The sequence below is a fragment of the Adiantum capillus-veneris genome, chromosome 3 (assembly GCF_014529385.1).
Source record: "Adiantum capillus-veneris isolate H3 chromosome 3, ASM1452938v2, whole genome shotgun sequence".
Taxonomy (NCBI): Eukaryota; Viridiplantae; Streptophyta; class Polypodiopsida; order Polypodiales; family Pteridaceae; genus Adiantum; species Adiantum capillus-veneris.
Window position 1 is genome coordinate 88,609,731 of NC_140933.1, and position 144,179 is coordinate 88,753,909.

The 144,179-nt window shown below is 42.5% G+C and overlaps 2 protein-coding genes and 1 pseudogene across 2 annotated transcripts; 1 reads left to right on the top strand and 2 right to left on the bottom strand.

Moving 5' to 3' along the window:
* Positions 1-18,364: 18,364 nt before the first annotated feature.
* LOC147461269 (uncharacterized) lies at positions 18,365-73,210 on the bottom strand. The gene is made up of 2 exons (XM_086508858.1): positions 72,840-73,210; positions 18,365-18,913 (listed from the first exon to the last, which is right to left on the bottom strand). Exons 1-2 carry the CDS (start codon positions 73,080-73,082, stop codon positions 18,602-18,604), a joined length of 555 nt encoding a protein of 184 aa, XP_086364984.1. The 5' UTR covers positions 73,083-73,210; the 3' UTR covers positions 18,365-18,601.
* LOC147461270 (uncharacterized) lies at positions 42,393-45,278 on the top strand (annotated as a pseudogene).
* LOC147461271 (uncharacterized) lies at positions 59,692-62,857 on the bottom strand. Its single transcript, XM_086508857.1, has 2 exons — positions 60,525-62,857; positions 59,692-60,398 (listed from the first exon to the last, which is right to left on the bottom strand). The coding sequence occupies exons 1-2, from the start codon at positions 61,881-61,883 to the stop codon at positions 59,994-59,996; spliced, it is 1,764 nt and encodes a 587-aa protein (XP_086364983.1). The 5' UTR covers positions 61,884-62,857; the 3' UTR covers positions 59,692-59,993.
* Positions 73,211-144,179: the final 70,969 nt, after the last annotated feature.

Below are 144,179 nucleotides of genomic sequence, written 5' to 3' on the forward strand. Positions count from 1 at the left end.
TGATCACTGTGGTATGCTCAGAGGTTGATTTGGAGTGCTAAATCATGGTGAAGACATCCTACGCGTAGGATCTCTAAGTGCTTAGAATTGCCCGAAACTTGAGCCACAGCTTCCCCTTGATGTCAGCAACCCAATGCTATGCTTAGATTTGAATTTGGATGTCAAAAGACCCCAAAACTAGCTGTTCTAGCCTTTTTTTCTCAAAAAAAACGCTAAAGTCTTCTTAACACCCGATTTTCTCACCCAAATGAGCTGAAAACTCTCACATGCACTCAAAACATCATGTATAACATGCACATGAAGTCACCCTATGGTTTGGTCTCAAAAATTATGCCTTGGGCACAATTTGGGTAGGATGTCTGGCAATTTTCTTCTTTTGGTCTTATCCTGTCAAGATATGGTCAAGTTCCCCTTTCCAGGTGAAAATAGGGTAAAATCTACCTTCTAAACACACTGGTCAACTCAAAATTTCAAAATTTCCACCAGATCACCCTGTAGACATCCTACGCGTAGGATGTATTTTTTCTCAGAATGGACTTCTGTTTCTACCCAAGGTGCTTCTTGATGCATATAACAAGAATATGTGATCACAGCAAATTTTGGATGTCAAAATTGCTCAGAATCACCACTTTTGGGAAAATATTTCTCTGAAAGAGTAACATCCCCTTAACTCTCAGTCTATATGTCCAGATGACATGAGCTTTGGTGTGTGTGTCCAACACAACATGCAGAATATGGGTATGATGTCAAAACTTGATTTTTGCTTCCAGAATCACTCTCTAGACATCCTACGCGTAGGATGTCTACTGATGAAATTTTTGGCATAATTCATCTACAGGCATCTCCAAGTCTTGAGCACTACTTTTCAAGCATTCCTGCCATTTTTTATGCAAAATTGTGCTCAGAATCTTAAGTTTCTTGTTTTTGCGTTTTTGACACTCCGTCTTTGGTCTTTTGGGTGTCAAGAGTTGGTCAAAACTCTAGTTTCAATGTATACTTAGGGTAAACCCCCCCTTCTGAACACACTGGTGCAGTCAGAATTTTTAAATTTGGTCTCCAGAACCCCCTTGAGACATTCTACGCGTAGGATGTCTATGTTTACAGAATTGCAGGTTTTCTTCACAGAACCCTTGCAAATGCTCTTTTATATGCATAGCATCAGTCAGTCATACAAAAATATCCACAAAAGCTTATTTAATGCATTTTTACCCTCAAAAGCACACTTTTCCGTGATTTCAAATGCAATCAAGCACTTTAGTAAATAATTCAGTGTTGAATAGCTCTAGATCAGAATCGGATCACTTACCTAAAGCTACTCCTACAAATCATATGGGGTTTTGCATCTATGAGTAGAAAAACGCTTCACTGCCACACACGGACTAGTAAACGCTTTTATCACCTCACAAATCACTCGACCACCAACAACTACTCTAATCCACAGATCCTAACTAAACCTATCTAGTCGCAGACCCTCGGCAAGACACACGCTTCCTGGCTATCCACTTGATCGCGGAATATCCTCTTCCGGATCCACTTAAGAAAAACGATTTCTTTAGCCGAAACTAAATCAAGCAACCATCACATGAGTGTTAGTAGGAAACCTACTTAGGTCCTTTCGTTCCCCAGCAATGGCGCCAATGTTGCAGGAGCGACTCACACACCCATGAAGTGCATGCAAACACTACCTAGATCAACATAATTTCAATCGAGGACACAGATGACACGATAGGCACACGGAGGAAATCTCTTTAGCTTGTTAGGCTGAGACCATCCTACACATACAACACTCTGGAAGGCCAACTATACCACAATCAAGAACCTCACTACTCTCAACTACACCACCTAGCCACATACACACATACGGAAGGTAACTCACCTAATCATGCCAGATTCATACGAAACTTAAGGAAACACCATCCCCTCACTAGGATACACCTGTCCCTAAGCTTCTACACTCTAAACCCATCTACGGAAAACGCGTAGGATGACAGAGCAGAATTTTGAAAGTGCCCGAAACTGAAATTTATGAGTACCTATGCATAGCTTATGTCGCCACGATTCTATAGACTACTAGCACGCAGGAAACAGACATCGTTTGATACACTTATGGCCACAAATAGCTCGTAGATGCGTTGGCGTGTGTGCTTCGTCTCGCGTGGAATGCTTGGCGTTGTCGTGTAGCTCTCCTCGAGCCTACAGCAATGGTGCAGTCGGATCTCCAATGTGTTGAGCGAGCGGGCGTAGCTAGAGGATAAAGCTCACGCTCACTCTCTTTCTCTCTCACACACAGTAGACAGCAGCGCTAAAGTTTTGATTATGATTAAAGTCCCCCCCTTTACACAATGACCTAGGTACCTTATATAGTAAGTCTACCTTAGGTTTAACCAAAAATGGGGTTGAAAGGGTCAAATGGCTTTGTATTTACAATCTGGAAGTGCCATTGCACCCCGGCTTCCGAAACTAGAATAACTATTCATTACAAATGACGTTTATAGCCATAATCCGCAGCATTTCATAACTCGCAAAAGATAAGACTTTGGTACGAAACTTGAGTTATGTTGTGTTGTTGACCCATCGGTCAACAAAATAGTTTGAAAATCAAGAGCAAGCTATGATGTAAGCCAGAAGTCATCATTGGATAACCATTTTCCAAATCACTACTTTAGTTAAGTCCGATAGAACTGTCATCTCTAGTCAGAGAGCACTAACAAGGTCAGTGAGGCAGCTTAATACAGCTGACAGAGCAAGGTAAGGGTTTTTGGGAGAGTTAGGTATGTGATTAAGCCCATTGGCCAAGATTCTACGTACTTTAATATTTTGAATAATGTTGAGATCACAAGTACAAACGTGCCTACCATATATATCAAAGTTCTTGCAGAATGTGGTAAATTGATAGCATGTACATTCGGGAACAGATTCATGCCGAAGAAAATCATTACTATAAACTAACTTTTTTACGGGTTGTTGATACTTCCATCCAATGAGTATATTATCGAGTAATTTGTGATTGCCAAAAAGAAGGTCAAAGCACTCACAAAAAAGAGGTTTAGGTTGTATCCAATCGAGAAGTACATTGTGGAAGAGACAGTATATGTAGATATAACCTTGGTTTGGGACAACCTTGTTGAGAGTTCTTCGACCACAAGGGCTTGTAATAACCTGCAATATCACCAAGGATTACAATTCAAGGAAATTCTTGATGGGGGGGTTTCTGCCTCTTCCCCAGAGGTAGCTACGAGCCTTCCCCTGGTTAGAGGAAGAGCTAGGAGTTAAAGGAGTTGAGGGTAGTAAGAGAGTTGGGTCTTTTCAAAGCAGGGGAATCATCCTCATCAATACATGGTTTGAGTAGCTAGTGATGATCTTAACGCCTTTGTAGTTAGCATAAGTAGTTAGGTAGATCCATGGCTCATCAGATTTTAATTCTTTTAAGATATCCAGCATTAATCCACAAAAGTTTTCATTCTGGCATCAAAGGGAATGGGAGCTAAGCCGAATGGCTGTGATAGTGCATATCATCGAGGATAGGCTCAAGCATGTAAGTGTGAGTTTTCTCTTTCAGCGAAGAACATGGTTTTGTAGTTGGGGGCGATATGGCTGGTGTAATGTATGAAGCGTGACCTAGTGGATTTCTCCCAAGCCGTAATACATTGGCGTTGTAGAAAAGCATAATTCACTTGGGTCGATTGAAGAATCATGTAGCAAGTGTAATGCATCACATTTCCCAAACCAGTTCTTTATGTCTTGCATTTATCCCGTACTCAAGATCTTGCTTTTATGCATCTTTTGAAAATTTTTTCTTGCTTCCCATGCAATTGTAGGAAGTCAATGTGAGGGGTTTTTACACATCTTTATCATGTACTCCACAACCCTTTCCATGCCCATAACCTTAATTGGAAGAGATCTCGACTCAACAAGTAGGAGCATATATGGTGTTTGTGTCTTAACTTGGACAAAGTTTGTAAGAAAACGCTTTTGAACATTCTCAAACTCTATCCAAGTAGACTTTGAGATGCTCCCGCCCTGCACTTCAACTACATAAAGAAGAACCGGTGTCAACAATGTGTCAAAAAGGTACTTCTTGAGAACCCAACGTTTAATGTTTCTCGCATTACACATGTTCTCAAATGCATAATATGCTCTCTTTCGGTTTCAAAACGACACATAGCACATTCATGCCACTTGTGATTGGACAAAACCTCAAGGCCAAGGTACTTAAATCTCTCAACAACATCAAGTGTCTCATTGTTGTACACAATGCATGGCTTCTCCTTATGGTTGGCTTTCACAAGCATAACCTTTGTTTTGGATTCATTCACAATAAGCCCACTATGCAAGCAAAAGTTCTCAAGGACAACCATAAGCTTTTGTGCATCTTCTAAATGTGTGCTAGAAGCACTACATCATCCGCATACAACAAAATCATGATTACCGCATTGCAAATAGTGACCTCTTCGATGCCTTCTTCTTGCATAAAGTCAAGTACCATTTGTTATAATTGATCAATGCATAGACCAAAGAGAGTTGGTGATAACAAACATCCTTGTTCTATCCCAATAGTGCTTACAATTTTTTTGAAATCCTCTTCTCATGCACAATTGATACATCACCTTCTCCTAGATTTGAGAACCGCAAGCATGAAGTCACTTGGCACTTGGAGTTCTTTCATCCTTCTCCACAAATTGTTACATGGAATAATATCAAAGGCTTTCTTAAATTTCACAAAACAAAAATACTAGTGCTTGCCTTTCAACCGACTTTCCTCCATGAGAACACGAAGAGTGACAATATGATCAATAGTGCTATGGCATCGACAAAAACCCGTTGGTCCTTTTTGCACTCTTGTCATTCTCTTCAGCCCAATCACTCAATTTCATCTCTATTATACACCCAAACAAATTTTCCATAGGACACAATCATTATAGTTCGGTAGTTGTTCACATTCTTTACATCTCCTCCTTTATGCAAAGGCTTAACCCAATTAGTACTCCAATCACAAGGCATATCATGTTGAAGTGCAAGGTTGAACATATCAACATCCACTCATGGGTAAAATCTCCCGTCCATTTGATCATCTCCAGCTTGATATCTTGAAGATCTCCCACTTTGCGAGTGGCCAACTTTTCAAGCCCACCACATACATCCTCAATAGTAAAAAAAGAGGTCATACATGGGAGTGAATCATAAAATGGAATTTTTTTAGCACTTGGTTGCTCATATATGTGCCTACAATATGTGCACATATCCACAAAACTCAAGTTACCAAAATTCTCAACCTGCTTGCCCCTCAAGTTTCTCCAAAATCTTCCATATGCACGTGCCTTTTCTTGGACTTGAAAAAATTATTGCTTTACATTCCATCTTCTTCTCTTCTTTTGAATCAATGCCTTGTATGTATGCAAATGACTTTGATAGTTATCTTTGTCCATAGCTGCATCAAGCTTTATCAAGGACTTTTGAGCATCTTGATATTCTTTACCAAACCACCTTTTGCGTGATCTATCTTTGTTAATACCGTGGAGATGCTTTATGGCAAAGCATTCTTTGGCACAAGAACAAATAACTTTCTTGAAAGCTTCCCATTTAGTTTTCAATGGTGTCTCATATTGAAGCTTTCATCCATAACTTTTGCTCAACCATTTCAATGTACATTGGTGCCCATTTGAAATCAATACATAGTGATAACTGCTCTTTCTTTTGGTTGAGATTATCATGCTTAGTTGCTTCTCCACATGCAAGGTCAATACATAAGGTCGATGGTCTGATTTTGGGGTCCATTGGCCAAACATAAAACTCTTTATGCAATACATGATGGCTTCGGAGAGTAGCATATAATCAATCACACTATCCCCATTATGTTTTCTACATGTAAATCCATTGGTTCCACTCTACAAAGATACACCATTGGCAATGAGCATACCCATGCTATTATACATGTGTAAAAGTAACTTTCCATAGTGATCCGGCTCTTTCTCATCCATTGAAGTAAGATCATACAAGTGAACTTCTTCCAACTCCCTTGAAATGTATGGCATATCAAATTGTTGAGTATCATCTTGCAATGTTTTTGTGAGAGCATTCATATCCCGAAATACAATAACATCACCTTTTTCTTTGAAATAAGCAATGTCCTCTTCTAAATCAAAAATTGGATGATCTCTATCCATGCAAGCATAAAAGGGGGAATCATGATGAGGAATGTAGCAACCGGCTACAAAAATGGGTGCTCTTTTTGGTGTCATAATTTTCAATCATACATAACATTTGTACTTTTTACCTTTCACAATTGATACAAAATATTCCAATCCTTTCTGAACCATACATGCTACCCCTCCTCGCCCTCTTCATTGCTTAAGATTCTTTGACTACATCAATGGATGTACATTGTAATCCTCCAAGCTATTAATCCTTTGTGTATCATGCTCCCAAGTTTCAACAAGAACTACAACCTCGGATTTGCTTGTTAGTTCATCAATGCCAACCCCCGCATTCCATTGGTATCCATTGCAATTCCAAAAGCATATTTTCAATTGTAACTCGGTCTCATAGGTTGCGCATCCCTATTTGCTTGAGACACTTGTCTCCTCCTTGGGCACATTTTCTTCATGAGAGATCTCCTTGTTTTTCTTATTCTTTTCCTCATATACCTTGCAACGCACTTCTTTTTTCTTAATAGTGCGATCTTCACATACAATACATTTTGTATTCCTCAAATAGATTCAACTATTATCAAGGATAATCTTTCGTTTGGTCTCATCCGACATGTTGTATACAATGGCCGTTCACTCGAGCGAGGAGCTCCTTGCTTACCACTCTATGTGCTCTATAGACCATAACTCCGAACATCCCAAAGTGGGTTCTTCAATAAGAATGGAAAGAGAAGGAGGGGTCTATAGCTTCTCTTTGGGAATTCCACGTATAACAATTTTCTTGGAATTTCGCTCTCGTTCCTACAACTTCTCCACATCCACATTCTCAACATTCTTTGTTTGAGCCATAGATTGCATGAGTGAAGAATTAGGAACCACATTGTTACCACATACATCAGCCCAAGACTTGTTTGTGCATATATTTTTCATGTCGCAAACATCGCGGCTCATGGTGTAAAATTTCTCCTCTTTCAATACATGGTTATGCTCTACTTTGATCATGCGCTCCTTCAAACAATTCAAGTCCATAAGAGTGCGTTACATTCCTTGACTTCCTCTTCAAGCTGAATTGAACGTTTTTTTTGCATCTCAAGTGTCCTCTTGAGATTCTCATTCTCAACCACAAGTACCCTTAGCATGTTATTCTCCATTGCAAGTGCCCGTAAGTCTTCACCTTGTTTGTTTACGATCTCTTGCAGCAATACCAAGTATGCCATGGTCATGGTTTCCAATGTCGTTAGTGGAGTGGTTGTGTTGCTATTCCCACTTAGGATATTTGGGACCATTTTCCACAATGTTTGTGGACCTTTTTGAAGAAGAAGAACCCTTGCGAGTGTCGAAAGACATTGATGTAAAATAAGATATGAAATTCAAATTTCTTGAACCTGTTCACTTAAGCAATGTTGCTATAAAACGTCTTCCATAACTCTTTAAAAAAAATGTCTTCAAATCAATGCGTAGAGGAAGCCGTGCTCTTTAATTGAGGCTATAGATCACACAAATCAAAGTTCGGATGAAGAAATTATGATTGAGAGAGAGAGAGAGAGAGAGAGAGAGAGAGGGTGAGAAAGGAGAAAAAAAGAAAGAAGAGGGAGGAAAGAGAAATCATGAGAGATAGTGAGAGACACACAGAGAGAGAGAGAGAGAGGAGGAGGAGAGGAGGAGGGAAGCTACTGTTAGGTTTAATGGCCATGTGGCCGACCACCCATCACTAAGTGCTACTAGCCCTAAGTGTACAGCTATACACTTGTGTGAGCCATTAACGCTAAGTACAATGAGTATTGTACGCCTTAGTGCATAAGATAGAGAAGAAAGAAAGGGGGCACACAGTACGTGTCGGCTGCGATGATTGAAACTGGCATTGTCCATTGTGGAGCCATGTAGGTCGTCACTCGATACCTGCATCAGCAGTGTCATTGTAGCTCTAGCCCTGTGGTATGCATGTTGCATCTACACTAGAGCGGTTACAGAGGTGAGATAGTGAGCATAGGTTGAGAGCCGTCTTATCTCACCTCTTGTACATACTAGTTGTAGGCTAGTCTTCTTTCCACTTATCGGTACAAAGCCTTTAGTGGGAAATGTTAGGTAAAGACGGTGTGCCTCACCGTGCTTTGCCCATGTCTCTCGGCCAGTGTTCGGCAGCCCACATTTATCTCCTTATTCTTTATACATACAAAGAATAAGGAGCTCTCACTCATAATGTGTGTGTATGAGGCCACTCCAAAAGAGGCTACACACTCCCGAATGAGCCGTGGGTTCTCGTAGATGGAAGAGACTACAACAATGGTACCTGTAATTGGCTATGGAAGCTCTGTAGCACAAACTACCAAAAGAGGGCTGAAAAATTGAGCTCCTGAACCGTAGCTCAAATGAGGTTTCTGATGGCTTGAATGGCTCTGAAAGGGGGGTAAAATCGCAGGACACCTGCTGCTACAGGTAGCTGGAGCATCCCTTACGAGGCCTCGCCATAGGATATGTATAGAGTGGTATAGGTGCTTTTGACACCGAGTTGGCGGTCTATGGTCAGTTTAACAGTTTATGCACCTCAGTTGGTCTCTACAAAATGTGCTTTTGAGGGGAATTGCCCTCTTTTATGCTTTGTGAGTGACATACTTGGTCATTTTGTCTCAAATTTTGGTTGACAAGTCCCAAATACAACGGAGACTCTGCCGAAATTTTCTAAGAATCTTTTGGTAGTCTTGTCACCGTATCTACTAGCAAAGACTGTGACATTTATTACATAAGAAGTTTGATGGCACTAATTTTCAGCTTTGGAAGAACCAAATGCATGATGTGCTTGTCCAAAAGAAGCAAAAGTTGCTTAATGCCTATGCGGCTAGAACTGAAGATATGCACATGACTCAGTTTCAGTGGGAGGAGCTTGATGAGCTATGCATGTCTACGATTAGACAGCACCTTGGTGAGTCGATGTACTTTTTAGTGTTAGAATGCGAGACTGTTCATGCTTTATGGCAGAAATTATGCGACACTTACAAAAAGGATACGGCTAGCAATAAGGTTTTCCTAATGCGAAAACTTTTCAACTTTTGTATGAAGGAGTCAGCTAGTGTTGCCATCCATATCAATGATTTTGATTCTCTTTTTTTCCAAATTCGTGCACAAAACATGACCATTGATGATGAGATGAAAGCAATCTTTTTGCTTTGTTCACTGCCACCCTCTTGGAATATCTTTTGTCAATGTGTTTCATCCTATTTCCTTACAAAAGGGGAGGAAGAGAGAGAGAGAGAGAGAGAGAGAGAGAGCAGAGGGGAGGGGAGGATATAGGGAGAAGATAGAGGAGAGAGACAAGGGGGAGGGAGCAAGGGGAGGGGAGAGAAGATAGAAGGGGGTTGTAGTTTTGGATTTTAGAGAGGGGAGAAAGAAGGGAGAGGTGAAGAAAAGAAGAGAAGAGTTCAGCGGATCAGACATGTGAACCTTACCATAAGTGCAAAGGAGGAGGTTTTGAAAAGGCTAAATAGGTTTATTAGGGGTAGGCCCTAATAACTACCCTCCTAGGTTTAAAAAATCAAAAGGAAGGGGGGGGGGGGGTAAGAATGGCTATGCAAGCGAGCAACACCTCTAGCCTGCAACTTGTGGAACAATAGTTTTGTAGCTAAAAAAAGTAGTAATACAGCTTCATATAAGGTCTAGGTTGTTTCCCTAAAGAATAGTACATGATTTTTCAAATAATTTTTTTGTTTCTTCTTGGAAACCATGCCTTTGTGAAAAAAATGGTTATGTTTTTCTTTAATTTCAAGAGGACTTCAATTTCTTTTTTATAAGAATGCTTGGACATTCATATCAGCATACAAGTAATAGTACTAAGAGACTCATGCAACAAAAAAATCTTCTAGAAGTATTGGAAAAAGTCACATCTTTGCATTATGAATTGTGGTATTAATAGCATGCATCAATGTAGTTATCATGATACATTAGTGGTCTCTCCATATGTCACATCTTTGCATTATGAATTGTGGTATTAATAGCATGCATCAATGTAGTTATCATGATACATTAGTGGTCTCTCCATATGTGGCCAATCATTATGATATTCTCTCTTTGATTTTCCTTATTACGTTAAAGTCACTTGAGTCCAAATCTTACAGAATAAGTCAAGGGTATATTACTTTTCAAAATTGAAATTTGTATAAGTGTAAAAAAGGGGATCATATCTACCATATACAATTCATAAATAGGGGTTTTTCCCAAATTGTCCACTTCCACGTGGCATTCCTAGTTTTATAGAGTGAATTCCCCCAGGAAAAGAGAGAGGAAAGAGAAAGAAGGGAAGGGAGGGAGGGGGAGTACTCGTTTAGTTTTCATAATCACTTGATTTTTTAAAAAAAGTTTTAAAAACTTTTCAAATGGTTAAGTAGTGTGGGATTAGTTATTTCAGCTCATTTTGGACTAATTTATGTACTCTTTAACTTTGCTTGTTCTTTAAACTATCCATTTCTCATGGCGTGCACTATAATCTGCCTATGAGACAACTTTCCATTTCTTCAATGGGATGATAATAATATCTAAACAATTCTTGGTGAACATGTTGCACAAATCCATTTCGAAGGGATAGCTATATTAATTGAAATTGGGTCAGAGAAGATTTGTGTGACATTGGAAAGGACGGTCAATCATCTAAGAGAAGGTGACTAGGTGCTAGAGGAGTGTTCGTTGAGAAAATTGAATGGACATGTCAATGCATCTTTGATGGCTCACTATAAAAGCTTTTAGAATGTTATCTCTAGGGTCTTTTGCTACAATGGATAGCCCATATTTGATGAGGCCAAGAACATTGACGGTCATTGATAAGAGTAGTGGAGGGAATGGTGGTTTGCACAAGAAGACACGCATTTATGATTTGCCATCCATATCGATTCAAAAGACTTCCATCAATATCTATTTTCATGCGCGAAGAAGAATAAATGAGATGGGATCCCAAGGCTTACAATGGTGATAGTGTTTTTGAATTTCCAATCACAATGAGTTAAATCCATGCGATGGACTCAATGAATCACCAATACGAGCCTCATCTTGGGACAAAGCCTTAGAGAGCAAACATAGATTTCTCTAAGTTTGCATGCCAAAGCCAACGTGTGGGTTCTTTGAAGTGAATCAATAAGCTTTGTCTCAAACTTGTGAATAACAACATCACAAACACTTATCATTTTCGACGCAGTTTGCTAAAGGCACCTTTTCAGGAAAAGTATACAATAATGGGACATGGAAGCTTCTACGTCAGTATTATCATATTGCTACATCATGCATCGGAATGTGTGAGTGATGTGTGTACTATCTGATTTTTTCAGACAAAATAATGAGCAGGTTGTTGATTCATTGTGGCACACACTCCCATGTCTGAAATGGTCACACATCTAAATCACTTACAGATAGAGAAGGTCCATGCTCATAAAGGTTTTAGTCATTGGCCAACAAGAGGGAGCCAAAAAAGTGCATATGTTGTTGCAGAAGAGATTGTGTTTGAATTTTTCATTTGAGAAGATGAAGCAGCAAATGATCAATAAAAAATAGCTATATGCTTTAGTGATGAAACCGGTCCTTTAATTCAAGACAATTGTTAAGTGGTGTCTTTTGCTTTTGTAGGTTACAAACTTGCTCATGACAACAACTAGCAAGTAGACTTGTGTTGTGTTTTCCAAAAAAAGAATAAAAATATGTATCTAAGAATTGAAGTAGCTCCACCAAAGATTCGGTGGTCTTGAAGCACTACTCAAACTAAAGCAAGATTGCACGTACGAGTTTTTCCAAAGAAGCAGGTTCCTAGGACAAGATAGAGAAGGGAATAAGTTCTTTTTCTTTAATATGTCAATAGGGGGACATCTTTTGTGTTGATTTGGTGAATCGAATGAGGCAGAAAGGAGCTGATGATCCTTATCGTGCTTGGGTGCATCTTGATCACACTCGGCATGTGGCAGATTGGGTCACCATGGCATGCCATGTTTATGACCCTAGGTAATTTGGTCTTCTTGGGTTGGTTTGAAGGTGTGCAAGGGGCTAACTATGGTTTCTTGGTGTACTTAGCATGCAAGAACTTCTTAACACAACTTAACGTGAAAATGAAGAAGGACATGCAATCGCAATGCTTATTTTGGGAGCGATTGAAGTGATGACCTGTTGGGATCGGTTGGTGGGTGCATTTAAACTCAAGGAGGTTTGAAGGCTAGAGCAATCATAGCTACACACACAATAGAGAGAGGAAAAGAGAGAGAAAGAGAAACATTCAATAGACTATAATGTACAATGCAATATCTTTACAGCATAGTATAAAATATGTACATGGAGGGCTTTATTTATAAGCTTTGATTAGATATCTGCCTATCACTCCTTCTCTACTTGGCTTACACATAGTCATATAGAAAACCTAACACCTCATAGGCCAAATACCAAATACTAAGTTGTACATGTGTAGAGGTGTTTCCCATGCCCACCTTTCAATCCTCCCCTTGGGCATGCAATACATAATGAAAAACCCATTTATCCACACAGGATGACGCTATCCACTAAGGATGACAAGAACTAACCACACAGGATGAAAAATAAGAATACCTCTCCTTGAACTAGAGAAGGTAGAAATGAATCTTCAAAGTATATCTGTAACAAAACATACCTCCCCTTCTTCCCATGCTTCTTCGTCTTTGATTGACTACATGAATTGCTCCTTTCATTGGCTGATTGCTTTTATTGTTGTTATTGATGTTGTTGTTACCTTGATCCTTTGAATAGCACCTAGAAGGAGCATGCACCTTCTTATCGTAATTGCTACAGAATTTATTGATATAACAATCCTTAGCTATATGTCCCATTTTACAACAGTCGTAGCACTTTCAAATGTTGGAAGATGATGTAAAATCTATGGCGATTCTCCTCTCCTTGCCAAAGAAGCTCCGTTTGTCGAGGTAGATGAAATTTTTTGCTTCTTTTCTTCTGCCTGAAGCAAGCTTACCACATCTTGAAGTGTTGGAATTGGCTCCGTTTCTTCAAGAATAGTGACTATATGGTCATAGTTGGAAGGAAGTGCACTAAGGAGGACTGCAAACTTTGTCATCTTGTTCTACTCCGCATTGAGTGTAGGTCAATTGTGTGATCATGCTTTTATGCCTAATGACCAAACTTGTTATGTCTTCCCCCTCGAACATAGTGAATTTGTAAAGTTGCCTTTTTAGGCTAACTTTATTCTGTTTGGCTCTAGCTCCGAATTTCTTCTCTTGAATTTTCCAGGCCTTGTATGCATATATACACTCATCTATAAAATGTACATAATTATCATGGAGTGCAGTAATTATGATTCCAAGTGTATGTTCATCTTTTTCCTGATTGAGTGCAGTAGATGCCCTGGTTGTGTGCCTTCGTGATCATTGAGAGGTGTTTTTACTATACCCCATAATTTTTTATTCATTTATTAACCTCTTAGCTTAGTTTTTCAGGTATGGAAACCCTCCCCATTAAATTTTATAATTCCTTTTTCTTCCATGATGCAAGTGCTGATGAAAAATGCCAAGGACTTGCTCTTACCGATAAAGAGACTCTCGCTATGGCAGTGTCTTGTCCTATTTTAGAAAGAAAATAGTGCAGGTGCGAGCTTAATAATTTTGATTATTAAGTCACTCTTCATGAATAAGAATCATGAAGTTGTTTATGTGGCTTTGGTGCATTTACCTTGAGACTTCGAAGTTTTTGAACACTTGACGTTTTGAAGCTTTTGAAAGTCACTTTAGAACTTACTTTAGCTTTGAAAGAGGACCCGTTTTGCTTGGTGTGAAGAAAGAGCACAAGAACGCCTGCCTTGATAGAACTTGAAGGAGTTGTTGCCTCGATGGTGTGAGCCCAAAGCTCTTTAAATAGGTCGCCCAATTTGAAAACACCGGTGGCAATGGTTGTGTGTGCGTGTGTGTGGAGATCGGAATCTCGAGACAATGGTGATTCAGTTTGATGTGTGAAGCTCCATTATTGAGGTTGCTGATGTGAAGCTTTGCGATGATGTTGAATTCGAGCTTGCTGAATTTTGATGTTTGAAGCTCCACTAGCCCACCAAAAAAGTAAAGGAACGTCTTAATTCAAAAAAACTTTATACATAGTGTGTGTAATGAATAAACTGAGAAATGATGAAGGGAGACAAGAGCAGCATATGCCGTTCAAGGGATGATGAGATGATGTCGAAGCTATTCCATGATCAAAATTTGCAAGAGGGGGCACCCAACTCTGCTGCAAATGCATCCACAAAGGCCGATCGACGCGAGCTTGTCCCAATTTCTTGCTAACTTCTGCCGAGATCTGCTATGGTTCGCTTCTACTGCCCCTAATTGCTTCGATTTTGTTCACTGCAGCTGTCGAATGCTCTAGCTCAACTTCAGCTCACTGCCAACGCTTGTAGATTCTTCGATTCCATGCCTTGGTTTGGTTTCTTGGCCTTACGAGCTGCCCAAATTGACTTGCAATCCCTCAATTGCAATGTTGTTTATCTCCAATTTGCTGGCGGGCTTTTGGTTCAATTGCATGCCTTGGATTCACTTTACCTTGATGTCTTGCAATCCCCCAAACTCGACCCTACAGAAAGCTCGCTTATTGCTATTCGTTTTGATTTCGACTTTGTTGCACTCACTGCTCAATTGCTCTCAATGCTTGGTGCCGATTTGAAGCTTACACAGCGCTACCTTGGTTCTATGCTCCCCAAAATATAACCTTGAATTGCTTGCTTGACTTGCAGCTTCAAGCTAATTCCAATCTCTCTACTTCTTACTCTCAACCTGCTAATGCCCGACTTTTCTACAAAGATCTAAGCTTACTACCAAGGAGGTGTTGCACGCGCGGGGTGGGGAAGGGATGTGTCGGGCTCAGGATCGAGAGGCGGCTTTGATACCAATTGTTGGGATCGGGTTGTGGGTGCAATTAAACTCAAGGAGGTTTGAAGGCTAGAGTAGCCATAGCTACACACACTGTATAGAGAGAGAGAGAGAGAGAGAGAGAGAGAGAGAGAGTCACACTCAATAGACTATAATGTACTATGCAATATCTTACAACATAGTATAAAATATGTACACGGAGGGTTTTATTTATAAGCCTTGATTATATATCCAGCTGACACTCCTTCTCTACTTGGCTTACACATAGCCATATAGAAAACCTAACAGCTCATTGGCCAAATGCCAAATACTAAGTTATACATGTGTAGAGGTGTTTCCCATGCCCACCTTTCATGGCCAAGCATGGATTGCATGTCACAAATTGATGATGTGTCAAGTCACTGAAGAATGGAGACAACCTTCAAATCTCGGCCGAGGGGCCTAAAGCGTAAGAGAAGTAGTACAAGAAGCAGAAGAGGTTTTACCAACTTGCAAAGGTCTTGCCGAGTGGCCTACTTTTAAAAGAAGAGTTCCCACCAACTTATGGGACCCCGTCCGATAGGGCCAAGGGACCTAAAGGCATTAAAATAAAGCAAGACCACACACACACTTAATCTCTTGCGCAAAAGATGATGACATGGCAGCTATACGGATGCATGCGATTTGTGTTGATAGTGCCATGTGGTAGTCTGTACGAATTTCTGTGTTTTACGTTGTTGCATGTTGACATGGCAGTTGTATGAATTTCCATGCTCAGCGTTGAACTACTTTTTGGAGGCCAAGTGCTTTTAAGTTTGAAGCTTTTCATGTAAACTACTTTTCATAGGCCAAGGGCCTTTAAATATGTGCAGAGGGCTCAGTCTCTAACACACTTCACTGTGAAGGAGCATAGCGCGAGTACCAGCATTGTACGGAGTTCAAGCAATGTAAAGAAATGCCGAAAGGGGCATCAAGGTTTGGGGCCAGTGCTCTCTTTGGGTGGAATGTCGTGCACCTCTTTCAGTCGAGTTGTTCTTTGAAGTGCTTAAAGTTGTTGAGTCTGTTCTTTTATGTTGGCATGTGGTGCTCGTCTCGTGACATTGCATCATCCACAAAAGGACATGTGAAAAAAGTGGAGACAAACATCATCCAAGGACGCACTAGTATCTGAGGCACTAGTTCACATTTCCCATTTGGAAGGCATCATGATATCCATTGAAAAGAGCGTTGAGGAACCCAACACTCCGCCCACAAACCTTTCCAAAATCAAGCATGTGAATTGACTTGTAGGGGAGAGATTCAAAAGGTAGATATCTTTGTATGACGCATGTACCGCAAATCTGGCAAATGAAGCACCAAAGAAACTTCTTACGCATAGGTTAGACACATAGGAAAAGGGTCATCGTTGGAAAGGCTTGTTGAGCAGATGAACAACTCAGCTCGTTACAACAGTCAATAAGGCTACAGAGGGAACCCCGTGCTATGGGGTGCGGGGTGCCCACACCTTTGATGGGCAACAAGGAAACGTTGCATCGAAAGAGGTAGCCATTAGAGGTAATCAATGTAGAGGATGACTCAACGCACCATCCATAATATAACTCATGTTGCCTTATGGAGGACTAAGTTAATTAGCTTCATGATCAAATTAACATAAGTACACATAACAAGAAAATGAAGAGAAAACTCGATTACTGAACTAGATCCAAGAGACGGCAGAAGGGCTATCCTTATAGCCATGAGCTAAGATTATCCATGGGTGATACAAGGTGTAGTACAACTCAGAAGAGTCCAAATGCATTTGTGATATCATCATTAGGAAGAGGGGTCAACCCTAAATTGTAGAGGCTAATTTGGTGAGACCATCTCATGTCATGTAATCGCATCTCATTTCATGTAGTAATCTCTTATCCTGTGAATTTCCTAAGGAGTGGTTCATAGGGTAAAGCCCATTCCCATCAACTTCTTCACTAAAATCCAGCCCGAGGGTAGACGGTCAAGAAAGGTATACAGAGGAGCGCAATTCAGGATAGGAGGAAAGAAGTATAGGTGGCCCCTTGGTGGCGAAATGGAGGATAAATGAAGCAATGTGAGCAATGTTTGGGATACAACTAGGGAGCAAAGTGACATGTAGTGGCACCCGAAACGGTTGAAGGAGATGTGAACGGTTTATTGTGGGCTCTAAGGTATGAGCTTCAGCCCCCTCATTCAAAGGACACCCGGTCCCAAAAGGGTACTTGTTTGGTCCAAATCACATCTTGCATTGTCATATGGTGGATAACAACTTTGACACACCATTAATTTGGCCTATGTAACTTGGCATCCACAAATTGTTTAAAGGGGGTATCCAACAAATAATATGGCAGCACAGTCCTCCTACGTAACAATCCATACATCAATGGCCAGAAAGGTAGTATAGCCTTCACATAAGTAGAAGAGGAGTGGGTGTTCAGGCACTTGAAATGAAGTGAGGACAAAGTATCGTACGTCCGTCTCTGTAGAAGTAGCACCAAAAGGTTGGATTGGCTTTGGCTCTAAAGGCAAGGATGACCAAGGAGATTTGCTGCGCTGAGGGTGCTCATGAGATTGTCGAAGTAGAGACGCATGGAGAAGATGGTTGTGTGGGGATGTGTGAGGTGCAAATTTGCACAAGACCAACACGCACATGCCTCGACTTCTCAGATTGTGTAGTAAAGAGGCAACCCTATCTTCCATGCAAACACATGTAATTTGTATTTCTGTATGTCCTAGGGCTAATCCAAATTGAGATATTTTCATTCATGAGCCAACCATTGGACAGAGATGTTTTCAATGCATTGTCAAGACAAAGAACATATCCTAGCCTTGGCATGTAAGCCTATATTGCAGGAATGGGTTAACATACCAAGAGAATTTGCACAAACAAAATATATAAGGCCAATTCAGTTCTTGCTTACTGTGCCAAATTGGAAGATTGAATGTTGGGGAGGGAATACACACACACACACACACATATATTATATATGTGTGTGTGTGTGTGTGTGTGTGTGTGTGTGTGTGTGTGTGTGTGTGTGTGTGTGTGTGTGTGTGCACGCACACAAATACTTGTGTTAACCACTCCAGGTATTAAACCTGACTGTCGACTCTCCACAAGCAAGATCCGACTTGGGGTCCAACACTCTCAGAAGGGGAACTGTGCCTCTTTAGTGTCAGCTAAGTGCTGAAGTGTAAATTTTGTCTATTCCATTACTATTATTTCAAGGTTGTTTCATTGATTCCCATTGGCATGTGGTGCTGACACGGTTCACTGGTATCAGATCCTAGACTTTCTTTGTGCTCACAAAGAAAGTGATTCGACGAAACACTACCTAATAGATCAGTCTACCTCAACTAATCCGATCCTGCAAGAAACACAGTGAACATATTTTAGTTCCAAACTATCAAAATCCAAGAGTCTCCCCTGCATCTCCCATGATGAAAACAGCCAGATAATCAAGCTATTAACATGTGCTTAGGGGAAGCAAAAAGTTTACACCAGAGCCAGAGATAGAGAGATGGCCATTCTACAAACAAACTAGGTTACTATCTGTAGCTCAAAGTTCAGACTGTAACGAGAACATAAAAGAACGTCGTAGCTCTTTAGGTGGAAAGTCTAGCATCATCTGCTTCTTGAGCATGTTCATCTTCTGATTCAGAATCTTCAGACCCTTCAGCACCCAATCCTGCTGCTTGTCCCGCCTCCTGACAAGAGGAAGACTGCACCTTACTCTTTTTCTCCGTACGCTTCTGCTTTTTCTTCTGACGCCTGGCCCTTTTCTTTGCAGTTCGCTCCTCTGCAGCTTTCAACCTCGACTCTCTTCGAGCTACAAACTCTGTTTCCTCTTTCCGCCTTTGATAGTCTGCGTCCATACGAGCAAGACGATCTTGTTCTCGGCGCCTCATTTGCCGATACTATGAATGGACAATGCAAATGAGGATAAGAGAAATTTGTGCAACACCCGTCTTGCAGTTATTATCATTCTCAACAAAACTAAATATAAAAATGACTTTCAGTTTGATAATACTCATAATTACTTCCACCCTAGCAAAGACAAAGCGATCAAATTCAAGCCAGAACATAAAACACACCTCCCACCACCCCACTTATGTTAAGCTTTTAGCCTCTCAGTTACTGTTTGTCTATCCTCCATATAAACAGGACCACACATGTGACCTATTTACAAAAATCCACACAAACTGTCTTCTCATAGACAATGATAATCCTTCAAAATGTCATTCTACCACTTTGACTTCCACCCTTTCGTAATACGTACTCAAACTACAGGTCCTAAGGCATCTCATGAGCCTGTAGGCGCACAGAATATAACGGATCTGATAGTGAAAAAACTCCTCAACTATTCTACAACGAGAAACCTTAAAGGCAAAACTACCAATGATACAGAGTTCCAGAAGATGGGTGGCACGACTCAAAAGCTGGGAACAGGGGAGTAAGGGAAGAAGGCAGTAGAGAGCTGAAGCAAAAACAAGCCTTTGAGACTCTATTGAGAAGGCCGAAAACTCCTTCAAAAGCCAGCTCCGTGCCTCAAAGGCCGTAGCTAACAGCGCATCCCATCAGAAGGAACATCACCACTCCAAAAAGACTCTGCACAAAGCTCAATGGGAGAGACAACCCGTAGCCATCCCGGCAACAATCAACGTGGCTATGACACTTTCCAACCTGCACAAAACAAGCTGAATACAAGGCTGAAACCTCCCACCCCAAACTGCCCTATGTCCCCCACCATTCGCCCAACCACCGGTGTCAAAAGCACAAACAACCAATCATGCGACCACACACACACCCCTCGCACATGCAGCCACACAAGCACAAGCGGACGCATACACAACAGGAAGACATTCCCACTGCACCAGATCTGCGGCCAAGCTGAATTCTGGGTTCCATTTGGAATAGACTATGCTAAACCAAAAGCTTCAAGGTAAAGGTTCACAATCTGAGGAGTATCTGCTAGGTCCTCCTCCATCCACTTCGCATCTAATGCAAGATAGTTCTTGAATTTAACCAAGAACCGCCTTCATACTTTATGTCACCAGCGTGTGACTACTATCTATCCTTTTTGTTGATTTCTTTCTTATTATCTATTTACTTTCACTTTTTGGAAACACCCCTCGGGAAATCTAACTGCCCTGCATTGCATAGCTAGTGTGGAACTGTCCAGAGGGAGTCCAGGCCTGAGGGCAAGAGAGCACTAAGGTTGGACAAGGACTATGGTTAGCCAAGTGGGGTCATTGACTAGCCAAAGTGGAATCCTTTGCTACAGAGGCTACATTTCAGTTCTGGATGTGGCCGCAGTGTACAAAGAGGGTCGGATGACCTAGAAAGATATAATGGCAGCATCTCCTAAAATTTAGGGAACTGCTATTTTGGGACCTGAAAATGTCTTCGCGTCATTACGTGCAGTTTGACATGAGGATCATTTTGTTACTCTGTGGCCAAGTCAACAGAGGCTGCACGTTAAGAGCTATGGAGTGCTTGCTTTCCCTCTTATGCACAGTGCGGTGCCAGGAGTGATGCCCTGCACGCTACGCACTGCCCTCTCTCTCCCCTTTGGCAGTATGTTATGCCCCTCTAGTGGGCTCTTCATTTGACCAATGTACAGTTGTGTGGGTTCATGCGCGATTGCCGAGGCAAGAGCCTCTTGCACAGGTACTGGATTAGCTAGCGGCTAATCCCCCCGCAGGTACAGGTGAATTCGGAGAGGTTTCACGCCAGAAATCTCGTCCGATTCAAAGGGCAAGTAGCCCTACAGGTGCGGGAGCTCGAGGACTTGCTAGGGATGCGACCGGCACGCAGAACGGAGCCCGAAACAGTGAATTACAGCCTGCTGTGTATTTTTGCAGGTTTAGGGTTTTGGCCCTAAACGGACCCTAATACCCCCAGGAGGTTCGGGGACGCAAGGGGACCGCTGTACAGGCGATCTGGAGCATTTTCAGGGCTGAAAACAGAGAATTCAGCGTGCTGCAGATTCTCGCCAGGTTTTGCAAAGTGCCCGTATGCGTCGGGAAAGTCGGTCAATGCGTGGGAATACTGACCGTGAAGGGTTCTAGTACAGTTATGCTGCCGAAATCAGGCTGGAACAGTGGAAATTCAGCCGAGTTTGTGCGGGGCAGCTTGTAGGGAACCACAGCGTTTATTCCCTCTTTTGAACAATAAAGAAATACCGAAAGGGGCGCCTAAGTTAGGGGCCAATCTGGTGTCCGTCTACTCATACAGGTGCAATCTAGCAGCCTGTATCCCTCTCCCCTTTGTTGTGTCTTGAAAGTACAGGTAAAATAGACGACTAATAATGGGTGAAAGCTAAATCAAGGTTTAAAGTAAAGTCTACCGCCCTTTTCGGATTGAACAGGCCGGTTTCATGGTTCCATCGACGGGATTAAATCACTTTTTCCTATAGAAGTGAGCCTTGGTCATATTTGGGCTTGAAGACACAAGGGATCATAGACCAGACACAGGGAATTGCAATTATGGCTGACAGACCAGATGATGTGACTGAAGAGGTTTCCTCTTCACAGGGTCAACAGACACATGAAGTGGGTGAGTCCTCAAGACCACCACAGACTGATGATGATATATTCAGGACCCAGTTGGCTACTGCTGTGGCTATGTTCACACAAGTAATGCAGAATCCGAGGTTTCTAGCCTTTCTGCAACCTCCTGTTCCGTCTCAGCAAGTTGGGTCACTGGATCATATTCAAAAGCCTGTTAAGGCTCGAACACAGGTGATTCATACCGCACAGTCAATGGAAACACCTGTACACTTGACGGAGAACATGCAGTCTCCACAACGTATGCCTAAGGTGCAAGAACAGGTGGCTGAGATGCCAGTTTTTCAAGCTGTACCAATTCAGCCCGCCACCTTTCAGCAGCCTATAGCTGGTTCTAATGGGCAGGGAAGCAACTTACAGGCTATGCAACAGGTCTTCCCACCACCTTCAGTACACCCTGGCTATTTTGGAGGTGGATCCGTATTCCAAAGCATGGCTGGTCATGCACCTGGAAATCAGTTTTATACGCCAGGAACAGTGTTTGCGGGTGCTCAAACGATGATGCCTAACCCCATGTACAGTGTCATGGGTATGCAACCAGGGTTTCAAAGCACTCAGGGACAATTTGGGATGCCACAAGCAAATTTTGGTATGGCTGGAATTACAAATCAGCAGCCAAATATGGCATTTCCAGGTCAAGTTAATAGCGGCCAAGGAACACAGATGAACCCTAATAGTGTTCCCATGTTTCAGTCACTTCCATATGACAATTTAACGCCGCTGGAGAGGCCAACTCCGTACAAAGAAGGTGGCAAAGGTGTGTCATTCACGACCTTTACAGGGTTTGATGACAGGAAGAAGGCTCTTTCATTCCTCCAGCAGTTTGACAAGGCCTATGCAGGGGGAAACTTTACAGAGGCTTCAAAGGTCCGCAAGGCAGCCACTTTCTTGACAGGGAATGCGGGACAATGGTGGACAACTTTATTGCTTCAAGGGCAAGCTCCGTCCACATGGATTTACTTCAAGCAGATTTTTGCAGCAGCATGGTTATCTGATGATTTCGAAGCAGATGTCATGACAGAATGGCACCAGCTTAATGCTGCCACTTGCAGAAATCTGGATGATTACAATCGGAAGTTTTGGAAAGCTCTACTTCCAGTAACTTCCTATAGGTTTGTGCCATTGACAGAACAGATTGAAAAATACTGTTGTGGCCTACCCAAAGGATTGAGAAAATACTGCACAAAGACCAAAGTCACTACTTTGACGCAGCTCATCGAGGTAGCAAACACTGGCAATGGTTTGCTCAAGGGAGAAGATTGTGAATTTAACACTGGCGTCAAGGCAGGATCAGGCAAGAAAAATTCAGCCAAGAAGCACGTTCCCAATGAGGCTCCTAAAGGGACTCAGGAGTCAGCCAACGCAGGGAAAGACAAAGCTACGGCTGAATCAGAAAAAGGACCAGCAAAGAAATGGAAAAGACGTTTTCCTCGCAAGTCAGAAGAGCAAAAGAAGGTCCTGAGGACAGAGAACAAATGCTTTATATGTGAGCAGCCTGGCCACATTGCTTACAACTGTCCTACAAAGAAAAGGCCAGCTGATTCTGAAGACAAGGAGGACAGGAAGGGAAAGAAGCCCATGGCTGGTCTAGTGCCAGATATGGTGGGCGACAAGCCAAATTCAGATGCAAGTGAGCTTTGCAGAGCATGGGGAAAGGTTAGGGATCAAACAGTGCTTATCTTCTTTGATCCAGGTGCCAAAGCCAACTTTATTTCCCCAGAATTGGCTTCAAAGTTGGGAATCAGACCTGAAGAGATGGGGTATACAGCAGAGGCAGGTTTGGCATGTCCTGGCCATACAGAGGCTGTGACACCCATCATTGGAAAGTTGCGTCTACATATCCAGTCCTATGTAGATGCTGAAGAATTTTACATCATGCCATTGGACGGATGTGATGTGTTGTTAGGTATTCCTTGGTTGTTTCGTGTACAGGGAATCCTGGATGCCTACAACAAAAAGATCACTGTACAGAGCAGGGGAAAGACTCATATTCTGGATGTAAAGCTTAAAGGGGAGTCTATTCCTACTGTATCAGCTTCTGCTATTACTTCTGTAATGAAAAAGCATCTTTCTGCGTACTTGGTTTTTGCACGTGAAGTGTCAGATTGTGATGAATCAAATTTATCTGTGCTAGATAAAGAAAGGTCAATGTTTTTACAACAGTATAGTGACTGTTTTTCCGATTCATTACCGTCTCAATTACCGCCAGAGAGACCCGAGGACCATGCGATAGATTTGGTGCCAGGCTGTAGCCCACCAAATAAGCCTCCGTACAGGGTTAGTGCGGCTCAGCAGAAAGAGATAATGGGCCAAGTACAGGAGCTGTTAGAAAAAGGGCTGATTCAGCCCAGTTCATCTCCATTCTGTTCTCCAGTATTGTTGGTGCAGAAAAAAGATGGCTCATGGCGTATGTGCATCGACTACCGTGCACTGAACAAGAATACCATCAAGAATAGGTTCCCTATACCTAGAATTGATGATATTATGGACAAATTAGAAGGAGCAGCTATGTTTAGCAGGATAGATCTAAAGAGTGGGTACCATCAGATCCGCATTAGATCAGAGGATGTGCACAAGACTGCTTTTAGAACAACGTTTGGCCTTTACGAATTTTTAGTGATGCCCTTTGGTCTCACAAATGCTCCTGCTACGTTCAATAGGATGATGGACAGAATTTTCCGTCCGCACCAGCAGTTTGTTGGTACATTCTTTGATGACATGATAGTCTACTCAAAGAATGAAGAGGAGCATAGGCATCACTTGGCCATTGTGTTCAAAGAGTTACGCAGTCATAGGTTGCTCATCAATGCAAAGAAAAGTGAATTTTTTCTGCAAGAGATCCACTTTCTAGGACACATTGTCTCAAAGGACGGTGTCAGAATGGATCCTGCAAAAGTCGAAGCGATCAAGTCATGGCCAAATTTGAAGACGGTGCATGATGTCCGAAGCTTTTTGGGACTATGCTCCTATTACAGAAGGTTTATCCGAAATTTCGCTGAGATTGCTTCACCTTTACATGCTCTTCAAAAGAAGGCAGTCACCTTTAGATGGACACAGAAAGAGATTTCAGCTTTTAATCTCTTAAAGGAAAAGATGACTTCAGATCCAGTCATTGTGTTGCCAGATCTTAGGAAGTCATTTGTTGTCCAGTGTGATGCCTGCGGTAGTAGCATTGGTGCTGTGCTAATGCAAGATGGCAGGGTAGTAGCCTATGAGAGCAGAATTTTGCAAGGGCCAGAGATGACCATGCAGGTCTATGAGAAAGAGTTACTGGCTGTGATTCATGCGCTCTTAAGTTGGAAACACTACCTGCTAGGTGCAGACTTTGTTGTCCAAACGGACCATCAGACCTTGCGATACTTCTTGACACAGACAAAGTTATCTGAGAAGCATATGCGATGGGCAAATATCTTGTCCATGTTCCATTTTCAGATTGTGCATGTGGAAGGCAAGAAGAACGTTGTGGCTGATGCCTTGTCTAGGAAGCCACAAATTTCAGCTGTGTCAATTCCTTATCATCATGAACTTGATGATATGAGAGAACAGTATGCAAATGATGAAGATTTTGCAAGGGTCTTCGAGCAACTAATGGATGGACAACGTCATGAACACTATCTTCTTAAAGACGGGTTCATGATGATGCATGGCAGATTGTGTGTCACAAAGCCATTGCGACGCAAAGTTATGGAAGAGAGTCATGTCCCACCGTATGCAGGGCATCGTGGTATCGATGCTACAGTTAAAGCGGTTGAGACATTCTTCTATTGGCCTACATTGAGAAGGGATGTGGATGCCTTTGTGCGAGAATGCCTAATATGCCAAAAGGTCAAGTTTGACAGGCAAAAGGCACCAGGGTTATTGCAACCACTACCTATTCCAGATAAACCATGGGAAAGTATTGCTATGGATTTTATCTTTGATCTTCCGAGAACGCAGACAGGAAACGATGGTATTTGGACCATTATTTGCAGATTCAGCAAACAGGCTCATTTTATTCCTGTCAGGAAGAAGATAAAGCCAGATCAGATGGCACGCTTGTTTATGAGCAATATTTTCAAGTATCATGGCATGCCACAGTCGATTGTTAGCGACCGTGATCCACGCATGACAAGTTTGTTCTGGAGAGGCTTGTTTGAGAATATGGGTACCACGCTCAAATTCTCTTCGTCATTTCATCCTCAAACAGATGGGCAGTCAGAAGAGGCAAATTCTACTGTCCTAGATCTGCTGAAGTGCTATGTGTCAGAGCATAAAGGAAAGTGGGAGCAGTATTTGCCATTGGTGGAGTATGCATACAATAATACAGTGCATTCATCAACTGGCAAGGCACCCTTTGAGATAGTTGAAGGTGGCAAGAAAGTTCCTCCCATACTGCATACAAAGGACAAGATATTTGAAGCAGATAAGTATGTTCAAGACATGGATGAAATGTACAAGAAGGTCAAAGTGGCCTTAGAAAGGACTCAGGCAAAGCAAAAGAAAGCAGCTGATCGTCACCGTCGTGAAGTGGTATATTCACTTGGTGATTGGGTGCTTCTACGATTTGAAAAGGCAAGGTTAAAGAAGATGAAGGGCAAGGAAAGACTCTTTCCAAAGCTCAGCATGCGTTACTATGGGCCTTTTCAAGTATGCGACATAATCAGTGATGTTGCATATAGGCTGAAATTGCCTGACAGTTGGAAGATTCACAATGCGTTTCATGTGAGTCTTCTCAGACCCTATGTGGGTGATGTGCCAGAAGATATGCCAGCTGAAGATCAGCCGGAAGTCGAGGAACTTGACGAGATCTTGGTCCCTGAACAGATTTTGGCACACAAAGAAAGGAAAGTGAAAGGCAAGGTTGCTAGGCGTTACTTGGTAAAGTTCAGAAACTATCCACCAATGGATGCTAAGTGGATGGAAGAAGGTAAACTTGCAGAGTCACCAACTGTGTTATCACTTTACCTGGAAGCCTTCGATTTGCAACCTACCTTGACCCCTTGAGTTTCAAAGCTAAATGGATTGTCAGTGTGACAATGGCTTTTGAAACAAATGATGTACATGGTATTTAAAGTGAGCTCAAATCAAATACCTGTTACATGAATGTTAGAGCTGTACAGATTGTCAGTTTGGCAATTGCTCTTATGGAATGTCCAAAAGTTTGGTTAGTGCTATAGAAGTGAGTATTTCTTGTCAGTCTGTCAAGGATACAGTGATTGCTTCTATTAAAGAGTACATGTGTAACTGCATTCTTAAACTGTCGGTTTGGGTATGCTCGAAAGTGTTACGGGATCCAACGTGTACTATAAGACAGTGGCAAAATGTGCAGCTACCATTTTGTCATTGGAAAGTTCGTGACTCAAAGCAATGGCAGAGTGCGAAGCTACCACTATGTCATTGGGACAGGGTTCACACGCAGGCAATACATGAGTCGACGAGGTGTTGAATACACCAGGGTTGACAATGAGCATGTATGTGTCGTATATGTGTCGACAGGTGTTGAATACATCAGTGTTGACAGTAAGCATGGACGACATAGATGCAAACGAGGACGTTTGAGATTTCAAGAGGGGGGTATGTCACCAGCGTGTGACTACTATCTATCCTTTTTGTTGATTTCTTTCTTATTATCTATTTACTTTCACTTTTTGGAAACACCCCTCGGGAAATCTAACTGCCCTGCATTGCATAGCTAGTGTGGAACTGTCCAGAGGGAGTCCAGGCCTGAGGGCAAGAGAGCACTAAGGTTGGACAAGGACTATGGTTAGCCAAGTGGGGTCATTGACTAGCCAAAGTGGAATCCTTTGCTACAGAGGCTACATTTCAGTTCTGGATGTGGCCGCAGTGTACAAAGAGGGTCGGATGACCTAGAAAGATATAATGGCAGCATCTCCTAAAATTTAGGGAACTGCTATTTTGGGACCTGAAAATGTCTTCGCGTCATTACGTGCAGTTTGACATGAGGATCATTTTGTTACTCTGTGGCCAAGTCAACAGAGGCTGCACGTTAAGAGCTATGGAGTGCTTGCTTTCCCTCTTATGCACAGTGCGGTGCCAGGAGTGATGCCCTGCACGCTACGCACTGCCCTCTCTCTCCCCTTTGGCAGTATGTTATGCCCCTCTAGTGGGCTCTTCATTTGACCAATGTACAGTTGTGTGGGTTCATGCGCGATTGCCGAGGCAAGAGCCTCTTGCACAGGTACTGGATTAGCTAGCGGCTAATCCCCCCGCAGGTACAGGTGAATTCGGAGAGGTTTCACGCCAGAAATCTCGTCCGATTCAAAGGGCAAGTAGCCCTACAGGTGCGGGAGCTCGAGGACTTGCTAGGGATGCGACCGGCACGCAGAACGGAGCCCGAAACAGTGAATTACAGCCTGCTGTGTATTTTTGCAGGTTTAGGGTTTTGGCCCTAAACGGACCCTAATACCCCCAGGAGGTTCGGGGACGCAAGGGGACCGCTGTACAGGCGATCTGGAGCATTTTCAGGGCTGAAAACAGAGAATTCAGCGTGCTGCAGATTCTCGCCAGGTTTTGCAAAGTGCCCGTATGCGTCGGGAAAGTCGGTCAATGCGTGGGAATACTGACCGTGAAGGGTTCTAGTACAGTTATGCTGCCGAAATCAGGCTGGAACAGTGGAAATTCAGCCGAGTTTGTGCGGGGCAGCTTGTAGGGAACCACAGCGTTTATTCCCTCTTTTGAACAATAAAGAAATACCGAAAGGGGCGCCTAAGTTAGGGGCCAATCTGGTGTCCGTCTACTCATACAGGTGCAATCTAGCAGCCTGTATCCCTCTCCCCTTTGTTGTGTCTTGAAAGTACAGGTAAAATAGACGACTAATAATGGGTGAAAGCTAAATCAAGGTTTAAAGTAAAGTCTACCGCCCTTTTCGGATTGAACAGGCCGGTTTCACTTTACCCTTATTCTTTGTGTCCTTATGTGCCAAAATCTATTCAGGAAGAAGGATCTCCTCGTTTTCTTCCACTTCGGGTTGCTCATCGGGCTCCCCATCTTCAGGCACATCACCTTTAAAAGGTTTCAAGAGACTCACATGAAATGCATTGTGAATCCTCCAAATGTCAGGCAGTTTCAATCGGAAGGAGACATCATTGATCTTTTCGAAGATCTGGAAAGGTCCGTAGTATCTCATACTAAGCTTTGGAAAAAGCCTCTCCTTTCCCTTCTTCTTTCTCAAGCGTGCCTTCTCAAAACGTAAGAGCACCCAATCATCCTCCTTCCGTTTCAAATCGCGACGATGGCAATCTGCTGCCTTTTTCTGTCGTTCTTGAGATTTCTGCAGAGCCTCACGGACCTTGGCAAAAGCCGTGTCTAAGTCACGCATGTACCCATCAACTTCAAAAATCTTATCTTTCGTGCTTAGGAGGGGTGGAACCTTCGCAGCACCTTCAACAATCTCAAATGGCGCCTTCCCCGTCGAAGAGTGTATCGTGTTGTTGTAGGCAAATTCCACCAAAGGTAGACACTTTTCCCATTGAGTCTTCTGATCCGAGATATAAGAGTTCAATAAATCTAAAACCATTGAATTGGCAATCTCAAATTGTCCGTCAGTCTGGGGGTGGAAAGATGACGAGAACTGCAACCGCGTGCCAATGTTCTCCCAAATTGCCTTCCAAAACAAACTCGTATATCTGGGGTCCCTGTCAAAGACAATCTACTCAGGCATGCCATGTAATCTGAAAACCTGGGCCACAAACAGTCTCGCTAAGTGATCCGGCTTGACTCTTTTCTTCACTGGAATGAAATGAGCCTATTTGCTAAATTTGTCAATAACAGTCCAGATACCATCGTGACCACTCTGTGTTCTCGGGAGATCTAAAATGAAATCCATTGCAATACTTTCCCATGGGCGGGTCAGTATGGGCAAAGGCTGTAACAATCCCTGTGCTTTATGCCTGTCAAACTTGACCTCTTGGCATACCAAGCAACTGCGCACAAACTCGTCCACATCCTTCTTGAGTCTCGGCCAAAAGAAGTCTCTCTCTACCCCTTTCATGGTGGTAGCAATGCCGCGGTGACCCGTAAAAGGTGGACAGTGGCATTCGGTCAAAACCTTTTCCCTCAACGGCTATGTAATGCACAATATGGTTTTCCTCATCAAGTAGCCATCCTGAATGGAATATCCCGCTACTATCTCCCCATCCCGTATCCGTGTGAAAACGTCTGCAAAATCGATATCCGTGTCATACTAATCGACCATATCCTCGAAGCTCCTATGATGTATCGTGGAAATAGCCAGAACCAACGGCTTTCGAGACAAAGCATCTGCCACCAAATTCTTTTGTCCCTAAACATGGACAATCTGGAAGTGAAACTATGAGAAGATGTTCGCCCACCGCATCTGCTTTTCCGATAGCTACTTCTGTGACAAGAAGTAGCGTAAACTCTGATGGTCTGTAAAGACAGTAAAATCCGCTCCGAGTAGGTAGTGCTGCCACTAAGTAAGAGCATGGATAACCGCCAAAAGCTCTTTCTCATAAATCTGTGTTGTCAATTCCGGCCTTGAGAACAATCGGCTCTCATAAGCAATGACATGGCCTTCTTTGCATTAAGACCGCACCCAGACTATGACCACAAGCATCACAATATACTTCAAATGACTTCTGCAAGTCCGGCAAAGTCAAAATTAGTCCCGTAGTCAATTTCTCTTTCAAAGTCTGAAAGGCAGTCACCTCTGTGGGTCCCCACTAGAAAGGGACTCTGTGTCAAGATATGCAAAGGGGAAGCAACCTTTGCAAGCTTTCGAATGGACCGCCTGTAGTACGAACACAGTCCCAAGAAGCTTCTAACTTCATGAACATTCTTCCAATCGGGCCAATCACGGATAGTCTCTATCTTGGACAGATCCATTTGCACTCCTGCTGCTGACACAATGTGTCCCAAAAAGTGTATCTCTGGTAGGAAAAAATCACTTCTCTTCGCATTAATCACTAACCTGTGATCTCGTAATGCCTGAAAGACTTGAAGCAGATATACTTTATCTTCTACATCATCCTTGAAGAAAACAATGATGTCGTCAAAGAAGGTGCCAACAAATAGTCTATACTCTCAAAAAATCATGTCCATCATCCGGTTAAATGTCACAGGAGCATTGGTTAAGCCAAAAGGCATCACCAAAGTCAAAGTACAAAGAGTGGTTAGGGTTTCATCTCAGACTCTGCGTCCAGATGCCCTGAGAAGTGAGCCCTAAACCATGAATATAAAGATTACAAGGGATGCCCAAAAGCAGAGCCCCAAAAGCTTTCAATCAAAAGCAGTTTCTCTCTCTCTCTCAATGAGAGCAAAATAATAAAGCAAAATCAACCCTTTCTCTCTCTCCAATTTCTTGCGTAGCCAAAAAGCAGGCAGAATGCGTTGCTAGGAGTTTTTACAGCTTCCGTGATTTCCGAAATCCATACACTGCTGCCACGTGGCACTGGCGCCAGCTTTTAGGGTTTTTCAGCCACTTAGGATTTTAGCCAGCAGTTAGGGTTAGGGTTTCCAGAAATTAGGGTTTTTGCAAAATTAGGGTTTTTGGCAGAAATTAGGATTTGCTGGATTTTTAGGGTTTTTGGCAAAAATTAGGGTTTTTGCTGTCGGTAGCCACGTCATCACTTTGTGACATACCCCCCTCTTGAAAGCATTGTAATCAACCGCGATTACGCCTGCAAAACCGACAAAAGCCATACTCCGTCTTAGCAGACACTGATTGTTAGTACCTACGTACTAGGAACGCACATCTAGCACATGTACCAAATCGACAGTCACATCACACGACATCACTAGACATCACAGGACATCACATGACATTCAACATTCATTCGGATCTTAGACCATGATTTATCGGCAATGTAGCTAGCAATCGCATCTAGGTCCAATCGGGACCTCATCGATGTCCGATTGACTAACCCCTATTGCAACCATGTCTATTCGAGATCAATCAGACCAAAATGCTGCAATCATTTCGTCTATCAGTTCCTGCACTCAAAAGAAGTCAAGAACAAATCAGTATTATTATCAAGAATTCCATTTCATAAAGTAATCCACCAGAATATTGTCAGCTCTCACTATCCCTGAAGCTCAAAGAGACATCAGTGACTTTAGTATCAAAATCAATGCATCTGTTGACAAAGGAGCGGAGTAACTCCCCTCTTGTGCATCCCACTACACCAGATCTCCGGCCAAGCTGAATTTCTGGGTTCCGTTTGAAGTAGACTATGCTAAACCAAAACATCGAGGTAAAGTTTCACAATCCGAGGAGTATCTGCTACGTCCTCCTCCTCCATTCACTTCGCATCAAATGCAGGATAGTTCTTGAACTTAACCAAGAACCGCCTTCGGACTTCACCTTTATTCTTCGTATCCTTATGTGCCAAAATCTGTTCAGGAACAAGGATCTCCTCGTTTTCTTCCACTTTGGGTTGCTCATCAGGCTCCCCATCATCAGGCACAAAACCCTTAAAAGGTTTCAAGAGACCACATGGAATGCATTGTGAATCCTCCAAGTATCTGGCAGTTTCAATCGGAAGGAGACATCGTTTATCTTTTCAGTGATCTGGAAAGGTCCGTAGTATCGCATACTAAGCTTTGGAAAAAGCCTCTCCTTTCCCTTTTTCTTTCTTAGGCGTGCCTTCTCAAAACGTAAAGAGCACCCAATCATCCTCCTTCAATTTCAAGTCACGACGATGGCGATCCGCTGCATTTTTCTGTCGTTCTTGAGACTTCTGCAAAGTCTCGCGAACCTTGGCAAAAGCCGTATCCAAGTCTCACGTATACCCGATTAAAAATCTAATCTTAGGAAGGATGGAACCTTCGCACCACTTTCAACAATCTCAAATGGCGTCTTCCCCATCGAAAAGTGTATCGTGTTATTGTAGGCAAATTCCACCAAAGGTAAGTTCTTTTCCCATTGAGTCTTCTGATCCGAGATACAAGACTTCAATAAATCTAAAACCACTTATTGGCAATCTCGAATTGCTCGTCAGTCTGCAAGTGGAACGATGACGAGAACTGCAACTACGTGCCAATGTTCTCCCACATTGCCTTCCAAAACAAACTCATAAATCTGGGGTCTCTGTCAGAGACAATCGTCTCAGACATGCCATGTTATCGGAAAATCATCGTGACCATTCTGTATTCTTGGGAGATCAAAAATGAAATCCATTGCAATATGTTCCCAGGGGTGGGTGGGTATGGGTAAAGGCTGTAACAATCCCTGTGCCTTATGCTTGTCAAACTTGACCTTCTGGCATACTAAGCAACCGCACACAAACTGTTCCACATCCTTTTTGAGTCTCGGCCAAAAGAAGTATCTCTCTACGCGGTGACCCGTAAAAAGTAGATGGCATTCGGTCATAACCTTTTCCCTCAACGGCTTTGTAACGCACAACATAGTCTTTCTCATCAAGTAGCCTTCCCGAATGGAGTATCCTGCTACTGTCTCCTCATCCCGTATCGGTGTGAAAATATCTGCAAAATCTGTATCTGTGGTATACTGATCGACCATATCCTCGAAGCTCCTATGATGTATCGTGGAAATAGCCAGAACCAACGGCTTCCGAGACAAAGCATCTGCCACCACATTCTTCTGTCCCTGCACGTGGACAATCTGGAAGTGAAACTGTGACAAGATGTTCGCCCACCACATCTGCTTTTCCGAAAGCTGCTTCTATGACAAGAAGTAGCGCAAACTCTGATGGTCTGTAAAGAGAGTCAAATCTGCTCCGAGTAGGTAGTGCCGCCACTGAGTAAGAGCATAGATAACCGCCAAAATCTCTTTCTCATAAATCTGTGCTTTCATCTCCGGCCTAGAGAACAATCGGCTCTCATAAGCAATGACATGGCCTTCTTGCATTAAGACCGCACCCAGACTACGACCACAAGCATCACAAAATACTTCAAATGACTTCTGCAAGTCCGGCAAAGTCAAATCTGGTCCTGTAGTCAATTTCTCTTTCAATGTCTCAAAAGCAGTCACCTCTGTGGATCCCCACGAGAAAAAGGACTCCTTTCTGTATCAAGATATGCAAAGGGGAAGCAACCTTTGCAAACTTTCGAATGAACCGTCTGTAGTACGAACACAGTCCCAAGAAGCTTCCAACTTCATGGACTTTCTTCGAATCGGGCCAATCACGGATAGTGTCTCTCTTGGTCGGATCCATTTGCACTCCTGCTGCTGAGACAGTGTCCCAAAAAGTGTATCTCTGAAGCAGATGATCTCTGTGTTCTGCCTCATTCTTGGAGAAAACAATGATATCATCAAAGAAAGTACCAACAAATAGCCTATACTCTTGAAAAATCATGTCCATCATCCGGTTAAATGTCGCAGGAGCATTGGTTAAGCCAAAAGGCATCACCAAAAACCGAAGCATCTGAGTATCCTGAAAAAGTATCAAACTTGATCGAGTGGCCACCTTCCTTAAACTCTCGGACTTTCTTGCTTTTATCTTCGAGAAAGTCATACTGGTTGGCTTTGTAAAAATTCTTCTTGTTCGCATAAAAGTTTCCGTTGTCGGAATTTGAGCTGTCTGTAGACGAGTCCTCAGTAGAACTGTTAGTCTCTGGGCGAGATTTAGCCTTCTTTGCCTTTTTCTTGCCCTTTCCGAAGCTTTGTTTCTTGCTTTGCTTTTTACCTTTTCTGTCTTCTTCGCTCGAATCTGAAGAGCTAGAAGAACTGTCAGAAGAAGAAGAAGAACTGGGTACTCCTTCAAATCGAACACGCTTCTTCTGTTTCTTTGCCTTGTCAAATGTCGATTGACGACCCAAATATCCCGGGAAGTCAGTGCCTTTCTTCTGCTTTTTGCCGTGCTTTTTGGCTTTTTTTTTTTTTGCGCGTCAAAAAGCTGAGTAATCCGTGCATCAACCACCTCTTGTAGTTCCTTCTTTGAATACTGTTTGTGATCAGAACGTTTCTTGAGAGCGGGTTTCAGGAGTGGTGTAGTGGTTTTCTGCCACCATTGCGCATGCACTTCCTGAAAAGAAGTCTCGCTCATATATTTTGCCAATTTCGGATCCTTCGCAAGCATCATCTTTGTTGCATCGCCAATCAATTGACGACGCTTCATCTCTCTTTGCTCCGCCTGAGTAGACGGAGGCGGGCCATACTCTCTACCGGAATCTTCGTTGTGATCCTTGCCCGCATCTCCAGATATAGAGGGAGTCGACTGATCCTTGCGTGAAGCCATAGGTGCCGCGAAAAAAAATTGGGGATCGGATTTCCCGTAGAAGAGAAATCGGCCGTGCTCTGATACCACTGTAACAGCCTTGGACACTCAAGTCAAGAATCAATCACAACAGCAACAAATAATCACTTCAAAACAAGTCACAGATCACAAAAGATTTGCACTGGCTCGACGGAGTTCCGTGCCTAGAGATATTGGCCCCAAAGACTGGCGCTCCTTTCGGTATTTCTTTATGTATTAAAATCAATGTCAAAGTACAAAGAGCGGTTACGGTTTCACTCTCAGACTCTGCGTCCAGATGCCCTGAGAAGTGAGCCCTAAACCGTGAATATAAAGATTACAAGGGATGCCCAAAAGTAGAGCCCCAAAAGCTTTCAGTCAAAAGCAGTTTCTCTCTCTCTCAATGAGAGCAAAATAATAAAGCAAAATCAACCCTTTCTCTCTCTCCAATTTTTTGCGTAGCCAAAAAGCAGGAAGAATGCGTCGCTAGCAGCTTTTTTCCAGCTTCCGTGATTTTTGGAATCCGTACACTGCTGCCAAGTGGCACTGGCGCCAGCTTTTAGGGTTTTTCAGCCACTTAGGGTTTCAGCCAGCAATTAGGGTTAGGGTTTCCAAAAATAAAGGTTTTTGCAAAATTAGGGTTTGCAGGATTTTTAGGGTTTTTGGCAGAAATTAGGGTTTCTGTTGTCAGTAGCCACGTCATCACTTTGTGACAGGGTCTGTCACCAGCGTGTGACTACTATTTATCCTTTTTGTTGATTTCTTTCTTATTATCTATTTACTTTCACTTTTTGGAAACACCCCTCGGGAAATCTAACTGCCCTGCATTGCATAGCTAGTGTGGAACTGTCCAGAGGGAGTCCAGGCCTGAGGGCAAGAGAGCGTTACAGTTGGACAAAGACTATGGTTAGCCAAAGTGGGGTCATTGACTAGCCAAAGTGGAATCCTTTGCTACAGAGGCTACATTTCAGTTCTGGATGTGGCCGCAGTGTACAAAGAGGGTCGGATGACCTAGAAAGATACAATGGCAGCATCTCCTAAAATTTAGGGAACTGCTATTTTGGGACCTGAAAATGTCTTCGCGTCATTACGTGCAGTTTGACATGGGGATCATTTTGTTACTCTGTGGCCAAGTCAACAGAGGCTGCAGGTGAGATATTTTTAGACCCGAGGGTCTAAAGCAGGAAAATGCACAAATGAGTGACACTTGGCACTCTGAGGCCAATTTACTACTTATAGAGAAGGCAAAACCGTGATTTATAGCTGGGAGGCTCATTTTGCAAGTCTCTGTCACAGGTTAAGAGCTATGGAGTGCTTGCTTTCCCTCCTATGTACAGTGCGGTGCCAGGAGTGATGCCCTGCACGCTACGCACTGCCCTCTCTCTCCCCTATGGCATTATGTTATGCCCCACTAGTGGGCTCTTCATTTGACCAATGTACAGTTGTGTGGGCTCATGCGCGATTGCCGAGGCAAGAGCCTCTTGCACAGTACTGGATTAGCTAGCAGCTAATCCCCCCGCAAGTACAGGTGAATTCGGAGAGGTTTCACGCTTGAAATCTCGTCCGATTCAAAGGGCAAGTAGCCCTACAAGTGCGGGAGCTCGAGGACTTGCTACGGATGCGACCAGCACGCGAAACGGAGCCCGAAACAGTAAATTACAGCCTGCTGTGTATTTTTGCAGGTTTAGGGTTTTGGCCCTAAACGGACCCTAATACCCCCAGGAGGTTCGAGGACGCAAGGGGACCGCTGTACAAGCGATCTGGCGCATTTTCAGGGCTGAAAACAGAGAATTCAGCGTGCTGCAGATTCTCGCCAGGTTTTGCAAAGTGCCCATATGCGTCGGGAAAGTCGGCCAATGCGTGGGAATACTGACTGTGAAGGGTTCTAGTACAGTTATGCTGCCAAAATCAAGCCAGAACAGTCAAAATTCAGCCAAGGTTGTGCGGGGCAGCTTGGAAAGAACCACAGCGTATATTCCCTCTTTTAAACAATAAAGAAATACCGAAAGGGGCGCCTAAGTTAGGGGCCAATCTGGTGTCGGTCTTCTCATACAGGTGCATTCTAGCATCTGTATCCCATTCCCCTCTCTTGTGTCACTATAGCGCAGGTATAATAGACGACTAATAATGGGTGAAAGCTAAATCAAGGTTTGAAGTAAAGTCTACCGCCCTTTTTGGATTGAACAGGCCGGTTTCAGGGTCTATGTCGAAGACGGTGATGTCGACGACGCGTACTGCTGGCCTATGTCGACGACGACGACGACGACGATGGTGACTGTGACTGTGACGATGACGACGATGGTGTCGTCGTCAAGTCCGGGACTGCAATGACGATGACGATGACGAAGGTGTTGTCGTCGAAATAGGGATCTGCAATGACGATGGTGAAGGTGTCGTCATCGAGATAGGGATCTGCGATGACGATGCTGTTGTCATTAAGATAGGGATCTGCGATGACGATGGCGACAACGACGATGGTGTCGACAACGACGGCGTCAAGGCTGAAAACTGGAAACGCTGAACTGTCTGCTGAAATCTGAAAACGCCAGGCTGATCTGGGTCTTCTTCTTCTTGAGAAAACGCTAGGGCTCCTGCTGAGGTACTGCCTACCTACTGGGTGCCTGCCTCCTTGAGTCCCTGCTTCTTTTGCTTCTACTAAGTGCCCAATGGGTTTCTTTTATAGATCTTTAGCAATTTGCCATACCTACTTTTCCAACAAACTTACAAAAAGAATTCCAAAAGTCGCTTTTAATAAAATGATTTATAAGAAGTGGTTCGCGCAGTAAAATGCCTGCATTATGAAATGACTGTTCTTGTGCAAGAGAGGGTGTGCAAGTGTGAGCGGCATGGGCATGCACATCTTGCTAGAGGCTCACAAAGATGTCAGGCTCAGTCCTAAGCTAAGACTCATGCTAGACTATGGCAGAAGGTGTCCACGTGGCGCAAGTGAAGTGCGCACGTGACATCCCCCCTGTTAGAAGTGAGGCACAGCTGCCCAACTTCTATCTATACTTATGATGCTGACTGATGAATGCTTCTGATGCTGTGGATGCACAAACCAATGCACATTCCTCTAAAACCAGGGACTGATGGTACTGCGGATACCGTGGGTATTGTGGGTACTGTTGGCAATGCAAACACCGTGTAAGGGTCACTGTCCAGCCTTACTACGATTGCCAAATATCAGCCTGGGCTCTATACCAAATAGTGTTGACTCTGCCTGATGTAGCAAGAGTTGTTCCCCGAACACTGACTGCGGTGAAAACATTACCGGTGTTGATGGATTGAGGTGTGGTTCCGGAGTCCTTTTCAAAGGTTCAATGACGAGGGAAATGGATGCACGCTACATGCGAATGCGAATGCAGAAGAGGTTAGGGATCCTGTCTCCAACTCCTTCCATATCCGCATACAAGGCTAGGAGAAATTGGTACTCAAGATCTGGGTTCTCGTGTATCAGATGTCGATCTTCCTTCAAAGACATGGCAATAAAGATGGGATCTGGTAAGTCCATGGTCGGGACTCAAAATTCTTCAAGAAAAAAAAACTGAGAGAGGTTCCTTGGGTTCTTTGGTTCAACTTGGGTTCTTGAGGTTCTTGATTCTTATGGGGTTCTTGAGTTCTTGAGGTTCTTGGTACTTGGGGTTCTTCTTTAGGTTCTTGATGGTTCTTCCCTTGAGTTCGCAAAGCCGAAGCACACATAGAGCTCTGATACCAATGTCAGGTGCAGCACAAGAGAATAACGATTTGCTCGGATCTAGTACTCCGCACACAAACACAAGGGACACTTTACTTCACTTGAAAGAACTGAACTGAACTGAAAGAAAGAGAGAGACGAGAGAGAGAGAGAGAGAGAGAGAGAGAGAGAGAGAGAAAAGAGACGACACAAGCATGTCGGGTCCCAACCCTCAAGGGCCCCCTTGCTCTGTTGCCAAAGCAAGTACTTTCTTTATTCTTGCACAATGCTGCTACAATGACTAAATGCTGAGATGCTGATGCTAGTGGGTATTGATGCTACTGATGATGGGTATTGGATTGGTATTGAGGTACTGAAGGAAACTATGTCGAAGAGGATGATGTCGACGACGGCTACTGCGGGTTCTATGTCGAAGACGGGGAGGTCGACGACGAGGTCTATGTCGAAGACGGGGAGATCGACGACGAGGTCTATGTCGAAGACGGGGAGATCGACGACGAGGTACTAAGGGTCTTTGTCGACGACGACGATACTGTGTCGAAGACGGTGAAGTCGACGACGGTTCTGTGTCGATGACGGTGAAGTCGACGACGGGGTTTATGTCGAAGACGGTGATGTCGACGACGGGTACTGCTGGTCTATGTCGACGACGACGATGGTGACTATGATGATGACGACGATGGTGTCGTCATCAAGTCCGGGACTGCAATGATGATGACGAAGGTGTCGTCGTGGAGATAGGGATCTGCAATGACGATGGTGAAGGTGTCATCGTCGAGATACGGATCTGCGATGACGATGGTGTCATCATTAAGATAGGCATCTGCGATGACGATGGCGACGACGACGATGGTGTCGACGACGACGACGATGGTGCTGAAAACTGGGAACGTTGGGCTGTCTGCTGAAATCTGAAAATGCCAGGCTGATCTGGGTCTTCTTCTTGAGAAAACGCTAGGGCTCCTGCTGAGGTGCTACCTACCTACTAGGTGCCTGCCTCCTTGTCCCTGCTTCTTCTACTTCTACTAAGTGCCCAATGGGTTTCTTTTATAGATCTTTAGCAATTTGCCCTATCTACTTTTCCAACAAACTTACAAAAAGAATTCAAAAGTCACTTTTAATAGGTTCACGCGGTAAAATGTTTGCATTATGAAATGACTGTTCTTGTGCAAGAGAGGGTGTGCAAGTGTGACCGGCATGGGCATGCACGTCTTGCTAGAGGCTCACAAAGGTGCTAGGCTCAATCCTAAGCTAAGACTCATGCTAGACTATGGCAAAAACGTGTCCATGAGGCGCAAGTGAAGTGCGCACGTCACAGAATGATTTAGTACCCTTACATTATGGGAAGGCACGCCCGAGAAAGGAAAAAAAGGGAAAGGAGCAGCTTCTTTGAAAGCTTAGCATGAGATAGTGTGGACCTTTCCAGATTTTCCGAAAAGATAAATGATGTCTCCTTTGGACTGAAGCTGCCAGAATACTTGGAGGATTCACAATGTTTTTCATGTGAGTCTCTTTAAGCCTTTTGAAGGCGATGTGCATGTTGATGAACAACCAGAAATGGACGAAAACGGGCAGATACTCGTTCCAGAATAGACATTGGCACAGAAAGAAAGAAAGAAGGTAAAGTGAACTGACTGTTCTTGGATTACTTCAAGACCTACTTCGCATTGGATGTGAAGCGAATGGAGGAGGAAGACCTAGTAGATATTCCTCGGAATGAGAATCTTTACCTTGAAGCTTTTGGTTTAGCATAGTCTATTCCAAATGGAACCCGGAATTCAGCTTGGCCGGAGATCTGGTGCAGTGGGTTTGCACAAGAGGGGAGATACTCCGCTCCTTTGTCAACAGATGCCTCGATTTTTGAATACTAAAGTCATTGATGTCCCTTTGAGAGCTGACAGTATTCTTCTGGATGACTTTATGAAATGGAATTCCGGAATATGAAACTGATTTGTTCTTGACTTGTTTTTAAGTGCACGAATGATAGACAAAATGACTGCAGCATTTTGGTCTAATTGAGGTGTAATGGCTACGTCCCTGCCGGGTGCCGCTAGAACTACCTCGCAAGTGGTCCCATCCGATCGGAAGTGATCTCGAGCCGCGCCGCCAATTCAGGTGAAATGAAGTTGGCCTTGGCTCCTCCATCAAAGAAGATCAGGGCTTCTTGGTCTTTTACTTTGCCCCAAGCTCGGCAAAGTTCTGTACTCTCGTCCAACGTGCTGGGATCGGTACCCATGCAATCTTGAACCAGTCTTGTTTTCATCTTGCCTTTTCTTCCACGTTCCTCGGCTGCTCTCGAACTCTCAGGCCTTTCGTCGTCCTTGTCGTTCTGTGCCTTTTTAGGACAGTTCGCGGAGATATGTCCAGTTTCCCCACATCCAAAGCACTTCCCTTCCCTGATGAAGCGAGCTCTCTCCTGAGGAGTAAGCTTGGGTCGTGCATCTTTCTTTTCAGGGTTGCTCTTCCTCTTTCTACTTTCATTTGTCAAAGTTTGTTCGGCTCTTTGTGTCATGATCTCATCGGTGGGGTAGGTCAGACTGCCAGAGTGAATGGCAAAACCCTGTTTCGCATGACTCATCAACTCCTGAATAGAAGCTGACTTCTGTTCCAAGCAGTGATCTCGGATCTCTGTAGGTAGACCCAAGGTAAACCACTCAATTTGTTCCTTGAACGAGATCTTAAATGAAGAGGCGGGTAGAAAAGAGCTCCAGAATCTCTCGCAATAAGCGTCCACTGTATCCTTCTTGGTCATCCGAAGATGGTTCCAAGCAGTTCGTATATCACGTTCATACTCTCGAGTCATCCAAGAAGAAATGAAAAGCCTCTTGAATTTCAGCCATTTAATTGGCGCAGTCTTGCTTAACAGAAGCGTGGACCACCAAGTTCGAGCATTCCCCTTAAAGTAAGAGGCAGCTCTCCGAATCTTAGAGTGCTCTGAGTAACGTCCTCCCGCGAAAGCGATGTCAAACTATTGTACAAAAGACAAAGCCTTCCAAGCATCTCTATATCCAGAAAACGTGTCAAATTTAATTGACTGTCCACCTTCCTTAAACTCTCGGACTTTCTTGCTTTTGTCTTCCAGAAAGTCATACCTGGGTTGTTCTCGTCCGTCGTACGGCTCGTCCCGTCCCGTCCCGTCCGGCCAAATTTTTTTATTTTTATTTTTTTTTTATTTTTTTTATTTTTTAGTCCGTTTGACCGGCTTAAAAAACGTTGACTGCGCTTTTGACTGCAAGGAATTTACGTGACTTTTTGGCATAGGATCCCTCCTAGGATCCCCCCTCTCACCTCCCATATGCCTTGAGCATTGCTTTGGATTCCATTAGCTCCTCTCTCTCCCTCTCCCTCTCTCTCATTGCTTTGGTCCTTTACCTTTGATTCCATTAGGGCCTAGGCTCCTCTCTCTCTCTCTCTCTCTCTCTCTTATCTAACTCTCTCTTGTGTTCAAGCCTCAAGGGCAAGTGTGTACACTCTAAATCTATATAAGGATGCCCTCTTTCTCTTCTTCTCCATTATGTTCCAACTCAAGGCTCAAGCTCATGAGTCATTCTCAAGCTCTCAAGCTCTTCATTCCTCCATGAAGCATTCCTCCATAGCTCTCAAGCTCTCCATTCCTCACTCATAGCTCTCCATGAAGCATTCCTCCATTACCATAGCTCTCAAGCTCTCCATTCCTCCCAAGCTCTAGTCTCTCCATTCCTCCCTCAAGCTCTCCATTCCTCCATGACGCATTCCTCCGTAGCTCTCAAGCTCTCCATTCCTCCCTCATAGCTCTCCATTGGCATTCAACTTTCAAGCTCTAAATCTCTCAACTTTCAAGTGTTCTATCATGCCTCCCCCTCTTCATGAAGCTTTTGAAAAGCATTGCCATTCCTATGAGAGAGTGAGGGACAAACGACACGTTTGTAGGTGGACATGCAAGTATTGTCCCAAGATCATGACCTCCTCCTCCACTCCACTCATCATCCACTTGACGAAGATGGGAGGTGAAGCCCGTCCATGTCCCAATATACCCGACGACATTTTGGAAGAGTGCAAGAAGAAGTATCTCCCTTTGAAAAGGCGCAAGGCGGGGATGAAGAGAGCCCAAGAGGAGATAGCGGCGCACGACATTGATGTTACCGACTCGGAGGAGGATACAAGCGGCCCTTCTCCCTCTACCTCCATTGCAAGCGGTGACGCGACGGCAAGCTCAATGGCTACCAATAAGAAGAAGGCATCGGCAAGTGCTAGTGGCCGTCCTCCAAAGCAAGCAAGGCAAGCCTCTCTCTCGCAATCGGTGGGCGGTCCATTGTCTTTCCTCAAAGAGAGACAAAGGCTTGCGGACATTGAGATTGCACGCACCATCATTGAGTGTAATCTTGCTTTCAACATCCTTCGACTAGAGCGGTGGAAGAGGATGGTGAAAGCTATCGCGGCCGTCGGTCCATGTGAGGGGTGGACGGGTCCATCCTATGCGGACATGCGCACCAAGAAGCTCGACGAAGAGCGGGCAAGAATCGACAAATCCCTTGGGCCCGTGCGAGCCGGATGGGCAAAATATGGGTGCTCCATTCTCTCCGATGGGTGGAGCGATCGTAAGAAGAGGGGCATCATTAACATACTCGTGTCATGCCCTCTTGGCACCTACTTCTTGAGAGCGGTTGATGCGGGAGCAAGAGGCAAGAAGGTCACGGAAAAATTCATCTACAAGCACATCAAGGCGGCAATAGAAGAGGTGAGAGTTTAAGTTGTCCCCTCTTCTTGTGCAATGTGTAGTATGTACTTACTACTTTTTGCCCTCTTGATAAGTGTTCTAAATTTTCTCTCTTTAATGTAGGTAGGGCCCGAAAATGTGGTGCAAGTGATCACCGATAATGCATCCAATTGCACTAGCATGAGCCGACTACTTGAGGCCGAATACAAGAACATTGTATGGACCCCTTGTGCCTCCCATTGCCTCGATCTTCTCATGGAAGACATAGGAGAACTAGAATGGGTGAAGGCCATTCTCACCCAAGCCCTCACTATCGTCAACTTCATCAATGCTAAGGTGAGAGTACTTGCAATTTTTTGCACGTACTCCGACAAGGAGTTGAAGAAACCCTCGGCAACACGATTTGCCTCTATGTGGCTTCTTCTTGAGCGCCTCTACGATGTCCAAAACAAAGTGCAAAAAACCATGGTGTCCGATGAGTTCAAGCAATGGTGTGATGGAGAGAACTCGGCAACCTCACAAGAGGCAAAGGCCATCCAACGGCTTTCCCTCAAAGAAGAATTTTGGGAAGAGGTGAAGGGTCTTGTGGTAGCCATCTTGCCCATCTACAGAGTGCTCTGAATGACCGACATGGAGGGATCTACCATGGGCCTTCTTCACCACTTCATGGATGAGGCATACAAGGAAATAGAGGTATCAACCATTCTTGATGGTCCACCCGATGGGACATGGTATGATGTATCTCCTTTGCTCTCCATTCTCAAGTCGACAATATGTTTTTTGCTAATTCACACTATAGTCTATGCCTCACCACTCTCTCTCTCTTTTTGTAGTGATGTCTTTGAAGATTCCCCCAAGAAAGATGATATCCTCTTTCTTTTCCAAAAGAGATGGGATTTTATGAAGAGGCCCATTCACCACTTTGCGGCTCTCTTGCATCCGGCCTACAAGAAGCCGGATCTTTTCACAAACCAAATGCTACAAGAAGAGAGCCGCAACTTCCTTCCCAAGGCCCTCTCGGAAGATCATCACAGCGCATTCCTTCAAGAGCTAATCAACTATGGAGACCAAAGAGGCACGGCTTTTACTTCCACCATATGTTGGAAGAGGGAGTCCTTGGTGAAGCCTCTTTTTTGGTGGGAGAGCTTCGGGTACCAATTACCTCACCTTCAAAGAGTTGCATTAAGGATTCTTGGACAAGTAAACCCTCTTAAGCCTCGGGCCTTGGCGCTCTCTCTCTCTCTCTCTCTCTCTCTCTCTCTCTCTCTCTCTCTCTCTCTCTCTCTCTCTCTCTCTCATGAATTATATTACATACATCATTGATACATGATACTCACTATCTTTTGAATATAATATAGGATTGCTCATCCGGTGCATGCGGGCGAAATTGGTCTGCATACTCGCTTATCCACACCAAAATTCGCAACAAACTGTCAACAAAGCAATTGGAGCGGCTCATCTATTGTAGCTCCAATCTCCGAATGTTGCGCTCCATGCATGAGATGCCTATGGCTAGACAAGTAAACCCTCTTTCTACACACTTGCTTCTCTCTCTCATATGGGCTATGGCTTTGCATTCCAATTCACATGTGCTAACTAGCTTAACTTTATCTTGAGTCTTGACTCTTTTGAACTTTTGTATAACTTGTCAAATAGGTCAATGTTGATGATTGCAAGCTCTCAATAAATACTCTCAAAAGTGTCAACAAAGAGCGTGATATGACGGAGGAGCAAATTTTCCGCGAGCTCTACTTGGAGCTAGAGGAGATTGGCCGACAGGTTTCTCGCACACGATCACGCAAGAGGGTCATTGTGCGTGGAGTCCCTTCGGCTACAAGAGGTAGAGGTGCAAGAGCTTCCCATGCTCGTGGCCGTGGCCGTGGGTGTGGGCGTGGGCGTGAGATGGAGGCTACTACTCCTACAACCTATGTGCGGCGAGGCTCGGGAAGCGGCTCCATTGTGGCGGCCTCTGTTTTGGAGGATGTGCCTATTCGTAGATCCAACACTATGGACCCTAGAGAGCCGGAGTATGACGAGGAGGGAAATCTCCTTAGTGAGGGAGATTATGACACACCACAATCCGATTCATGTGAGGATGAAGATGACATCGATGAGCATAGCTCACAAGAGGAAGATGATGATGATGATGAGAGCGGAGAAAGCTCTTAGACTTTAGTGTCTCTCATATCTTTTTTGACCCTACTTCCACTTTTTGCACGATTGAGGCTTTAAAGGCTTACTTTTTTGTATCATCTCGATTATCAAATCTCAACTTAGCTTTTTGATTTATGACATATGTAATGCGAATCGTAGTTCATACCCATTGTGCCTCATTGTCTTGATTCTCAACTCTTGAGTGTTGGCACTTGGCACTTACAAGTTGCATTCTTTGAACGTACGTAACCATGTCGTACGACATAAAATTTTCTAGTTCGATGAGTACCAATACATCTTTGTATGTGGACAAAACGTACCTGACCGTACGAGACCACCCTGAGTCATACTGGTTTGCTTTGTAAAAATTCTTCTTCTTTGCATAAAAGTTGCTCTCATCAGAGTCTGAACTCTCTGTAGACGAGTCCTTTGTAGAATTGTCACTCACGGTGCGAGATTTGGACTTCTTTGCCTTTTTCTTGCCCTTTCCGAAGCGTTGCTTTTTGCTTCGCTTTTTGCCTTTTCGGTCTTCTTCGCTCGAGTCAGATGAGCTAGAAGAACTATCAGAAGAAGAAGAAGAAGAAGAAGAAGAACCGGGTACTCCTTCAAATCGAACACGCTTCTTCTACTTTCTTGCTTTTTCAAAGATAGACTGACGACCCAAATAACTCGGGAAGTTAGCGCCTTTCTTCTGCTTTTTGCCGGTCTTTTCAGCTTTGTTCTACGCGTCAAAAAGCTAAGCAATTCGTGTATCAACCACCTCTTCTAATTCCTTCTCTGTATACTTCTTGGGAGTAGGAGATTTCTTGAGAGTGGGTTTTGGGGGTGGTTTTGTGGTTTTCTGCCACTGCGTGTGCACCTCTTTGAGAGAAGTCGTGCTCATATATTTAGCCAATTTCGGGTCCTTGGCAAAATTAAGCATCATCTTTGTTGCATCGCCGATCAATTATCGGTGCTCCATCTCTTGACGCTCTACCTGAGTAGGCCGGGGCAAGCCATACTCCTCGCGTGAATCTTCGTTGTGATCCCTTCCTGCATCTCCGGATGCAGAGGGAGTCGACAGATCTTTACCTGAACCCATAGGTGCCACGGAAAAAAACTAGGGATCAGATTTCCCGTAGAAGAGAAATCGGCCGTGCTCTGATACCACTGTAACAGACTTCGACTCTCCAAGTCAAGAATCTACCATGACAGCACCAAATAACCACTTCAAAACAGTTCACAGTTTACAATTTATTCGACACTGGCCCGGCGGAGTTCCGTGCCTAGAGATATTGGCCCCAAAGACTAGCGCCCCTTTCGGTATTTCTTTTTGTATTAATTTGAGTTCAAAGTACAAGAGTGCGGGCAGGCACTCACACTCAAACTCTACGTCCAGATGCTCTGAGTTGTGAGTGGCCTCCCCACTTATTTATAGATTACAAGGGGTGCTTAAAGCAGAGCCCCAAAAGCTGAAAATCAAAAGCTTTCAAATAAAGCAAAGGCTCTTTCTCTCTCTCTTGCTTATAAAAATAAAGCAAGTGCGAAAAAGCTATCCATATTAGCTTTTAAGAATAAAGCAGAAAAAACTCTTTTTCTCTCTCTCTTTCTCCCAACATGCGTAGAAAAAGCAAGTCCAGCAGCTGTCGCAAATCACGGAGGTCCGTACAGCCTGCCACGTGGCTAGTCTTCTGCTTTCTGCGCCGTAAATCACGGAGGTCCGTACGGCAGTGCTACGTCAGCAGATCTTCCCGCAATTAGGGTTTCCTGCAGTTTAGGGTTTCCTTTAGCACTTGGCAGCCACGTCACAATTTGTGACAACCAGAGATGCCCATCAATCGTTTTTGAGACTGAAATCCAAAAAGTTAGCTTAAAAAGCCAAATTCAAGTCCAAATCAAGCCAAACTTTGTCAGTAGGCTATGAATAGAGAATACAAGCTAAGGGAGAACAAAATTTGAAAAAGGATAGAAGTCTTTGTTACCATATACATATGGTAATGATGTGTGTGAACACACTAGGACCGCCGGGGCATTTTTTTCCTCTTTAGGAGATTTTTTCCCCCGTGCATTATATATACGCCCATCACTCTAGGGCTATCTATCTTTCCATTGCACACTAAGTAACACACTCTCTATTGTGTGCCTTGAGCTTCCTTCGTCTTCTCCAAGTTGTGTGTGTTTCTCTATAACCCTAATTCCAACAATTGGTATCAGAGCAAGTCACGTCCTCCCGGGCTTAGTCGCCAGCTGCTCCAGCACACGCCAACTCACTTTCTCCGATTTCAAGGAGCTTTGGCAAGCATTCGCAAGTCAACAAATATTTTGGGGGATCTCATAGAGCTCGGTCTGCTCAGAATTTTGATTTGGGCTCATTTCGGCCTCCGTTTCCACTACAGGCAGTACTGCACAGGCTATTTCGTCATTTTGTGCAGAATTTCTGTCAGTGCCGTTTTTTGTATAGCAAGTGCCTTATAGTCTTCTACGGTTTGTGCTATATAGTACAGGTTGTTCTCGCTCCATTTCTCCTATTTTCGGGCAGTTTTCACATCAGGTGCAGCATTTACCATGGCTGACAACAACAACACAAGTGTGTTCAAGATATTTGCTGTTGAGGACAGGTTGGATGGGGACAACTACCCTATGTGGGCTTATATGATGCAACATGTTCTTGTGTCAAAGGGTGTCTAGAACATTGTGCAGGGCATTGATGTACGTCCTGGTTCTGAGGATGTAGGCGATGTTGAGGATGTTGCACGTCTTGCTGCAAGGATTGCAGCTGTTAGAGTTGTTTTGCCTACAGTAGAACAAGCTCGTTGGGATGTTAAGGATGCACAGGCTCATGCATTGATTGCGTTGTCTGTGAAGCGCACCATTGTTCCTCACATCCGTTCAGCAAAATCTGCAAAACAGACTTGGGATATTCTAGCATGTCTTTATGCAAGCCGCAATGAGGCTAAAATTGCTTTGCTGCGTAAAGAGCTGGAGTCGAAGATTATACATGAGGAAGATGATATGGACACTTTCCTTGCTAGTGTCAAGGATATCAATGAGCAACTTATTTCTGCAGGTGAAGTTATTTCAGACAGTTCCCTTGTGCAGACTGTTCTTGATGCCTTACCAGATTCTTACTAGACTTTTGTTAGTACTTGGAGACTTATGACCCAAGGAAATCCAGAAGTTGTCAAGTTTGATGCATTATGCACATTGCTGTTGCAAGAGTCACTTTCCATAAAAAACAGGACTAAACAGCGTGCAGTTGAACAGGCTTTTATTGCTTCTCAAAGAAAGGGTGGTAATAGCAATGCAGCCACTTCTTATGGTTCTGCTGCGAGTGGCAAAAATTTTGTTCCCAATGCTTCTGCTGGCAGCAATTCGTTTGGAAATTCTGGTGATAAGGGCAAAAAGAAGATGCATTGCCATTATTGTAAAGCCAATGATCACTTGATCAAGTCGTGTCCTAAGTTGAAGGCCAAAGAGGCTAAGAAGAAAGAGGGTGGTTCCACTACAAATGTAGCCATTGTTGAGTCTTCTGTGAAAGGAGACTGTGTTGCTGATGTTGATGCAGAATGGGCTTTTAGCGCAAAGTGCACTTACAATCCTGTTGTCCATGATGCATGCTTCTCAGTTACTGCAGATTCACATGTGTGGTATTTCGACAGTGGTGCTACAAAGCACATTACCTCACATCGTGAATTGTTTACCTCTCTCGAGTCTGTCCCTAATGGGAATTCAGTCACTTGTGCCAACAACGCCTCTTATCCAGTTCAGGGAGTTGGAAAGATTGTGCTCACTACTGCTAATGGCAGCTCCTTCACACTTGTTGATGCACTTTATGTACTTGGGATCAAGAAGAATCTCTTGTCTGTATCCGCACTTGCTAGACTTGGACTTGTAGTCAAATTTGTGGATGACAGCTATACAATTCATGATCTCAGTTTTGGTGATGAAATTGTTGCATCTGGGCATTTGTGCCGTGGGCTGTATAAGCTCACTTTGTATGAAAAGTGTGGACAAAATTTTGCAAATGTTGTTGCAGATTCAAGGGCTATTTCAGATGCAAAACTTTGGCATGCACGTTTTGGTCATCTGAATTTTGTCAGTTTGCTGCGTTTGCAGAAATCTGATATGGTTGCTTCTTTGCCGCCTCTTGAAGCACCTGTCAAACATGTTTGTGAAGGCTGTATTTTGGGTAAGATGCAGCGTTCTAAATTTCCAAGGATGGTTCAGTTCGGGCCACATACAGGTTGCAGCTTGTGAATAGTGATGTTTGTGGACCCATGCAAACTCCATCCTTGGGCAATTACCTATACTTCGTGACTTTCATTGATGATTACTCCAGGCATGCATGGGTATTTCCGCTTAAAGCGAAGTCCGAAGTTTTTATGTGCTTCAAACAATTTCTGGCTATGGCTGAAAATGTCTCAAAATGTACTTTGGGCACCCTCCGTTCCGATCGAGGGGGGGGAGTATATGTCTCATGAATTTAATGCATTTCTGGCTAGTCATGGGATAAAACACCAACCTACAATTCCTTATACACCTCAGCAAAATGGTGTTGCTAAGAGGAAAAACAGGTCACTGACGGAAATGGCACGATGTATGGTCAAAAGTCAAGCTTTGCCGCATTCTTTTTGACTTGAGACCATTATGTGTGCCACTTATGTACTTAACAGGTGTCCTACGAAAGCTTTGCAGTCTATTACTCCATATGAAGCATGGCATGATAGAAAGCCTTCTATTAAGCACATGCGTGTTTTTGGTTGTATGGCATATGCTTTGGTGCCACAAGTGCAACGCAGAAAATTGGATGATAAGGCTGTCAAATGTATTTTTGTTGGTTATAGTGCTGAAAGCAAAGCTTACAGGTTATATCATCCGCAAACAAAACGTATTTTGGTTTCTCGGGATATAGTGTTTGTGGAAGATTCTGTTCAGCCCTTGCTGTCATGTACTAGAGACAGTAATGTAAGCTCACAGGACATTTATGACACTTTGTTGCCTCTTTTTAGTGGTGGAAATACGAATGTAAGTTCCAATGAGGCAAATGTACAGCCTATGGGGGTTTCTGAAAATGTTTTAGATCAGCCTATTACTGATGCAGATGTACATGATGTACTTGATGAGGAAAGGGCTGAAAATGAGCAGGCTAGAGGTATGCCAAAATGGCTGGTGCACACTTTGCGTGACAGTAAATTGGATGCACCTTTGTCTAGTCGTACTCGTTCAGGCTCTCGCCATGCATCTTATGCATCAGATTGTTATGCTTTGGCTGTGTCTAGCTTACATGATGTTGAGGAGCCTCTCTCTTTTGATGAAGCACAGAATTCAGAAAATTGGATGGCTGCCATGCAATCAGAATATTATAGAGAATGACACATGGACTTTATGTGATTTGCCTCCTGGCAAAAAGGCCATTGGTACGAAGTGGGTTTACAAGTTGAAACGTAAACCGGATGGTGAGATTGATCGCCATAAGGCTCGACTTGTTGCAAAGGGTTATGCACAGCAAAAAGGCATAGATTATGACGAGACTTTTGCTCCCACTTGTCGTATGACTACTGTACGTTTTCTATGTGCATTGGCAGCTCATTTTGGTTGGGATGTACATCAATCAGACATTGTTACTGCTTTCTTGAATGGTGACATATTTGAGGAAGTTTATGTAACGCAGCCTCACGGTTTTGTCATAAAAGGACAAGAGGACAAAGTGTGCAAATGTAACAAGGCTTTGTATGGGTTGAAGCAATCTCCTCGTGCTTGGTATGAGAAAGCTGACACTCATTTGGTCAAACAAGGCTTTCCTAACAGTCCAACAAAAAGCACATTGTATGTAAAGCGTGAGGTGATGTACTTCTCATTGTGGTTCTTTATGTTGATGATTTGTTGATCACTGGACCAAATGAGAGACATATTGTTGAATTTAAGGCTTGAATGCTAGTTTCAAGATGAAAGATTTGGGGCTGTTGCATCATTACTTGGGTATACAGTTTAAGCAGTGTGATGGTGATATTGCCTTGTGTCAGAAAAGTTACATAGAGACATTACTATGTAAGTTTGGACTTGAGGATTGCAAACCTATTGCCACTCCCATGGAAACATGTTTAAAGTTGACTCTACATGATCCTGGCGATCCTGCTGATGTCACTCTTTACCAAACTATTGTTGGCTGCCTCATTTATGTATGCAACACGAGGCCGGATATTCAGTTTGCAGTCTCACAGGTCAGCAGATTTATGCATAGCCCAAGGTCTAAGCATTGGCAGGCTGTCAAGAGGATTTTCCGCTACCTTAGTGGCACTTTACATCTTGGCTTGTTTTATCCCAAGGGGGGATCATTGCCGCCAGACTTACATGCTTTTTCGACTCAGATTGGGCTGGTTGTTTTGATATGCGAGTGTCCACAAGTGGTTTTTGTTTCATGCTTGGCAGTTCATGTATATCATGGTTGAGCAAGAAGCAACCTACTGTGGCCACTTCGAGTTGTGAGGCTGAGTACAGGGCAATCTTCACAGCTACGGTTGAGTGTGTATGGCTCAGACGCCTTATGGCTGATTTGGGTGTTGGACAGGACACTGCCAACACTATCTACACTGACAGTCAGAGCGCATTGGCAGTTGCGAGGAACCCAGTTTTTCATGCTCGCACAAAGCACATTGAGGTGCATTACCACTATGTCAGGGAGAGGCTCTCAACAGGAGAGATCAGCTTGGCTTATGTGCCAACACAGGACAACCTTGCAGATCTTTTCACAAAGGCATTGTCTCGTGAGAAGCTTGAAGCTTTCCGCAAAGCTTGGGCTTACTCCCCTTTGTGGACTGATCCTATCCTCAGGGCATGGCACTTCCCTTTACTCATGTGTCAGTTCTCGTTCACCGCATCACTCCAGGGGGGATTTGTTACCATATACATGTGGTAGTGATGTGTGTGAACACACTAGGACCGTCGGAGCATTTTTTCCCTCTTTAGGAGGTTTTTTCCCCCGTGCATTGTATTTACGTCCATCACTCTAGGGCTATCTATCTTTCCATTGCACACTAAGTAACACACTCTATTGTGTGCCTTGAGCTTCCTTCGTCTTCTCCAAGCTGTGTGTGTTTCTCTGCAACCCTAATTCCAACAGTCTAACCCTAGCAAGAGATGCAATTTTTCAAGCTCAAAGCCATAATAGCCATCTGCATACCCTGTACATCATGTATATGAGTTTTGGGGACAAATGAACAATGATAGCTCATAGATGGTCATCTATCGTGAATGATGTCGGATAAGACCTTTTTGAAGCAAGTTACTAACTTGGGGAATTAATTGGGGTTTGTCAAGCTTTAATTAAGTCGTGTATTAAGTAGAAGCAGTGTAATGATTTACACAGCACACAAAAGCTAACAGTGCAAATGTGACTTTGATAACCTTGATGCAGGAACAAAGAAGTCCCCAATGAAGAAGAGCAATGGCTTTGAAAGGAAGGAACCTTATTGGGCTTACAGTGACCGGGTCAAGGAAAACACTTGCCTATCTATTACCAACCATTGTTCATGTCAATGCCCAGCCTGCACTATCAACAGGTGATGGTCCAATTGTTCTCATCTTAGCACCCACTAGAGAGCTAGCCGTCCAAATACAACAAGAGACAACAAAGTTTGGGGCTTCATCGAAGCTAAAGGATACATGTGTTTACGGAGGTGCACCAAAGGAACCACAAATAAGGGAGCTTCAAAAAGGTATAGAGATAGTCATAGTGACACCAGGCCGCTTGATTGATATGCTCAATGGTAGACAAACCAACCTTTCCAGTGTTACATATCTTGTCCTTGATGAGGCGGATCGAATGCTACACATGGGTTTTGAACCTCAATCAGAATTCTTAGAAGTTGTTTCTAAGAATGAGAAATACACAAAATTGGCAGATTTACTGGAGCATGTGATGGATGGAAGTAAAGTGATCATATTTATGGAAACAAAAAGAGGTTGTGATCAAGTTTGCCTTGAGCTCTAATGGATCATAGTTCTTGTTGTGGTTTGACAAATGTACAAGCAGTGGATCAAACAAAAGCAAAAACAAAAACAAAGCCGCACAGACATGGACAATCAGGTCATGTCAAGGACGACGTGAATTTGGAGGAGGGGGAGTGTTGACCCATGGGTCAACAGTACGACATAACTCAATTTCCATACCGAAGTCTTATTTCTGGAGAGTTATGAAATGATGCGAATTATGGTTAAAAACATCATTTGTAATGACTAGCTATTCTACTTGCAGAAGCCGGGGTGCAATGGCACTTCCAGATTGTAAATACAAAGCCATTTGACCCATTGAACTCTATTTTTGGTTTAACCTATGGTAGCTTTAGTATATAAGGTACCTAGGTTATTCTGTAAAGAGAACTTTATCTTAAACAAAGTTTTGAGCTGCCGTCGACTGTGTGTGAGAGAGAAAGAGAGAGAGCGTGAGCTTCATCCTGACGTTACTTCCTGCTCGCTCATCGCATTAGAGATTCGACCGCACCATTGTGATAGGCTCAGAGAGAGCTACGCAACAACGCCAAGCATTCCTCGTGAAACGGAGCACGCACACTAACGCATCTACGAGCTATTTGTGGCCATAAGTGTATCAAGCGGTGTCTGTTTTATGCGTGCAAGTAGTCGTTAGAATCGTGGCGACATAAGCTACGCATAGGTACTCATAGATTTCAGTTTCGGGCACTTCCGAAATTTTGTTTCGTCTTCATACGCATTTCCGTAGATGGGTCTGGAGTGAGGGTTTGAGTGTAGAGGCTTTGGGACAAGTGTATCCTAGTGATGATCCTTAAGTTCAGGGTAGTTAACGTCCATTGGACGGCACGTTTAGTCCGCTCCCATACGGTCTCATCCCGTCCGGTTGTTTAGTCCGTTCCCTCCGACCAAAACAGTCATGTTGATTGCCAACTAGCAGTTTGACTATTTGACTTTGCCTTTTTGAGGGGGATTTTTTGCACACATTTAGCCTAGAATACCTTTGTGACATTATCTCAAGAGTCAATGCTCATTGCCCATTATAATTTATCCCCCTCCCTCACATTGTATGTGCTTTCTCTCTCTCTCTCTCTCTCTCTCTCTCTCTCTCTCTCTCTCTCTCTCTCTCTCTCTCTCTCTCTGTGTGTGTGTGTGTGTGTGTGTGTGTGTGTGTGTGTGTGTAAGGTGCAGCGGAATGAATGTTGAACTATGCTCAAGATGAGTGCTCCGACCTGTGCTCAAGGTTCCTTTTACTATGAAGGGAGAGCATTCCATTCTTTAAGGAGAGAGTGCAATGGACACAAACAAAGTGAATCACACAGTGAATGAAAGTGCTAATACTGAGAGATAGAGAGAGAAGAATACGACACCAAAATGTTGTCAAACCCTCCTCCGAAGGCCCCACTCTCTATGGCGAGAGCGGTCTACTTATGATTGCACAATTCTCTACAATGCTTGGACTTGCCGACGATGTCGACGACGACGAGACGGCTGCAATCTGAAAATGCTAAGGGCTAAAATCTGCAAATCTTTACCTATTGAATTCTGACTCTATGTCTGTAAGGTGCAGCGGAATGAATGTTGTATTTTCTCAAGATTAGCGATCTATATTTGCTCAAGGTTCCTTTTAGTTCTTAGGGAAGGAGAGAGCCTTCCGTCTTTATGGAGTGTTATGATCATGAACAAAGTGAGTGGATATTGTGCGTGCAAGTGAATGAGACTGCGAGAAGCAGAGGAAAGAGATACGACACCCGAGAGATTGTAAAACCCTCCTCCAAAGGCCCACTCTCATCGCCGAGAGTGGTCTACTTTGATTGCACAAAGGTGTACAATGCGTATGCAATGGACTGATGCAAACGGGGACTATGTCGATGAAGACGATGAAGACTTTAGGGCTGAATTCGATGCTTCTTTATCTGTTGTCCACAAAGGGGCAAGGGCTGAGAATCTGTGCCACTTTGGGGGGCTGAAATGACTGGTTTTTACTGCTGAATTATGGCTGAAAATAACTGCTCTTGTCGGGGCTTAGGAGAAGATGAAAAACGCTGATCTTCTTCCCTGATCTGGCTGCGTTTTTAGGTTGATATCTGTGGCTGAAAAACGCTGGAACAGTAGGTGTTTTTCATGGTAAAAATGGCATCAACTCTAGCGTTAGTAAATCCTTGCAAGCTGTGGATACTCTCCTGATTTTGCTGATGTAAAACGCTGAACTTGCTGATGATTGCTAGCGTTAGTGAAGGGCTGAAAACGCTGATTGTGGTCAGATAAAAACGCTAGCTTCAGGTGCTTGCTCACGATGTCTGCTAGAGAGGAAACGCCAAGATCTGCAAGAAGCTTGGGCGATTCCAAAACACGGGCCTCACCAAGTTGGCTTGGAGAGGGTCATGCTGAGAGAGGGAGGGAACACTTGTTGCTTGTTAGCCTGCTGTGCTCCTTGGCTCATCTGCCAATTTGTGCTAACTTGGGTTTGCTTATATATTAACTTACCCAATTTGCCCTATTGAGTACCCAACAAAAGTCACTTAATAAATAAGTGAAAAATGTTAAACATAGGGAAAAATAGGCTAAAGTCACTTGAAAAATCCCCAAACTGACTCTGATGGAATTTGATGGAAATGCTTATGCTTATGCGGTGTGCAACCGGAGGATATGCATCTACACTAAGTGACTGGGCATGCACGGTCTACGAATAGACTCATAAAAGTGCCAGATCACTGCTAATCTAAATGACTTGACTGACGAGAACCCTGCTATGGTGTAGCTTGTCCACGGACACATAGGGTTGGATGTGTCACGTGACAATGTCGTCCTTTTTAAAGTGAGGTACTGGTACCGAGCTGCATTGCTTCCTTGTAGTCTGCCAACAACTCTGGATAATCCTTGAAGAACTCTTCGTCTACCCACACCGCTTCGTGAGTTCCTCGATCTTTGTACTTCAAAAAAAATTGTCGTACTTGTTTCTTCGAACCATGGCGAAACCGATGCAACAAGACTTGCTCCGGCTCCATGACTTCAGCTTCATCGATGATCTCTGGTTCTTCTTCTTCCAAAACATCCTTTGGAGGTGTTCCCTGAAACACTTTCAACCAAGAAACATGGAAAACGTTGTGCATTGACCATGAGTTAGGCAACTTCAATTTCATTGAAACCTCATTAATCTTTTTGATGACTGGAAATGGACCATACATACGAAAAGATAACTTAGGACATTTCTTTCCAACTTGCTTAAGACGCTGTTTCATGATTCGTAGATACACCCAATCTCCTTCCTTGATTGAGACCTCCTGACGATGCTTGTTAGCCTGTCTAGAATAAGATTCCTGAGCCTTGCTTAGCCGAAGCTTCACACTCTCAGAAATCTCATCCAATGACTGACTCTTAGCGTTGGCATCAGGCATTTGACTGACCGATCTAGTCAAAAGTGACTGGAACGGACGGCCAAAAGCTGCCTCATACGAAGTTCGACCAATAGCAGAAGAGACGGAATCATTTAGGATAGCCTGAACCAAAGGGAGATAGAGCTCCCATTGAGACTGCTGATCATGAACATAAGATTTTAACACATCAAAAGCCAACTGATTATAAATTTCGGTTTGACCATCTAACTGTGGATGAAAAGCGGATGAAAATTTCAACTGTGCGCCAAAATTTTCAAAGAGAGCACACCAAAAGTTGGACGTAAACTTAACATCCCTATCTGAAACAATGGACTTTGGCAAACCACAGAGGGGGTACCAATGTTTATGAACAACCGTGCAACATCTTGTGCAGTAATTGTGGCCTTACAAGGAATCAACATGCAAAATTTGCTGAAACGATCAACAATAGTTAAGCATTGAGTGTTCCTTGAATGCAGACTTGGTGGTAAGTTAGTCACAAAATCCATAGAGATATCTTGAAAAGGTCCCTCGAGAATAGGCAGCGGAAGCAAGAGGTCTTGCTGCTTACCCCGAGGAGCTTTTACTTTTTGACATATAGTGCAATGTGTGACATAACTTGAAAACGGCCTCTTCAATCCAAAAAGGGCGGTAGACTTTACTTCAAACCTTGATTTAGCTTTCACCCATTTAATTCGTCGTCCACTTTACCTGTACTTTCAAGACCCAACAAAGGGGAGAGGGATACAAGCTGCTAGATTGCACCTGTATGCGTAGACCGACACCAGATTGGCACCTAACTTAGGCGCCCCTTTCAGTATTTCTTTATTGTTCAAAAGAGGGAATAAACGTTGTGGATCCCTACAAGGTGCCCCGCACAAACTTGGCTGAATTTCAACTGTTCCGGCCCGATTTCAGCAACATAACTATACTAGGACCCCTCACAGTCAGTATTCCCACGCATTGACTGACTTTCCCGATGCATATGGACACTTTGCAAAACCTGGCGAGAATCTGCAACACGCTAAATTCTCTGTTTTCAGCCCCGAAAATACGCCAGATCACCTGTACAGCGGTCCCCTCGCGTCCCCGAACCTCCTGGGGGTATTAGGGACCGTTTAGGGCCAAAACCCTAAACCTGCAAAAATACACAGCAGGCTGTAATTTACTGTTTCGGGCTCCGTTTTGCGTGCCGGTCGCATTCGTAGCAAGTCCTCGAGCTCTCGCACCTGTAGGGCTACTTGCCCTTTGAATCAGACGAGATTTCTGGCGTGAAACCTCTCCGAATTCACCTGTACCTGCGGGGGGATTAGCCGCTAGCTAATCTAGTACCTGTGCAAGAGGCTCTTGCCTCGGCAATCGCACATGAACCCACACAACTGTACATTAGTCAATTGAAAAGCCCACTAGTGGGGCATAACATACTGCCATAGGGGAGAGAGAGAGCAGTGCGTAGCATGCAGGGCATCACTCATGGCACCGCACTGTACATAAGAGGGAAAGCAAGCACTCCATAGCTCATAACCTGTGACAAAACTGAAAATCAGCCTCCTCTCTCATTTTAGGCGTCCCCTCCTCTGGCTAGAAGTAGCAGAAGGCTCACAGAGTGACACCTCGCCCAGTTTCCGATTTTGGCCAACTGGGCTAAAAATATCTCAACTGGTGCGTCAGTTGACTTGACGGCAAAGCAATAAAATGTTCCTCTTGTCATTCCGAAGCTAATGACGCAAACACATTTTCGGGTCCCAGAATAGCAGTTCCCTAAATTTTAGGAGATACTGCCATTGTATCTTTCTAGGTCATCTGACCCCCTTTGTACACTGCAACCACACCCAGAACTGAAGTATAGCCTCTGTAGCAAAGGATTCCACTTTGGCTAGTCAACGACCCCACTTTGGCTAACCATAGTCTTTGTCCAACCTTAGTGCTCTCTTTCCCTCCGGCCTGGACTCCCTCTGGACAGTTCCACGCTAGCTATGCAATGTAGGGCAGTTAGATTTCCCGAGGGGTGTTTCCAAAAAGTGAAAGTAAATAAATAATAAGAAAGAAATCAACAAAAAGGATAGATAGTAGTCACACGCTGGTGACATAACTAAACACATCTTTTCGCATTTTAGGCCAATAGAAAAATAGTAGTCACACGCTGGTGACATAACTAAACACATCTTTTCGCATTTTAGGCCAATAGAAAAATCGTTCAATCTTTTCCAATGTGGTGTTCATACCCCTGTGCCCACTCATGAGAGAATCATGTGCATCATGCAATATGGTTGGCCTGAGAGAGGGCAACACACATAGACGCTGACGAAAAAATAACAATCCATCACGAATGAGATAGTTGTTGGGCCCTTGGGAAGCAAGAGCCTGCAACTAATACTTACCAAACTCCGAATCTGCATACTAATTCTTCATGCTGTCAAAAGACTCACCCTGAATAGAAAATGTGGTTCTTGACTCAAGAGCCAAAATCTGTCCTTTGCGACTCAAGGCATCTGCAAAACAGGGTTAGCTTTTACAGGCACATACTCAATCAAACCTCCAAATTGCTCAAAAAATTGTAACCACCGGACTTGGCGATCACTCCAATGTGCACTAAGCATAGACTGGAGCCACTTGAGGGCTTGATGATCTGTGCGCACTGTAAACTCTCTTCCATACAAAAAATGCTTCCAATGCTTAAGAGAGTGAATGACAGACAAAAGTTCTTTATCATAAACTGAATAATTATTTTCCGCACTATTGAGTTTCCGGCTAAGAAAAGCTATTGGGCGACCATGCTGCTGGAGCACAACGCCTATGGCGACATTGCTCGCATCCGTTCATACCTCAAAGGGATCATCCCAAGAGGCAAGGATAAGACACGGTGCTTCTGTCACTGCAACCTTGAGAGCTGTGAAAGCCTCAATGGCTGCTTCGGGCAAGTCTACACGCTGATGGCGAGTCTTTACCCCTTTCAAAACATCAGTCATAGGTGCAGCAATGCGTGGAAAATTCTCTATGTGAGAACTATATGCTTGACATAAACCCAGAAAAGAACGCACATCATATGCAGTTTTGGGCAAATCCCAATTACGAACCTGTTCCACCTTCGCGGGGTCTAGCTTGACGCCTTGTGCAGAAATGATATAACCCAGATAAGGGACTTCAGTAAGAAAAAATACCGACTTCTTAGCTGCAATGTACAACTGACACTCATCCAAACGAGTTAGTACCCTTTAACATCTAATTCATGTTGCTCACACGATGCAAAAAAAATGAGAATATCATCTAAGAAGATGAACACACATACGCCTACCATATCGCCGAAACGACCTACCATGAGACGATTGAACGTACCCACGGCTCCTGTCAATCCAAAAGACATAACAATATACTCCCATTGCCCTCGCTAGGTGCGAAAGGCGGTCTTGAAAATGTCGCCTTTGAAAACCCGTACCTGATGGTATCCACTTTTGAGATCAACTTTGCTGAAAACCTTTGCCCCATTGAGCCTATCGAGGATATACTCAATGCGAGGCATCGGAAACTTGTTCTTGACGGTCATCTTGTTTAATGCCCTGTAATCAACACACAAACGAGACGAACCATCCTTCTTGCAAACAAACAAAATAGGGGCAGCAAAAGAACTTACACTAGAACGTCTAGCCACCAACTCCGTGAGTTGTCGCTCTAATTCTTCCTCCTGTGACTTGTTCAAACGGTAGGGAGCCTTACTGACAGGCTGCGCTCCCTCCATAAGCTCGATGCGATGGTCCTCCGGCCGCTCGGGTGGGAGACGAGGTGGAAGATCATCCTACAAAAAGAGATGTTTAAATTTCGTAAACAACTCCGAATACTTACCTGGAGCCTGAATGCTCTGGGAAACTGGAGCAACATAAATGAATGCCGCTTGTGCTCCTCGTCGTAATTCACGCTTTACCTGTACATGCGAGATGAGAGGCAAAGAATGCAAGCCCTCCTCAGCGCGAATGATGAGAGGGGAATCAGTATCGGAATGTAAAGTGATCGTGTTAGCACCAAATTTAATGTGAGCATCAAGTTCACAAAACCATTTAATGCCTAAAATCATATCACATCCTAAGAGAGGAGATACAAGAAATTTCCTACGAAAAGAAGCTTGTTGAACAATAAAAAGCACATCAAGACACTCCTTCGTGATGAGAGAGTCCATACCAGGAGCGAAGCCAGAAACCTCGAGAGGAGCTTTCTGACTAACCTCTAGGCGGGCTCTCTCAACGAGAAGGGGACTAATCACATCATGCATACTGCCTATATCAAACAATATGATAAAACGTTGCCCTTTTACATGACCATAACACTTCAAGAGAGATTCATCAATGTGTGTGTCAGAGTCATGAGAAGAGGCAGTTTGTGTTGTGACAGTGCTTGTGGTAGCTGTGGGTGTCTTTGGTTCTTTAGGTGGAACTGTCTTAGGACAGGCCTTCTTTATGTGCCCCTTGACGTGACATTGAAAACATCTACCTTCTTTAGCATAAATCACTTGTTCTTCAGCCGTGATGTATCCTCCTATAATTCCTTGTGAAGCTTTTTCATCAGGGGTTAGCTTAGGTTTTGCAGGAGCTTTAGCTTTACCCTTAGAGTCATTGTTAGAGTTCTTTTCCGAGGAATTAGAGGAAGAAGGGCTAGAAGAATTACCATTCTTTCCGTTCTTACCATTCTGTGTATTCTGCGGGGTTCCTTGAGAAGTCTTGTTTTCCTTAGGCTTTCCTTTGTTGTGCTTCATCTTGTGGGCGAGAGCAATTGCTACCGCTTTGTTGAGATCGATTGGATCGAGTACCTCGACATCATACTTGATATACTCGTCCAATCCGTAAAGAAATGCCTCCTTGCGCTTCACATCCGATTTGCATAATTGAGTGCCGAGCTGCAAAACACGATTAGAGAAAGACATAACCGGCATACCGTTTTTCTTGAGAGCTCGCCAATCGTCCTTCAATCGTGCAAGGTATTGAGGTGGCATAAACCGCGCCTTGAGCTTGTCTTGAAAATCAGCCCAACTAAAAGAGAGGGGCGTGAAATCGTCGGCTGCCTCTAGGTGCGCGGCTAGCTGTGCCTCTTGCCATGCCTGGTACCAATTAATGGCATCACCGGCAAGGTACATAGTTGTCGTCAAAACTTTGCTATTGCCTGTTTTCTTAGTTGTCGCAAAATAAACATTAAATTGATGCAACCAAGAATGAATAACCGTAGCATCCATCTTACCGTCATACTTACTGAAAGTCAACTTTTCAGTGACTGGGTTGTTGGAAATCCGCATCGTGCAAACCACTTGAGGAACTCCCACGATCTTTGGGTGGTTCGGTTTTCGAGGCTAGTGCTTGTCGAATCAATTCTTGAGTACGTAGCTCGCGTTGAGCTTCACGCTCGGTCTCCAAGGCCAATCTATGAGCGATACGATCGGCTTCCAAGGCCGCGTTTCTTGCCGCCTCTTCCGCCTTCCTGAGTTGTTTCCTTTCTTTACGTTAGTTGCGCTCGCGTTCTAAAGCAAGTCGATTGTCTTCTTGTTTTGCGGCAAGTCTTGCCTTGCTTCCTTCGCGCTCACGGGCTCTTTCGTCACGCTCACGGGCCTGAGCAAGGCGATTTGTTTCTTGTCTATCCATCATGGCCATCATCTACTTGACCATTGCCTCCATAGGGTTTGGTGCACTTGGTGGCGTAGATGGCGAAGGGGGAGGGTTGAAGAAATCATCTCGTGGTGGGGAAGAGTCTTCGTCGCCTCTCTCATGCTCATCACCTGTATGCGAAGTATCCATTCCGCTTCGGGTGACGACCATGCACTATGATCTTGGGTTCTTAAGCTCGCGAGGAACTTGGGTTCTTGAGGTTCTTGAGATCCTTGATTCGTGAGAATCTTGGGTTCTTGAGGTTCTTGAGGTTCTTGAGGTGTTCTTTCGCTTGCAAATCGCGTTGGAGAAGGATCTTCTCTTCACCCAAGTTCTACCCTTTTCTGCGGGCGCACCCCTTGGCGGCCTTGCGCTCACACCAAGGTTGGTTTTTCCCACCTCACGTCGATTGGCCGGCCGCTAAGTGTACGGTCCGCTCTCAATGAGTGAAAAGAGACACAAGGGGAGGCTGGACAAGCCCTTCTTTCTTGGGATTCCTGTCACTCTTCAACAAAACACGATTAGGAATCGACACGCCCAAGCGAACTTGGGTTCGTGCGACCGCAACAACCAAAAAAAATCTTGTGGTTCTTCCCTTGAGTAGTACAGAACAATTACAAAGCTCTGATACCAATGTAAGGTGCAACGGAATGAATGTTGTATTTTCTCAAGATTAGCGATCTATATTTGCTCAAGGTTCCTTTTAGTTCTTAGGGAAGGAGAGAGCCTTCCGTCTTTATGGAGAGTGTTATGATCACGAACAAAGTGAGTGGATATTGTGCGTGCAAGTGAATGAGACTGAGAGAAGCAGAGGAAAGAGATACGACACCCGAGAGATTGTAAAACCCTCCTCCAAAGGCCCACTCTCATCGGCGAGAGTGGTCTACTTTGATTGCACAAAGGTGTACAATGCGTATGCAATGGACTGATGCAAACGGGGACTATGTCGATGAAGACTTTAGGGCTGAATTCGATGCTTCTTTATCTGCTGTCCACAAAGGGGCAAGGGCTGAGAATCTGTGGCACTTTGGGGGGCTGAAATGACTAGTTTTTACTGCTGAATTATGGCTGAAACTTGTCGGGGCTTAGGAGAAGATGAAAAACGCTGATCTTCTTCCCTGATCTGGCTGCGTTTTTAGGTCGATATCCGTGGCTGAAAAACGCTGGAACAATAGGTGTTTTTCATGTTGAAAATGGAATCAACTCTAGCGTTAGTAAATCCTTGCAAGCTGTGGATACTCTGCTGATTTTGCTGATGTAAAACGCTGAACTTGCTGATGATTGCTAGCGTTAGTGAAGGGCTGAAACGCTGATTGTGGTCAGATAAAAACGCTAGCTTCAGGTGCTTGCTCACGATGTCTGCTGGAGAGGAAATGCCAGGATCTGCAAGAAGCTTGGGCGATTCCAAAACGCTGATGGCTGTGGGTGAAGGGGCCTCACCAAGTTGGCTTGGAGAGTGTCATGCTGAGAGAGGGAGGGAACACCTGTTGCTTGTTAGCCTGCTATGCTCCTTGGCTCATCTGCCAATTTGTGCTAACTTGGGTTTGCTTATATATTAACTTACCCAATTTGCCCTACTGAGCCCAACAAAAGTCACTTAATAAATAAGTGAAAAATATTAAATATAGGGAAAAATAGGCTAAAGTCACTTGAAAAATCCCCAAACCGACTCTGATGGAAATGCTTATGCTTATGCGGTGTGCAACCAGAGGATATGCATCAAAACTAAGTTCCTGGGCATGCACGGTCTACGAATAGACTCACAAAAGTGCCACATCACTGCTAATCTAACTGACTTGACTGACGGGAACCCTGCTATGGTGTAGCTTGTCCACGGACACATAGGGTTGGATGTGTCACGTGACAATGTTGGTGACGACGACGATGCATCTGCGTTTTCCGGGGCTGAATCTGCAAACCTTGCGGAATCTAACCGTGCGGCGATGTTAGGTGCAGCGGAATGAATGTTGTATTTTCTCAAGATTAGTGATCCTTATTGCTCAAGGTTCCTTTTAGTCCTTAGGGAAAGAGAGAGCTTTCCATCTTACGGAGAGTGCTATGATCACAAACAAAGTGAGTAGATATTGTGCGTGCAAGTGAATGAGACTGAGAGAAGGAGAGAGAAGAGATACGACACCCGAGAGGTTGTAAAACCCTCCTCCGAAGGCCCCACTCTCGTCGACGAGAGTGGTCTATTCTTTGATTGCACAAACGTGTACAATGCGTATGCAATGGACTATGCAACTTGGTCTATGCCGATGACGACGACGACGACGACGACGATGGCTGAAATCTGAGATCTTCTAATCGCTGAATTTCGGGACTGTTTCGGTGGCTGAAAATGACTGTTTTGGCTGCGTTTTCTTGGCTGAAAAATGAGGTTTCTTAGGGTTGAAAACCGATGGTCTTTACGGGCTGAATCTGCTACACTTTAGGTGAATAATGTCGGTCTTAATTTGCTGCTGAAATCCAAAAACGCCAAGGGCTGAAATTGGTCCTTCTGTCGCCGGGGTTCTGCAAATGCAAAAACGCTAGGCTGATCTGCTGTGTCGTGACGACGCTGGGGCTGATCTGCTATGCACAAATCGCCAAGGCTGATCTGATGCAAAAACGCTAGGTCTTCTGTGGAGAAAACGCCAGAGTAGTCGCGGGGGTTGGTCTTGCTGAGAAGTTGCATGTTGAGCAAGGTGCTCCTGCTGCCTCTTCTGCCAGAAAGTGCTAACTTGGGTTTGCTTATATATTAACTTAGCAAAATTGCCCTACCTACTTTTGTAGGAAAGTCACTTAAAAATAACAAGTGAAAATCCCAATACATAGGAAAATATGCTAAATGCACTGGACAATTCCCCTAACTGATACGAATGGATTCTGATGGGAATTCCGATGATCATGCTGTGTGCAACCGGAGGATATGCATCTATGCTAAGTGACTGGGCATGCACGGTCTACGAATAGACTCACAAAAGTGCCAGATCACTGCTAATCTAGACTTGACTGAACTGACTGAACCCTGCTGTAGTGTAGCTTGTCCACGGACACATAGGGTTGGGATGTGTCACATGACATCCCCTCCTTTTCAAAGTGAGATACTGGTAGCGAACTGTATGGCGTCGAGGGAGATCGCCAACAGCATCCGGAATCCTGGAAGGGACTCTTCACCGGCCCACTCTGATGTGTGGGTCGTGCGGTACTTGAACTTCATAAAGGTCTACAACACTTGCTTCTTTGGGCCGTGCAGAAAGCGACACAAAGTCTTTTGTGGCTCCTTTGATGCTTCAACTTCTTCTAGAGTCCTGCTTATTTTGTCTTCAAGAATCTCCATGGCTGAAAATTCCTGAAACCATCTCCAACACAAAACCATGAACATACTCATTCCATGTGAAGTGAAGGAAAAAAATCTTGTCTTCTCCAAGGACTGTGTATGCAAGGTAGACGAACATAGAGACCGAGTGACAACCCGTTCATCAAACACATGCAAACAATGAGGTCGAATCTTTTCTATTTGATCAAAATCAATCAACTGTGGCAAATCACAATGGAAATGCCCATGCTTGGTGCGCATACTATCATGTGCTCTTTCGGAAACTGTGTTATGCCAAGGAAGAGACATGGAATGTGACTTCCTTACATAGAAACTTTTCAGCTTTTCACGAAAAATCTGCATACATTCGTGCTCATCCATGAGAGAAACGTGTTCAACATACCATATGTCATGCCTAGGAAAAGGGATCACAAAACGATGCTGACTAAAATACAGGAAACCTTCACGAATGAAACACTCGAACAATGCGTGCGTATCAATCATGCAAACACATAATACTTCCTGTGAGGGCTCTTTGGACCAAGGCTCGAGAGCCAAGATCGCTTCTTTGGGATCTATCGAATCTTCTTGTGGGGGATCTATGGACCTCGACTCGAAAGCCACGATCGATTCTTGGTGATTGATCGAATCTACAACGAGGTTAGCTTCGCTAGAAAAAGCATCAACTAACACACCATCCTTGTGAACAATCACATCTTCTTCATGCAACTCATCATGCTTGTGAGAAATCACATCTTGATCATACAAATCATCATGCTTGTCATTGTCATCCAAATCATCATGCAAATCATTGGCATCCAAATGATCATGCTTATCATTGTCATTCAAATCATCATGCTTAGCAATATCATTCAAATCATCATCATGCTTCAAACAATCATGCAAATCCTGTGTATCCTGCTTTGGAGAAAGAGAGACTGAGAGAATCTCCTTATCCCGAATCCTTTCAATCTTGTCCTGCATATTAGCAATGAGAGATGGAGAAGGAGAAGTATCCACTCCATGAAAGACAGTAGGAGAATCACTTTTGGCATTGAGAGTTAAAGTGCTAGCCTCCCAATCAACGAGAGGGTTGATTTCACGAAACCATTTCATGTCTAAAATCATATCACATCCTGAGAGAGGAGAAACAACAAATCTTCTAGTGAAGGCAGTCTGTTGAATTGCAAACAACACATCAAGGCACTCCTTCGTGATGAGAGCGTCCATACTAGGACGAAAGCCAGAGACCTCAATAGGAGACCTCGGACTAACTTCAAGGCGGGCTCTCTCAACAAGAGAGGGGCTGATCACATCATGCATACTACCTGGGTCAAACAATATGACAAAACGGTGTCCTGACGTACGACCATAACATTTGATGAGAGAATCATCAATAGGAGGGTCCTGAGAAACTGTGGGCACAATCGTGTTATCATATATTGCATTGACAGATGTAGTGGGTGTTGTGGGTTCTTTAGATTCATTCGATTCAAGCTTAGGACATGTTCTTTTTATGTGACCCTTGATGTGACAATGAAAACAACGACCTTCCTTAGAATACGTGCTTTGTTCTTCCGAAGTGATGTAACCTCCTACAATTCCTTGTGCTACCTTTTCACCTGGAGTAAGCTTAGGTTTAGCAATTGTGTTAGCCTTACCCTTAGATTCATTGGAAGAATTCTTTGATGAGATACTATTGGTAGAGTGGTTAGAAGAGTTATCATTCTTACCATTCTTATCGTTCTTACCGTTCTGAGGAGCCTGCGAGGTACTTGTGGAAGTCTTGTTCTCCTTAGGCTTTCCCTTGTTGTGCTTCATCTCCTGTGCGAGAGCAATCGCTACCGCCTTGTTGAGATCAATTGGATCGAATACCTCGACATCGTACTTGATATACTCGTCCAATCCAAAGAGAAAAGCCTCTTTGCCTTCATCATCCGACATGCGTAATTGGGTACCTAGCTGCAAAACACGATTAGAAAAAGACATAACCGGCATACCATTTTGCTTGAGAGCGCGCCAATCGTCTTTCAACCGTGCAAGGTACTGAGGTGGCATAAACCGCACCTTGAGCTTGTCTTGGAAATCAGCCCAAGTAAAAGAGGGGCGTGAAATCGTCGGCTGCCTCTAGGTGCGCGGCTAGCTGTGCCTCTTGCCATGTGTGGTACCAATTAATGGCATCACCGGCAAGGTACATAGCTGTCGTCAAAACTTTGATGTTGCTTGTCTTCTTAGTTGTCGCAAAATAAGCATTAAATTGATGCAACCAAGAATGAATCACTGTAGCATCCATCTTACCGTCATACTTACTGAAAATCAACTTTTTTGTAACTGGATGGTTGGAATCCGCGTCGTGGCTAGCGCCACTTGACGAACTTCCACGATCTTTGGGTGGTTCGGTCTTCGAGGCTAGGACTTGGGCAATAAATTCCTGATTGTGAAGCTCCCTTTGAGCTTCACCCTCGGCCTCCATAGCCAATCTATGCGCAGCACGATCGGCCTCCAATGCTTCGTTTCTTGCTGCGGCTTCCTCCTTCCTTAGTTCTTTTCTTTCTTTTCTTGCGTCGCGCTCGCGTTCCAAAGCAAGGCGCTTGTCGTCCTGTCGATCCATCATGGCCATCATTTGCTTCATCATTGCCTCCATAAGGTCTGGCGTAGATGGCGAAGGGGGAGGGTTGGAAAACCCTCCTAGTGGGGAGAATCCTTGGTCGCCTCTCTCATGCTCATCACCTGAAGGCAAAGTATCCATGCCGCTTCGGGTGACGACCATGCACTATGATCTTGGGGTCTTAAGCTGGCGAGGAACTTGGTTCTTGAGGGTCTTGAGGTTCTTGAGGTCCTTGATTCGTGAGAATCTTGGGTTCTTGAGGTTCTTGAGGGTTTCTTTTCGCTTGCAAATCGCGTTGGAGAAGGATCTTCTCTTCACCCGAGTTATACTCCCTTCTGCGGGCGCACCCCTTGGCAGCCTTGCGCTCACACCAAGGTTGCTTTTTCCCACCTCACGTCGATTGGCCGGCCGCTAAGTGCACGGTCCGCTCTCATTGAGTGAAAAGAGACACAAGGGCAGGCTGGACAAGCCCTTCTTTCTTGGGATTCCTGTCACTCTTCAACAAAACACGATTAGGAATCGCCATGCCCAAGTAAACTTGGGTTCGTGCGATCACAACAAGCAAAAAAAAAATCTTGTGGATCCTGTGGTTCTTCCCTTGAGTAATGCAGAACACTTCCAAAGCTCTGATACCAATGTTAGGTGCAGCGGAATGAATGTTGTATTTTCTCAAGATTAGTGATCCTTATTGCTCAAGGTTCCTTTTAGTCCTTAGGGAAAGAGAGAGCTTTCCATCTTGTAGAGTGCTGTGGTCACGAGCAAAGTGAGTGGATATTGTGCATGCAAGTGAATGAGACTAAGAGAAGGAGAGAGAAGAGATACGATACCCGAGAGGTTGTAAAACCCTCCTCCGAAGGCCCCACTCTTGTCAGCGAGAGTGGTCTATTCTTTGATTGCACAAAGGTGTACAATGCGTATGCAATGGACTATGCAACTTGGTCTATGCCGATGACAACGACGATGACGATGATGACGATGGCTGAAATCTGAGATCTTCTAATCGCTGAATTTCGGGACTGTTTCGGTGGCTGAAAATGACTGTTTTGGCTGCGTTTTCTTGGCTGAAAAATGAGGTTTCTTAGGGTTGAAAACCGATGGTCTTTACGGGCTGAATCTGCTACACTTTAGGTGAATAATGTCGGTCTTAATTTGCTGCTGAAATCCAAAAACGCCAGGGGCTAAAATTGGTCCTTCTGTCGCCGGGGTTCTGCAAATGCAAAAACGCTAGGCTGATCTGCTGTGTCGTGACGACGCTGGGGCTGATCTGCTATGCACAAATCGCCAAGGCTGATCTGATGCAAAAACGCTAGGTCTTCTGTGGAGAAAACGCCAGAGTAGTCGCGGGGGTTGGTCTTGCTGAGAAGTTGCATGTTGAGCAAGGTGCTCCTGCTGCCTCTTCTGCCAGAAAGTGCTAACTTGGGTTTGCTTATATATTAACTTAGCAAAATTGCCCTACCTACTTTTGTAGGAAAGTCACTTAAAAATAACAAGTGAAAATCCCAATACATAGGAAAATATGCTAAATGCACTGGACAATTCCCCTAACTGATACGAATGGATTCTGATGGGAATTCCGATGATCATGCTGTGTGCAACCGGAGGATATGCATCTATGCTAAGTGACTGGGCATGCACGGTCTACGAATAGACTCACAAAAGTGCCAGATCACTGCTAATCTAGACTTGACTGAACTGACTGAACCCTGCTGTAGTGTAGCTTGTCCACGGACACATAGGGTTGGGATGTGTCACGTGACAGGCGAGGAAGTGCTGCGGGAAGGTGAGATCTGCGAGGTTTGGGGGTTCTACTGTGGAGCCTGACTGCTGAAAACTGAAAACGTTGATGCTTGTGGGGATTCCGTCGCGAAGATCTGCAAAAATGCTAAAGTGTCTTGCAGATGCAAAAACGCTAGGGCTGAAAATGGTCTTGCTGTGGAGAATCTGCCAACGCTGGGGAGTTTGCTGCTTCTTGCTGTCGCCAGGCTGTTGTCAAAGCAAAAACGCTCGCTAATCTGAGGTTTTGTCCAAAAACGCTAGCCCATCTGCCAGGGAGCAAAAACACTAGGGTTCTTGGGGTTCTGCTGAGAAGTTGCCTATTGAGCGAGTGCTCGTGCTGCCCCTTCTACCAGGAAGTGCTAGCGCTAGGTTTCTACTTATACAAACTTAGTAAATTTGCCCTACCTACTTTCCAACAAAAGTCACTTAAAAATAATAAGTGAAAAATGTCAAAAATAGGGAAAATAGGTCTATGCACTGTAAAAATGCTCCTGATGGAATCTGATGGGTTCTGATGTTCATGCTATGTGCAACCAGAGGATATGCATCTAATCTAAGTGTCTGGACATGCACGGTCTGCGAACAGACTCACAAAAGTGCCAGAACACTTCCTATTCTAGACTGACTTGACTGAACTGAACCCTGGTCATATGTCGGTGACGACAGCGATGATGACGATGCAACGACGACGCGCTGAAAACGCAGATGCTGAAATATGCGTTTTCCGGGCTGAATCTGTTAACCTTGCGGAATCTGACCGTGCGGCGACGAACTGCTGCGGGAAGGTGAGATCTGCGAGGTTCGTGGATTCTACTGCGGAATCTGACTGCTGAAAACTGAAAATGCTGATGCTTGTGGGGATTCCGTCGCGAAGATCTGCAAAAATGCTAAAATGTCTTACAGATGCAAAACCGCTAGGGCTGAAAATGGTCTTGCTGTGGAGAATCTGCTAACGCTGGGGAGTCTCCTGCTTCTTGCTGTCGCCAGGCCGTTGTCAAAGCAAAAACGCTGGCGGATCTGAGGTTTTGTCCAAAAACGCTAGCCCATTTGCCAGGGAGCAAAAAGGCTAGGGTTCTTGGGGGTTCTGCTGAGAAGTTGCCTGTTGAGCAAGTGCAGTCAGTGCTGCCACAGTTTCCTCCTAGCGGGATTCTCTGACTGAATCCATGTGTGTTGTGAGAAAAGGGATCGAATCCTTCGTAGGAGTGTAACAGACTTGAACACTCTAAGTCCAGAATCTCCCACAACACATGTGAGCAAACTGAAAAATTTGAACAAAACTGAGAGAGAAGTCACAGCACGGCATAGTTCCACGCCCCAAAGACTAGCGCCCCTTTCGATATTCCTTTATTATTAATGCTTCACAAAATACAATGTCCAAGGGTCCTCGTCTCAACGGTGCTCCCTAGCATATCTACCTGAAACTGAGACCTTGGTACTTTATTTATAGGCCCTTGGCCTTCCAAAAGCAGTACATATAAAAAGATTCAAGTCTAAAAGCATTCGGGTCCCAAAAGCTAGCGCTAGGGCTGCTAGAGCAATTCACGGAAATTCGTACAAGTGCCACGTTAGCAGCCCAAATCACAAAGGTCCGTACGGTCACCGCCACGTCAACAGCGCGATTCGTGGGTCCATACAGTTGCCACGTCATCAGCCCTTTCCACACCTTTAATTAAGAATTTAATCCCTTGGGCCTCATCAGACAGGGACCCCATAAGTTAGCACAACTTAAGAATTTGGATTTCCTTCCATTTTTGGCTTCTCGGATCGGTTTTGCCAATTGGTACAACTCCTTCTACATCTTTCAGTAGGAGTCTGACCCCTCTCTGTCCGGAGTCTGTCCTTAAGGCCATCCCACATCATCACTTTGTGACACATTGGTATCAAAGCTTTGAAGATTTGCCACTAATGCACTAATCCCCAAAAAGTTTTCTTTTTCTCTTGTGTTTGGTGTATACTCCTCCTGTTAAAGTTTTGGCATCTCAAGTGAACTGCCCAATGTGATCCCATTATTTAGTTTGGCTTTAGGTATTTATTTTACTTATTAGTCAAAGTCTTGGGTAGGGCAATTTACTGAGATTGCTATATAAGCAACCCCTTGTCTCCATTGTATACACACATTCAGTTATTCATTGCCAAGGTTGATTGGTTCAAGAGACTCTCTTTCTCATTCTCTCTCTCTAGTGCTCACTCCCCTTGGTCTCTACGCTTCCGCATCGTTGACTTTGACATGGTATCAGAGCGTTGTGTAACTCAGTGATCGAAGAAGTCCTTGGTGTGGAGGAGCAGCCCAGAGACGAAGAGATCTTGTCGTTGGTGTCCACTCTCTCTGTCGCAAGCGTTTTGAAACACTATCCTTCAGCGTTTTGAAAAGCTCCTGCGAGAGGAATGTCAATTGGCAACCAAAGCCGAGGCTCATAGACGAGAGCACGAGGCAGATGTCGAGGCTTGAAGGCAAGAAAGGGAAGCTATGCATAATCTCATCACCATCTTGGCGCTACAATCCGATACCTCATCTTCAGAGCCCGATTATGAAAAGCTTGCCAAGACCATCGCGGAGGCGACCAAAGCTACACGATCGGCCAATGAACCCATTCCAAAGAAGATTACGTTCAGTAAGTATGAAGGTAAGATGGATGCTATTATCATTTATTCTTGGTTGCATCAATTTACATCTTAGTTTGTCGTTGTTCAAAAGTCTGATAATAACAAAGTTCTCTTGGCTTCCATGCATCTCACGGGTGATGCTATCACCTAGAAGGATGAGTGGATGGAGAAGAAGGTAAATACAAACTCTTGCAATAAGTAAAGGCTCTTCCACAAACATATATGTGCACATTAACATTTCATCTCATTCCCAGATAGAAATATACAGCTGTGAATTGCTAAAGACAAAGAGAAGAATATAGTTCAAGATACAGACAATACCTGATGGAAATCGCCGGAACCAGACCCAGCGGAGCTGCCAGAAGTGTTGCTGATACGAACGGGGACATGATCGAGAATGCGGCGGAGCTTGGTCTCGAGTTCCTGGTCCTCCGGATTAGCAGGTGGCGGGGCATCGTCAGAGGGTGTCTCCACAACTGCCAGCCGGAGGTCGGAGTCATGCTGCAGAGCGACAATCTGAGTGTTCCCATCCGTATATGTCTGAGATGTCGTGTAGCGCGGCATGACTTTTCACAGACTCGACTCGTTAACTTCGCCGCTGTGAATCCACCATCGCACTCTGTTCGCACCGACCAATTCGGCCACAATCGTGCGCACGTCCGACAGCAGTTTCCGTCCAGAGTTGCTTTTCAACGGAAGAGGGAAAGAAACTAAGGGCGGGTTCAGAGAGAGGGCATCTTGAGCCGTTAAATTTCTACGTTCAGTTCACAATGGATATATGGTCATAAATTCCCCAAATGCCCTTCAAATTTTTCAAAATTTCCAAAATACCCCTGGTTGTGAGAGTAAATTTTTCGAAAAATAATTTTTTTTGTAGGTCTTCACAAGAAGAGTGATTGTCTATCGTACAAGATGCTAAAACTACAATTTGAGTTGGTTACGTAGGCTTTGGAGATGAATTGCTTCATTATCTTTAGACATAATTGCCTTTTTTGCGATGGTAACCGGTGACAAATTACATGTTGAGCACTCAAAAACGGATCTCAATTGTCAAAAACGAATGAAGATTAGAAAATCTTGAACAATCCAACCAAAATAGATACAAGGGTATTTTGGAAATTTCCTCAAATTAGAGGGATATTTTGGTAATTTTTCCATTTTTTATCTAACATGTGAAAAAATTACTAAGCAAATTGTCTTTGGCCTTGTGGCTAGCTGGGGTTAGAGATTCGAGGCTTCTCCACATCTGACTTTGAAAAGTAGCGCCCAGTGTTTGTTAGGTAAAGACGGTGTGCCTCACCGTGCTTTACCCGTATCTATCAGTCAGTGTCCGACCGCCCACATTTATCTCCTTATTCTTTATACATACAAAGAATAAGGAGCTCTCACTTATTCTCACAAGGTGCTCATACAGTGAGATTTGGGAGCTCCACCCACATTCTGTGTATATTCTCTCTCTCTCTCTCTCTCTCTCTCTCTCTCTCTCTCTCTCTCTCTCTCTCTCTCTCTCTCCCCGCACACTCACCGCATTTGCGTACTCACAATTGGTATCAGAGCTTTGGCGACGCGCGTGCGACGATTTCCCGACGAGACGGAAGCGACAGAGCCCGTCTATGGCGGTTTGAGCTCGGTGGTAGTGCATACGGCTCGACGGTGTCGGATCTTGGCTTAGACATGTATATTCAGCTTGTGTAGAGCTTGTGTAGCAAGCCATTGCTGAATTTTGCAGAAAAAGAGTAGGAACAAAAAGTGTTGCAGCTCGTTTTCGTTGTTTTTGACTCCCAAAATAGTCCGTCGCACGGAGTCGAATGAATATGATCCAGGAGTCTAAGTTGGGGTTTTGGCACATTCCAGACGCGTTGGTGATGTCCATTTTCTGAAATTCTGCTCCGAATTGCAACAGTAGTAAGTTTATGCTGCATTTTTTGGCCGAAAACTGAGGTTTTTGGCATATCTCTCACACCCAGACTCGGATACATGTGATCCAAGAGTCTACCCTAAGATTTTGGCACGTTCCAAACACGTTGGTCATATCAAAATTTTGAAATTTTGAGCGTTGAATTTTTTGCAGCAGCCTGTCAACAATCTCGACATATCGAGGTTTTACGGTACATAGCCTACAGCGTTGAGAGTGATGCGGTTTGCATCTTTGGCTATGTATGGCACACTGTGGTGCTATTTGAGAGAGAATTCACCTTGTTTTTGCGTATGCAAGTGATACTTTGGGATGTGACTTTCGGATCGTTACACATCCGGATGCGGTTTCATGTGCATTGTTTGATTGTGTGGAGCATTTCAGAGAGCTTTTTTAGCTCGGTTCTGTGCAGTTTCATGCTATGTATGCATTATGCAGATACAGTTTGAGCTAGCCATAGCTCGCAGGTAGCAGGTTTATAGGTTTGCAGTGTTTTTGGACAGGTACATGTACATAGAGCTACTCGGTCAGGAGTGGGCTAGTTTATAAGGCTTTTGGCATTACATGTAAACCATTTGTGGATTTTGCTACTGAGACAGTGTCTATTGTCATGTGTATTTGGTGAGATTTTTTGAGTTTTTGCTCAATTTTCAAGGGAAACTCTGTTGAAATTTTTCCAAGATTTCTTGCCATGGTGTATGCGTATTCACAATTTGCTCTCTGATGGTTTAGTGGTTGAGTTTACTCCCACTCTGGCAGTTATCTACAGTTTTTTGGTTTGCAGTTTGCGTTGAGCTTTGACTCATTTTGCAAAGGAAATTCTGTTTGTTTTTCCCCATCTTCTCGCCATAAAAGTTTGCAGTGTTATGCCATCTTGTACAGTGGTCGATATATTCTCACTTTGACAGTGATCGAGTGTTTACTCTCACTTTTGACAGGTTTTGTCAGTTTGGACACAGTTTGGTGTTCTTGTATCCACTCTCGCAGGAGTGAGGAGTTGTGTATGCTACAGTTTTCTGACACATTGTTCATTCATTGACATATTTTGAGAACAAATTTTCACTCACATATGTATGTCATTTGTGGCACCGTTGAGTGATACTCCGGCTAGAGCGGTTTGTCTCTGTGTATGACTTTGTGAGGTGATTCCGAACGAGTACATTCTCAGATTGGCATTTGGGCATTTGTTGTTGTCTCCATTGCGATTTACTGTTGAGTTTTTTGCCCTAGTTACAAGGGAGACTCTACCAAAATTCTGCATGTATGCCTATTGCAGAGGCTAGTGAGCTTGACCGTTCGCTCACCTTCTTTGCTTGAGACAGTGGTTTGCTCTCGGGTGGGAGAGTCCTGTGATCTCGAGAATTGTTTGCCATAGTTTTGGCATGGATATGGAGATGCTTCAAGTTACAGGTGGTTCTCGCCACAATGGGTATATTACGCACCGTTGCTTCAAGCGTATGAGGCAGCAGAAGAGGCAGATGCATGGTGCTACTATGAGGACAGATGCTAGAGAGTATGCATGTGACAGACATGTCACTTTTGAGTCTAGCTTGCCTTCAGACTACTTTGTGTCTTGAGATAGCACATTGTCTACGCATTTTCTACTAGACGAGCATGTAGTTTTTCACATGACGCCACGTCTTGATTTGTTTTGCTCTTTCTCTAGTGGGAGACCTGGTTGTGTGCAGTTTGTTGATGGTTCAACATATGACATAGAGGGTGCTAGAGATGTATGCATGTCTTTACCTAGCGGTGCATTGCTTACGCTACGAGATGTACATTATGTACCAGGACTCAGCCAGAGTCTCATTTTAGTGCGTCAGTTGTGCAGAGTAGTGAATATTGTGTACTGCTTTGAGAGCGGTCATTTCAGATGCATAGGGGATCACGGGTGATAGCTAGAGGTGCTAGGAGTGGACTGGTATACCCTTTGCATATTTTTGACACACGAGGCGGTGTAGTCTCTGTGTATTTGCAGCCATGTTTGGAGCGAGAGACGAGGCATGTCTCTTGCAAATGTGTTGCATGGAGAGCAGGTTGTGCATTTGTCTTGTAGTGACATTCACGTAGACAGTGGTATCTTTGAGGATGCACAGCTTGGCCAGTCATCATTTGAGATGCCATCAGTTGAGCCAGAGACCAGAGACCAATGCATTGTTCTATGATGCGTCTGATACGTTTGAGGGCGACAGTGTCCTTCAGACAGCTGTATGTGATTTCAATGGTGCTGGTTTTTTGGTTTTGCAGTCATTCTCAGCAGATATGCCTTTGCCAGACGAAGCTGACATGGTGATGCATAGTCAGGTGGTTCCTGATCAGGATGCATAGGCACTAAGGTTGCTGACAGGTATAGGTTGGCACACATAGTGCATGTTTCATCGGCGTTCGGGTCTCTCATGTCTGACTTTTGGTCTTGAGACTTGATCTTGCTTATGCGGTTGGTGCATTTGCAGTGGGAGTTGTCAGTTGTGCGATGATTGACACTGGCATTGTGCATTGTGGGGCCATGCAGGTCGTCACTCGATACCTGCATCAGGAGTGTCATCGTAGCTCTAGCCCTAGTGATATGCATATTGCATCTACACTAGAGCAGTTACAGAGTGAGTCAGTGGGCATAGGTTGAGAGCCGTCTTCTCTCACCTCTTGTATATACTAGTTGTAGGCTAGTCTTCTCACCACTTATCGGCACACCACCTTTAGTGGGAGAATGTTAGGTAAAGACGGTGTGCCTCACCGTGCTTTTCCTATGTCTATCGGCCAGTGTCCGGCCGCCCACATCTATCTCTTTATTCTTTATACATACAAAGAATAAGGAGCTCTCACTTATTCTCACATGGTGCTCATACAGTGAGATTTGGGAGCTCCACCCACATCCTGTGTACTCTCTCTTTCTCTCTCTCCTTCTCACTCTCCGCACACCCATCGCATTTGCGCACTCACAGTGTTTTGTTCTGGGGGTATGATGCCACCCACGGCTTGGTAGGGCCAGACACAATACTTTTGCACTCTACTCCAACCAGGTCACGCCACAATAGATGCACCAACCTGCTCGAACGTCTCCATTTAGAAGTTTGAATGCCCTTTAAGGTCATAGTACACATGGGATAAATAGTAGCACCATGAAGGAATAACTAGAGTGCTCCATTAGCTGCTTTTGAGATATAGAGGAGAGTGTGTGTACCGATGGATGAGGACATTCGACACCAAATTCTTTATGACGTAGTCTAGGTGTAGGGCACCCAGGCAAAAAAAAACTTATGCCCTTGTAAGATGACAATTTTACTGTGACCAAATTTACATGGCTATGTTCAAGACTATGTCTTGCATTGCTACATATGTCAAGTAAATAAAGTAGAGCGCTTGAAGGTAGGAAACCTCTTGCATCCATTGGAGATTTCTCATGGTAAATGGAAAAGTATCTCTATGGATTTTAGTGTGGGTTTACCAACCACTGTATGAGATCATGACTCAATATTGGTGATCGTAGATCGGTTGACTAAACTTTGCAAGTCTATTCCAACCAAATCCACATTTGAAACTCTAGAGTTAGCTAAGTTATTTGTGGACAATTTGTACAAGTTTTATGGGTTGCCAAGTAGCATTGTGAGTTTAATAGTCGTCATTTTTGGAGGGCTATGTTTAAACGATTGGGTACACAACTCAACATCAATATTGTAGATCATTCTAAAACAGATGGTCAGATAGAACGAGTTAACCAAGTGCTAGAGGATATGCTACAAGCATACGTTAGCAAGAAGCAATTGAATTGGGAAGATTGTCTTCCTATTCTCGATTTTGGTTACAATAATGCTAAGTATGTGACAACTACATTTAGTCATTTCATGCTTCAACCTAGGTGACCAGTTACGGTAGGGTTGGCGACTGAAAAGCTTACAATAATGCTAAGTATGTGACAACTGCATTTAGTCATTTCATGCTTCAACCTAGGTGACAGTGGGGTTGGCGACTGAAAAGCTTCAATAGGTCAAGGATTTCCTACAAGACCATATAGAAATGTTGAAACTGGCTCATCAAAATGTTCGACAAGCACAGGATCATTATAAAAAGTATACAGATGAGAAACTTCGGCAAGTCACCTTCATAGAAGGGGAAGAAGTATTTTGTTCGTCCCAAGTATTTTTGTGTGTGTCAGAGCATTCAAAAAGTCTAAAGATCCGGCCAACACCAAAATTATCTCTGAGGTATTGTGAGCCTTTTAAGATATGCAAGCAAGTTGGTGCTATGGCCTACAAACTCTCATTACCTATGCACTTTCGCATTCATTCAGTATTTCATGTAAGTCGTTTATGTAAACGCTTGCATAAGAACGACAATGTTATTGATCAATAGATTCCGGTTGATTTCATTGAACCTTCAACTCATCTGCATAAACTTGAGTGCATTCTCAATTATCATGATTTACATACTCGTCATCATGTGCGTCGACAAGCATGGTTTGAGAGGCATTTCAAACCCATTTTGATTCCAACAAATTATGTTAGATTTGCTAAATGATTCCCTCATCATAATGGATAGTTCTTAAGCTTTTGACACCTTTATGCCCATTTCCTACTCCTCAAAGGCTTCTTGAACATTTAAAAATGTGGTTCCAAGGTCATACTTAATCCTTTTGTTCTGAAAAAAGTCAGTCATAACCCCTAGAAAAATTCTTAGTAGCTTGTGAATGATATAAGGCTCTTTTAATACTTTATCCATACGCTCACTATTATCACTTAGTACATATATCATTTTAGGTCAGATACAGACATGTTATCTCTCTAAGCTAGAGAGACAAAATTAATTATCTAGCCTTAGATTTTCAGGTTGATCACCCTAAAACATCATTAAGTAATCAGACCACTATTTACTACTTCTAAAGTAGTTCTAATTGACTCAAAGTTTAAATTTACAGACATGATCCTACCCTTTCATCATGGTCATCCTCAACAATGAACCTACGACGGGACAAAGTACAGTTGCAGTGGATCCACTCATTGCATTGAAGACCATTCCAAAGTAGGTACTTAGGCTACTTGGTGCTTGAAGAACATGTTTGGTGCAAGCATGTTATTATAACAAATAGCCATACTCAGTGAGCTTTGGTGAGCGTCAGTACATACCTGCTCACTTTCTCAAATTTTAGCAAGTTTTGGTGACATCTGCTCAAATTTTCCATTCGGCCTCATTTTGGCCTCCGTTTCCACTACAAACAGTACTACACAAGCAATTTTGTCATTTTGTGCAATTTTTTTGTTAGTGTCGTTTTTTGCATAATAGGTCCCTTATAGTCTTGTATGGGTTGTGCTATATAGCACGTGTTGGTCTCGCTTGGTTTCTCCTCTTTTTGGGCAGTTTTTGCATCGGGTGCGGGCATTCACCATGGCTGACAACAACACAGATGCGTTCAAGGTGTTTGTTGTTGATGATAAATTGGATGGAGTTAATTACCCAATTAGGCTTACATGATGCAACACATTCCTGTGTCAAAAGGCGTTTGGGATGTTGTGCAAGGCATCGATGTACGTCCTCGTTCTGAGAATGTAGGCGATGTTGAGGATGTTGTAGGCTAGGATGTTGTGCAGGGCATTGATGTACGTACCCAAGATTTATAAAAAAAAACCTTTTGTTTGTATCTGCACTTGCTAGACTTGGTCTTGCTGTCAAATTTGTGGATGACAGATGTACAGTTCATGATCTCAGCTTTGGTGATGAAATTGTTGTTGTTAACCCTCCTATCACCTTCGATGGACGCCTTATTATTTATTTGATTGAGTCATATACCAGGCTTGTCGGTCCAATAGGTGTGTAGGTGATCGCCGATGAGAGGCGCACCACTTATCTTATTTTTACAGTAGTTTTGCAACGATCGACCACTGTGGGCGCCCATGTGTGAATGGGTCAAAACTCTTAGAAAAGGTCCATTTGACCTAAGAATCCTCATTTTGGGAATCGTAAGCTAAGAAGTGCTCTTACTCCATCTCTGTCCCCTTCTCCTTCATGTACTCATGTGTGTGTGTGTGTGCGCGTGTGCTTGAGAGAGAGAGAGAGAGAGAGAGAGAGACAGAGAGAGAGAGAGAGAGAGAGAGAGAGAGAGAGAGAGAGAGAGAGAGAGAGAGAGAGAGCATTGCAACGGCATTGGCAGCGGTGAGGTGGTTGAGCGCGGCATCATTGGCGCGTCGGCTCCTTCTTCTTTGCAGCATAGGAACCTTCACGACGAAAGCATTGAACAGTGAGTGACACACCATTGTTTCTTTGAGCTTGCTAGATTGTCTAATTGTGTGCTTGCAGCGTTTCAAGGCTCGCACATAGTGCACAGGCAAGTTCCCAGCCTTTGACACGTGCGACAAAGTGCACATTTTTGGCGCCGTTTCCGGGGACTACCTTGTACTAAGCTTGAGGAGCACTCAATGCTACCTCATGAAGTCATTCACTTTTGTCATTTTTGGTTGTCTGAGTTTGACTGAGAGGTTGACTGTTCTATCAGTGTGCAGTGTGCTATGTTAGGCAGTGTGTGAGTAGAGATAATTAGTGTTAATTAGCTCTATTAGTTGTAGGTAGCTTAGACAGAGGGCTGTCAGGTGTGCAGCTATGTGCGCGCGCGAGCTCGACGTCTGCGCGCAACATTATCCACATAAAAAAGTTAAAAAACATTGAAAATTACCAGTTCCAGTATATCAATACCAGTAAACCAGCTCCAAAAAAAAAACCTTTAAAATTACCAGTACCAATACTACCAGTATCAGTACTACCAATACCAATATACCAGTACCAATATAGTAGTATAGCAAGACCAGTACTAGTACCAGTACTACTAGTATAGCAAGACCAATACAATAGTACAGTACGAGACCAGTATCAGTACTACCAGTACCAATATACCAGTATACCAATATAATAGTATAGATGTACTAGTACCAATACTACTAGTGAAAATGTAAGACCAATACCAGTAAAACATGACTAGTGCCAATAGTATCAGTACGAGACCAATACTAGTACGAGACCAGTACTAGTACTAGTACAACACTGAAAATCTGAGACCAGTACTAGTATCAGTACCAAGAAAAGCTACCAGTACCAGTACAGTACATTACATTAGAAAATTTGAGACAAAAAATAGGGTAAATTTGGGTTGCAAACGCCCAAAAAACTAGGTGAGTGGCCTTCACGGGCACTCACCAACACTTCTAGAGTGTTGAGGCTCTTCCTTTGACTACGACGTCATGGAAGGTTACTCGATGCCTAATCCCAATAGTTCAAGCCAAGACATGATTCCATGGGCCCATGGTCCGGGCCGAACGTGCTTAGACGCTTGAAGGAGACTTTTAGTAGAGCCAGTCACTCCGAACATGGAGCTAGTGATGTAAATGAAAGGGGTGGGGAAGTAAATTTACCATTCATGACCAATGTAGACCCCATGATCTTGGAGAGTGTGCATGTGAATACTCCATTCATTGCACCACCTAACTCTTCAAAGCTATTCCCCTCCAAGGTTATATTACCTGATGGTAGTAGCCTTGGCAAAGAGCAAGAGGTTGAGAGAGATATCCTTGCAACGAGGGAAAAGGAGAGAACTTAGGCAAGGCAGAGCAACGAAGAGAGCTTAAGGAAAATCCCCCTATGTCAACATCCATGCTAGTCGAGCAATCGAGTGCTCTTGAATTGGCGACCATTAAGGGTCAACCCATAGAGAGCCACATTGCATCTAGTTCAAAGGACACCCCTAGCACCTCAATCCTAGATGGAGCGTTTTTAAATGAGAACTGGGAGTATGAACTACACATGAAAACTCTAACCTACCTATACACAAGTCGCACCTATCACCTGGATTGGTTAGATGTCCTACAATCCACAACGGGTGCTACTAGCATAGAGGATCAACAACAAAGAGTTTGTAATACCATCCATAGGGTTATTGAGCTGGAGAGGCAGAACAAGGGGATCCACATGCCTTCAACGGGTCTCATGAGATTCTTGGATACAGGGAAGGCTAGGCAACCAACTTTATCGCAAATGGAGACTCCCTCGATAAGCTCGATGGATCCTCCATATGTTGTTTTGCCAAGGGTCTTAGTACAATCTGAGCATACAAGTAATAGCTTTACCTTTCTAATTTTACCTCATCTTTCTCTTGATGACACCACGGCTACCCTGCCTACCCCTGTGATAGGCATGACAAAAAACATGCCATGGACCTCATTTGTTAGTAAAGCACCACTACATGGTAGCTTAATGCATGAAAGAGTACCTATAAGTGTGTATCAATCATATGCACCTATAGGTCATCATATTCATATAGCTCCTAACCCTCCCATTGTTTCAACAACTTATGCTCCACAACAACAACACCCAAGCTCTTATTTCAATGGGACCATACCAGTTAGCATTAGCATGTCATATCCCACGTCTGCTATGCCTAGGTCCGCACATATGAACTTTGGGACACCACATGGCACAACACTGTACCCAACTTGGAAATCAAGGGCTGCATATATGCCAAGCCCAATGCCAATTCCTATTCCACATGCAGTTATGAGAGCACCTGTCCCCACTATACCTGCTCACTTGGGTGACTTGACAACTTTTGCTCAAGCTATTGGTTGATCCATTGCTGAAAATATGTGTAACACGCCTGATAGAGAGCCTAGAAGTAAGGTAGTACAAATAGCCAAGACCACAAAAATTTAGTGGAGATGGGGATGTGACAAAGCATATCAAAGTATATTGAACAAATATGCAATTCCCTAGGAGAACACAATGACTTGCATAAGAGTAATGCTTTAAGCATGACCTTAAGTGGAAAGGCTGGGGATTTAGTATAGAACGTAAGAAAAAATGATTTACCCTACTCTTAGGAGACTGTTTTTGAAAGAGTACATACAAGAGGGAGTACTTTGGGGGGTAGCATCTCAGCTCCAGAAAGCCTAACAAGAGGAGGGAGAGTCCATGAGAGAATTTATTAGTTGTTTGAAGCATTTGAATTCTCGTTGTAATCCAAATGAGCACTTCAATAATAACCAATTGCTCGATAGATTCATTAGGGAACTACGACATGAGGAAATCTACAATGGCCTAGTCATTAGAGGTATCACCACTTGGGAAGCAGTCACTACCAATACGATCCAATTGGAGGACAATTTAATGATTCAAGGAGAAAGAGTGTCTGTTGAGCCTAAATCTACTAGCTCGCAAGCATCGGGGCATGAGCCAATGACCATAAACCCTATTGCTAAAGAGCCAAAGATATCTGAGATGACTTTAGCAGATCTCACATTCAAGAGAGTCTTAGAGACAATGCTGCTCCACAATCATATGTATTCAAGAAGGGAGCAACAATGGTGCTCAGTTTGCTATGGTCAACATAGTACCTGTGAATGCCCTACTTTTAGAGTAAAATTTAGTGGTAATTGCAATGCCTGTGGAAGACATGGTCTCCAAGCCAAGGATTGCATAGTATTTAAATGCACGATGGCCAATAGACCAACCTTAGCATGGACGGACACACCTCGAGTGCCTGCATTGATGCCGGACCCACCTCTTGAACAAACGTCACAATACATGGTCCCTATGGCCCAAAATGTTGTTCAAAAAACACACTTACCACCTCTAGTGCTAGGACCGCAACCACCACATCTAAGAATCACTTCTATGAATCAAGTGGGTTGTGAGTCATCTATTAATTGTTTGGAAGGCTCTATGAGGAAGATATAGACCCTAATATTGCCTATGGAATTGATGCACTTGAAGAAAGTCCACAATACTACATGGAGGACTATTGGGGATAAGTCAAACCTGTCTATCAAGTAGCTGCTCTTACAGCAAGAGGACAAAATATCAATTACACTGCCAAGAGACCACCTCTTCAATGCTATGAGTGTGGAGGTCCACATCATGTAGGCGTATGTCCTATTAGATTACAAAATAATGCCACACTAATGCAAATCAATCAAGCGAGCACATCCACAATGCCGATACTCATCTGTAATTGATGTGGCATAGATCATTTGATTGCCCAATGTCCAAATAATCCAAGTGCACCAAAGATAATGCCATTGAATTTAATTGAGGTTACTGATGAGGAGCCAACACAAAGTACGCTTGTGGTACTAGTAAATGTACTCACACGATTGATGCTCCAAAACCAAAATTATATTCTTGAAGAAAGAGATACAACATCAATTACCCAATCTCAAAAGAAGAAGAAAACACGAAGGAAGAGATCACAAAAAGAAGTGAAGTCAGACTCCACTTCAAAGACCAACATAGGGGACTAGTGACGACCCCGTATATATGAACGACACCAAAGAGGATTCTAATTCAGGTGAAACCATGGAGACTAAAACGACCACTAAGAAGGAAACAAACAAAAAAGGTCGTCATGAGCCACAATGACCAAGACCCAAGAAGAAGATAGGAACTTACACAAACCCTACAAAGGAGATCGACAGAGTCAAGAAATTAAGGAGTTTGGTAGAGGAGACCCAAAGGGATCTAGAGCCATCACCTAGGCAGATCTAGATTACCGACACAGTGTTCCCTACGTAAAAGTAACCTCACAAAGTCCATAGACCACTAGCCATACCTAGTGTTATCCAAGAATAAAGTGACTTTAAGTCATGGAAAAGTAGGCGTACTCCCTTCTTGTTGGAGAGAATGTTTATAGAGGGACTACCTGACCCTATCAAAGAAATGGAGAGATCATGTTCCCCATGTCAAGGGACTGAAGCCCAAAAGGTGCCGTTAAATATTGCCAAATTGATGGATTTCATGGCTTCAGAAGTTAGAATCACCATCATGATTAAACTATATGGAGACCTCGAGATATTCTTAGCTCTTCAAGCTTTACGTAATGCAGAATTGAAAGTCGGGCTACCACAATTTACCCAGATGGATGGAGCTAGGAAGATGCCAATAGAGGAGGAACACTTAGATCCACAACCCAACCTAGATAAGAACTTTGTTGTTGGAATACTTGTAAACAAGATGGGACAATACTCTGAAGGTGATGAATCCAATGCGACCATACCAATCACTATGAAGGGATTAACTGTGAAGGGAATCCTTGATGGTGGCACTAGGGTTAGCATTGTGACTAAAAATTGCTGGGAGACTATGGAAAGACCTCACTTTGGGACTACAAACATAGTGGTAAAGTTGGCCAATGGGACTGCTGTTAAACCTATTGGGATGCTAGAAGATCTCAAGATCAAGGTCTTTGGACACAAAATAAGGAATACCTTCATTGTTATGGATTTTTCCAAGCACACTATGTCATCCGAGATGATCTTAGGACGTCCTTTCATAAGGGAAGCAAAAATGGTGCATGACTCGTCTAAAAACCATGTCTACTTGCAGCTCCAAGATTCTGTCATTTGAGTTGATCTTGTAACTGGTCGAGCACATCATCTAGGAAACAAATTTATAATTGATCATAGATCTGACACCACAGTTCACTCGGCCCCATGGAAGTATTGTTACACGTGTAAAATGGACGTTGATGTTGGGACAGATTCTCCTTATATGGATGTTCTACCTGGGATGACTGAGTGTGACAATGTGGATTGGGTCCACCTAGCAGCAACCATAGACACTTGGGGAAATAGGGGGACGACCTGGGTAACACCCAAGGGGGATGAAATTCCACAACTCGTACCTTTAAATATGATAAGCGCAATGCATATAGCTTTTGATAAGACCCATTGAAATATAACAAGGACAATATACAAATGGGTCCCTAAAACTTTTTTAGTGACCATTTTTGATGCTGAAAAATAGAAGCCTTGTAAAAAACGCCCCACTCGCTCCAAAAAATGTAAAAAAACGTTGCGTTGGATTCTTAAACAACTATTGGAAGCAACTTGTGCATGGTGATGTTTGTGGGCCCATGCAAACTCTGTCCTTGGGCAATCACCTTTACTTTGTGACTTTCATTGATGATTACAACATACATACATGGGTGTATCCGCTTAAATCTAAGTCCGCAGTGTTTATATGCTTCAAGAAATTTCTGGCTCTGGCTGAAAATGTCTTTAAATGTACTATGGACACCCTCTGTCTGGATCAAGGGGGGGAGTATATGTCTCATAAATTTTATGCATTTCTGGCTAGTTGTGGGATAAAACACCAATGTACTTTGCCATATACACCTCAAGAGAATGGTGTTGCTGAGAGGAAAAACAGGTCGCTTACAAAGATGACACGATGTATGGTCAAGAGTCAAGCTTTGTCACATTTGTTTTGGCTTGAGGCCAGCATGTGTGCTGCTTATGTACTTAATAGGTGTCCTACAAAATCTTTGTAGTCTATCAGTCCTTATGAAGCATGGCATGTTCAAAAGCCATCTATTGATCACATGCGCATTTTTGGTTGTTTGGCTTATGCTTTTATGCCACACACGCAACGTTGAAAATTGGATGATAAGGCTATCAAATGCATTTTTGTTGGTTATAGTGTTGAAGCCAAAGGTTTTAGGTTGTACCATCCACAAACAAAGAGTATCTTGGTTTCACAGGATGTTGTGTTTGTGGAAAATTCTGCTCAACCCTTGCTTGCATGTACTAGAGACAATAACGTAAGCTCACAGGACATTCATTTCAATTTGTTGCCTTTTTTCACTGGTGGAAATTTAAACGAGACAAATGTACAACCTATGGGGGTTTTTGAAAATGTTACAGATCAGCCAATTACTGATGCAGATTTACATGATATACTTGATGTGGAAAGGACTGAGAATGAGCAGGCTAGAGGTATGGCAAAATGGCTAGTGCATATTTTGCGTGACAGTAAATTGGATGCACCTTTGTCTAGTCGTACTCATTCAGGTTCTCACCATGCATCTTATGCATCATATTGTTATGCTTTGGTTGTTTCTACCTTATGTGATGCAGAGGAACCTCTGTCTTTTGATGCAATATAGAATTTTAAAAATTGGATGGCTGCCATGCAATCAAAATATGACGCACTTATAGAAAATGACACATGGACTTTACGTGATTTGCCTCCTGACAAAAAGGCCAATGGTACGAAGTGGGTTTACAAGTTGAAACACAAGCCGTATGGTGAGATCGATAGCTATAAGGATGGACTTGTTGTAAACGGCTATGCACAACAAAAAGGCATAGATATGAAGATAATTTTGCTCCCACTTGTTTTATGACTATTGTGCATTTTCTATGTGCATTAGTAGCTCATTTTGATTGGGACGTACATCAATCAAACATTGTTACTTATTTCTTGAATGGTGACATATTTGAGGAAGTTTATGTAACATAGCCTCATGGTTTTGTCAAGAAAGGACAAGAGGATGAAGTGTGCAAAACGTAAGAAAGCTTTGTATGGGGGTTGAAGCAGTTGGTGCTTGGTATGAGAAAGCTAACACTCATTTGGTCAAACAAGGCTTTCGTAACAGTCCAACAGAAAGTATTTTGTATGTAAAGCGTGAGGGTGATGTACTCCTCATTGATGTTTTATATGTGGATGATTTGCTGATTGCTGGTACGAATGAGACACACATCGCTGAATTTAAGGCTGATTTGAATGCTACTCCCAAGATGAAAGACTTGGGGTTGTTGCATCATTACTTGAGCATACAATTTAATCATTGTGATGGTGGTATTGCCTTGTGTCAAATGAGTTACATAGAGACATTGCTATGTAAGTTTGGACTTGAGAACAACAAGTCTATTGCCACTCCCATGCAAACAATTTTGAAATTGAGTCTTCATGATGCTGATGATCCTGCCGATGTCACTCTTTACCAAACTACGGATGCCTTATTTATGTATGCAACACAAGGCATATATTCAATTTGTAATCTCACAAGTCAACAGATTTGTGCATAGTTCAGGGTCTAAGCATTGGCAGGCTATCAAGTGGATCTTTCGCTACTTAAGTGTCACCTTACATCTTGGGTTGTTTTATCTGAAGGGGGGATCATTGCCACTAGATTTACATGCTTTTTCAAACTTAGATTGGGTTGGTTGTTATGACATGCGAGTGTCCATGAGTGGTTTTTTTTTTCCATGCTCGGCAAATCATGTATATCATGGTTGAGCAAGAAGCAACCTACTGTGGCCACTTCTAGTTGTGAGGCTGATTACAAGGTAGTCTTCATAGCTGCGGTTGAGTGTGTATGGCTCAGACGCCTTATGGCTGATTTGGGTGTTGGATAGGACACTACCAACATCATCTACACTGACAGTCAGAGTGCATTGGTAGTTGCAAGAAACCTAGTTTTCCCCTGGGGCGGTCACTTTTTAGAATGTGTATGCTATCACGTGAGTTAACCGGAGAGGATTATTAAAAGATCAAAATGTATCAAAATGTATACATACAGAGGGGGGTGGGGGTTTTTTAAATAGGCACGTAGTGTAAATATAGTATGTATATTGAGGTATTAATAATAACCTCTTGAACGCACGTGATATAGGAAGCTTTTGATAAGTGACCGCCCCGGGAGTTTTCCATGCTCATACAAACCACATTGAGGTGCATTACCACTATGTCTAAGAGAGACTCTCAACAGGAGAGATCAGCTTGGCATATGTGCTAACATAGGACAACCTTGCTGATCTTTTCACAAAGGCATTATCCTGTGAGAAGCTTGAAGCTTTCTGCAAAGCTTTAGGCTTACTCCCTTTTGTGGATTGATCCTGTTCTCAGGGCATGGCACTTCCCTATACTCTATGTGCTAGCTTTTGTTCACTACATCACTCCCAGTGGGGATTTGTTACCACACATATGGGTAGTGATGTGTGTGAACTTACTTAGGGCCGTCGGGGCATTTTTTCCCTCACTAGAAGGTTTTTTTCCCCCGTGCATTGTATATATGCCCATCACTCTAGGGCTATCTTATCTTTCATGGTGCACTAAGAAATACATACTCTTTGTTGTGTGCCTTGAGCTTCCTTCATCTTCTCCAAGTTGTGTGTGTTTCCTTGCAACACTATTTCCAACACACAACAATGACAAGTTAACTTTGTATAGTTTTGTAAGAGACTGGGGACTAGCAGATGCAACTCTCCACCCAACCATGCCTAATATAGGCACTTCGTGTGAGTGCATGAATTCAACAGTGCTATTGTACAATTATGAGCATTGGAAGCCTTGCAATAGGAATTCAGAGCTTGAAAGCAAGGCTTAGGGGTAGTAGCCAACATAGAGCATTATGCAAAATAGGTGTAGCAAAGAGTGGGTAGCAACAAATCTGGAAGCTTACAAGCAGTGCAATCGAGGAGCCTTTGTAGAGAGAGAGAGAGAGAGAGAGAGAGAGAGAGAGAGAGAGAGAGAGAGAGAGAGAGAGAGACTTATTCTTCTATTTAGTAAAAAGAATAAGGTGTGTACAAGTGATGGGCGATCAGATGCCTCTGGCATGTTTGTTGATCCGGGTAAGAGGCACACCGTCTTTACCCCAACAATCTCCTGCTTAAAGTCGAGTGTGCCAATAAGTGGTATTACCATAAGACCTATTAGTATGTATAAGAAGTATAGGGAGGAATCTTGTCTCAACCTATGCCCACTAGCTTTCTCAAATCTGATGCATGTAGTTGTAAAGGCTCTAGCGTGTGCAAAAGAGTATATCCTAGCTAGAATCAATATTCATATATTGCAGGTATCCTTTAATGAATCATACTACTCCATTATGCATCATGCTATTGTCAGTCATCGCTTGCTTGACAACCCCAACTGCAAAAGAGTATATCCTAGCTAGAATCAATATTCATATATTGCAGGTATCCTTTAATGAATCATACTACTCCATTATGCATCATGCTATTGTCAGTCATCGCTTGCTTGACAACCCCAACTGCAACCGCTCCCATTGCAACCGCTATGTTGGGTCTCAACACTAAGAGGTCATACATGAGAGTCCCAAAGACTGATGAAAAATGCGCAATCTTTGTCAACATATCCATGGAAATCATATCAATTCCATGTGCACCGATCTCCACCAATCTATCCACAATAGGTATCTCAATGCTCATTGCATCACCACACTAGAACTAGTCACACATGGACACATCAATCTTGACTCCAGGATAGTTTTCACTCCCTCATCTTCCATAAGGGCATGGTAGGAGGCATCTCTCTATGTCTCGCTAGAGCATGACCGCTCTAAGGCTGCATCTATAGACATGACATGCACAGCACTATGGAGCTCATCTGCGAAGACTTTTCCTACATGATTGTAATGAAATTGAGACTATGCTTTCTTGCACCTTAGATACATGCATAGGGTAGACCAAGCTTATCTTGGCTCCTCTCACAAAATGTCGAACCAACCACAATGCATCTGGAATAACTACTCTCTAAGAAATACCTAACATCCATTGTCTCACTGAGATCAAACCTTGTGAAACCTCAAGAACATAACACACATGTTGTAGCAGATAATGGGTAATGAAAAATGATATATCTCCTACATGATCTATGTCATATGCACCTCAGATACATGCATAGGGTATGCCAAGCCAATCTTGGCCCTCGTAAATTGACTAGCCAACCATAATGCATATGGAAGAACTGCTCTCTAAGCAATACCTAACATCCACTGTCTCATCGAGATCAAACTCTGTGCAATCTCAATAACATAACGTGCATGTTGTAGCATGTAAGACGCACCACTGGGTGATGACAAATGATATATCTCCTACACGCTCTATGTCATATGTTGATTTGTCAACTAGATGCACATGACTAAGGCTCCCACTACCAAAAGTGCTAAACAACTCGCAACATGATGTGACGTGGAACACCGCATACTCATATGAGGCTCAATTAGACGCTATTGAGATCAAGTGGCAACTCTATAAAACATAAAATCAAGAAAAACACGAGAGATAAATGTGACATCACCATCACTAGCATATGAAGCCACCTCTCTAGTCTGTGTCAAAATCATCTTTGCATCACACATACTTTTGCATCACTACCTCACACATCTAAAGCAATGATGTCTAATGTGCCCTATACCACATTCCCAACATCTCAAGTGTCCACATAAATGAGACCGTTGTCTCACATGAGTCATTGTCGTGGACTTAGAACTATGACACATATTAGCTGTCATAAGTGAAGCTATGGCTCTATAGCATGTACAAGGGCAATGTGCATAAACCAATGCCAAAGATAAATGCACCAAACCTCTAACAAAAGGAGCTCCTTCTGGGGAGAAACACTCTCAAAAGATCTCACCAATGGTCGTAGTGCTCAAGCATATCAATGCATCAAATCTTTCGCAATAGTGTAGCCACATTGTGCTTTGCAATCGTCACACTGATGCAAGTGTCAAATGCTAAAAGAACATCGAATGTACAACTAATGACTACCTATAAACTATTTTCAGTAGACTCACGATCGAAATATTTGTCGATAAAAAACAGTGCATACCATAAGTCTACTTGTAGCCACTGCAAGCATACACAAATCTCGTTCTTGCAAAAGTAGATGCAAGAGCATCAATCCGTGTCCAAGTCAATGTGGGAGCAAAGGAGAGGAGCCGAGAGCACAGCGGATGAGGAAGATGAATACGTACACACACTCACACGCACACCACGATAGCCACACACACACAAGCTGGAGGGGGAGAGCCGACACACACTATGTGCCCCCTTTCTTTCTTCTCTATCTTATGCACTTAGGCACAATACACACTCTACTTTGTGTTAGTGGCTCACACAAGTGTATAGCTGTACACTTAGGGTTAGTAGCAGTTAGTGATTGGCGGTCGGCCACATGGCCATTAAACCTAACATTCTCCCACTTGATGGCCAATGTGGGAGACCATAAGAATGGAAGAGAACCATGCTTCACCCAATGCCCTTCAACTCACGATAGTGCGGAAACTGATGGTGGCTGAGAGACTTTTAGTGAGGGCATCCGTTGTGTTCTCTGACGCAGGAATCTTCACTAAATTAAGGCTCTTGTTTGCCAGGCATTCATGACTGAAGTGATAATGCACATCAATGTGTTTGGTTTTGGAATGAAACACTGGATTGTTAGCCAACACAATAACACTCTGACTATCACAACGAAGAATAGGTGTACACTGCTCCAATCCAAGATCTTTCACTAGGCGAGCAAGCCCAATAGCTTCTTTGCATGCCTCACTCAATGCAACATACTCTGCCTCTGTGGTAGAAATGGATGTACAGTCTTGAAGAACGGATCTCCAAGAAATAGAAGAACCAGCACATGTGTAAATCCAACCTATTGTTGATTTATGACTGTCAACATGGCCTGCATAATCACTGTCTACAAATCCCTGAATGGATGACTCTCCATGACCATAGCATAAATATCTAAACTGCAGTGCCACTCAAGTATATGAGAATCGACTTGATAGAATCCCAATGCTTTTTACCACTAGGGTTAGACATAAATCTACTGACAACTCCCACTGCATGTGCAATGTTAGGTCTTGTAGCCACCATGGTATACATGAGACTACCACAAGTTGAAGCATAAGGAACCTTAGCGATAATAGATTTTTCCTCAGTAGATTTGGAACAATCGCTCTTGCTAAGTTTCAAATATGTAGGCAATGGAGTACTCAACGAGTTCCCCTTCTGCATGTTGAAACGATCAAGAACCTTATGCACATACTCTTTTTGAGAAAGGTACAACAACCTCTTCTTACAGTCATGAGTAATGTGCATATCCAAAATGTGATTGACTTCACCCAAATCTTTCATGTCAAATTGAATGTTCAGCTTGTTTTTCAAGTGAGCAATGTCCTTCTTGGAATGACCAGCAATAATCATGTCATCTACATAAAGGATAACTTATAAGCATAATAGGTTGTCCATTGGGTTGTCTTTTCACGTAAAGACATGGATCCTCATTAGTACACTTATAGCCTAGGGAACATATAAATGCATCAAACTTTTGATATGATTGTTTGGATGATTGCTTCAAGCCATAGAGACTTTTCAGAAGCTTACAGACCAAATGTTTCTTGCCCTTTAACACAAACCCTCCAGGTTGCTGCATATAAATCTCTTCCTTAAGATCACCATGTAAGAAAGCTGTAATGACATCCATTTTCTCAAGCTCCATATCTTCAATGGGGCAACCAAAGCAAGAAACATTCTCAGTGTGGTCCTCTTGACCACTGGAGAAAAGATTTCATGGAAATCAACACCATATTCTTGCTTGAAACCTTTGGCCACTAAACGAGCTTTGTAATTGTCAATCTTCTTCTTGTAAACCCATTTACAAGGCAGTGCTTTCCTACCTTTTGGGAACGAAACAAGTTCCCATGTTTTGCTCTTTGCAATAATGAACAGCTAATGTTCCCACTGAACCTTATCATTGGCTAGCATAGCCTCTTTGTAACAAGAAGGCTCACAACTATCTGTCAGAAAAAAAAAAAATCCATGCATAGAACAAAATGTTCTAGAGGATGTGAGACTTTTTGAGCTCTCCGTGCAGCTGATTAGAACTCGTACTAGCATGTGTAGTAAGTGGCTTGAGAGCTGTCTGGACAGGAGGCGATACATTGGAAAATGTCACTTTTCAGAATTCAACCTCTTACACTAGTTGTCTATGCATCTTAGTCTCATTAAAGACAACATCATTGCTACGGATCACTGATTGACTTTTCAAATGATATGCAAATTGACCATCTATACCATAGTCAATTAAGATGCATTTCCTAGAATTGGGATCTAGCTTAGCACGCAACTCCTTGGGTACATGTGCATAAGCTTCACAACCAAATGTGCGCAGTTTTTCATAAGACAATTTATGACCTGACCATAACTCCAAAGGTACAAAAAATTGAAATGAAGCATGTGGTGATCTATTGATCAAGTACACAATTGTGTATAATGCTTCAACCCAAAATGCTTGCGGTAAATTAGCATGTGATAGCATAGACATAATCCACTCTTGGATGGTCCTATTTATTTATTTCGCAACACCATTTTGTGCAAGGGTATAAGGAGCTGTAAACTCACGCTTAATTCCCCTACTTGAACAAAAGTGTATAAACTCTTTGGAGATAAATTCTCCACCATTGTCTAAGCGCAAAACTTTCAACTTATGTTCAAATTGAGTTTGAACACTAGATAAGAATCCAAACATGCCGTGTTGCATCGTCAATGAATGTAACATAATAGGATGCACCACCATGGGATTTAGAAGGCATAGGCCCATATAAATCACTGTGCACAAGCTCTAAGGGTTTTCTTTCTTTGTTAAAAGAATGTGTATGATGTGTCCGTATTTCCTTTCCATATTGACAATGCTCACAAAAGGAAAAATTAGAAAATGACAAAGACGGTAAGTAGCCCAAACGAGAGAGTGTCTCCATTCCCTTCTTTGACATATGTCCTAAGCGGCTATGCCACAAAGCAATGGTTGGGATCGCTTAGAGAAAGAACACCTTTTTTATCAAATACATAACGAGGATAAAGTGAACCAACTTTAGAACCATGGGCTATAATAATATGACCCTTCGCAACACGCTAAGACTGCTGATGAAAAGTGACTATGTAACCCAAGTCATCAAGACGTCCAACCAAAATCGGATTGTGTGTCAAGGCTGGAACATGACGCACATTATGGATGATAAACTTCACCCCATTTTTCATAACCATGGAAATATCACCTACGCCAACAATGTCACAAGAGTAACTATCCCCAAGTGTAACAGAGCCAATGGTTTTCTCATATGTAGTAAACCAATGCCTATGAGGTGTGACATTCAATGATGCACCCGAATCAAGAATCCATGTATAAGATACTTCACCACTAGCAAGGAGTTCAACTAGCATAGAACTCTGTAAAGATAGAGTTCGTGTGCATCATAAAAGACATCATTATTTTTAGTCAGCATATTAATGTCTTGCGTATCACTGTCATCCTGAACTATGTTCAATTCTTTAATCTTAACCGAACTCTTTGGTTTCTACTCTTTATCATCATGATCTTTGCTTTTACCTTTGCCCTTCTCTTTGTCACGCTTCCAAGCATAAAAATCCTTCTTTATGTGACCCAACTTATGACAATAATGGCATTGAACATTGCGGCAAACACTAGACTTTGATCTACCCTTTGATGCATCTCTATTGCCCTCTTTCTTGGACTCATGTTGTGAAGAATGGCCCTTACATTTCTTATGATGCCTTTGTACATAATGAGCTTTGCCATAATGCGAGTTAGTCATGGTCTTCCGACGAATCTCCTCTAACAAAAGTGCAATAGTAACATCATCGTATTTTAATGTACCATTAGGAGAAGAGTTACTAATAGTTGTGCAAAAGATATCCCAAAGAGGGTGGCAACAAACAAAGCAAAAAGATTGCTTTCATCTCATCATCAATGGTCATGCGTTGTGCATGAATCTGGGCAAAAAGAGAATTAAAATCATTGATATGGCTGGCAACGCTAGCTGACTCCTTCATACGAAGGTTGAAAAGTTTTCGCATCATGAAAACCCTATTGCAAGCCATATCCTTTTTGTAAGTGATGCATAATTTCTACCATAAAGCATGAGCAGTCTTGCGTTCTGTTAAACCGACCATAGACCGCAAACTCGGCGTCAAAATCACCAATACCACTCTATACATGTCCTATGGCGAGGCCTCGTAAGGGATTCTCCAGCTACCTCATTGAAGGTATCTCCACATTTGAGAATACCCCAATTCAATAAAAACCTCATGCTATCGACCCTCAACAATGTAGGTTATGCAGCAAAACGTATAGCCAAGTCTAAAAATGACTATCATCTGGACCAAGTCTCAAAAATGATCCGGAGTGCCGTACTAGCCAAAAGATGGCTCCACAAAAGCGCACAATGGCAGTGTCCACTGTAGTGCACGTGCGAGAGAGAGAGAGAGTGTGTGTGTGCAGTAATGGAGAAGAGAGAAGAAGAGAGGAGACATAGGTTTGGGTGGACTCCAAACACAATAGTGCTAGGGTTATGAGTTCTTATTCTTTATGTAGAATGAATGGTTAGTGTTAGTTCCCAGTTAGGTCTCTGGCCGCCCAACACTTAGGGGCAGCACATTGGGCTTTACCACACCAACAACCTCCCACTTAAAGGACAATGTGCCTTTAAGCTGGGGTGACAATGTATATATACATACAATACAAGTAGACAATGACCACGATCATCTACCCAATGTCCATGAGTGTCCGACAATCTGCAAACCGCTTTTAAGGTAATCCCTTTGGTAGAAGATCAGCAAGATTCTCAGTGGTGTGAATCTTGGCAAGCTGCAATCACTTGTCCTCAAGAACCTCACGAATGAAGTGATACTTCACATCCACATGCTTTGTCTTTGCATGAAACACTGAATTCTTTGCCAATTGTATAGCACTTTGGCTATCACAATGTAACACAAGCATCTCAACATTGATTCCCAAGTCTCCCACCAACCAACCAATCCATATAGCTTCCTTGCAAGCTTTTGAAGCTGCAACATATTTAGCCTCTGTAGCAGTAGACAAGGTGACACAATCTTGCAAACGAGAGCGCCATGAAACTGCACCTCCAGTGAATTCAAAAACATAGCCTAAAGTGGACCTTCTCTTGTCCAAGTCTCCTGCATAATCTACATCCGTGTAACCCATTACACATGTTTCCTTTCTTCCAAAGCAAATGCACATCTTTTGTACCATTCAAATATTTCATAACCCCTTTCACTGCCTCCCAATGTTTCTTACCTTGATTTGACATATATCTACTAACAACTCCCAGTGAAAAAGCAATATCAGGACGTGTAGCAATTATAGCTTACATCAAACTCCTAACTGCAGATGAATAAGGCACTTGTGCCATTTCAACCTTTTCCTCTTCAGACTTAGGACAATCATTTTTAGAAAGTTCCACATATGGAGGCAATGGAGTACTCAATGGCTTCCCCTTCTCCATATTGAAACGCTTGAGCACTTTAGCAATGTACTTAGATTGAGACAAATAGACCAATTTCTTGCATTTGTCTTGCTTAATCGCATGCCAAGGATATGGCTTGCTTCACCCATGTCTTTCATTTCAAAGTTTGCATGTAACTCTGACTTCAAGGTTGAAATCTCATCCTTGCATTTCCCAGAAACTAACATATCATCCACATAAAGGACCAAAATCAGCAAACTACCATCTTTATCTCGCTTAGTGTAGAGGCAATGGTCCATATCTCTACGTTTATAGCCTTGAGAGAGCATGAACGAGTAGAATTAACGATACCACTCCCTTGATGACTGTTTTAGACCGTAAAGAGTCTTTTCTAACTGACACACCAAGTTTTCATTGCCTTCTCAACAAAACCTTCTGGCTGCTGCATATAAACTTCTTCTTGAAGATCACCATGCAAGAACAACGTCTTGGCATCCATCTAGTCAAGTTCCATGTCGTCTTTAGCAACCAACATAAGTACACACCACAAAGTAGTCATCTTGACAACCACAAAAAAGATCTCATCTAAGTCAATATCTTGCTTCTGCTTAAATCCTTTAGCAACAAGTTGTGCCTTGTACTTGGGTTTATTATCATGAGATGTAATTTTTTGCTTGTACACTCATTTGGATGGTAATGCCTTTTTACCCTTACGACCAAACCAAATTCCAAGTTTGATTCTTATGCAACGAGTCCATTTCTGATTGCATAGCTTTCTCAACTTTTCCTTGTTATCCATTGACATGGCTTCCTTATAGCAGGAAGGCTCTTCGCAATCTATCAACATAATGCAGTCCAATGAGGGAGTAAATCTATCAGGAGGCCTTGAAACTCTTGTAGACCTTCTAATAATTGCTTGAGCCGGTTGTCCCTCAGCAACATCTTGTACTACAGGAGGATTCTGTCCTTGTTGTATGACATTAGGCACTTCAACCCTATTGTGGAGAATTCCATCTTCTTGGAAGATAACTCTCATGACCTCCACTGTATGCAGAGGCTTCTTATGCATCTTTTCTTCATTGAAGTATACATCATTGTTGTGAACTATCTTTTTAGCTTCAAGATCCCATAACCGAAATCCCATCTTTTCTTCATTGAAGTATACATCATTGTTGTGAACTATCTTTTTAGCTTCAAGATCCCATAACCGAAATCCCATCTCACTAGGATTGCCATAGCCAAGAAATATGCATTTCTTTGACTTAGGAGCAAACTTGCCTCAAAACTCCTTTGGAACATGGCAATACGCTTCACAGCCAAAGAATCTAAGATCCTTGTAAGAAGGTGGCTTCCCAGACCAAAGCTCTTCAGGTACCTTCTCATCAAAGCCTTGTTAGGAGATCTATTAATAAGATGGACAACAATTGCTAACGCTTCCTCCCAAAATCCATTAGGCAACTCTGCATTAGACAACATGCTATGTAACTTCTCTTGTATGGTACGGTTCATCCTCTCAGCAATACCATTTTGTGGAGGGTTATATGGAGGAGTCAACTCTCTTTTGATGCCTAAGAATCACAAAATTTTTGAAAGGCTTTAGTGACATACTCACCACCATTGTCTGACCTTAAGCACTCGACTTTCTTGCCAGAGTGATTCTTCAGTAATGCCACAAAATTCTAAAATTTTGAAAGAACTTCATCCTTCTTCCTGAGAGGATATACCCACACTTTCCTTGAGAAGTCATCAATGAATGTAAAGAAGTACAATGAACCTCCCATGGATACATTGGGCATAGGTCCACACACATCACTATGCACTAACTCTAATGGCTCACTTTTTTGAGTGCTTTCCCTTTTGTGTGGTGATTGTGTTTGTTCACAATAAAGACAATGCTCACAAATTGAAAAGTTTGAGAAATTGAATTCAAGAACATAACTAAAATGAAAAACTCGGTGATCACAAAGAAACACTTGGCTGCTCGGTTACACAAATTACATGGTTTTTAACAGTGGATACATGTAGCATTCCCTTTTGAGACGAGATTTTCATTCCCTTTTGAGACATATGTCCTAACCGGTGATGCCACAAAGAAACACTTGGCTGCTCGGTTACACAAATTACATGGTTTTTAACATTGGATACATGTAGCATGTACACAGTCCCAGACTTTGAATCATGTGATACCACTAAAGGACCTTTGGTAATCTTCCATGAACTATCACCAAATGTGCAGTAATATCCTACATCATCCAATTGACCTGTACTAATCAAGCTTTTCGATACATGTCTCACATTCTTTGAGCATGAATGAAGAACCATTCTGAAATTTCAGTTGCACATCACCGACACCAACTAAGTCGCAAGCAAAATCATTGCCAAGACGAACACGACGTTTTTGGGTTGCATCATATGTACTGAACCACTCTCTGTGAGGAGTCACATAAAACGATGCACCTGAGTCTTAGCACATGCACAACATTAGAAAGATGTGATATAGGAGTAGGAAGCTAATGGCCACGCACAATCTCCATTTCAACATCACAAAGATGTGATGTAGAAGTAGGAAGACAATGACCATGCACAATCTCAAATGGAGATTTATAATAAGTGGTATCGCTATTAGAAAACTGTAAAATATGCAAGTAATCACTTGGGGGGTCACCCATAGGTATGTTAATATAGCACATGAGTTCAACGTAAGGGTGTCTTATTTAATCAAATTCAACAAAAAATCATTTAAAGGGGGCATTTATTTCATTTTATCTTCTTTTATAACCTTAGAGCATGTAAGTATAGGGGGGGTTTTTATACCCTTTGAATGCGCATGATATTGATGCCTTATTTTGTAAATACCCCTCAAGGGTAATCATCACATTTCCTTGGTTGAGAATGAACATAAATTTTAACTAAATCAATAATCATGTGGTTAATTACTTTTGTTTGACCATTTGACTCAGGATGAAATCCCGTGGCGGTCACTTTTTATAATGTGTATGATATCATGTGAGTTAACCGGAGAGGATTATCAAAAGACCAAAATGTATAAAAATGTATACATATAGAGGGGGGTGGGGTTTTTTTAAATAGGCTCACAGTGTAAAAATAGTATGTATATTGGGGTATTATTAATTACCTCTTGAACGCACGTGATATAGGGGTCTTTTGATAAGTGACTGCCCCGGGGATGAAATGTAAAAGTAAAATAAAGTGTAGTACCAAGATTCTCAAAGAAACTTATTGTTTAACATCATTTTTCATAGTCAGCCAATAAAAATCATGACATATAAAAGAATGTAACCACAAAACCTCTATGCCCAACATAAGCTAGTTTTTGCAACTCTCCAATGATCAAATCATGAAAAAGTTGTGTGACATACACAATTTATGCTTGAGAAGTCTTCGCACACATTTTTGGAGTACACAATTTAAGAAATACAATTCTCTAGTGAGCAACTGGAGGTAGTTGTTATCCCTAGTGGGAGGGATGTAATGATATTAGTACCCCATCTATTGTGTGTGGTTAGCATGACAATAAGGGTAGTGTACTGTTGCTATCTTTATTTTTTATCTAATTGTGGTGAGTTGATTTTTGTAAATTGGAATACGAGAAATTGAGGAGAAGATTTCAATAGAGTTCAACAATGAATTCAATAAAGCCATTTCAACCTATTGCTTTTAGCACAAGTGTCTCTTAGATATTTAATCCATGCTCAATAACTTACACGGCTCACTTTGTAGACTGTAGGCAATAAGTGGTGAGAGCCAACCCTTGTAGTTCATGAAAAATCTAATTTAAAAGAGAGGCCTTTAATTTTGGGTACTACATACTTTAATAAAATATCAAATTCCTGTTAGGAAATAAGACGTAGCTAAATAGATAATTGAGTAGATTACTTAATGGAGAGAGACAGATTTATATACACGAGATTATAGAGTAGAGAGAGAGAGAGAGAGAGAGAGAGAGAGAGAGAGAGAGAGAGAGAGAGAGTACACACGATATACGTGGTTCACCCAATGTGGGCTACGTCCACGGGAAAGCAGCCACTCAATGGCTTTAGTACTTCAAAACAAGAAGTAGTTTACAAAGGGATTATACCCTTAATGGAGCTCCCGCCTTGCTTCACTCTCACCACCTCACACTCACCTTTTTGCATCAACTTCACACTATGAAATGTGTGTAGAAATGGCCTCCTTTTATAGGCCAAAAGGGCTGCCCTCTCTTATGAGAGACAGCCATGTGTAGCCGCCCTTGTGCGAATAAGTCCAAATCGGACCCTCCAATCCGCCCATGTGTGGCCGCCCTTGAGAAGACAAGTCCGCTTTTGAATTCGGCCACCGGCCACCGGCCATTGACTTCCGACCACCGGCCATCGGCCATTGACTTCCGACCACCGGCCATTGGCCATTGACTACCGGCCACCGGCCAACCGACAGGTTGTTTTCCGACCACTTTTCGGCCGCCGGTCGGCCATAATATTCCGGCGAAAAAAAAAGTCTCGGGGGCCTCCGCCCCTGAGGCCTTTAAAGTTGCCCCTGATTCTTGTCCGTGAAAATTTTGGTTTCCGGTGAGTGATTTTCCTTCACGCACGATGGCTTCTCCTCATAATGGGGGCCTTACAAATGTGCGCTTTTACCACAGAAAATTACAAGGGTAAATCAGGCTCCATACTTAACAATCTCCCACTTGGAGACTGATCTCCAAACCAAACCTGTGACTACTTTCCATTCTGGCTTCTTATCCTTGAATGCCGATTGAAGATGAGCAAAAGCTCAACTTCTCCTTGTTGACCACCTTTGTAAACATGTCTGCAGGATTTTCACTTGTATGCACCTTTCCTAGCTTTAGTTGTCCCTCTTTCCAAAGAGTGCGTATGAAGTGATATCTCACCTCAATGTGCTTTGTCCTTGAATGAAAGGCCGAGATCTTCGCAAGATGGATAGCGCTTTGGCTATCACTGTACAAGACACAATTGTCTTGTTTGAATCCAAGCTCTTCTAAGAATCTGTGAAGCCACATAATTTCTTTGCTTGCCTCCGTCATTGCTACATACTCTGCTTCCGTGGTAGAAAGTGAAACCACTTTCTGCAGCTTTGAAGCCCAGCTTACTGCTGTGCCTCCAACCGTGAACACATAGCCAGTAGTGCTCCTTCGAGTATCTTTGTCACCTGCCATATATGCATCAGCATACCCGTCTAGAAAAATATCAGTTCCTCCAAAATACAAATCATTTGTTGTTGTCCCTTTTAGATACCAAAGTATCCACTTCACAGCTTGCCAATGCTCTTTACCTGGGTTGTCCATGAACCTACTCACAACTCCCACTGCATGTGCAATGTCTGGCCTTGTCCAGATCATAGCATACATTAGAGAACCTACCGTTGCAGCATATGGAACTTTAGACATATAGGCTATCTCCTCTTGTGTCTTTGGACACATATCCTTCGTTAGTTTAAAATGACTAGCCAAAGGTGTAGAAAGTGGTTTTGCATTTTGCATTGCAAACCTTTCTAGTACCTTCTTGATGTAATCTTCTTGAGATAGCTTTATTGTCTTCTTCGTCCTGTCCCTTGATATTTTCATACCAAGTATTCTCTTTGCAGCACCTAAATCTTTCATTGAAAAAGATTTGGACAACTCCTCTTTCAGGTCTTTGATGTCCTGCATGTTAGCACTTGCAATCAACATGTCATCAACATAAAACATTAGGATGATGAATTTCCCATCTCCCAAATTCTCCGTGTAGACGCAGTGATCCGAGTTGCATCTTGTGAATCCATGATCCAACATCCATCGATCAAACTTCAAGTACCATTGTATTGATGCTTGCTTTAAACCATACAAGCTCTTCTTTAATCTGCAAACCATTTTCTCCTTACCTTTTACTTCATATCCCTTTGGTTGAAGCATGTAGATTTCCTCCTCTAAGTCACCGTGAGGGAATGCCGTATTTACATCCATTTGCTCGAGATTTAGATCATGAGCAGCCACAAGGCTTAAGACAAGCCTAATTGAGTTCATTTTTACAACATGAGAAAATATTTCATTGAAGTCAATACCTTTCTTTTGAGAAAAAACTTTTACCACAAGCCTAGACTTGTACCTTTTCTTCCCACCTTCTTCTTACTTTAGCTTGTACACCCATTTGTTTTGAAGTGCCCGCTTACCTTTAGGCAACTCAACCAACTCCCATGTTTGGTTGCGATGTAGTGAGTCCATCTCCACTTGCATGCTCTTCGTCCATTCTTCTTTGGATTCATGTTGCATAGCTTCTTCATATGATTCCGGCTCTCTAGAATATGAGATCAAGAGATGGTTGAAGGAAGGAACAAACCTTTCTTGAGGTCTACTTGCTCTTGTAGATATTCGGGGAATAGGTTGAGGCTCCTCATTTGGTTGACGTTGTTGCACATTGTCACCATTTGCAGTCCTTGAGTCTTCACCGTCCTCAAGCTCCATGTACTCATCACCTGTTTCTTTTGTTTGTTTTCTTTCCAAGTAATCTTTGTACATATTTTGTTCGTTAAAAATTACATCCCTACTCCTTAAGATTTTACCATCTTCAGGATTCCATAGGCGATACCCAAAGTCTCCTTCTCCATAGCCAATGAAGAAACACTTTTTGGACTTTGCATCTAACTTTGATCTTAGGCTTCTATCTATGTGCATGAAAGCCTCACACCCAAACACTTTGAGAAATGCATAATTCACCGGTTTACCTGTCCATGCCTCTTCTGGAACTACCCCATCCAATGCCGTTGAGGGTGACCGATTGATTAAGTACACAGACGTACTTACAGCTTCCGCCCAAAGCTCAAGCGGTAGGCGTGCATGTAGCCGCATGCTTCGTGCTCGTTGCATGATTGTCCTCTTCATCCTTTCCAAAATCCCATTTTGTTGAGGTGTCCTTGGGGTTGTCCTTTGCCTCCGAATGCCATTGCTAGAACAAAAGCTTTCAAAAGCTTGGCTGCAATATTCGCCTCCATTGTCGGATCTGAGGCATTTAACCTTGGTACCTATTTCATTCTCCACAAAGGCTTTCCACCTTTGAAATATGGAAAATACATCGGATTTATTCTTCATGAAATAAACCCATGTTTTTCTAGTCGCATCGTCTATGAATGTTACATAGTACAATGAGTCACCAAGTGATGGTGTACTTGCAGGACCCCAAACATCAGAATGAACCAACTCAAGTTTTTTATTTTTTCTTTCATTTCCTAATTTTTGAAATTTTACCCTCTTTTGTTTACCATAAATACAATCTTCACAGAACTCTAAGTCCACTTCTTTCAAACCTGGTAGAAGCTTCTTTGTTTGAAGGATTTGCATTCCTTTGGCACTCATATGCCCAAGTCAGGAGTGCCACACCGCACTGTCAACTTCTGTAGTTGCTGCACAAGCTGAAGGTTGCGTGCTAACAGTACACAAGTAAAGTGTACCGACTTTTTCACCCTTGGCAACCACCAAAGATCCCTTTGAGATCTTCCACCGTTTGTTTCCGAATGCAATGTTGTGACCTTCATCGTCCAATTGTCCTGTAGAGATCAAATTTTTGCGAAGAGAAGGAACATGCCTAACATCTTTAAGCTTCCATTCATTTCCGTTAGCAGTTCTGACAGAAACTGTACCTTTGCCGACAATCTCACAAGCTTCATCATCTCCCAAGTATACATACCCAAAATTACCTTTGGTGTAGTATTGGAAATGTTGCTTGTGTGGTGTCGCATGTAATGAAGCCCCGGAATCTACTATCCAAGAATTAGACACATTGTCTAATGAGAGAATTAGAGCATCTTGCTCTACTTTACCTGCCACATTGGCCTCCGATGTTGGCTTGTTGTCTTGAGACTCTGTTTCCTTCTTCTTCTTGGACCAGCAATTCTTCTTGACGTGGCCCTTCTTGCCGCAGTTCCAACATTCAAGAACTGACTTTGTGCGTGACTTGCTCCTCCTTGAGCGATCACGACCCTTTTGGTTTTTGAACCTCTCCTTAAGCCTTCATCTTGTTTCCACTGATAGTGCAGCACTTGATGATTCTCCTGTGCTTCTCCTTCCCATTTCCTCGCTTAGGAGAACACCCACAACATCATCAAACTTAAGAGTATTTGTGCCAGAGATAGAATTACTTACAGCCATCACAAGGCTGTCCCAACTATCCGGTAGAGATGATAATATAAGGAGAGCTCGTACTTCGTCATCGAAATTGATTTTCACGATCGAAGTTGACTTATGTTTGTGTTAAAGTCATTTAGGTGTTCTGCAACTGAATCATTCTCTGCCATCTTTAGATTGAACAAGCGCTTCATAAGAAATACCTTATTGGATGCCGATGGTTTCTCATAGAAGTCATCAAGTGACTTCATCAAGTCCTCCGTGGTCTTCATCTCCAAAATATTGAAGGCCACCGTTGACGCCAAGCTTAACCGGATTGTTCCCAGTGCGTTTCGATCAAGGACAATCCATGCTTCATCTGCCATTGTTGCGGGCTTCTTCGCAAGACCGCCTAGTGGCAAATAGAGGTCCTTCTGGTAGAGATAGTCTTCAATCGGCATCTTCCAATGTTGGTAGTTTTTGCCATTGAACTTCTCAATCTTGAGCTTCCCTTCCTCCGCCATAACTCCCACTCAATTCAAGGAATCCTTTTCTTGAGATAATTTAGCTACGAGCAAACCTTGCTCTGATACCAGTTGTTAGGAAATAAAACGTAGCTAAATAGATAATTGAGTAGATTACTTAATGGAGAGAGACAGATTTATATACACGAGATTATAGACTAGAGAGAGAGAGAGAGAGAGAGAGAGAGAGAGAGAGAGAGAGAGAGAGAGAGAGAGAGAGTACACACGATATACGTGGTTCACCCAATGTGGGCTACGTCCATGGGAAAGCAGCCACTCAATGGCTTTAGTACTTCAAAACAAGAAGTAGTTTACAAAGGGATTATACCCTTAATGGAGCTCCCGCCTTGCTTCACTCTGACCACCTCACACTCACCTTTTTGCATCAACTTCACACTATGAAATGTGTGTAGAAATGGCCTCCTTTTATAGGCCAAAAGGGCTGCCCTCTCTTATGAGAGACATCCATGTGTAGCCGCCCTTGTGCGAATAAGTCCAAATCGGACCCTCCAATCCGCCCATGTGTGGCCGCCCTTGAGAAGACAAGTCCGCGTTTGAATTCGGTCACCGGCCATTGAGTTCGGCCACCGGCCACCGGCCATTGACTTCCGACCACCGGCCATCGGCCATTGACTTCCGACCACCGGCCACCCGACCGGTTGTTTTCCGATCACTTTCCGGCCGCCGGCTGGCCATAATATTCCGGCGAAAAAAAAAAGTCTTGGGGTCCGCCGCCCCCGAGGCCTTTAAAGTTGCCCCTGATTCTTGTCCGTGAAAATTTTGGTTTCCGGTGAGTGATTTTCCTTCATGCACGATGGCTTCTCCTCATAATGGGGGCCTTACAAATGTGCGCTTTTACCACAGAAAATTACAAGGGTAAATCAGGCTCCATACTTAACAATTCCAAACTCCTCAAGTGTGCCGTGGAGTTTTGGGGTGTCTTGACAAGGGTAGGACCAAGAAAGCACGGCCCTAGGAAATGCTGGTTAGGGATGTATAGTTTAGGGCCTCCTAGAGATAGGCTAGAGGGCTTATGAGAAGAGGAGGTTGAGTGGAGGCTATCATGCATTTACTTCCATGGACTCTCAATGGTATCAGAGTATTTATGGTCTTGGGGAGGAGGAGTGTTATGGAGAACTTGTTACATGAGTTGCATGGGCATGCACTCTCTCTCCCTCTCTCACTCACTCACTCACTCTCTCTCAACTATGGTGGGCGTGTCTGAGTCATGAGCCATGCATGACAAAGTGCTTACACACAAGCTAGGAGAGGAAGTGGAATAAAAAAAACACAACAATTATGCCTCTAAAATATGTTTCACTAGCCATCTTGTGGCTTTTTTCCTTCACTAGCTTGGACAATAGAGCAATGTAGAGTGAGGAGCAAGCCCACTTTCTTGCTTGTGCGCTACTGGGATAATCCCATGCCATACCCAACCATTGTTTTCAAACTAAGGCCCACCACTAACAATAGGAAGTCCACATCCCCTCCGCTCGCAATTTGCTTTGACAAAGATAGTTGGAGATTGAGTCGAGAGACTTTGTAAACACCATAACTGTTAAAATTCAGTAGTTTACCTTCAATTTTGTAATTACTCAAATTTTGCAAAAATCTACAACTAGGTGGACTTTACCTTCCATGGAACTTGTTTAAATTTGAGATACAATATCGCTCCCATCTTCTTTGAGCTTCATCCATTCCATGCTGGGAGCTCTTTAGAGGAGACTTTTCCCCCATGTAGGGGCATGCATACTTGATTTCGCTATCTCTTCTCGATTAAGATTCTTTCAAAATGTTTTTATCAAAGGTCATTGAGTGTGAAGTATTGCTTGTTTTGGCATCCTCTTACAAAGCTAGATTTCATTGATTTGCTCAAGAAGCATACATTGTGCGGCCTTTCCATCAAATTGTCATAACATGGTATTCCACAAGATCATCTATTTGATTTTGAAGATGCTCCACAACCGAGGCTAGATGCGGCTATGTTGGACGTGCGAGCAATAGAGAACGATTTTTTGCTTGAATAACTATTATGCAAGACTTCAACACACTATCACGACAAAAATGACATATTGAGAAAAGTTTTTCCACCATAAATACAAAATTAACCCCCGCTCATGGAGCTAGTTAACCATTCTATATGCATATGGCCAAGGAGCAGCAGCCATATATTCCAAGGATGGTCACTCAATGAGCTGACGGTGGACCATCACCATCAGAATCTCTCCCTACAAGATACAATATCTATAAAAAATTTATGGTTGAAGAACTTGAAGACCCCAATATACAAAGGTGAAAATTAGAAAAGAAACAAAGACATAGTCAATACATTGCTGAATAAATGAATCAACATTCACCATCTACATTCAACACTAGATGCTACATGTCCTAGAGTGACAAGTATAGCTTTGCAAGGCAATGCATACAAGTGGTAAATGGCTATTCCACCTATATGAAAAACCAAGACATTGATGCAGATTGATCATATCTTTCAAAAATATTTTTTGCCTCGCAATGAAGCACAACAGAATTGGAAGGTATGGGACAATTGCTACATGCACAATTCTTCTATAACCAATTATACCTCCAAGTGTCATGAGATTATCCTTAAGCTAGATGCATTAGACAAGTTCCACAAAGCTCAAGATTTTTTTGTGGTCTCCATTATGATATCAAGGCTTCACGTACTCATTTGCATCCAAAGACATTAAAAGGTAGAATTGTAGAAGATTTGGTATATGTTGCACATAAAAAAGGGTTGCAATAGACACATTTGATCTCAGATATTGAATCCCCAAGGAGAGGCATGCACTCCTTACATTATCTACCTGATAATTTTGCACAAGCAAAGAGCTTCTTCATCTATCTCATCCTTTACTGAAACAAAGTTTATTGTTGCTGATCTAGGTGGGTTGACGCCTAGCCCTTGAGCATGAAAATGAGTGGTAGGGAGAGTTCTTGCTTGGGTTGGGTTTCTTCCTCTTACTCCAAGGTTTTTGAACTATTCCCCTTGATTGGGGAAATTCTAAAAGTTACAAGGGGTAGCCGGAAGATTGGGGTCATTTCCATGTGGGCAATCAACCCTCTTATGGCCATATTCTAGGCATTTATAACACTGAATTTGCCTCCCACTTTGAGTGACTAGAAGAGCATTCACATGAAAAAAATGTGATGGTGATTGGGGTTGGGCAATTGGCTTTGGCATAAATCACACTTTGGGTGCTCTAGAGGGTTGATTGGGATAAGAAGGTAGTTCATGTTTCCTCCTTCTTGTCGTACCTCCCTTAAAAATAGTCTTATGCTTTGACTTGGCCTCTAACAGTGAGGCAGGTCGAAGGAACTCTACTTCAGGAGCCAAATATTCTCCAAGCCCAAGGATGAAATGGCTTAACTTTAGTTTCTATGTCAAGAGAGGAGCATACCTTGAAAGTCAAACAAACTTTCATAGTAAGATTCAATAGACCTGTTCCCCAACTTGCAAGAAAGAAACTCATTCATCTTAGTGGTGGAGTAGTCTAGGGGAAGATATGGCTCCTTGAGATGATGCTTTAACTCATCCCAACTCAGGGTCATCTCTGCTACTTGGCAAAATTGGCAGTTGAGCTTCCACCATGTTTTTGCTGGTCCTTCTAACTTAGCTCTCCCCATTATCCCTTGTAAAATTCCATTGTAGGTGGCAAGAGAAAAGTAGTCATTTATCTGAATTATCCATTCTTCTAGTTGAGTAGGCACATCATCACTCATCCCTAAAAATGGAGGTGGTTGCACATATTTAAGCATGGTCTTTAGAACCTTGTCATGTCCAAAATACTCTATGAGTGCTTCAGCAAGCGACGTCTGATTTGGTATAGGGACAACTTGAGGTGATGGTGGTGCTCATGTATCACGAAGCATAGAATCTGGATTCTAAACTGTTAGCTACAGGCAAGTCCTGAAAATCTCTATCTCTTGGGAGTTTACGTGGCATATTTTATGGTTGTGGCAAAAGAAACCATTTTCTCTTAGCGATGGGTTCACAAATATTCAAGGGTAGATTTAAAATTCTGAAAAAGGCAGACATCTCAAAAAATGGATTCTCTTTATCTCGTTCAAAATTTACATTTGGAAAATAATTAATGGTCAAGGAAAGCACTTCTTTTAGCATTTTGTAAATGCTAAGTTCTTCAATTTCATGTTTTCGAGAGGATTGTCCTTAAATCCCTAGCGTTAATAGTAATGCAAAATATAATATGACTTGGATAAAAAATGACTTGCGAACCCAAATACAATGCCAATTTGTTTCAACAAGGGTCCAACAAGTAGGTCCATTTTTTGGTTAATAACTATTTCTCCTAAAAAAGATTGGTTATTAATAATTGAAGCTTTCTTCCATAGATTGGGTCATAAGGCCTGACAATACAACAGTACTTGGAACCTACTCCCAATTTTTCTATCACCATTTCTAAACGGAGATTATCCAAATCATAGTCATGGCCCACAAGGGAATATTCAACTTATAGTATATTGGGTCTCCTATCTTTGTAGATTTCCAATTCTCTCTTTGGTAGGAGCGATGAGGTAGACAAAGTCCTTTATAATGGCCTCTTTTTTTTATAATCTTGATTTCTTTTCTAGACTTGCCATCTCCATTTGTTCTTTCACAAACCAGAGAACTTTATCTTCTCAATGATCCCATGCAATTTTTTGTCAATACCTCACTCTTTTCCTACAGAAGTTCATATTGAAAATCTTTATCCAACCAAGGATAGAAGCTACACTCTGATACCACTTATGAGGGCCATGCCAAGGACCACGGGCTACACCATCTCCAAATGGATACACCACAATTCCTAACATCCTTCCTACTTGAGATCAACACCAAGACAAGACTCCTCGTGCTCTTTGATGCCAACTCAAGGGGGTAATAACATTCACTTTTTCTCATATAGGACCCTTAACCCCAGACTAAATTTGAGCTCTACCTTCTAGGGTCAACTGGTGGGAGTTCTCTACTTCACCCTTGGTTCAAGGTCACTAATGCTTTTTTCTTGGTTATGATCAAAAACAATTGTCAGATCATTGTCAAGAAGTTTGAAGTCTTCTAGGAAAGCTCCAGGCTTTAAGCTCCAGGCTTTTTGCTATGAGAATTTGCAAGATAACTCCAAAAACTATATGAAGGAGTTATGTCATAGATGTTATGAAGTCTAGAGTTTGGTAGGGAGTGAAATCAAAGAAGCCCCATTCTCTCTCTCTTGCACTCACACACACACAAAGAAAGAACACAAAAGAGAAAATCAAAACAACACAAAGATGAAAATGTCAAGGCTTTGGTCATATCTTATCATGGGTGGCATAGGGTTAATAGATGAGCTAATGGTATTCAACCTTTGCTACCAAATAAGCTACGGATTGTTCTTTGGATTTGTAGTTTTGTGCTTACTATGATATATATGTTTTGTCTAGTGATTGGGATCAATTGTGTACACAATTCCTCTTGGTTCATAGCAAAATGACTACACTTATATCAAAAGAAAAGTTATAGTTTAGAAGGTGTAGTATGATGGGTTTTGGCAAAAGAAGTATTTCATTGAGCCTTTCTGTGCCAAAGAGAAACACTATATATTGTTGGAAGTGTATTTTATGGCTAATCCATACGCTGATTGTAATAAATCGCACCAAGTGGAAGTGATAGAAATTCACATCATATGGATTATTCATCTAGGGTAATTCTAGTATGTACAAAATATAGATATGAGAGAAGTGAAGAGAAAAGAAATTTCCCTTCCAAGCCTTACTCTTGCCTGCAGGCAATAAGGATATTGCGGGGAGAGATGTACTTGTAGCAAGGAGAACCTAGATTCTATAGAGAGAATAAAATTCTAAGAGTGAGATATATTTGTGATAGTGTAAAGATATGGGTATTCACCTTGTGCATTAGCATAGCTCTCCAAGAAGGTTGATCATAGCTTTGGCGGAGTGTTGTATCTTGAATGTCTTCAGTAATTAGGACACGAGAGAGATGGAGATAGGGATCGAGATAGAAGTAGATATAGAGATAGAGATAAGGATGGGAGTAGAATTAGAAGTGGATAATAGCTAGGTTAGGGAATAGATTTGGAAATAGAGATAGAGGTAAGGGTTGGGCTAGAGATGAAACACAAAACATCAAGAAACCAACATAATCACAAATCAAAACACAGCTTGTTTGATAACCTTTCAATATTTATTCACCAATTTGATGGAGAGAGAAGAAGAGGGAAGACTTACAACCTTGAATAATGCACCAAATCCAAGTCCTTCTTTGATTAGAATTAATCTTACAAGGATTGCTTACAAGATTGTCTAGTGTTCCTTAAGAACCAAGTGTAAGCTTAGGCTTATGTAATTTATGGCTAAGTAAAATTAGGCATTAGTCCTCTAACTCCATAATGAATGGTTTTCAAGGAAGAAGAGGTTCCCTTTTATAGTTGAAGGGAACCCCAAGGTTTACACAAGAAAGAGAGGAGACAATGTGAACAAGAACTAACAAAGTTTGAAATAGGCTATCCATGTATGATGTGGGTAGACTTGGTCCACCATTTTGAAACTATCTCCTCAACCGTGGCTCCAAATTAAAAAATAAAAATAGGGGAAAAAAAACCAGCTCATAATCAGCAACCCCTATTTTATATACATTTTCCAACTCGGATTGGAACCATATTTAAAAAAATCATCAAAATAGGGTATCTTTCTGGCAACAAAAGTCTTCTTGTGGTCCCGTTAGCCTAGACATTCATTTGATTCCAATGGACACCTCATGCAATCCCACTAGGATTTGACACCTTCCTAGTAGCTATAGAAAATAAATACAAGAAAAAAAAATAAAAAAATATATATATATAGTGGAAATTACACTAGCTATAGGATCTATATAGAGTGTGAGATGATAATGAGATAGTAGAAAGAAAGAACCCATGCTTTCTTTCCCAAGTTAAAGAGGTGCATCTATTAACACTTTTTCCCATAATACTTTAGTAATCATTAAGTAAGAATATGTTACCCTTGAGATAAATAATAGAATGAGATAGAAATCTTATTATTATATTTAGATATGCATATGTATTATGGGAAATATACTTATGTATCTAAAAGGTCACAAAATAAATCTCCTAGCATTTGTTCCCACTATGTACATGCCACAACACGACATCCACCCTCTTTAAACCGCATCCTCTCGTATGTGCCACATTTGATTCTCTACAGCTTCAATTCCCTTGTAGATGTTCCATGATTTCATCTTCATTGATAAATTCCAACGCTTCATCTTCACTTTGATCTTCACTTGTGTTTTTCTCTCCCTCTTCCTCAACATCTTCTGGATCACTGTCTTCTCTTCTCTTAAACACTTTGATCCTTTTTCCTGCAATGGGAACCTTTAATTTTGTACCATCTAGCTCAGACAACCTGTAAGTAGCATCTTCATGCACATGCTTTACAACATACGATCCAAACCATCTTTTTGAGAACTTACGCATGACTATGTGTTGGTTATCAAGGCTACTATCATACACTAAAACCCAGTCACCTTTGTGAATTGCTAGCCTATGTCGCTTATCAAAGTGGTCCTTGTTTTGCAACCTTGCATTTTTTAATCGCTCTTTTGTAGCCTTAATGTCTCCAAGTCTTCTCTCTAGTTGCCTTCTACGCAATGCAAAGAGACCTTCCCTGCTAAGCCCCTCTTGCCAAGGTAGTACATTCCATGTTGGAATTTTATCTTCAATTGGTATCACTGGCTTTTGACCATATATCAGCTCCACAGGAATATAGCCAGTTACTTAGCTATGTGTTGTATGATCAGTCCATAAGCATATGGCAACAATTTTTACCACTCACCAACTCTTCCTTTGCAAACCTTAGCCAAAGCTTTGATGATAGGAGGATACCCTCTTTCACTCTTTCCGATACCTTCAAGGTTGTAAGCTATAGTAATGGAAAGCTTGATTCCTAATCTAGAAAAAACCTCCCTTGCTTCCCCAGCATCTAGTTCACCTTTGTCTGCAGTGATCTTTCCCACACAACCATAACGGCAAATCACCTCATCAAGAAGGAATTTGCATACAGCTTCTGTGGTTTTTGCTCATAATTCTCACCCTTTAACCTCGTTAGTTAGGCCCTCTTGTGCAAGAACTAAGTATCTCATCTGCCAAAGTCCTAAAGGCATTGTGACAAGATCCACAACCCATTTATAGTGCATGGCTAGTGGATATGTAGGGTGCAACCCATCACGATGTCAAACATTTGAATACATTTGACAAATTATACACGACTCTACAAATTGAGATATCTTTATGCATACCCTTCCACCAGTATTTTTCTTTCCCACACACCCCTGTGTCTAGCCCATAGACTCTCATGAAACTCTTGCATGAGTTTTACTTGAGTCTCTTTTTTACATATAACCCTTTGTGGTGTAACACCCTTTTGTTTAGGATGCTTCCACAAGTAACCGTCCCTCAAAAATTACCCATATGATTTCTTGTGTATCCTCTGAAGAAGTTGAATTCTTGTTCAGACCAATCATCTTGTTTTGTGAGAGTACTCAAGTAGCTTCCAATAACAATCCAATCACCTTCATAAAGCTCTTTTAAGAACAATTCAAGTGGATTAGACATGTAGACATTGTTACCTTTGACATGAGAGATAGAATAGAACTTTTTTCCCACATCATCTCCCTCATCAATCATCTGTGACTCATTTTCATACCTTGCCCTTGATAGCATATATGCCAATGTATTGTCTTTACCTGCAATGTGGGTTAAATTTGGGATTTAAGGACTTAATTTAGGAAATCCACAGCAATATAGCAATGTCTGGTGTTGAGCAGCTTGTAATCATCCCAAGAAGTGGTAGACAATATGTTTCTACAATCAGACATGCACCAATTAGGTACTCTTTCAAGGCTGTAATCATACCCCATGACTCTCTCTTTATATGTGGATAGTTTCTCTGGCAAGCACTTAGTACCTTTGCTCCAAATCTCACCACATACCTGTCTCCGTCTTCATCATCTTGCCCTATTGCCCATCCAATTCCTGTAGGACTGGTGTCTACTGTCACAATTATTGGCCTTTTACACTCATAGTCTACCTTTCTCAAAGTTGGTGTTGACTGGAGCAACCCCTTTAGCTTTTTCATGGCTTTTACATGTGCATGTGTCCATTTCAACTTTTGATTCTTTATAAGCATTGATAAAGAGGATCAGCTACATGTGCATAATGTGAAATCCAAATAACATAAAAGACACATGCTCCGAGAAACCTTCTAACTTGAGTGATGCTAGTGCATGTTTTTTTAATTCTTTGGATGACATCTACCTTGGTTGGACAAGGTTTCCTACCATTTGGCTTGCACATGTGCCCCACAATGAGCACTTCATTCACTTTCTCCAACCTATACAAAATTTTTTCACAATCATTTATGTGATTTGCCACTAACCCGTGGAACCCCCTGAGATCCAAAGCTTCATCTTTCTCACTTTCTTCACATCCTTTGATAGACAATCATCGATGAAAGGCAATGTGATTTGAGGAATAAAGTCACATAAGACCTTATTCATCCATTCATCATATGTGCAACCGAATTGGTTGCTCCCTACGGCAAGGTACACATTCTTACCAAACCTAAAGGTGTCCTCATGGTTGCCAAGTCTCTGCTTTCAATTGCAAGTTAAAATTGATTATACATTGTGTAGAGGTCCCTTATTGAGTAGATTTCTCTTCTTGAAAACACCTCTGCAAACTCATCCACAATCAGACCTGTACCTACATTTCTGATTGTCACCTTGTTCATTGGTTGCATACCTTGGATGAAGCATAGAGAAACATTCTTCTTTGAACTATGAACCACCTATTTGAGTATGGAGCACAAGAAGGCTCCAAAATCCCCATTTTGATCTTTTCATTCAATAGCTCTACTAACTTTGGAAAATGAGCCTTTGGGACCGGAATAGGCTGCAGATTCCAAGACACATGAGGTATTGTAAAAATAACCATAGGAGCTACAATAGAAGGATCAACACCTCCTAGCTCATGTGGCTCAAACGGCAAAGTCTTACCATGATTTGAAAGCATTTTTAAAAACCTTTTTGTCTCCCCCATGTTAGAAACTCCTTGCATCGAATCTGAAACTCTTGAAAAGACTCATTTATGAAGGTGTGCCCAATCTTTTTAGGATTCTCGAACTTTGTTGCAAATAAGCTTGCTCAAAATTTTTCCTTGTTTTTATGTGGTAAGTGAAAAGCTAATGGTTTCACCTTCTTTGCTACACTCTTGTATTTTGTTTCAACATGGGCTTCTGGGCCAACTGCTTGCTTGAAACATTGGTTTTCTTTAAAGGCTTTTATGACTTGATACATTTCCACATAACATACTTACACAAATTCATTTTCAAGATGCAAACTAGACTCCATTATAGCATCAAGCTCACCTATTGTATCTACAAAAAAACCTTGCTCACACAAACCCAAAACATTTTCATTAGGCTCTATCAACCCACTCTCTTTCATGCCTATTTGTACATTATGTAGATATTGCCTCTCACATCTCTTCAAATCTTCAAGTTTTGTAAAACATAGTGATCCACTCCTCGTTACCAAGGATCTTGTTAAAACATTTTCACCTATTTTCGGATAACGTGAGACCTTTTTTCTTTCTGTACCACTGCAATCCGGCTTTACAATGGTACATGGCCAAAACCCATCATTTTTTTGAATGATCATGAAACTCTTTACTCACCTTTGGTAGAGGGTGATCTCTGAGGTTGTCACAATTTCTTTCATGGTTTACACAAACTATGAGGGATTGAACATCATGTTTACCATTTTTGCTTCGTATCTTGGCATATGCTGAACCGTCATCGATTAACTTTGATTCCATTCAAACTCCAACAATGTAGGGCTGCCGAAGGATAAGATGATATGAAGATGTGTCCTGTATAAAGGAGTTTTGTTCACCCTTTACATCACCTATTGTCACCTTTATACTTGGACATGCTGCATACAATTCACTTGATGAATTGTTTGCCACTCTGACCATGCAACCATGTTTTGTGTCCATTGGCCATTTACATTTGTTTCGTAAAGACTTTTTGACATTATATTTGTTTCAGAACCATGGTCAATTAAGGCAACGAATGGTTCTTCAAGGTCACCACCTTGACCAATGTCTTTGTAGTAGCCCATGCCCAGTGGCTTCTAGAATAGTGGCTCCTAGGAATGCTTTGAGATTCTTACCCATCATCAACAAATTTCACTTGTCTTACATTCCAAGAAGACTGATAGTATCCTACCATAGCTTCATCATTTTATTTAGCATTCACCTGTACTCCTTGTGTCTTCACAATATCACCTTCAGCTTGTGAGCCAATAGACTCTCCAAGTGTTTGCTTCTTTCTCTTAATGATGTCGATAATTTCTTCATGGAATTCACGATTGGATATGCCAAGCACCTCCCCCAAAGTAAACTTAACCTTGCTATTCAAAATCCTCTCCTCTAGCACTTTCTTCAAGTCTGTACCAGCTCAATGTCAGATTGTAGTTTGTAAGTTGGCCTTTTTGGCTTACCTTTTGTTGGCTCCTTCTTCTTCCTTGTTGTAGACTCCTCCATGGTCACTTATGGTGAAGGTGCCTCTTGTGTTCGTGGCACTTGCAAAGGTGCTGTGTAATTCCTCCCTCTACTTCTTCTAGCTCTTTTTGAAGGCCCTTCATCACCATTTTCACGCATACACTTTTCTTCTACAATGTCTTCATGGCTTTGGCACTTTGTAATGTAGGCATGCATGGACATCGAATCCACTGGATCACTCCACCTTGTTTCTAGACATACGCAAGTGACTTGGTTCATGTAGAATCTCTTTTGTAAGCTCTCCTTTTTAGCTAATTCCATGACATTTGGCCAAAGTCTACAATGGTGATCACTCATCTCTTCATCACTAAGATGCTCAATTTTCACTCCATAAGTAGCTGCCTCAATTGAAGAGGTGGCATAGTTAACTACAATATCGTTTGTATTCCCCCATCCCAAAGTTAGTTCTCAAGGGTAGACCTGTCTCTTATAAGTGGATTTTACCATCCTTAAAAAAAGACAACATCTTTTGTCGAAGCATCAATAAAACTATCACAATCCCTTCTTACATGGTTTGTACTATCACACCAAATATATCTATGGACAAACCCTTCTTTGAGCTATTGTCTTTGGTTAGGAAGTGGCCTTGATGGTTGGCCTTTTCTTTCAAGCTTTGCAAGCTTCACCTTCAAGTCACACATTCCCTTCACAAGCTCATTTAGCATGGACTCATCAACCTTAGGAGCTACAAAAGTAGGCTTTACCATTTTGTGAGAAGCTGAGGTGGAAGGACTTGTAGTGTTTACTACCATTTTGTCCCTTCTTTTTTGTCATTTGGCAAGAAGTGAGATATCACATTCAACCTCATTCCAATCGGTCTTTAAGTCCTTGCTTGACATATTTATCTTCAAGAAGAATCTCCAAATTATCTTAAAACTCCCTATTTTCAGCTTGTAAGAAAAGATATCTCTTCTCTGTATCTAGTGTGGCCTTTTTTGTCTTGGTGAGTTGTGCATAGCGCTGCTGCTAAAATATCCTAAGTAGCTCTATTATTGAAAGTCCTTGCTTTGATTTGACTACCCATTCTAAGAATGTCCTTTTGGTCACTCTCAGAGTCCTCCATGAAATATTCCTCTTTTAAAGCTACTTTGAGTTCTTCCCAGTTTCTCACATGCCCATCTTTAATTTCCCTAACATGTTCTCTAAATTTGGAGCAACAACTAGCTCAAAACTTTGAATCATTTCACCTTTTGACACGCAATACAGCTCCATCTCCTTTACATACTCGTGTAAGTACTGGTAGGTTACATCTTTGCCATTGAACTGATTCATTCTGTTGATGACCACTTGTATGGCTTTGGTTGCTAAAATCTCCCTTTTTTCAGTGGCATGTTGTTGTTGCATGAACATTGCAAATGCTTGAAACATTTGCATATTGTTTCTGGGTCAAAATGCATACCATGTTGCTCCGCATGATCAACCATGGTTACCCACACACTCTTACACTGGCAGATTCATGTCAGGTTCACCAAGTTTATATCGAGAAGTTCTAGGAAAGCTCCGAGCTTCTTGCTGTGAGAATTTGTGAGGTAACTCCAAAAACTATATGAAGGAGTTATGCCATAGATGCCATGAAGTCTAGAGTTTGGTAGGGAGTGCAATCAAAGAAGCCCCATTCTCTCTCTCTCTCTCGTACTCACACACACAAAGAAAGAGCACAAAAGAGAAAATAAAAACAACACAAAGATGAAAACGTCAAGGATTTTCATATCTTATCATGGGTAGGATGAAAGGGTTAATAGATGAGTTAATGGAATTCAACCTTTGCCAACCAAACAAGCTACACATTATTCTTTGTAATTGTAGTTTTGTGCTTACTATGATATATATATTTTGTCTAGTGATTGGGATCAATTGTGTGTACAAATCCTCTTGGTCCATAGAAAAATAACTACACTTATATCAAAAGAAGAGTTATAGAATAGAAGGGGTAGTATGATGGGATCAGGTGAAAGAAGGACAAATAGAAACACTAATCGTTCTTGGAAGTGTATTTTATGGCTAATCCATACGTTGATTGTAATAGATCACACTGAGTGGAAGCGATAGAAATTCACATCATTGTGGATTATTCATCTAGGGTAATTCTAGTATGTGCAAAATATAGATATGAGAGAAGTGAAAAGAAGAGAATTTTCCCTCCCAAGCCCTATTCTTGCTTGTAGGCAATATGGATACTACGTGAAGAGATGTACTTGTAGCAAGGAAAACTAGAGTTTGTAGAGAGAATGAGCTTATAAGAGTGAGAGAGATTTGTGAGAGTGTAAAGATATGGCTACTCACCTTGTGCATTAGCATAGCTCTCCAAGAAGGTTGATCATAGCTTTGGCGAAGTGTTGTAGCTTGAATGCCTTCAGTAATCTGGACACAAGAGAGATGGAGATAGGGATAGAGGTAGAAGTAGATGTAGAGATATAGATAAGGGTGGGTGTAGAATAATAGAAGTGGATAATAGCTAGGTTAGGAAATAGAAATAGAGGTAAGGGTTTGGTTACCTATGAAAAGAAAAACATCAAACCAACAAAATCACAAAACGAAACTCACCTTGTTTGATAACCCTTCAAGATTTATTCACCAATTTTATGGAGAGAGAAGGAAAGGAAAGACTTTATCCTTGAATGATGCACCAAATCCAAGTCCTTCTTTGATTAGAATTGATCTTACAAAGATTGCTTACAAGATTGGCTAGTCTTTCTCAAGAAGCAAGTGTAGGCTTTATTAGCTTATGTTTATGGGGCTAAGTACAATTACACATAAATCTTCTCACTCCCTAATTAATGGTTTTCAAGTATGAAAAGGTTCCCTTTTATAGGTGAAGGGAACCCCCAAGGGTTACGCAAGAAAGAGAGGAGACAGTGTGAACATGAACTAACAAAGTTTGAAATGGGTTGTCCCTGTATGATGTGAACAGACTAGGGTCCATCATTTTTTGCATATCTCCTTAACCGTGGCTACATATAAATAAATAAAAATAGGGGCAAAAAATTCAACTCGTAAGCTATGACCCCCATTTTATGTACATTTTCCAATTTGGATTGGAACCATGTATTAAAAAAATCATCAAAATAGGGTATCTTTCTGGTAGAAAAAGTCTTCTTATGGTCCCCTTTTAGTGTAGAATTTCATTTGATTCCAATGGACAGCTCATGCAATATGAAAGCATGACATTTCTCCATGACAAAGTTCTGTAAGCATCCTTGCAATAATGCATTAAAATAAGTGCGTTTTTGAAAATTATGCAAGCTAATGTCCCACTAGTATTTGATGCCTTCCTAGTAGCTATAGAAAAGAAACGTAAGAAAAATAAATAGAATATATATATATATATATATATATATATATATATATATATATATATATATATATTGGATGTTTCACTAGGTATAGGATCTAGATAGAGTGTGAGGTGATAATGGCATAATAGAAAGAAAGAACCAATGCTTTTTTCCTCAAGTAAAGAGGCGCATCTATTAACGCTTATAATACTTTGTAACAATAAAGTAAGAATACGTAACCATTGAGATAAATAAAAGGATGAGGTAGAAATCTTATTATACTACTTATATATGCATATTTACATTATGGAAAATATACTTATGTATCTAAAAAGTCACAAAAAATCTCCTAGTTTTCGTTCCCACTATGTACATGCCACATGATGACAGCGTTTCCCTAAGATGAGTGTATTTAATAACTACACGAAGCGCTTGTTCCCAAGTTTGATCCTTGCTCTCTAAATTGAAATCCTTTTCCTTTTCTTAACTTAACTTAATATACTATAGAAAATTGGATTCAACTTTGCGGCCAACAAATTAACCCTCTGGAATCCACTCTCCCACCAAACTGTTTGTAAGTGCACCTTAACAAGGTAGTACTATAATACTAGGAAAACATTATTTCAAACATGTCAAACCAAGAATAAATTTCAATCATTTGAAAGTAGCATGCAAACTGTTGCATACTCTTGCAAGTGTACACTTATCAAGTAGTTCACATCTTTTTCCTTTTTGTAATATTTTACTTCCTTTTCTCTTTAGTATTATTTAAGTCATCTAGTTATCTTTCAACCAGTCACATATACTTCTCGAGGCATATCCCTATCCTCGTCCTAGGACTCAGGTATCTTATCTCCTCTACCACACATGGAGGTGTCACGTTTACACAATTTTTATTTTTTATGTTTCTTTTACCTTATTTGGAAAAGACTTATAAAGTTAGTCTACCTTAAATTTCTTTTAGATAAATTCTGAGAAGTAGAGCAAAGTTCCACGGCTAATGAGGACAATTGCGAGATAGCCCATTTAGGTTTTTGGCCTTTCCAAGGTTCCTTTTTACCAAACAATTAGAAGAGTTTCTTTATTAAATCACATCTTCCTCCCTTACCCGATCCCTTCTTGGATCCATTTTCCTTTCTCCATTCCCGTCGATATCAGGCCTACGTAGACTAGGCCGATTTCTAGACATATTTGCAGATCCTCCCACCTAGCAATAACTCACTCCCATTCAATCCCAGTTTCAAGGCCTTGAATGAACGTGAGCTCAAAATATAGACCATGATTATTAGTCCTAGATAGAAAGAACCATCCCATAAGTAAATACCTACGCCGGCCTTTTTCCAAATACATATGATAATTTTCACACTTAAACTTCTATGTTATTCTAGGACTATCCATGTCAAATCTTCTTGATAAAGTTTTTAATCCTAGTTAAATTTTAGATTGGGTTCTGTTAGGAAATAAGACGAAGCTAAATAGATAATTGAGTAGATTACTTAATGGAGAGAGATAGATTTCACACACAAGAGGTTATAGAGTAGAGAGAGAGAGAGAGAGAGAGAGAGAGAGAGAGAGAGAGAGAGAGAGAGAGAGTAGAGTACAGAGAGAGAGAGAGATTATAGAGTAGAGAGAGAGAGAGAGAGAGAGAGAGTACACACGATATACGTGGTTCACCCAATGTGGGCTACATCCATGGAAAAGCAGCCACTCAATGGCTTTAGTACTTCAAAACAAGAAGTAGTTTACAAAGGGATTATACCCTTAATGGAGCTCCCGCCTTGCTTCACACTCACCTTGTTGCATCCACTTCACACTATGAAATGTGTGTAGAAATGGCCTCCTTTTATAGGCCAAAAGGGCTGTCCTCTCTTATGAGAGGCAGCCATGTGTAGCCGCCCTTGTGTGAATAAGTCCAAATCGGATCCTCCAATCCGCCCATGTGTGGCCGCCCTTGTGTAGACAAATCCGCTTTTGAATTCGGCCACCGGCCACTGGCCATTGACTTCCGACCACCGGCCACCGGCCATTGACTATCGGCCACCGGCTAACTGATCGGTTGTTTTCTGACCACTTTTCGACCGCCGTCCGGCCATAATATTCCGGCGAGGGAAAAAAAAAGTCTCGGGGGCTTCCGCCCCCGAGGCCCCTAAAGTTGCCTCTGATTTTTGACTGTGAAAATTTTGGTTTCCGGTGAGTGATTTTCCTTTACGCACGATGGCTTCTCCTCATAATGGGGGCCTTACAAATGTGCGCTTTTACCACAGAAAATTACAAGGGTAAATCAGGCTCCATACTTAACAATCTCCCACTTGGAGACTGATCTCCAAACCAAACCTGTGGCTGCTTTCCATCGTGGCTTCTTATCCTTGAATGCCGATTGAAGATTAGCAAAAGCTCAACTTCTCCTTGTTGACCACCTTTGTAAACATGTCTGCAGGATTTTCACTTGTATGCACCTTTCCTAGCTTTAGCTGTCCCTCTTCCAAAAGAGTGCGTATGAAGTGATATCTCACCTCAATGTGCTTTGTCCTTGAATGAAAGGCTGAGTTCTTTGCAAGATGGATAGCGCTTTGGCTATCACTGTACAAGACACAATTGTCTTGTTTGAATCCAAGCTCTTCTAAGAATCTGTAAAGCCACATAATTTCTTTGCTTGCCTCCGTCATTGCTACATACTCTGCTTCCGTGGTAGAAAGTGAAACCACTTTCTGCAGCTTTGAAGCCCAGCTTACTGCTGTGCCTCCAACCGTGAACACATAGCCAGTAGTGCTCCTTCGAGTATCTTTGTCACCTGCCATATATGCATCAGCATACCCGTCTAGAAAAATATCAGTTCCTCCAAAATACAAAGCATTTGTTGTTGTCCCTTTTAGATACCAAAGTATCCACTTCACAGCTTGCCAATGCTCTTTACCTGGGTTGTCCATGAACCTACTCACAACTCCCACTGCATGTGCAATGTCTGGCCTTGTCCAGATCATAGCATACATTAGAGAACCTACCGTTGCAGCATATGGAACTTTAGACATATAGGCTATCTCCTCTTGTGTCTTTGGACATATCCTTCGTTAGTTTAAAATGACTAGCCAAAGGTGTAGAAAGTGGTTTTGCATTTTGCATTGCAAACCTTTCTAGTACCTTCTTGATGTAATCTTCTTGAGATAGCTTTATTGTATTCTTCGTCCTGCCCCTTGATATTTTCATACCAAGTATCCTCTTTGCAGCACCTAAATCTTTCATTGAAAAAGATTTAGACAGCTCCTCTTTTAGGTCTTTGATGTCCTGCATGTTAGCACTTGCAATCAACATGTCATCAACATACAACATTAGGATGATGAATTTCCCATCTCCCAAATTCTTCGTGTAGACGCAGTGATCCGAGTTGCATCTTGTGAATCAATGATCCAACATCCATCGATCAAACTTCAAGTACCATTGTCTTGATGCTTGTTTTAAACCATACAAGCTCTTCTTTAATCTGCAAACCATTTTCTCCTTACCTTTTACTTCATACCCCTTTGGCTGAAGCATGTAGATTTCCTCCTCTAAGTCACCGTGAGGGAATGCCGTATTTACATCCATTTGCTCGAGATTTAAATCATGAGTAGCCACAAGGCTTAAGATAAGCCTAATTGAGTTCATTTTTACAATAGGAGAAAATATTTCATTGAAGTCAATACCTTTCTTTTGAGAAAACCATTTTACCACAAGCCTAGAGGGACTTGTACCTTTTCTTCCCACCTTCTTCTTCCTTCAGCTTGTACACCCATTTGTTTTGAAGTGCCCACTTACCTTTAGGCAACTCAACCAACTCCCATGTTTGGTTGCGATGGAGTGAGTCCATCTCCACTTGCATGCTCTTCGTCCATTCTTCTTTGGATTCATGTTGCATAGCTTCTTTGTATGATTCTGGCTCTCCAGAATCTGAGATCAAGAGATGGTTGAAGGAAGGAACAAACCTTTCTGGAGGTCTACTTGCTCTAGTAGATCTTCGAAGAATAGGCTGAAGCTCCTCATTTGGTTGACGTTGTTGCAGAGTGTCACCATTTGCAGTCCTTGAGTCTTCACTGTCCTCAAGCTCCATGTACTCATCACCTGTTTCTTTTGTTTGTTTTCTTTCCAAGTGTTAACCCTCACGGCTCACGGACACCCCATCACGTACGACGGACGTGTATTATGTATTTGGTAGAGTTAGGTACCGGGCTTGTCGGACCAATAGGAAAAGGGTAAGAGTGATCACCGATGAGAGGCGCACTCTAACTGGGACATTCAAGGGATTAGTTGGCTAAGCATGGGCGCCCAAGTGTGAATGGGGTGAGCTCATATAAAAGCCAACTAAACCTAAAATTCACTCATTCTCTCATTTGTGCAATAGAAGAGTGCTCTTGCTCCATCTCCATCTCCATCTCCATCTTCTTCTTCTTCACCTCCGTGTGTGTGTGTATGTGAGAGAGAGAGAGAGGGAGAGTGTGTGTGCGATCGAGCATTACGAAGGCACGACGGCGGCGAAGCGGTTGAGCGCGGCACGACTGCAGCTTCTTTTTCATCGCGGCGAGGAATCCACTACGAAGGCGAGCGTAGAGCGGTGAGTGACACACCCTTTGCTCTCTTGAGCTTGCTAAGTTTAGGCTTGTTGTGTGCTTGGAGCCATTTGTGGCTCGCACACGGTGTATCGGCCAGTCCTTTGCTTCGAGAGTGCGGCAAGGAGCGCACATTTTTGGCGCCTCTTCCGGGGAAATGCCCTACACTAAGCTCGGTTAAGCACTTTACGCTTTCTTGTGGTGCAATTTCTATCATAGGAAAGGTAGGGAATGAGTGTGTGAGGTTGTGTGGAGAAGGATTTGTGAAGAAGGAAGGTGTGTGGTTGTGTGGAGAAGGTTTTTTGTTACACTGTACTGTCTTTTTTGTTTTCTATTAAAGAAGGAGTTACATTTTTTTTGCAATGTACTGTTAGAATTAAGGTATTAGCTATGGAATGTTAGTTCTGTAAGGTTAGTTTTGTAGATCTGTTAGCTACTGTAGTACTGTGTAAACAGTGTTATAGTGTGTGTGGCAATATCTTCATTAGCTGTAAGTAGATAAGTTAGGTGTAGGTTAAGTGTGTGTGTGCGCGCGTGTGCGGCGCGGCCACGGCGACTTTAAAAAAAAAAGAAAAAAAAAATCAAAAATTTATTTTCGGGCTGGGGATCATTCCCCAAGCTCAAGCCCAAACCCAGACCTTAGTCCTCAATTTTAAAAAATAGTTTATACACCTTTTTATATTTAAAAACTATTTTTAGGATTTCGAGGGCTTCACGTAGCCGAATAGAGAGCTGTAAAGCACGGCACGTTCCTTAAGCTAAAACGCTCGTCTTGAGCTTTTACACGCCATATTTTGTGGCTCGGTTACAAAAAATAACGAAAAACTTGGGTTATAAACAAAAAAAACAAAAAAAAAAAACTAAGTGAGCGGCCTTCACGGGTACTCACCAACGCGCTTAGAGTGTGGAAGTCATATGAACCTACGCTCTGGACGAGTGTTAGAGCACGAGCATATTGGTAGTGCCTCCATTTACGCGGGCACCCATTATTCCTCCACCCTAGGTTCTGGACCTTCGGCTGGGACTCAAGGTAGCGCGACCCAAGATCCTCATATCGCGTCTAGTGATTCTTCCTCTAACTACGAAGTCATGGAGGGGTATCCTACACCAAACCCTGATAGTTCAAGTCAAGACATGCATGCCATGGGCCCACGGCCCGGGTCCAGCGTGTTTAGCCACTTAAAAGAGACCCTTAGTAGAGCTACTCGCTCCGAACATGCGGTTAATGAAATAAATGAAGGGAGTGGGGAAGTAAATTCGTCATTCATGCCTAAAATAGACCCTATGTTTCTTGAGAGTGTGCATGTGAATGTTCCATCCACTGCACCTCCTGATCCTTTAGGACTATCTCCCTCTGAGGTTTTACTACCCGATGGTAGGAGTCTTGCCGAAGTACAAGAGATCGAACGCTATATGCAAGCAACAAGGGAGAGGGAAATTGAGAACCTACGAGGGCTAGAACAAAGTCGAGCCCTGAAAGGAAAGGCTCCTATGACAACAATCATACCAGCCGAGCAACCGAGTGCTCCCAAGGTAGCAGTCACGGAGGGGCAAGCAATGGGGAGCAATAATGCTTCCACTTCAAGGGAAACCTTCAGCATGCCAGGCCTAGATGGGATATTCCTAAACAAAAATTGGGAGTATGACCTACAAGCAGAAGCTTTAACTGATCGGTACACAGGACACACCTATCATGTGGGTTGGTTAGATGTTCTACAATCCACATCGGGTGCTACTAGCATAGATGAGCAACAACAGAAAGTCTGTGATGTCCTCCATAGGATTGTCGAGTTAGAAAGACAGAACACAGGGATCAACATGCCTTCAACAGGCCTAATGAGATTCTTGGATACGGGAAAGGCCAACCAACCAACCCTATCACAAATGGAGACTCCCTCAGTGAGCCCCATTGATCCTCCATATGTTGTTTCGCCAGGAGCCTCAGTACAATCTGAGCCCACAAGTGGCAGCTTTACCTTCCCAGATCTAGCTCATCTTTCTCTTAATGACACTACGGCTACCATGCATATCCCAGTGGTGAGCATGACAAGAAGTACACCATGGAGTTCATTTGTTAATACTGCGCCGATGCCTAGTAGCACAGTGCCCCCAACTATACCTACATGTATGTATCAATCATGTGCAACTGTCGTACCTCAGCCTCATGTAGCTCCTACACCTCTGATTATTCCAAGAGCTTACAATCCACAATGGAATTATCCAAGCTCTTATACAAGTGGAGCCATGCCATTTAATAATAACATGCCATATCAAGCACCTCCTATGCCTAGGGCCACACCTGTAAACATTGGACCACCGTGTGGTACACCACCATACGAAATATGGGACCCAAGAGCCGCGCGTATGCCAAGGCCAAGGCCAACTCCCATCTCACATGTGGTTCCAAGAGCACATACACCCATTATACCTGCTCAAATAGGAGACTTGGCAGCATTTGCTCAAACTATCGGTAGCTCTATTGCGGAAAACATGCGTGGTGCACCTGATAGAGAGCCTAAGAGCAAGGCAGTTCAAGTAGCTAAGCTCACACAGAAATTCAATGGAGACGGAGATGCTAGAAAGCAGATGGACGTCTTTGAACATGTGTGCGATTCCTTGGAAGAGCACAATGAGCTACATAAGTGTAAGGCTTTGAGTTTGACCCTAAGCGGAAAGGCTGGAGATTGGTATAGAACCTTAAGAGTAGAAGAAAAAATGATCTACTCTACTCTTAGGAGATTGTTCTTAAAATAATACATACGAGAGGGAGTACTTTGGGGTGTAGCCTCTCAGCTCCAGAAAGCCCAACGAGAAGAAGGTGAATCCGTGAGAGACTTCATTAGTCGCCTAAAGAATTTGAATTCTCGATGCAATCCAAACGAGCGATTCAACAACAACCAATTGCTCGATAGATTCATTAGGGGACTACGACATGAAAGTATCTATAATGGCCTAGTCATTAGAGGTATCACTACTTGGGAAGCAGTCACCATGAATGCATTCCAATTGGAGGATAATTTAATGATTGCAGGAGAAAGAGTGTCTGCCGAGCCGAAGTCAAGTAGCTCCCAAGCATCAGGGCATGAGCCAATGAAGATAAAGCCAATCGTGAAAGAGCAAACGATATCTGAGATGACTTTGGCAGATCTCACAAAGGCCATCCAAGAAAGCCTTAGGGGTAATCGTGCTCCACAAAACACTCATATGTATCCAAGAAGGGAGCAACAATGGTGCTCAATTTGCTTGGGCCCACATACTACGAGTGAATGCCCTACTTTAAGAGTAAAGTTTAACGGGACTTGTAACGCGTGTGGTAGGTATGGCCATCAAGCGAAGGATTGCTTAATGCTTAAACGCATCATGGAAAATAAACCGCCTATAGCTTGGGCAGACTCACCTCGAGTTCCTGCATTGATGCCTACCCCACCCATGGAGCAACAGTTGCCATTACAGCACATGGTCCCTAGAACCCAAAATGTGGTCCAAACCACACCGTTGCCACCTCCAGTGCTAGGACCGCAACCCCCTCATCCAAGAGTTACACCTATGAACCAAATAGGTTGCGAGTCATCTAGTACTTATGTAGATTGCGAAGAGGACATAGACTCTAGTATCACCTATGGAGTCGACATGCTTGAGGAGTGTCCCATGTACTATATGGAAGACCATTGGGGACAAATCAAGCCGGTATATCAAGCTAATGCGCTAGCAGCAAGAGGCCAAAACATTAATACTTTTGCTTGGAGACCACCTCTTCAGTGCTACGAATGTGGTGGACCACATCGAGTAGCTGAGTGCCCCATTAGAATACAAAAGAATGCCGCACTAATGCAAACCAGTCAAGGGAGTGCATTGGCAATGCCAATACTCACTTGTAATCGTTGTGGCATAGATCATTTGATCGCACAGTGTCCTAACAATCCAAACGCACCGAAAATCACACCATTGAACATAATAGAGATTGTTGATGGGACACCACCAACTATAAACATAGCACCAGTGAATGCACTCACACGGTCGATGCTCCAAAAGCAAAATTACATCCTCGAAGAGAGAGATGCTGCGTCCATTGGCCGAGCGAGAAAGAAGAAAACACGAAGAAAGAAATCCCTTAATGCTTCTAGCTCAAAACCTAGTTCAAAGACTAGCATAGGGACAGGAGAGGATCCCGTGTATATGAATGACCCTGAGGATGACTCAGATTCGATAGAGACCACGGAGACCAAAACTGTTACTACAAAGGAAAAAGCCAGTGAGGAGGATCACGAGAGGGAATTAAGACGAACACCAAAAGAGTATTCAAAGTTAAACTACCCATTTGTGAACCCCCAAGATAAGCCACGAGAGACAAAATATGTGGATTGCAAGAGAAATATTGGAACCTATCCAAACGCAACAGTGGAAATTGAACGAGTCCAACAATTGAGGGGCTTGGTGGAAGAAACTCAACGAACATTAGAACCTGAACCCAAACATATCCAGATGTCGAACATAGTGTTTCCCACACAAGTTCAACCTCACAAGAACTACATGCCGTTAGCTATACCCAGTATCATTCAGGAAGAGAGTGAGGGTAGGACATCTGAAAGTGGACACACACCTTTCCTACTAGAGAGAATGTTTGGTGAGGGAATGCCCGACCCCCTTGAGGAAGTGGAGATTCCATCTTCACCATTCTCTTGTCAGGGTCCTACGTCCCATAAGATGCCATTAAATGTTGCCAAATTGATGGATTTCATGTCTTCAGAAGTTAGAACCACCATCATGTCCAAACTATATAAAGACCCCGAACTAGTCTCAGCTCTTCGAGCCTTCCTCAATGGAGAATTACAGGCCGGATTACCATTGTTTGCACATATTAACAAACCTGACTCGGTAATGAATGAGGAGGAACATTTAGCACCACCATCTGACCTAGCGGGACATGAATCTGTAATTGAAGTACCCATTAACAAGTTGGGGCAATACTTTGAAGGTGATGAATCTAATGCTACTCTACCAATCACCACTAAAGCATTAACTGTAAAGGGAGTCCTTGACGGTGGTGCGGGAGTCAGCATGGTGACAAAGAGTTGTTGGGAGTCTATGGGGCGACCTCACCTTGAAGCCACAAGCGTAGTGGTAAAAATGGCTAATGGATCTATTGTTACGCCTATTGGAATGCTTAAGGATCTCAGGATCAAGGTCTTGGGACACAAGGTAAGGCAGACTTTCATTGTTATGGATTTTTCCAAGCATCCTATGTCATTTGAGATGATCTTAGGGCGTCCATTCATGAGGGAAGCAAAAATGGTGCATGACTTGTCCAAAAACCACGTCTACTTATAGTTCCAAGACTGTGTCATTCGAGTTGATCTTTTAAGTGGTCGAACGCATCCTCTAGGAAATAAATTCATCATTGATAATCGATCAGACACAACAATTCACTCAGCTCCATTACAGTATTGTTACACGTGTAACGAAGACACGGATATTGGGAAGAACTCTCCTTATATGGATATCCTACCCGGAATGGCTGAGTCAGACAATGTCGATTGGGTACACCTAGCGGCAACTATAGATACATGAGGAGCTAGAGGAACAACCTGGGTAACACCAGATGGGGAAGAGATACCACACATTGCACCAGTAAACATGTTAGGTGTAGCGCATGTAACATCCGATGATAAGAAAGAGGCACACCTACGTGAGAGTGAAACCGATGATTCCTCAAAGGCTTCAGGCCAATACACATCAGAAACGGAAACTCAGGGAGAAATGGATTCAGAACCTAAGGAAACATCGAGTGAGCCAAGTATAGAAACTGAACACTCAAGGTCTAGTACGACCATCTATGGTAATTTATATGAGAGTGAAGAAGATACAAGCGAAGACCTATCAAGCGAGTCGAGTTCAAACATTTACCAAAATCAAAACCTTAACAAGAAACAAAGGTCATATAAGAGACGACGATATCGAGCGAATGTGAGAGCTAGGATAAACAAGGAAAGATCTACTGCAGAATGGCTTAGCTATCTAGGGGCATGTGATGCTCATCGAAAGCTAGTAGACAATTGGGGTGAACATCTCCAGAGTGTCATGTGGTGTAGCCCGCGACCCATTGACCTCGCTCAATCGGAGGTTACGCCGAAATTGAGTCGAACTATAAGAAGACGTCAAAACCGAGAGTTAGCACAACAACAAAAGGAGGCAGAACTAAAAGAAAGGTCTCTGTCAGGACAATAGCCTGCTGACTTACATACAGCTCCTGAACATTTTAAATCTTATACCACGGGGGAGCGAAAGGTTGTGTATGCCAAAGCCCAATGAATACCTACCAATGGAAGCAGTGGAGTCTATGATGGTCCAGTGGTAGTTAAAGAGATAGAATTAGCAGAACGAGGTGAGGAGTCTAAACCAGTCTTTATTGCTCAAGACCTTACCGAAACTGAAGAGAATGTACTTAGGGAGCTCCTCAAGGAATACAAGGATATCTTTGCTTGGACATATCATGACATGAAGGGCGTTCCACCTTCTGTGGTGCAACATACAATTCCCATGATCAACACTGCTAAACCCGTCCAGCAACGACCCTATCCAATGAATCCTAAGTACGCCAAAATTGTACAGGAGGAGATTGAAAAACTTATCCAATGTGGATTCATATACCCTATTGAGCACTCAGAATGGGTTTCTCCAATAGTCATTGTGCCAAAAAAGAATGGGAAACTAAGAGTGTGCGTGGACCTCAAGAAAGTTAATGCAGCTACTAGGAGAGATCATTATCCCTTGCCATATTCAGAACACGTGCTTGAAAGAGTTGCGGGCAAGGAAGCTTATAGCTTTTTAGATGGGTACTCTGGTTACAATCAAATCACAATTGCATTAGAGGACCAAGCTAAAACTGCTTTTATCACAGAGTTTGGAGTGTTTGCATTTCGTGTTATGGCTTTTGGCTTAACGAATGCACCTGCTACATTCCAACGATTAATAAACACCGCGTTTAAAGAATTTCTAAGGGAGTTTTGTGAAGCTTTCCTAGACGACCTTTGTGTTTATTCTTCTTGGGAGAAGCATTTGTTATATCTACGAAAAATATTTGAAAGGTGCAGATTTTATCACATCTCATTGAACCCTTTCAAATGCCAATTTTTGGTTAAGCATGGAGTCATTCTAGGGCGTATAGTGTCCAAGAACGGGACATCCACCGATGAGAGTAAGATTAAAGCCATTGCCGATTTGCCACCACCTACGAACTATAAAGGAGTTCAAAGATTTATGGGCCATGTTGGTTATTATCGAAGATTTATTTTAAACTTTGCCGAGATAGCGCGTCCATTGTACAAGCTTCTTATCCAGTTTCACTGGACGGAAGAATGTCATCAATCTTATGAGTTATTAAAGAAGGCCCTAACAAGTGCTCCAATCCCGCGAACACCCGATTGGAATGTACCTTTTCATGTGCATATCGATGCATCAAATTTTGCTATTGGGTGTGTTCTAACTCAACCAGGAGAACATAAATTGGACTACCGAGTTAGCTTTGCAAGTCGCCAATTAAATGATGCCGAGATGAACTACACTACTACAGAGCGCGAAGGTCTAGCTATGATTTACGCAGTAAAGAAATTTCGCTATTACCTTCTTGCTACCAAGTTTGTGTTTTATGTTGATCATCAAGCATTGCTATATTTGGTAAACAAGCCGTGTTCCATAGGTCGAATTACACGATGGTTGTTAATTCTTCTTGAGTTTGACTTCACCGTTGTTGTGAGGCCTGGGAGGAAACATGTCATGGCGGATCATTTATCTCGTATCCCTAATGGCGAAGCTCCTACGGGGGTTGATGATGAATTGCCTGATACTCCTTTGTTCATTGTTGAGACAATGCCTGAATGGAGTGAAAAGATTGTTAACTTCTTAGTTAATGGTTTTCCACCCAAGGAACTGCAAAAAGATATAGCTCGAAAATTAATCAAGGAATGCGAACCCTATTGCTTACCGGCTGGAACTCTCTATAAGAGAGGAAAAGATGCTGTTCTTAGACGCTGTGCCCGCGAGGATGAGTATTTATATATTCTACAAGAGGCACACATGGGTGTAGCTGGTGGTCACTTTTCAGGAAACTTGACTGCCCGAAAGATCTTACAGTCAGGCTATTGGTGGCCCACTCTGTTTAAGGATGCATCACTTTTTGCAAAGGGATGTGATGAATGCCAACGCTTCAACAAGCCACAAAGAAGGGATAGGATGCCTCTACATCCCATCAAGGTAACCCAACCATTTGAAAAGTGGGGCTTAGACTCTGTAGGACCGATTAGTCCGGTTGCACGTAACACACAATCACGATATATCATTGTGGCTACCGACTATGTAACCAAATGGGCTGAAGCAAAAGCAACACGAAAGGCGGATGCAAAAACAACAGCTAAGTTCCTCTTTGAGAACATTATCACACGTTTTGGATGCCCCTTTGAACTTGTGAGTGACAATGGAACTCATTTTATAAATGAAGTAATAAAAGAACTCACATCAAACTTCATGATATCTCACCACAAGTCCACACCCTATTATCCCCAAGCAAATGGCCAAGCTGAGAGTACCAACAAAACTCTCATCTCCATTTTGACAAAGACAGTTGAGGCTCATCGCACTGATTGGGACCTAAAGCTTACATCAGCTTTATGGGCTTATCGTACTGCATATAAAGTTGCTATTAATTGCACGCCGTTTAAGATGGTGTATGGCCAAGAAGCAGTTATGCCATGGGAGTTTGTCATTCCTAGTCTTCGAGTAGCTTCTCAAGAAGGTTGGGATGGTAACCCCTTAGTGGAGCGATTATATATCCTAGAAAGGCTAGATGAAGAGAGGCAATTAGCTGTGCGAAATGCTCTAGTGTGAAAGGATAGGAGAAAGAAGTGGTTTGATAGCCATTTAAAGGATAAAGACATCAAGGTTGGTGATAAAGTTCTTATGTACGGGGTACGTAATGAAAAGAAGAAATTGAAATACGCTGGTAAGGGACCATATCGAGTGTGTGAAATTACCCCGCAAGGTACCATTCGCGTAGAGACTCTAGATGGAGTTGAAACCATTGGATTCCTTAATGGGAGTAAATTCAAAAGATATTATGATCCTCTAAGCCAGGAAGAGTTGCAAGCCATCCATCAAAAGAAGGCTGCCAAGGAACAAGCAAAGCTTAAAAAAATCCAAGCAAGAGTTGAGGCTCAAGAACGACAACAACGTCTTAGACACCAACGAGAGGCTAATCTGGGAATCACGCAAGCATTTTTCGAGGACACAGATGACGACTCATTAGAATCTGAGCCACCCCTACGATACCCAATTGAGCTAAATAGCCCCTATGGGAAAGTGCTATACAATGCCTTATTAGATACGGGAGCTAAACACAATTTGTTATCCTATGGATTTTGGTGTCAATTAGGGAAACCGACCCTATCCCCGAGTACGATGCAAGTCAAGGGCATTAATAAAAAGAAAACTGCTATTCTTGGAGTCCTTCAGACCCCTGTTGTCTATGACAATGGAAGCATAGTGCAGAGGTTTCTAGTCATGCCCGCGGGAGCTATGGAAGGCCACGTAAAATTGGGACGCACGTGGATGTTGGCAACCAAATGCACTATTGATTGGGATACTGTTAGTGTCATGACGCGACCACCGACTCTTACCCCTATCATTCAAGCAAAGTCACCTACGTTGCAAACTCTAGCAAAGTTGAAGGATAGTCAACATTCACAAGCCAAGGTGGTTAACTCATCTTTGCCAGCTACCCATGAATCTAGCACTTCAACACTTGTAGTTGCAGCAAGTACTAATATTGCACGTACTCAACTTGCACGACCTAAGAGTACATATCAATGGGTCCCCAAGGCCTTATTTACAACTACCTCAACCCTCCCATCCATTCCAAGAAAAAATTTCCTGGGAAAACCAAGAGCGCGCCCTAAGAGAGTCAAGACCAAATCACGATGGATTCCAAAACAACTATTAGAAGCCCAAGGCTACTATGATGGAAATGAGCAAATTTGGGTACCTAAACGTAAAATGTGTCCTTTCCTATCAACAACAAACCCATATGAGTCCAACAGTGTAATGCTAAAGCCAATGGCAGACCGTGGGAAGGGAAAGATCACAGAATGCTACACACCTAGTCCAGAGCTAGTTTGGGCTCCAAGGCAAAACCAACTTATTGCACCTAGCTCAGGAAGGGGGGAATTCCATGAAGCTTCTAGCTCCTCATGTAATACATCCATAGAGGTAAAAGCTTCTACACATCCTCCATCTATAGTAATGGACCTCCATGAAGCTACAAAAGAGTCCACAACTCCCAGTGTTCAAGAATCACCTGATGAACCACTTCAAGTTCGATCCTGGGAGAGTACCTTACCACCCTTGCAACTTGATGAGGCACCTAGGGTAATAGAAAACTAATGGCAAAAATCCTCACCTATTACCAACTGGAACAATTGGTTTCAAAGGGTGACAAGCTCATTTCAAACGGTATGATCTGCCCAAGGAAGGGGGGAGTGTTTGTGGACATCCATCATTCACTTGCTTCCCTCTCAACCTTTCTCCCTGACCTCTTAATCTTCGATCTTAGGGAATGTATATATAAAGCCTTATACTCACAAAAACAAGATAAAAAAGTAAAATAGCAAGAGCCATAACACAAATCATAAAAACAAATTATGCACAAGAACACGACCCTTGTAATATTTGCACTCTAACCATCATCTATTTGCGTGTACAGATATGGCTAGTACGCTAGAGTCATCCACTCCTGCCTTGGGTGAGAGGTACCCTCGTTACTTTTCACAAATATTTCACATGGTCTTTCCAGTGCTTGCATGTGAATGGGATTTGATAGGGACGCTAGCATGTGAGAGGAATTTTGAAGTGTTAGAATGGCTGATACGTCTCTTGACCACGTCTGATCCATACTTAGAAGAGAGCGATTCTCCCATTGCACAAGCCTACCCTTTTGACCAAGATGACTATAGGCGTCTAGTGACCTTCTTAGTAAACATGGGCACCTATGATGAAGAAGAAAATTTACACGACTACACGGATGGCACATATGGTCTCATGGATGATGACTTCGTTTATCTCGACGACGAGGATAGGGGTTTAGCCTTAGGGTTTCCCCCCAACCTCTACAATATCCTATTCCCTTGACTCTCTAGGGGGGAGTGCAAATAATTAGATTAGGGTTCCTTATGTTTTTTGTTGTGTTCAATAAGTGTTGATACCTTTTTCCACTAATGTGCCTCCTGGAGGTATTCCTTTTGTTTCCTAGTGTGTACAGGAGCGTGTTGCTATTGGTAGGATTTGGACCTTCATGGAATCTTTATCTCGACTCACTCTTCAAATCAAGCGCGACCATTGACACAAACAGGTGTTTCTTGTCCATTAGCATTGCCCCTTATATTTTTGCATCCATGTTTGTCTGCTTTGATTGTGATTGGTAGCATAATATTCAGCGCATTTGCTTAGTATCAAACATTTAATTCAATGTAATCTTTTGTCATAATCAGTTGTCTAGGTTTAAAACTCAAGCAGTCCGACTAAGCTAGTTTGACCAAGTTAGGTGTTAGAGATCTTCTCTTAATACCATGGGGAATGCCTTCCTAATAATCAACGGTTACTTAGGTTCTTAATCCGATTTAGGCAGCATTGTGTGAAATGTACTAGGGCTTTCTAGTGGGCTTGACTCTATTGACCTTTAGCTTAAGTATTATAAAGGGAGTTTACTAGTGTGATGAGCCTGGGGAGGTGTATCAGTGTTATATGACCCCCCAAAGTTACAAAATTAAAATGCTGAAAATGAACAAACAAAAAAATCAAAGTGCCACACTGTAAAATCTTAAGCTGGAAGAGAAATCTCAGCTTGATTTGGTACTTCACTCACATGTATTGCCTATGGTACTTGAGCCCTAGAGGTTCCCAGTGTGGGCGCTTTTCCTTGAAAAGTAAAAAACCCAAGGCATACAAAATAAGCACACACATCAAATTGAATCACTGTGAAAAGACTTTGGGGGGTCAAAGAAAAAGTAATCAGTCAGGCAATGATTTCATGAGAAATTCCTTTTATGGTAGCTTAACTACAAGGTCTTCTAGATAGAGCCTCTAGTCAGCCCTCGAACATGAATACTTGGCTCTCGCGATTAAACAACTTAATTGACCACAGAAAATTAAGAAGCTTACCCATGGTATTAATATTCGATCTCTAGTGCCTTTCGACGGCAAATTAGCGACCCCAGACTTGTATAATTTTTTACCTTTACATCTGTTTATGCATTTGATTACATTGCAATTTAATGTTCATTGCTGACAAATTGTTTGAAATTCTTTTACCAATCAATGTGTCTACCTAAAACTGCATTTGCTTTTTAATCACTTATGAAAATGCAATTACTGTGCCAATGTTGTTTCATTTTGCAGTGACTGAAGAAGGCTAAGGACATTCATCTCAAATGCTCTTCCACCTCGACGAACGAGCTTCAACTCAATAGCTTCCGAGGACGGAATCTACATCAGGAAGGGGGGCATGTTAACCCTCACGGCTCACGGACACCCCATCACGTACGATGGACGTGTATTATGTATTTGGTAGAGCCAGGTACCGGGCTTGTCGGACCAATAGGAAAAGGGTAAGAGTGATCACTGATGAGAGGCGCACTCTAACTGGGACATTCAAGGGATTAGTTGGCTAAGCATGGGCGCCCAAGTGTGAATGGGGTGAGCTCATATAAAAGCCAACTAAACCTAAAATTCACTCATTCTCTCATTTGTGCAATAGAAGAGTGCTCTTGCTCCATCTCCATCTCCATCTCCACCTTCTTCTTCTTCACCTCCGTGTGTGTGTGTATGTGAGAGAGAGAGAGAGGGAGAGTGTGTGTGCGATCGAGCATTACGAAGGCACGACGGCGGCGAAGCGGTTGAGCGCGGCATGACTGCAGCTTCTTCTTCATCGCGGCGAGGAATCCACTACGAAGGCGAGCGTAGAGCGGTGAGTGACATACCCTTTTCTCTCTTGAGCTTGCTAAGTTTAGGCTTGTTGTGTGCTTGGAGCCATTTGTGGCTCGCACACGGTGTATCGGCAAGTCCTTTGCTTCGAGAGTGCGGCAAGGAGCGCACACCAAGTAATCTTTGTACATATTTTGTTCGTTAAAAATTACATCCCTACTCCTTAAGATTTTACCATCTTCAGGATTCCATAGGCGATACCCAAAGTCACCTTCTCCATAGCCAATGAAGAAACACTTTTTGGACTTTGCATCTAGCTTTGATCCTAGGCTTCTATCTATGTGCATGAAAGCCTCACACCCAAACACTTTGAGAAATGCATAATTCACCGGTTTACCTGTCCATGCCTCTTCTGGAACTCCCCCATCCAATGTCGTTGAGGGTGACCGGTTGATTAAGTACACAGACGTACTTACGGCTTCCGCCCAAAGCTCAAGCGGTAGGCTAGCATGTAGCCGCATGCTTCATGGTCGCTCCATGATTGTTCTGTTCATCCTTTCCGAAATCCCATTTTGTTGAGGCGTCCTTGGGGTTGTGCTTTGCCTCCGAATGCCATTGTTAGCACAAAAGCTTTCAAAAGCTTGGCTGTAATATTCACCTCCATTGTCGGATCTGAGGCATTTAACCTTGGTACCTGTTTCATTCTCCACAAAGGCTTTCCACCTTTGAAATATGGAAAATACATCGGACTTATTCTTCATGACATAAACCCATGTTTTTCTAGTCGCATCGTCTATGAATGTTACATAGTACAATGAGCCACCAAGTGATGGTGTACTTGCAGGACCCCAAACATCAGAATGAACCAACTCAAGTTTTTTATTTTTTCTTTCATTTCCTAATTTTTGAAATTTTACCCTCTTTTGTTTACCATAAACACAATCTTCACAGAACTCTAAGTCCACTTCTTTCAAACCTGGTAGAAGCTTCTTTGTTTGAAGGATTTGCATTCCTTTGGCACTCATATGCCCAAGTCGGTAGTGCCACACCGCACTGTCAACTTCTGTAGTTGCTGCACAAGCGGAAGGTTGCGTGCTAACATTACACAAGTAAAGTGTACCGACTTTTTCACCCTTGGCAACCACCAAAGATCCCTTTGAGATCTTCCACCGTTTGTTTCCGAATGCAATGTTGTGACCTTCATCGTCCAATTGTCCTGTAGAGATGAAATTTTTGCGAAGAGAAGGAACATGCCTAACATCTTTAAGCTTCCATTCATTTCCGTTAGCAGTTCTGACAGAAACTGTACCTTTGCCGACAATCTCACAAGCTTCATCATCTCCCAAGTATACATACCCAAAATTACCTTTGGTGTAGTATTGGAAATGTTGCTTGTGTGGTGTCGCATGGAATGAAGCCCCGGAATCTACTATCCAGGAATTAGACACATTGTCTAATGAGAGAATTAGAGCATCTTGCTCTACTTTACCTGCCACATTGGCCTCCGATGTTGGCTTGTTGTCTTGAGACTCTGTCTCCTTCTTCTTCTTGGACCAGCAATTCTTCTTGACGTGGCCCTTCTTGCCGCAGTTCCAACATTCAAGAACTAACTTTGTGCGTGACTTGCTCCGCCTTGAGCGATCACGACCCTTCTGGTTTTTGAACCTCTCCTTAGGCCTTCCTCTTATTTCTACTGACAATGCAGCACTTGATGATTGTCCTGTGCTTCTCCTTCGTATTTCCTCGCTTAGGAGAACACCCACAACATCATCAAACTTAAGAGTATTTGTGCCAGAGATAGAATTACTTACAGCCATCACAAGGCTGTCCCAACTATCTGGTAGAGATGATAGTATAACAAGAGCTCGCACTTCGTCATCGAAATTGATTTTCACGATCGAAGTTGACTTATGTTTGTGTTAAAGTCATTTAGGCGTTCTGCAACTGAACCATTCTCTGCCATCTTTAGATTGAACAAGTGCTTCATAAGAAATACCTTATTGGATGCCGATGGTTTCTCATAGAAGTCGTCAAGTGACTTCATCAAGTCCTCCGTGGTCTTCATCTCCGAAACATTGAAGGACATCGTTGACGCTAAGCTTAACCGGATTGTTCCCAGTGCCGTTCGATCAAGGACAATCCATGCTTCATCTGCCATCGTTGCGGGCTTCTTTGCAAGACCGCCTAGTGGCAAATAGAGGTCCTTCTGGTACAGATAGTCTTCAATCTGCATCTTCCAATGTTGGTAGTTTTTGCCGTTGAACTTCTCAATCTTGAGCTTTCCTTCCTCCGCCATAACTCCCACTCAATTCAAGGAATCCTTTCCTTGAAATAATTTAACTATGAGCAAATCTTGCTCTGATACCAGTTGTTAGGAAATAAGACGTAGCTAAATAGATAATTGAGTAGATTACTTAATGGAGAGAGATAGATTTCACACACAAGAGATTATAGAGTAGAGAGAGAGAGAGAGAGTACACACGATATACGTGGTTCACCCAATGTGGGCTACGTCCACGGGAAAGCTGCCACTCAATGGCTTTAGTACTTCAAAACAAGAAGTAGTTTACAAAGGGATTATACCCTTAATGGAGCTCCCGCCTTGCTTCACTCTCACCACCTCACACTCACCTTGTTGCATCAACTTCACACTATGAAATGTGTGTAGAAATGGCCTCCTTTTATAGGCCAAAAGGGCTGCCCTCTCTTATGAGAGGTAGCCATGTGTAGCCGCCCTTGTGTGAATAAGTCCAAATCGGACCCTCCAATCCGCCCATGTGTGGCCGACCTTGTGTAGACAAATCCGCTTTTGAATTCGGCCACCGGCCACTGGCCATTGACTTCCGACCACCGGCCATTAACTATCGGCCACCGGCCAACCGAACGGTTGTTTTCCGACCACTTTTCGGCCGCCGTCCGGCCATAATATTCTGGCGAAAAGGAATATTCCGGCGAGGGAAAAAAAAGTCTCGGGGGCTTTTGCCCCCGAGGCCCCTAAAGTTGCCCCTGATTTTTGACTGTGGAAATTTTGGTTTCCGGTGAGTGATTTTCCGTTACGCACGATGGCTTCTCCTCATAATGGGGGCCTTACAAATGTGCGCTTTTACCACAGAAAATTACAAGGCTAAATCAAGCTCCATACTTAACAGGTTCATCTGAGTTATAATCTCTTTGTTCCTATTTTTCTTTAATTTCTACTCAAACAAGACCTTAAGAAAACAACGAGTCTCTTGGAAGTTAAGATTTTATCTTGATGCAAGTTTCAAGTTAACCCCATCTTGAAAACATCCCATTTGTTTTCTTTGCATCATTTGCCATCCATGGGACACCTCCATGGAAGCGATGGCAGTTTTATGTTCAAGCAACACGTTTGTCACTTTTGTGAAGCTATCCCCTTACTTGTCCCTTCTTCGTAGTTGCAAAACAAACTTGAAATTAGACAAGCTTGAAATGAACAATGCATATGCTCTATACAATGACCTTTGCTTAAGTGTAAACCATGAGTAGTGGACACAAAACTTTAGAATGTACCAACTTGTAAAAGTCAAGAAAATAATCTTTAAACTTCCTTTGAGTGATTATGTACGAGTAGATGATTGATTATGCAAGAATAGAACCCTTCAATGAATGATAGTGAATGATAGTACAAGAGTAAAAATGCAATTTTTTCAAGAGTGAACATGCTAGTGTAGTGAGAAATGTGCATGCAATGAAGTATGAATGATTAACAATTTCTTCTTTAAAAATGGGATTTAGGCATACCTTGCTATCATAGAGAAAATTAATTCCGTACCTAGGAGTGGTTTAAGGGTTTGTGGTTTTCAAATCTGACAAGAGGAGAAGGGAGGATAACCCTACTTGAAAGGGAAATTCTCTTTCAAAGAAAACTCCTTTGGGTATGATAAAATTTCCCTTCAAAAACTCAACTCTCTCTTGAGAGAATTAGTTTTTGACTTAAGTATGTCACTAAAAACTTTTACACACATAATTTATGCAAAATTAAAAAAAAGTTGTGAGCCTTTCATTCGGAGCATTCCTTTCGGAGAAATTATAATTCCTCTTTTGAAAAATAAAGTTAGTTCCAAAAACAATTTCCATACTTAGTTGCCTTTGATTTATGGCATTTACATTTATAAGAGTAATTTAGGTAAGAGAATAAAAATAACTTAGAAATCAATAAAGAGGTTTATGCAAGATTAAGGGATAATTAGGGATATTAGTCACCATTCATCATGCATACTATTTAGGTAAATATGATCTCCAATCATCTATGGTTAAAGAGAGTGCTTTATACTCTCTCTATGCCATATTGGTCTAGTAATATTACTCTCTTTCCAATCACCTATGGTTAAAGAGAGTGCTTTCTACTCTCTCTCTATGCCATATTAGTTTGGTAATCTTAAAAAATTTGAAATAACTGAACTCTAAATAACATCATGGTTAGTTATGATTAGTAATGAACTTTAATAAAAAAAGAACAACAAAATTAAGAAGTTTTCCTTCTTCCAAAGTAAGTAAAAGAAAGGCTTACTTATGAAAAGGTGAGAGCTTAAGCACGAATTTAAGTAAGCATGAAAGGTAAATCACTTTCAAGCAAGCGCAATAGTATAAAGAGAACAAGAAAGCATGAAAGGTAAATCACTTTCAAGCAAGTGCAACATCATAAAGAGAATAAGAAAACATTACCTTAGTGTGTTTATGGTAGGGTGTTCTTCTTGCTTTGATAATTATCAAAGAATCTTGGTGACATAGTCATCTCTTTCCCTCTTCACTTCGCTTGAAGATCACCAATTGTGCTGCTTGGAATGAGAGAATGAGAAGACACAAAGGAGATTCAACCTATGGAAAGCTTGAGGGTTATGAGAGAGGATATGGAGAGTGTAATGAGAAGAAGAAGATCAAGTTATAATAAATTTGATTAGGGTTTTGGCCATGGCTTCTCTTGGAGAGGGGGTGTATGTAGGAGGTGTGTGTGAAAGAGGCTTAGCTATGGATTCCTCAAGCTTACTCTCAAGTTTGCACCTTGAGAAATGAAGGACATAAGTGTAAAATGAGAAGAGAAACCCTCTTTTTTAGATATGTTCCATCACTTATCTTGATAGCTTCTCTTCCTTATCAATAAGTTCCTTTTACTTATCTTGATCACTCATCCTTTTTTTCGAAAACTTCTTTAACATGGTACTTACTCACCTTATCCTTATCTTCGGTTTTTCTTTTTCCGTATCTTTTAATTTTTCTTTTTTCTTATCTTTTTCTTGGTGCTATTTTTCTTGAGATGAAAGCTATTTCTCATGCATTGGTTAGGCCCATGTTCCCATGGTGTAAACCCAAAGTGTCTTATGAGTAAACTTTGGTGCTTGGATTTAGCCCGAATTTGCCCCAAACACCTTACCTTACTCACCTTATCCTTATCTTCTGTTTTTCTTTTTTCGTATCTTTTAATTTTTCTTTTTTCTTATCTTTTTCTTGGTGCTATTTTTCTTGAGATGAAAGCTATTTCTCATGCATTGGTTAGGCCCATGTTCCCATGGTGTAAACCCAAAGTGTCTTATGAGTAAACTTTGGTGCTTGGATATAGCCCGAATTTACCCCAAACATTTTTCTTCAATTTTCTTTTTGAGTCAATGGTTTAGATGCATTGGTTAAGAGTAAGGACTAGGAGGAGGCCCTTATAGATAGAATATATGTTGCACTTACTACCTTTTGCTTGGCTAGTGGTGCTCTTATCTAGAAAGAGCTAGAGCTCAAAAACTCCCCAAGAGATAGACTCTAGAGTTCTTGATAGAAAATTTGAACACCAATTGAACTGGTAAGACCTGATGGTGGT

Coding starts and splice junctions, on each gene's coding strand:
- LOC147461269 (XM_086508858.1), bottom strand. CDS start 73,082: ATGCCGCGCTACACGACATCTCAGACATATACGGATGGGAACACTCAG. Junction 18,914..72,839: donor GTTCCGGCGATTTCCATCAG/GTATTGTCTGTA, acceptor GTCCATTCATAG/TATCGGCAAATGAGGCGCCG.
- LOC147461271 (XM_086508857.1), bottom strand. CDS start 61,883: ATGCGGATTTCCAACAACCCAGTCACTGAAAAGTTGACTTTCAGTAAG. Junction 60,399..60,524: donor CTCTCATCTCGCATGTACAG/GTAAAGCGTGAA, acceptor CTCTTTTTGTAG/GATGATCTTCCACCTCGTCT.